This window comes from Hyperoodon ampullatus (genome assembly GCF_949752795.1).
Source record: "Hyperoodon ampullatus genome assembly, chromosome: 2".
NCBI classification, from domain to species: Eukaryota; Metazoa; Chordata; class Mammalia; order Artiodactyla; family Ziphiidae; genus Hyperoodon; species Hyperoodon ampullatus.
Genome location: NC_136915.1, coordinates 29594985 through 29738536, shown reverse-complemented (window position 1 = coordinate 29738536; position 143552 = coordinate 29594985). Strand labels below are relative to the sequence as shown.

Genomic DNA, 143552 nt, shown 5'->3' with positions numbered 1-143552 from the left:
GCCCCTTCCCTTTTCTTTTATGCCTCTTCCCAATGCAGTCTCAAATTTCCAATTAACCTGTGCTTCCTTTATAAGAAGGACTCAAACTGGTACCCAAGTCAGAAAGAGCAACTTCTCTGGACTGTGAGGATGAAGATAAAAGGTTACATCCAGTGTCCGTCGACATTAGATATTCCATGGGGCAGAGAGCTCTCTCTTAGGACTAAATTTTCAATTTGAAGCACTGTTGCTCAAGGACCTTCCTTCTCATTCTGACTGGAAGAGTTATATATAATCATTATTTATTGCATTAAACTGGGTTGAGTACATTGCCCTGAGCAGAGGACAATTTAATACTTCATTACTTATTCTGAGAAAAGATCATCATGGAGTCTCATCAAAATATTGTTAGGATTGCCACCACTCCCGATTTTCCCTGAACTACCATGAGGCTGTCAGAGTTTTAGACAGATTTTTTTTTTTTCCTCTCAGCACCAAGTGTCACTGCTGCTTTGGAAAAACATTTCATGTAAATACTGTGGTTTCACTGTCAGGAGCTGGACTTGGGAAGCTGGATGAACTGTGCCAGTTTTTCACTGGCAGATAAGGAATACCAATTTAACTGGTGGAATTAGGATATAGGTTTTCTACAGTTGTTTGTAATATGCAAGATGCTGACTTTGATGGAATTTACATTTGTATATTTGTAATCTTGTAATGGTGAAAATGTATATAAAGATGTTTTAATATGTATGTAGTTTTTCAATAAATCCCAATGCCTTGAAGTCAGGATTTGCTGTCCAGATTGAATGCTCATTCTTAGGTCAGAGCCTGTCTAATGTTGAGCATTTTGTTTTCAGGGTATCTGTCTCTCAGGGGAGGCCTCTGGGCCTGGAGTGAGAGGCTGCTTTCATTGTCCCTTCACTGTCTTCTCAACTCTGGTGAATTGATCGCATTAACTAACCAAGTGGTTTGGGTTCAGTGCAGGTGAGGAGAGTTTACATAAATGGTGCCTGTTGTTATAGCCCTTGGATTGGCAGCCGTGGGTCCAAGGTGGGCATTATTGCCCCTCCCTTTGAGCTCTCTAAACAGTGGCCAAGGCTAGGTAGCCCTTGCTAGGCAATAGAGAACTAGGGAGGAGGGCTGGATATTTCTCCCTTTTGCTTTCCCATATCCTTTTTTGGCAGGGAGAGATGGAGAAGAGTATTAGGATTGACACTAAGGATAAGAAAATCAGTGCCTGAGAAATCTAGGGAGCAAAGGGTTTCTATTCTAGGCTCCAGAAAGAAAGCACTTTTTGGAGAAAGAAAAGTTGAGTCTTAAGCTCTGGGTCGCTTTTCCCCATATTAGTGTAGCTGTCAGAAGGCAAGCTAAGCCTTGGTAATAAGATTGAAGTGGAGAGTCGGGACCTGACCATGTGACCTGTGCCCAGAGCACTGAGCCTCCAGCTTCAGCTCCATTCTAGTGAAACTGAAGCCCAGGGCCTGTGCTGTGGCTCCTGCTAGGACTCAGCTTCACTAGCTTGGAAATTATCTGCTTGGAGGGATGAGAGCACGTGAGTCTGAGAGATGAGGGTACTCAGTGTCAATCCTTTCACCTCCTCTGTGTTCCACACGCTGGGGTAGGGACACATGGTATTTACTTGATTTAAACAATTCAGTCCACAGCTGCACAAACCATACTAGGGTCTCTTCCATAAAGCATCAGGTTATACTCACCAAAGCGCTGTAGAAACAAGGTACTCAGCTTCCTGTGCAAATTCTCAACTGCCTCTCTACAAACTTTACCCCACTTTGAGAATCTCTAATGGCTCAATGTGAGTGTTTTCAGGGTTTTATCTCCCAGAGATATATGTAATATCTCTTGGGACTTCCTGTCCCGAGGCTTGTACACCTCAGAATAGGAGAGAGTATTTCTGGGAGGAATATTGTCATGATACTCTCTGATTGTATCATCCCTGAGATGGCATTATATCTTCTACCTTTGTGTCCTACTCACTGCCTGGCACATGGTCTGGAATGTGGAATTGCCCAGTAAAGGGTGAATGAAAAATACCAAACATTTCATACCTCCATTTATATCTATAAAATGAGGATAGTCATTCATGCCTGTCTCAGAGTTGCTGTGAGGCTTGTTGGAAGATGTATGTGGATGCATTATGTCAAACACTACTCTGCAAGGATATGGATTTGCCAATATTACAACTGCATCATGTTTTGTGGACCACTTCTCAAAGGCCTGTTGTCTCATAAGCATTTCAAACTTGACATCTTTAAAAATGTGATGTTCCTTCTCTAAAAACGTGCTCTTCCTCCTGTGTTTCCCATTTCACTGAAAGGTACCTCCACGTACCCAGTCACTCAGGCTGGAAACCCAAAGGACATTCTCGATCCCTCCTTCCTTACTCCCATAATCAAGCAATCTCTAAATCTTGTTATTTCTACTTCCAGATTGCATCTTGAATCACCTCTATAGCCAATGCCCCAATCCAGGATTCCATAATTTCTTGCCAGGGTGTTGGCAGTAGCCTCCTGATCTCCCCACTCCCATTTTTGCTTCCTTTCCATCCAATCTGTGCACAGCAGCCAAAGGGCGATATTTGCATAATTAAAGCGGAGGATGCCACTCCCTCACTCAAAACCTTTTCTGTCTTCCAGTGCACTCAGGATTAAGTTCAAACTACAAGACCCTCCATGATATAGTTGTGCCTCCCAACCTCCTATCATCCACTGTTCTCCATTCACATTACATAATGCTTCAGAGCCTTCCCCCTTTTTTTCAAATGGACTTCTTTTTTTTTAAATTTTCTTTATTTTTTATTTATCTTTTGGCTACGTCAGGTGTTAGTTGCGGCATGTGGGATCTTTTGTTGGGGCATGTGGGCTTCTCTCTAGTTGCGGCACTCAGGCTTCTCTCTAGTTGTGGCATATGGGATCTTTCATTGCAGTGCTTGGGCTCTTCACTGCAGCACGCGGCCTTCTCTCTAGTTGTGGTGCGAGGACTCTAGAGTGCACGGGCTTAGTTGCCCCACAGCATGTGGGATCTTAGTTCTCCAACCAGGGCTTGAACCCGCATCCCCTGCATTGGAAGGTGGATTCTTAACCACTGGACCACCAGCGAAGTCCTCCCTTCATTTTATTTTATTTATTTATTTATTTTTGCGGTACACGGGCCTCTCACTGTTGTGGCCTCTCCCGTTGCGGAGCAAAGGCTCCAGATGTGCAGGCTCAGTGGCCATGGATCACGGGCCTAGCCGCTCCACGGCATGTGGGATCTTCCCGGACTGGGGCATGAACCCGTGTCCCCTGCATCGGCAGGCGGACTCTCAACCACTGCGCCACCAGGGAAGCCCTAGTCTGGTATTGATGGCTGGTGGGGTAGAGGTGGGGGTGAAGAGGCAGCTCCCAGCTCCAGGCTGGAGAATCACTGGGCCCAATCTAAGGGGTGGAAGGTGCAGGGGCAGGATTGGGAGTGAGTCCTGTAGGTTTTTCAGTCCCCATCTCTTTTTCTCAGAGGCTGAAGGAAGGAAAAAAGCTGACTGCCCACCCCTTTCTTTGTCTGGTCTAACTTATGTTATTTATCAAAAAGACAGGTTATTTGGAAAACCAGATGGACCCAGGCAAAAATCATCTGGGTTTTCCAAACGTGAAAAATTAGGTTCTGGGGGCCCAGGAGGAAAGGCATATGAGTGTGTGTGTGTGTGTGTGTGTGTGTGTGTGTGTGTGTGTGTGTGTGTGTGTGTGTGTGTGTGTATGGTTGGGAGGGGGTGAGGAGTATTGAAAGTATTTTATGTCTCTGTAGTCAGACCCGGAAATCCCTCCATAACATCCAAGCTTTCCCCCTCCCTCTTTTTCCTTCAAGTTCTTTATGATTACAATCTAAATGAGAAAACTAAAATCTGTATATTGGTGGCTGGGAGTGCTGAAAGGTTTAATTGGCCAAGAATGAGAACATGTCAGGGCTGTAGCAGAACAGCAGCCGACGGCTTTCTCTAGCTCTCCTGCCCTCGCCTCCTCCCACAGATCCGCTGGGTTAGTGACAGTGTCAGGGTACAGAGGTTTCTAGAGCAGAGACCTGGTCCACCTCTTGTCCCTTCAATGTTATCATCCCAAAATGATCACAGCAGTTATGGAAGTTAGACATTAGGGGAAGAACTTACCCTTTCATAACTTTGTGATGATATTATGGCCAAAGAACACTGGGGGTTAAGGGCTGTCTGTCCATTAAATATCCAGGGAAGGAGCTAGCTCTGTGGCTACAACCAGGAATTTTTTTTTTTTTTTTTTTTTGTGGTACGCGGGCCTCTCACTGTTGTGGCCTCTACCATTGTGGAGCACAGGCTCCGGACGTGCAGGCTCAGAGGCCATGGCTCACGGGCCCAGCCGCTCCGCGGCATGTGGGATCTTCCCAGACCAGGGCACGAACCCATGTCCCCTGCGTTGGCAGGCGGACTCCCAATCACTGTGCCACCAGGGAAGCCCTACAACCAGGAATTTTTAAAGCTTGTGGTTCTGTTACCTCTGGGCAGCAACATTATTAGGATGGAACTAAAGCAGGCGACTATGGAGGCATGGCTCTTGGCTACAATAGAGGAAATGTTCTGGCTGAAATCATAGAGAGCCCTCTCTCTACATACACACATGCACACTCACAGAACAGAGCCAAGACCCCTTCTGGCCTGAAGAATCTTTGGCAGCAGCAAGAGCACTTGTCCCATTTTGAGTGTCATTTGTCACTGAGCCCTGCCCGGCCCACTCACCCATTGTCACAGTGCCATCTGACTGTGATAGCCACTTAATAACTTGATCTCATCTGTATAATCTGAGTTAACTAGCTCCACAGTTGTGAGGATTAAATTTGAGAAATTTGTAAAGTGTCTGCCTCCAGGTCCAGCACATAGTAAATCTCAGTGAGTGCTTGTTGAATGAATGAATCCGTGAATTGGAGCATTAAGGCTCCCTTGACCATTTCCAAAGTCAATGTGTAACAGCTCGAATAACAGGCTTGTGGGCTGTCCTGTGGAGCCTGGAGCCTGAGGCATGATCTAACCGTATCTGTGGTATGTGGGGTAGACCCCGTGATGCACCACCCTATCCCCTTTAGTGAAGGCTTTGCTGGCCCCACTGCAGACAGCCTTCAGTGAGGGGACGGCCTCAGCTGCAGAGAACTCCTTACCCAAGGCTCACGCCCCATTCCAGCACAGCCCACATCCAGTGATGACAGGAGTGTAAAGGCCTGGCCACCTCAGCTCATTTTAGGACAATTCTAAAGGGCCCATTCTCGCTTCAGAGCTCCCTGGGGGGTTGGCTGAGGCTGTCATGGACCTGTATGGTAGTTCAGCTCCTTTCCCCTCACTTCCACAGACGTTGATCCTAAGGGCACTTCTTAGGAAGTATCCGGTGTCCTAAACTGTCTGAGTCTGCTTCCTGGGGAATCCAGCCTATGAGTGTGCTAGTCCTGGTGGCCAAGCCTTTAGGACAGGAAAGGACAGAGACTCCTTTGCAGTTTCCAGCATTTGTTTCCAGCGTTGGAGGTGTCCATGCTGCCTTCTTATGTCCACCAGAGGGCAGCAGCAGCATAGCAACCCGTCCTCCTGAGGCTCAGTGGGGTGGGCTTGGAGGTCTTTCCCCCAGCCCCCTCCAATTTCCCACCCCTAGTACTGAGTATTAGGCAGGATCACCCTCCTAAGGGAAGAAACCTTTGGGAAACTGTCTAGGCCTTAGTTTTGTCAGTCTCAACACGGCCCCCTCCCACTCCAGTCCCAAGGCCAATCTGTCTTCCTAATGTGGACCCCATCCCCCTCCTCAATGGGCAACCTCCTTGCCCAGGATCTCCCACCTCTCCACACTCACCATCCACAACAGATTTGTTTTCTGTGTGACAAGGTGATTATGAGCTTGGGGATAGGAGGCCCAGGGGCCAGTCTGAGGATGGTCACTTCAATCTGGTCCTCCCTGTTCTGCTAACATTATTGATTTTTTAGTTTTATTTATTATGATGATTTTTCTGTATGAACTGGCTCTGATGACATGAGGTATGGAGGTAAGAGGGCAAAAGCGAATTTATTCTTGTCACAATTTAGCTTCCTGAAACCACCCACCCGACATTTTTTTTGGGGGGGTCTGCTGGTTTTAGCATCTTTGCTTACCTGCCTTCATTCTGTTCCCTACTCCCCAAGTTTCTCCCGAAGATTCTTCCAGGAATTGGAGCCAGATGTGGCTAGAGAATGCCATTAACTTATCAGCAAGCCTTTATTGCATTCCTATTACTAGTCAGTTATTTCTAGGCTAAGCTCCCCAACTTCCTGCTTCTTTCTCAGCCCTTCCCGGGGGAGTCCTGAGACAGGCTAAGCTACGTGCCTTTTTTTTTTTTTCCTGCAAGAGTTTCTCTGGCTGTGAAATGGGTATGAGGAAAACCTGACTGAGGAAGCTTTCAGAGAGGGAGATTGACATTGAGTGGAGCCTATTCAAAGAGCACGCCTGCCCGACCTTCAGGCTACTAAAGGCCTCCCATGGTGTACTCTACTTCCTTATGGAGAACGGGAGGGGCAGGGTGGGACGGGGCACGGTGATTGTCTGATTGCCGTGGGAATCAGCTGAGGCCGAGGGCGATTTGTGGAGCCACGTTCCCCCAGTCTATTTTCTCTGTGTGTGCCAGAAGAATGAATAAATCATTGTTCAGGGGTGGGATGCAGCTGCCGGGCTCCTCCCCTCGGCACATGCCCCGACTCCAGCTCCTCCATTGAGGGCTGCTGGAGCAGAGCAGTTTATACACCCAGCTCCCCAAATCCTATTGAGGCCTCCCCCTCCGCACGAGCCACCGGCTTCAAGCCCATTCAGCGTGGCCCTTTGTGCTGGAGGTTAAGTGGTTACATGTGGGGGGCACCCAGAAAGGACCTGTCAGTCCCTGAAAGGCTGTGCTGATAGCGTGCCCTCCTACTGATGAATGGGTGGGTGGAGGAGAGGTGGGCGGCCCGAGGGTGGGGTGGAGGAGAGGGCAGGGGGATTATGGAGCCCATGGAGGCAGCTGCTAGGAAGGGGGTGGAACGGGCACTCCCTTCTCTCATTCTCCCTTCAGATCGGCTTCTCTACCTCACTCTGTTGTGGGCTCTGGGACCTTGGATTTGGCTTCTCTGGGCTCCTGGTGGAAGAGAGGCTATTTACCATTTGGGTGCATTGGGGAGAAAGAGTCTATACTACCTTTCAGGCTTCCAGCATCTCCAAGACACACCTCAGTTTCTCCTTTTCCCCTTCAGGGTCAGGAGGGAGGATGCAGGGGGGCTTGGGTAGAGAAATTCATCTCCTAGGTTCACGTGGAGCAGTACATTTGGAACTGCCCCACTGAGCTTTAAAAGCTTCCTGGGGGGCTTCCCTGGTGGCGCAGTGGTTGGGAGTCCGCCTGCCGATGCAGGGGACGCGGGTTCGTGCCCTGGTCCGGGAGGATCCCTCATGCCACGGAGCGGTTAGGCTCGTGAGCCATGGCCACTGGGCCTGCACGTCCGGAGCCTGTGCTCCGCAGCGGGAAAGGCCACAGCAGTGAGAGGCCCTCGTACCCACCCCACCCCCCCCAAAAAAAGAAGCTTCCTGGGAGGCCCCTCAGGAGCTGTTCAGGGTGGATGGTTCTGGAGAAGGGACACATCTTACCTAAGGTGATCACACATCAGCTTCTGGATAGATTAGAGTGACACTTTACCTTTAAGAAGTGGTAGAGAAATGGATGAACAAAACAACTAGGTCACCAGCTTCCTAGGCCTTCCTTTCCTGAGCTGAGCTAATTCTGGAGAATGGTTTTTTTCTGCCTTAAGGGCTCTCAGGTACTTCAAAGGTCCTCCAGGGCTCTGCCTGGCCTTAGGAGCCCAAGCAATAGTGTTCACAATTTTAATGTTATTTAACAATGTTCAAGGCATATTATCTTTATTTAATCTAAAAGGGTTAAAATGCTTTGATTTGTCCAAGTTCCCAAAGCTATGTGGGAAGTTGACAGATGATATGAGCTCAGGAAAAGAGAAGAAAGCAGGTCACAATGTAGCTTGTCCTCCAGGATTAGATGCCTGTGCTTTGTTTTGATGTGGAATCTTTGGAGGCTTCCTCAGTTATTTCCCTGCCGTTCACAGGATGAAGCCCAAGCTCCTTGGAATGCTGGTCAAGGCCTTTCACAACTGGGCCAACTTCATCCTCCAGCCTCACCTCCCATCTCCATTTCCTCCCAAGCTCCAGCCACACTGGCCTCCTCTGTGTTATCTGAACATGCACAGTGCATACAGTTTCTGCTGCTTTCTGCTTTCTCTTGGTGAGCTTCTATTCATCCTTCAAAACCTGGCTCAAATATCACCTCTGTGAAGCCTTTTCCTTCCCCTCTTTTGGGCTCATTACTTGTGCCTTCTAGCTCTGTTGTAGGACATATCGCATTGTACAGCCCACTCTTTTCTATTTCCCTTTCTAAACAGAGAGCTCTCTGAGGCCACCACCAATTCTGATTCTGCTCTTAATCCTCAGCACATTACCTGGCACAAAGTAGCCCTGTGTAACTGTGTCCTGAATGTGAATAAATGAATGGGAAGGGGCAAGGTCCTTGAGATTAAAACACCTTGATCCTAGCCATCTCTTTTTTCCCCGGGAGGACTGACATTGAGAAATTATCCACCTATAGAGGAACTCATGCCGGTCCTATTCCCTGAAGTAGAAATTCCTCTCCTCTCCCTTGTCTCCTTGCCTAACCTCCCAGGCCCCTAGGGCCTGGATCTGGCTACTCACTGCTAGCCAGTCTTGGCTCTGACATCTGTCTGCTCACCAAGATAGCGACTCACTGCCCACTGCTAGATCTTCATGATGGGCTGGCCTTCTGCAGAGCCCTGTTTGGGCTGGTACTGTCCATCTCTGGTGATTTCTGTGTCCCTGCAATCTATGTAGCTGGGTGGACACAGCCACAGACACCCCTTCACCTGGGGTGACTGATTCCCTGGCATCCTGACTGAAGAAACCTCTGGTGACTGAATAACAGACATCTGTATATCTGCTTTTCTGTGGTCACGGATGCCCCTGCCTTCCTGGGGGTTTTTGTTCTCCAGGCTCCCAGCTCTCTGAAAGTCATGGAGCTGCCAGGACCACTGTCTGAGCACTTACTGCATTAATTATACGTGCTAGAGTATCCCACCCAAGATTATCCTTGCCTAAGAAAAGAGAAGCTACATTCTGATGCCCTTGGAATTCACTTTACCTGTCAGGTATCATGTTATTTAGAAATAATCAGTTTTATAGAACAATGGAGTGACCAACTGATGACTCAGCTATGTCAGGTTATTGCACGCTGAGTATAATATAGGCTTTAGTTCAACAATCAATATATAATTCTTGTTTTTTTTGTAACCAGAACACATAGGAAGAGGTAGCGGTAGGTGTGGCATGCTATGTGATTGGACCTAATGACTTTCTCAGAGAGTTTGCTTCCTGTCTCTGACATTCTACATTCTGCCGTTCAGGAGGGTTTAGCATCTAGGGAGAAATGTTTCTAACCAGGGAATGCAGAGACGATTCCACTGCGTTTTGGGCTCCTCATAATACTAGAGGAATAGAAGAAAGGAGGTCACACTTGTACGCTGATAATGGCTATTAAGGGGAAACAGAGTTGCTACTACTTAATGAGCACTGAGAGGTGCGTCAGTGGGACCCAGGGGACCACCTTGTGCTCTTGTATTAATCAAGATTCTTTTGATTGCCAGTGAAAGAAATTCCATTCAAGTTAGGCTTGGCAAAATAAGGGCCTTGTTGCAAGGTATACCAAGGCCTCAGGAAACAGGGACAGGACCATCACCAGGACTTCTGTCTTTCTGTGTCTGTATGTCAGCACTACTTTCTCCTACTACAGACTGACTTCTATTTGGCAGGAAATGTGATTGTTACAGCCCTAGGCTCACATCTTCCCTGCTTTGTCTTCCTTTAATTTTATTTCAAAAAGTCCCAGAGAAGGACTCTGATGCCTAGAGTGGGAGTCCTATTCCTAGATTCATCAGGCTTCCATATGACCCACCTAATTAGAGCTGGGAGAGACAGGAGAGGTACGAGGAGGAGCTATTCAGGGCCCACCAAACAAACAATTAGATTTTGTTGTGATTTTATGACATAGGAAGACCTGTATCACTGCAGACCACCAAAGCTCAGAGACTTTACAAGTGAGGATTTGGGTCACCTCATAAGGAAAAAAACTCCAGCTGAAGGTAAGGGGAACTTGCAGTGGATAAGGGAAAAGGGAGACTAGTTAGGCCTAGTTAGGTCCAAAGCTTGAGTTACTTCTGCCTTTTCCTTTTTATTTCCTTTTCCCTCTTAAAATAGGAGTTGTCATAATCATGAAATGCTTTTTTTTTTCCTTCCATTTCCCTTATTTTGTATATAGGATTTGTTGGTGTGATTTAATTTGCCATTTAATTTCTAGGTTGCAGAATGGTAAATTGGAATTAAGTTGGAAATGGAAGAGGATGCCTCATTATGGAGATCAGACTCAAATTCTTCTTTTAAAACAAAGAAAGTGGGCTTCCCTGGTGGTGCAGTGGTTGAGAGTCCGCCTGCCAATGCAGGGGACACGGGTTCGTGCCCCAGGCCGGGAAGATCCCACATGCTGCGGAGCGGCTGGGCCCGTGAGCCATGGCCACTGAGCCTGCGCATCTGGAGTCTGTGTTCCGCAATGGGAGAGGCCGCAACAGTGAGAGGCCTGCGTACCGGAAAAAAAACAAACAAAAAAATCATGCATAACAAAAAAAGCAAAAGAAAGGGAGGTGGGAAAGACAAGGGTATTTTTTAATGTATTATGATTCAAAGATGAATCCATGTGAGTATTGTTTTGTTTGTTTTTAATTGGTGGCATGGAGTGGGTAGCAGGAGGAAGGTATAGCCAATTGCTTGGTTTACTCAGTAAAGCTGGGGGGTAGGAAGGGACCTCCTGGAAGCTCATGTGCCCTAAAGGCTAAACTTGTCCCAGACTTCTTTCTGGGGCTGCCTCTCCCTAACAGCAGCCAGTGCTTTTTGGTCTTACCATTAGAGTAAGCAATTACTCTGTTCAGTAAGTGACTTTAATAAGCACACAATGAACATATAACTTCAAATTGTGATAGATGCTTTCAAGAAAAGGATCAAAATGCCCTGGGATAATATAAAAGGGGGAACTAATCCGGCCTAGGAGGTCAGAGAAGGTTTATCTGAAAAGATATCTTAAATATGAGAGGGGGAAGAGAATTTTAGGCAGAGGGAACAGTGTGGCAGAAAGGAGCATGAGACCCAGTTCCAGAGACTGAAGGGCAAAGGCTGAAGCTGGAGAGATAGAGCAGGATGCTCAGAGCCCTGCGGCTGCAGCCTTAAGGATTTACCCTGCAATGCGGAAGCCATTGAAGGGTTTTAGGCAGGAGGGTGGTGACATGATCAGATTTTCATTCTGAAAATGTCACTGTATCTGCAGTGAGGAAAACCAATCAGAGGGACCCAGTAAATGCAGTTAGGGAATTAAACAGGACCTGCAAGGCCTCGGTCCAGGCTGCCGAAGGCGGGGGAGGCGATTCCGACGCTCCGGCAGGCGCGCGGCTCCGCGGAAAACCGAACCGGCACACGTGGGCCAGGCTGCCCCGCCCCGCCGCGCTGACGCCGCCTGACTCGGCAGTCCCGGCTTGCATTGGGCGCACGGCCCGGGATCTCACACCCCACGCGCCGGCCCGCGTGGACGCCCAAGCCGAGGGATTCCTCTACCCCTCCTCCGCCCAGCCCCGAGGGACGAGTTCCCGCCGCGGGCGCTCGGAACCAGAGCCAGCCGGGCGGGGCGGCGCCTCCAGGCCGTGAGTCGGGACCCGGAGCGGGAGGGTGTGGACCCCAGCAGGGGGCGGGGGTCACAGCCTCTGCCCAGCTGCCTCTTTTGGAGAGATTAGGGATGGACGGTCAGTATCCTCTGTCTCCTGGGGGTAGTCTCCCTCTCCCGCAAGGCTAGGCAGGAAGGGAGGCCGCCTCCCCCCATCCTTACAGAGCGCTCTCCCACACGCAAATTGTGGATTAGCTTAGAGAGAAGCCTGATCCTGGGGTGTCTCGGTTCCCATTTTACCGTCTCCGAGAACCCCTAGGTCCTTAGCAAGACCCCCACCTCATTCCAGCTGCCTTCACGGCCCCGCCCAAATTTAGAAAATAGAAAACATTTGGGCGGGGACGATCTCCGGGCACCTTGCTTAGCGGGATGGAGTCTGTAGATTACGAAGGGACTGTCCCTACACCATTGCCCCCAGGACTTCTTCCCACTACTGGATATGGGGAGGGTCCCTGCCACCTCCACTTACACTCTCCCTCACTCTTACTGATCCCCAGTTTTTCTAATCCTAGTAATTTATGGTCAGTAGGAACTTCTTGTCAATCTAAACCCTAATTTTGGGAGAAGTCGTTATTGGGGAGGAAAGAATAATGTGCTGTGTTCTCTCTCTAGGGCCTCAGGATGGAGCAAGCTAGAGGCAGGGACCCGGCATAGTACTAGACATGGAGGGAAGGGGCAAGGTCAGAAAAGAGGCTTGTCAGTGGGAGAAGGGCTTCCTCACTGGGCAGAGGAGGGAACCCAACCCAGCTCTTCCAGCCCTGGGCAGTCAGCAGTAGCCTCTGCTACTCTTGGCCCGTCTCCCTGAGCATAGATATCCCACTGCAGTCCCCCTCCCCCATTCACTTACTCAGCAAGGATGTGCTGATGCCTGCTTAGTGCCACGTTCTGTGCTGGCTCCTGAATATGATGGAGGGTATATAGAGGAATTCCGTGTCTAGCTAGGGAGCCAGTGAGCTGCTATTACAAGATAGAAAACAGAAACAAAAAAAAGATGAATAGACATTTATTGATCATAAACTATGTGCCGGGGACAAGAAACAAACATGAATAAGACAGCATGTACCCAGGGCAGTGGGGATCCTGAGGAAGGCATAGTTCACTGTGTGTGTTTGTGTATATCAGGGCAGTGGGGAGGATATCAGGATGGCTTCGCCCATGGGAAGTGGGCGTACTAGAGCTGCGTTTTGAAGTATGAAAAGGAATTTGCTGGGTGCAGAAGGGAAGAGCTTAGAGGGAAGGGGAGAGGAGGGATATTATAGGCCCAGGGAGTTGTATGAGGAGAATACCGGTGTGTCTGGAGATCTCTGAGCTGTGTGGAGGCAGAGTGGCAAGAGGCAAGTCTGGAGCAGTGAGCAGGGGCCAGATGAAGTGCAGCCTTGCAGGCCGGGAAGAGGGTTAGCAGGAGGTTAGGGAGGGAGCCATGACAAACTTACATTTTTAACTAGAGGCAGAGAGATCAGAGGACAGCCTGCCTCAGGGCTGAGGGAAAACCCTGTGAGGAGACTGAGAATCAGAGTCAGAGAGGGAATAGGAAAACCACCAAGGGAGGTGTTACCAGAGCCAAAGGAAAGGATCAGCCTTGTCCCTGCTGCTAGGCTGCCTCGACTTCAGGCACCCCACCCTGTCCTGCTCTGACTCATTCTCTGCTTCCCTTTGACAGACCAGATGTTTGCCATCCAGCCAGGGGTGGCTGAAGGGGGGCAGTTCCTGGGGGACCCGCCTCCTGGAGTATGTCAGCCCGACCTTCAACCAGACAGCAACTCCAACTTCATGGCAAGTGCCAAAGATACCAATGAGAATTGGCATGGGATGCCAGTCCAAGTGGAACCCATACTGATGAGGAGCTTCTCTGAGTTGCCCTCTGACAACCAGGCTTTCCAGGATCCTGGACTGCCTGAGGGGGAGGTCCGCAGCCCACCAGAGGGGGCAGAGATCCCTGGAGCTGGGCCTGAGAAGATGGGTGGTGCCAGCACAGTCTGCTCCCCTCTGGAGGACAACGGCTATGCCAGCAGCTCTCTGAGCATTGACAGCCCTAGCTGCAGCCCTGAGCCTGCCTGTGGGACCCCTCCCAGCCCTGGCCCTCCAGCTCCCCTTCTGCCCTCGGTGGCCCAGGCCGTACAGCAGCTGCAGGCTCAAGAGCGCTATAAAGAGCAGGAGAAGGAGAAGCACCATGTGCACTTGGTGATGTACCGTCGCCTGGCCCTGCTCCAGTGGATCCGGGGCCTGCAGCACCAGTTGGTTGACCAGCAGGCCCGTCTGCAGGAGAGCTTTGACACCATTCTAGACAACCGGAAGGAGCTTATCCGCTGTCTCCAACAGAGGGCAACACCATCCACACCCCAGGACCAGGGCTAAGGGTGTCTCTGTACAGGGGTGCAAGGGTTTATGTATATATTTGCAGGCATGTGTGTGGTTGTGCACAAGCAAGTACAGATTATTTGCTGGTATGAGTGCAGGGAAGCATAAGTGAGTATGTCAGTGCTAACATGTAGGCAGATGTGCACAGACCATGTGAGAATCAGCAGCCCTATGTGTGAGTATGTACATATGTGTATGTATAGTATGTATGTAGGAGGAAGTAAATTTGTATATGCATGTGTGGACGGGTACCCCACGGTGTGTGTATATGTGCATGAGTGAAGATATATATGCAAAAGATGTGTGTTTATGTATGAGTGAGTTTGAGCGTGCAGATTTGTGGTGGGTGTTTGTGACTGAGCCCTTGTGTGTGCAGGCCTATGTGTAAGGGTGCATGTGTGCAGGTGCGTGCATGGGATGTATACATTAGGAGCATGTATATTTGCAGGCTGACTCAGGAGCAAGTGTGTGCAAATATATGTTCAATTGCACACGTGGGGCATCCATCCATACCTTATGTTACCCGTGGCCTCCACTAGCCTTTTTTCTCCACAGGGTCCCACTGCTCCCTGGAGAGAAGGCTAGCCTGCTCTCATTATCTGAAGGTTGTGGCTGATCCTTTCTCTTGGATTTCTCGGCTACCTCTCCTTATCCCTCCCCTTCACTCCTCCCAGATCTTGCTCTGCTAAGGCTGTTGTCCCTGATGGTGGATTTGCCGTAGGAAGTTAGGTCGCTACTCTGGCCTACTATGGCTTTTTGGCTGCAATCTTGCCAAGGCAATTGGTAGAGAACTGGTATCAGGGAAGGGAGCTAAAATGGTGATTGACACCATGGCAGGCATGGAGGCGGGATCAGAGGAGAAGATAGGGGACTGTCCCACTTGAACTCTGCCATTGGGCACGTGGGAGATGGGGATGGGGGGAGATGATGATGACAGAACCCTGAGAAGACTAGGAGAATGGGAATTCTACAATACCAGTTCCAAACAAATCACACCTCTCCATTGCAAGGGAGCTGTTGCAAACCATATTGACTTAAGCTTCTGATGAAAAGGAATCTGTGTTAATATAATGTCATATGTCAACTACACCTCAATAAAAAAGAAAAAAGAAAAAAGGAAAGGAATGTGTGCTTTCTAAGCTTGCAAGGAGTGGAGAGGTGTTCCAAGGCTGTTGGAGAAAAATCTTACTTCCCTCTCTGTGCTGCTACTTGCTGTGCCTCTCTGGCTGTAGCAACATTAGGTGTCAAATTAATTTGGTCAATTTCCCTGAAATCAAACTCTCTGGGCCAGGAGGAGCCACAGTTTGGCTCTCCAGAGTGGGCAGTGGGCAGTGTCAGTCCAGCCACTGGAAGCTCTTAGGATGCTGGGCCATACCCTCTTCTGTGACTGCATGGGCTTGACAGGCCCCAGCAGAGGCTCCGTGAGGTGGAGAGCGGGTGAGTTCTGGAGAGAACCAAGGACTAAAGTAGTTGAGCTCCCTGCTTTGCTTTTGAGAGCCAAGAGGATGCAAAATCCTGATCGGTTAGCAGTGACACAGAGGTCACTGATGCCTCTGGCCCTGTCTCCCTAGCTGTAAAATGTGTGGGTGCGTAGGTGAAAGGTATAGGGAGCGAGGCTGAAGCAATGGCCCTGGGAACTCTGCGTCTCACTTTTGCATGTTGAGTGTGAACCTGGCCTCTGGACCAACGAAGATAAACTGGGGAAAAGAAATTCATTTCTTGGGTTTGTGTTTCTATTCTACCTGTTGTTAGGTGGCCTCTTTTCCTCACTGAGCTCCCCTTTTGAGCAGGGTTCTGGGCTGGGAGCTGGGGCGCGGGTGTTGGGAAAGGCACTGTGGGGAGGAATTCAGTCTGCTGTGGCTGGCGGTCTCATGGGGCGATATGGGGAGGTGGATGTGGGGGGAATCTTTCTTCAGGGACCTCTCAGTCTGACAAGGGAGACTTTGGCCTCCGCCCAAGAGCCCCATATGGGATTGTCCTTGTCCTAAGGCACCTTTGGGCCTGAAAGGGAGGGGCGTCAATTGTGAGGGACACATATGCACCTCCGACACTCATGTATCACACTCATATACTCAATCTGCCCTGGAGCCACCACTTCCCTGAAGGGGGGTCTGATTGTGAAAGACTGAGTCAGGGTCCTTAGATGGTTCTGACACAGATGTAGTTATAATACATGTACATGACTTCAGATATTTGTTGATGCCAATCTAGATTAGATCTTCTATTTTACATTAGTTTGTATGATGATTCATAAATCAGTTTCTCAAAAATTAAATACTTTTATAAAGAAAGTCTATTACAGTTGACCCTTGAACAACACAGGGGTTAGGGGCACCAACCCACCACGCAGTCGAAAATTTGTGTGTAACGTGTAATCAGCCCTCCATATATGCAGTCCTTCCATATCCATGGTTCTACCTCCTTGGATTCAACCAACTGCGGATGGTGTAGTACTGTAGTATTTACTATTGCATAACAAATTACCCTAAAACTTAGTGACTTAAAACAGTCACCTGGGCTTCCCTGGTGGCGCAGTGGTTGAGAATCTGCCTGCCAATGCAGGGGACACGGGTTAGAGCCCTGGTCTGGGAAGATCCCACATGGCGCGGAGCAACTAAGCCCGTGAGCCACAACTACTGAGCCTGCGCATCTGGAGCTTGTGCTCCACAACAAGAGAGGCCGCGACAGTGAGAGGCCCGTGCACCGCAATGAAGAGTGGCCCCCGCTTGCCACAACTAGAGAAAGCCCTCGCACAGAAACGAAGACCCAACACAGCCAAAAATAAATAAATTAATTAATTTAAAACAAAAACAAAAACAAAAAATAATCACCATTTCTGTAGGTCAGGACTCTCTCACCAGGCTGCAATCAAGATGTCAGTCCAAGGTCCCTGGTCTCCTTTGCTGGGAGCATTCAGTTCCCGGAGGGCTGTAGGCTGGAGATCACTTTTAGTTCCTTCCATGTGGGCAGCTTGCTTCATCAAATCATGCAAGCCAAGAAAGTTATAGAGTATTAACAAGACAGAAGTCACAGTTTTCTGCAACCTAATCACAAAAGTGACATTCCTCAGTGTTGCCATATTTTATTGGTTAAAAATAAGTTGCTTAAAGGGAGAATATTACACAAGGCTCTGAGTACCGGGAGTGGGGGTCATCAGGGGCCATCTTAGAGGCTGCGTGCTACAGGAGGCATATTTTGATTGATCAGATAAAGGCATATTTTATTGATTGTTTTTAATTATACAAATAAAAATTAATTCTACTTATAAAAATGGAAACATTTCAGAGAAATTTAATGTTTCCTTTTATCCCTCCCCAACAAGGTATATATATTTTAAACCTCACAAAGTATACTTCTCACTGAAACAGTGACCCAGGACATTAATAATTCTTGTTATCTCAACATTTGACATTTAAACAGAGACGATACTGGACCAGTTTTTTTTTTTTTTAAGGTGTGTCTCATTTTTTCTTTTTTTTTAAAAAATAAATTTAATTATTTTATTTATTTTTGGCTGCGTTGGGTCTTCGTTGCTGTGCACGGGCTTTTTCTAGTTGGGGACAGCGGGGGCTACTCTTCATGGCAGTGCACGGGCTTCTCATTTTGGTGGCTTCTCTTTGTTGCGGAACACGGGATCTAGGTGTGCAGGCTTCAGTAGTTGTGGCGCATGGGCTTAGTTGCTCCGCAGCATGTGGGATCCTCCCAGATCAGGGCTCAAACCTGTGTCTCCTGCATTGGCGAGCAAATTCTTTTTTTAAAAATTATTTATTTATTTATTTATTTATTATTTATTTTTGGCTGCGTTGGGTCTTTGTTGCTGCGCACGGTCTTTCTCTAGCTGTGGTGAGAGGAGGCTACTCTTGGTTGCGGTGCACGGACTTCTCATTGTAGTGGCTTCTCTTGTTGCGGAGCACTGGCTCTAGGCGCGCGGGCTTCAGTTGTTGCAGCACATGGGCTTAGTAGTTGTGGCTCACGGGCTTAGTTGCTCCGTGGCATGTGGGATATTCCCAGACCAGGGCTCGAACCCGTGTCCCCTGCATTGGCAGGTGGATTCTTAACCACTGTGCCACCAGGGAAGTCCTGATACTGGACCAGTTTTAACAAATTCCATTTATTAAGAGACGTTGTTCTAGCAAAGGGTGATAGCTAAATTTGAATAACTTCAACTGAGGATTTCTAACAAGACAACATCAAGCCCTTGGAGCACAAGAGGGTGAATTTTCAGAAAAGGTCCCTTTCCTGAATGCGTGAAGGCTTTTCTGAGTAAAACCGGTGGTTAAGAGCACAGACTCAGAAGCCAGACCCCTGTATTTAGATGTTGGTGCCATTTTTCTTTCTGTCTCTGTGACCTTGGGCAAATCAATTAACTTCTCTGTTCTCCAGTTTCCTCATCTTAAAATGAAGACAATAGTAGTAATTACCTCATAGGGTTGTTGCAAGGGTTAAATGGATATATAATATGCAAAATACTGTACCTGGCACATAGTAAACTATGTTAATGAGAATTATAATTATTATTATAGATAGTGCTTTTGTGATGCACACTTAACTTTTTCACAGAAAAACAATCAAATTTTTCCTTAAGGAGTCTGAATCTAAAATTTAAAAGACATCATTTTAAAAAGGCTTTTAAAAAAATAAAGCTGCCTAATACTCCTCTCCATAAGAGAGCTTTCTGAGCTGAGAAAAAGATGAAAGCCAGACCAAGGAACAAGTGTGGTGAATTGCATGTTGACAGGAGCCCTGCCAATCCTGGGTTTAGGGACAGACCCAGCCCCTGGTGTGGTGGTGGGTTAGGGAAGGAGCTTGACAAGAGCAGGGAGTCAGGGCTGGAGCCAGGCCAGCAGAGTTTGGGGCCGGGATGCTGAGGCAGGACCCCAGTGGATGAGCTGACCCAGCCAAGAACTGCTGTTTCCAATCAGGCACGCTGGCCATCAGGCCTGATAGTGGGAAGCTCTGAGGCTACTGTTGTACCTGTGTGGGGAAGACCTGGTCCAGAGACTGTCTAGGCAGCCTCCGTTTCTTTGCCTGTGGCAACTGTACAGACTGAACGAGGAAGTGGGTCTGAAGATGCTTTGTAGGCATTAAAACAATCAAGGCCCCCCTGCACAAGGCCCTACAGTGCCAGCCTTGCCCTTGAGCAAGTCTTGCCTGCACAGGTAGATAAGACTTGCATCCAAAAGACTAATGCACTAGCTGCTCAGCCAAGGAGAGGGGGAGCTGCGGCTGCCCTCTGTGAAGGTCTCTGCCTGAGACTTCTATACCTGGGAGGTTGTTTTAAAGTCACTGAGTGGGGATTTCTTAGTCCCTGGGACAGTGAGAAGAGTGGGGAAGTTCCCTGCACTAGGGAGGGGTTTAGCCAGTGAGCCACCTTCCCCTTCCTGCCAGAGTGAAACCCCATGACCAGGAGCAGGGAAGTTCTAACTCAGGTTTCTGGTCCTACCTGAGAAGACTTGCTTAATAGGAGGAATGAGGGATGAGGTTGGGGCTGAGACCCAGAGACCCACAGGTCAAGGCACACAGCAGAGGCCTGAGCAGGCCGGAGGGACAGGAGGAAGCATGGAAGGGGTTGGCAGGGAGGTAGTGCAGGGCTGGGTCCTCTGGGGAGAAGAAACGTCTGGGTCCATGGACGCTTTCTCTTCAGGGACCCCAAATAGGTCTGCACCATCAAGTGTCAGAGGGGATGGGATTAAAACCTGGGGTGCAGGGAGACAGGGAGTGAAGTGGGAATGAAGAGTGTAGGAGTTACGGGGATAAGGAGACTGAGAAGGTATGTGGGCTCCCAAGCCCTGTAGGTGTGGCATATCATATCGGGGCTCTGTGTACAGATGGTGCCCGACTTATGATGATTCGATTTATGATTTTTAAAAAAGATTTATTTATTATTTATTTATTTTATTTTATCATTTTTGGCTGCATGGGATCTTCATTGAGGCATGTGCGGGATCTTTCCTTGTGGCATGCAGGCTCTTCCTTGTGGCACTCAGACTTCTCTCTAGTTGTGGCCTGCAGGCTTCAGAGCACATGGGCTCTGTAGTTTGTGGCACGCAGGCTCTCTAGTTGAGGCGTGCAAGCTCAGTAGTTGCGGAGCACGGGCTTAGTTGCCCCATGGCATGTGGGATCTTAGTTCCCTGACCAGGGATCGAACCTGTGTCCCCTGCATTGTAAGGTGGATTCTTTACCACTGGACCACCAGGGAAGTCCCCGATTTATGATTTTTTTTTTAAAGTAATTAGAAATATCCTAGTATATTGTACTTCGGAGATAAGGAGTCCTTTGGGCATTTAGATCCTTACTTCATCATCACCACCATCACCACACACACACACACACACACACACACACACAAACACAAATCAACTATTTATACATGGATTAAAAAAAATTACTCTTGTGCATGAACAAAAGTGAAAACACAAATAAATTACTTAAGGTATTTGAAAACCTTTTTCACATTCTTTCTTTTGTATGAATCCCCTTTTATTCCAGTCATTAGTGTTTGTGTTTTCTCATAAAATGTAGTCTTTATGCTATTAAGAGCATTGGTGATGAGCATTGCATTAAGAAGCATCTCAGCATTGTCTCTAGAATTTCCTTCTGAGACAGAAAACATTTCTGGGACTGGAGACTGAAGTGTTCATCCTGTTTTCCTTCTTTCCAATTAAAGTTGATTCCATGACAGAAGTATCAATCTGTGGAAATAGCTTTTTTTTTCCTCCCCAAAGCAGAAAATTCAGCACCTGTACTTAGAGTTCTGTTGGAGAAGTGGCTGAACTCAAAATGTATTAGGAACCCAACTGCAGTTTAGTGTTGGTGGATTCAACAAATTGCAGCAGTCCTTCAAACACAGGCGATGGTTTCCTTCTGGGATGACCTCACCAGGACCCTTGGCAACAGTGCTGCTCAGTAGATTCTAGCAGCAAGATACTACGTTGGTTGTGTTTCTAACTGAGCTGGGGTTGAAGGCATTCTCCAAAACATGATGGCAGTTGATGTCTACAGAAGTGCTGGTAAGTGCTATTAATGTGAGTCCGCCCACCTGTCACTATTCCTAGGGAACCGAAATTGGCAAAGCCACAGAGAGCATGAGTGGCAATTGTCTCAGCACGAATCGACATATATTGCTGCACACCATCCACAAATTGGGTCCACCCTCTTGCCTTAAATGGATCAATTTTGAGAGTTTCTGATAAGCCACAAATTCACTGAAGAATGTCTTATAACCTATGGGTTTGGCAACCATAAAGCTGTCTTGCCAGTCCACTCCCATCATGAAGGAAAAGGACATGAAGATGTAGGAGCATATTACTTTGAAACTCAGTTGTGGGTAGTCAAACATGTTTCCAAACCAGGACAGGGCTGAATTCACAAAAGGCAACAGGGCCAGGAAGGCAATCAACTTCACAGCGATGTTCGCCCCCAGGGAAATGGATGAGGATGCTCCCTGAGGGTTATTTTAGGTGTTTCTGTCTCAGGTCAAGAAAGTTTAGAAATAGCCAATGCTGCAGGTGTGGACATAACTGAAGCAGTTAACAGGTGAGAGGATGAAACCCCAAAAGAAATATATGCACCTAAGACACTTCCAGCAATGGTAGAGAACCCAGTGGTCATGATTGTGTGGAGTTCAGACTTGGTGACGGATGGTAAATATGGTTGGACCAGCAGTGGAGACTCTGTAGGTCCAACAAATATATCGCCAGAAGGAACTACAGATTCAACAGGAGATGTTCCCATAGTCACTAGCATTACCAATCCAACCTCTCAAACAAACATGGTTCATGGTCCCAAGTTGTAGTGGTCCTTCCAACCAGAGACTGTGGTGCCCTCCTCAGAATGGGGACTTCCTGTTGCATCCTCTCTCCTTCCTTCCTGCTTCGATGTGGACACAGGAATGCTTTTTAATGATCCGCTGCATCAATCCGAGGTAATGCCACATGGACATCACAGTGCTGAAGAAACCCACGATGGGCAGGACCTTAAATGTAAAAAAGTGGTCTTTATATTTCTCACCAAAGACAAATGAGGCACCAGCATCAGTGTACTCCAGGAATGTCTGAACTTGTTTCCGTGACCAGTCAAAAGCCATAAATCCAGTTTGCGTCCTTAGTATCGAAAGCCCAAGAAGAAACTGTAACCCAATACCCCAGAAGACAGGCCTCCAGTAAACTTTGGTTGGGTGCTTGGAAAATAGAAATGTCAGGATAATGTACATTGAGTCCACCGAAGGACACCAGCTGCTGTTGGCCCAATTTGGTGGTGTCAAAGACCAGCCAGAAAATAACTCCCAGGATCAGGCAGGCCCAAATCACCCACTTCAGCCAAAACCAATGGCTGTCCAGAAGCCTTTGGCCAGGAGACGGGAACTGAGCGATTGGAGACTCATATCTGGCCATGAAGTGATCCCAGATCACAAAGAAGATGGCAACTACTGTGATCACGAAAAGAGGAAGGGCTCTGCGAAAGTTCAGCACACAGGCTGCAATCACCAGAGCCAGGTAACTTGCTATTAAAATGCCCCAGATGATATACTTAAGGGTTGTTTTGTGTTCCCTACAAAACTCATAAACTGTACCATACTTCCTTTCCAGGCACCCTTTTTGATGTGTCTCTTGACCATCCTCCTCATCTTCATCCTTTCTTGGAGAATCCTGCTCAATGGTGACTTGCTCTTCCCCCTGTTTGCCCTTTTCTTGCTCTCTGTTTTGCACAACTCTACTCCTTAGTGAGCTGTCATTTCCTGATGTGTTCTGGTTTTCAAAGCAGTCTTCATCACTCTGAAAGCCGGTGTTGCTGCAGCCCTCGGCTGTGAAGGCTACCATCCTCTGCAGCTCCACAGAATTTTTGCTGCTCACGGATTTGGCTGGGCTCTGAATTCTTTTCAAATGTCTGGGCTGGAGATCCCCTGTACCTCACTAATCCTTCTCATTATCCTCATTCCTTCTGGCCCATTTTTACTCCGGGAAGAAGACTCCTATGCACGGGAACCACAGATGGTCTCTGGTGCCTCTTCCCTGGTGTGTCGGATGGAGGGCCAGACGCCAGGTTCACTCCCCAGCTCACCTAGGAGAATCTGATTTATGACTTTTTGACTTTACTTTTTGGTGGTGCAAAACTGATAAGCATTCAGTAGAAACCTACTTTGAATTCTGAATTTTAATCTTTCCCCAGGCTGGTGATATGCAGTATGATAGTCAGTCTCTCAATACCCTCGGGATGCTGGGCAGTGGCAACTCCCAGTCAGCTATACAATCAGAAGGGTAAACAACGGATACACTTACAACCATTCTGTACCCACACAACCATTCTGTTTTTCACTTTCAGTACAGTATTCAATAAATCACACGAGATATTCAACACTTTATTATAAAACAGGCTTTATGTTAGATGATTTTGCCCAACTGTAGGCTAATGTGAGTGTTTTGAGCATGTTTAATGTAGGTTAGGGTAAGCTATGATGTTCAGTAGATTAGGTGTATTAAATGCATTTTTTACTCACAATACTGTCAATTTACAATGGGTTTATTGGGATGGAACCCCATTATAAGTGGAGAAAGGTCTGTAGTGGCTATCTCTAAGGAGATTGAATGGCCGCCTGTGACATGTCTGCCAGCCTCTGTTTCCTACAGGCCACACCCCAAACCCAGTGTTAGTGTTTCCTCCTAATCACAGCATGAACAGGTAACAAGAACAGGAAAGCAATGAGATCTCTGAACACCTGATCAAGGAAAACTTCCTGGAGGAAGAAGAGCCTAGAGAAAGAGTAGAAGTTGAGGCAACAAAGGATAGTGATTTCTAGTGCAGACTGGACCCAGGTGTCTTGGATCTTCCACTTACTAGCTGTGCCTCATTTTTTTTCAACTGTGAAATGGGGCAGTTAGTGCTTCTCTCATAGCATTTTGTGAGAGTTCAATAAGTTTACACATGTAAAGGGCTTAGAGCTGAGCCTGGCACATAGGAAGGAGTCCATAAATGTCAGCTGTTACTATCTGACTAGGAGAGGATGGGGAGGTCATCAGAACTAGGAGATGCAGCTGGGCAGTTGTGCTGTATATTAAAAATAATTGCTAAAGGGCCTTGACTCCCAGACCTACGAGTTTAATGGGGATGCTGGTGGTAAGGAGCATGAGATGGGGGTGTTCCAAATCAGACCTCAAATCCACGCTCATATACATGCCCACACCCACCAGGCACCCACAGACACAGGGGCACTAGACCCCATGCCTATGCACTGTGCCCGTGCACAGACACACACACATCCACACACACTCCTGGACACAGACCCACACGCGTGCTTCCTCCTCCTTCCCCAACCCCTCTCAGAAATAAAACTGCTCCCAGCCCGGGGTGGGGGGTGGTTTGCACACCGCCGCAGATCCCCGAGCCTCTCCCAGCCCCAGCGCCGGACAGCTAGAAATGTGTCTGCTCCGCCGTCTCCAGGCCTGAAGGCTTCTAGCCACACCTTATCCTTCCCCGCTCCTCTTCCCAAACCCCTAGGCTCAGGGGCCGTCGATCTTCTACTTGCTCCATTCTTTTTTATCTCCAGTAGAATTGAGAAGAGATTCGGCTGGTTGTGGGACTGGCCGGCGGGAGGAGGGAGGTGGCTCAGGGAAAAGGGGAATCATCATACTGAGGTCAGGGCCGGGGGAGGGGCCAGGTCCCCCAAGGACCTGTATGTACACCCTCCCGCCACCCCCTACCCCCCACCGGGGATGAAAGAGGGCCCGGGCCGTGGGATGGGAGCAGTCCGAGGGGCTCGGTGCTTGGGGGACCGTGAGCTTGCCCCATAATGGGAAGCAAGGTGGAGCCCCAGTGCTCCGTGCTGGGGAGGAAGGAGAGGGCAGGAGGCCGGCGTTCAGCTGGTGTCCAGCGGTCCCCGGGCGGGGCTCGTCCCCCGAAAGGCACGGACAAAGGGGCGGCCTCCCCGGACCCCTGCGCCGCCTGGAGCCGAGGGCTCAGCACAAAGCTGGGGGCGGGTGGAGCCGAGCCCGCCCCACGCGCCGGCGCTCACGGGACTGTTGATCCGCACGATTGCGAGCGACGTTTCCTGCGCCTAATCCCAACAAGCATGAAAACGGCTCCAGCGGGCCCGCCAGCAGGCCCTTTGTCCCGGCCCCTCGCGGGACAGCTGCAGCCGGGATCCCTCCCCCCTTTTGTGTCTCCTCCCCCGCACCCCTCTCCGCCCTCCCCAACTCAGCTGGCCGGATGGCCGCAAGCCTCACAGGTCTCTCGCCTCTGGCACTTGGGCCGCACAAAGAGGGGCAGTGCCCCTAATCTGGGGGAGGGGGGAAGATTAACCCCAGGGTCTGCAGGGAGAGGTGGGACTGTGGAGGGAAGACAGAGAGAGAGAGAGCGCTGAGGGGTGCGCCTTCTGCGAATGTAGGGCTGTGCGAGTGATGTGGGCCTGCAAGTGAGATCTTAGATGTGGGACTGGAACCGTAGGTGGACACGTGTGAGCGGGTGCAAGTTAGCGGACTGGAGGGGACCCGGGTTGATTACTCAAGCTTCTTGGACTCCTCTGGCCAGCCCCCAGCACTCAGTGTTCAGACAGCTCTCAGGGCAAGAAACTTCCTAGACCTTGACGCTCCCTGGGCTTCCTGGGACCTCCTGTCTCTACTCCTCTTGGGATCTCCTCCACTCTGTGCCTTGGCCCCTGCCCATCCTCTGGACTCCAGCGGGGTCTCTGCCTCCAACTGCCCACTGGACAGCTCCCCTCGGATGACCCACAGCACCTCAAACCTCCCATGTCCCAAACTGAGCTCATCTCGTCACCCACAAATCTGCTCACCCCGCTCGGTCACCTGGGGTGTAAGCCTTGGTCCTCCTAGTCACTCCTCACACCCGTCACCAGGTCCTGTCCCTTCCGCCTCCGAACGCTTCTCTAGCCCATGCCTTCCTGTCTACTCCAGCTTCCCCATCTTGGTTCAGGCCACTGTCATCTCTCACCCAGAAAACTGGAAGGGCTCCTAGCCTGGCTCCCTCCCTTCCATTCACCACACTGCTTTGGAGTGGGCTTCCATAAGACTCCTCCAACTTAAGACCTTTCCAAGGCTCTCCAATTGCTTAGCTTGGTTTGCAAGGCCTTCTCTGACTGCTTCCTACATCCTCACTGGCCTGATCTTTCCCCAGGGTCTGTTGTTCTCAAGTTACTGTCTAGTCCACAAAGACCTTTCTCAAGAGCCTTCATGGAGATTTTTTCTCATGAAGTCTCTGAGTAGCCTTGTTCCTTACAGAACCATCCTTCAGAACCCCAAGGTCCAGGGAACTACAGGGCAGTGGGAAACCAGATCCTCCAGAGACAGTGCATGCTGGCTCAGCCTTGCCCACACTATTCCTGCCACACGCAGGACAGCAGGGCTCCTCCCCAGCTGATGTGGTCCTGCCCTTCCTTGGGCTTCCTCAGGCCACCGTGGCTACAGAGGCCACTCCAGGTGCGTGAATCCTCAGGGCTGCTGGACATCCTTGTCTCTGTCCCAGATCTCTCAGGATGGACCACATCCCCAGGGGGCTCAGAACCCCACAGCCTGCAAGCATGTCTGTGTCACACTGTTCCTGTCACCATTGTCACCAGACACCTCCTCCCAGGAACCTGCTTCCAAGATGCTCTCAAGCCCCCATCTTAGTCAGAGAGGAAATTCCTATATTCAACAAATATTTATTACTGTCTACCATGTTCCAGCCCCTCTGGTAGGCAGTGGTGATTCAGATGAATCAGACACAGTCCCAGCCCACTGGAACTTCACAGTCAATTCCTGGAGACCCAGACATGGGTAATAAGAGTGCAGTGTGATAAGTGCTAATACAAATCTGTCCACGGTGCTGTGGAAGCACTTTCTAAAACGTGTTCCAATAGGTGGGAAGTAAAAGATTTCCAAGTTCAAAGGGAATGATCAGGGAAGTGTTCACAAGGAATTCCCTGGCAGTCTAGTGGTTAGGTCTCTGCGCTTTCACTGTTGAAGGCACAGGTTCAATCCCTGTTCGGGGAACTAAGATACTAAGATCTGGCAAGCCACTCGGGGGAGACCAAAAGAAAATAAAGAAAAAAAAAAAAAGGAAAGCGTTCACAGAGGAGCTGATGTGGAGGATGTGACCTGGAGGATGAGTAAAAGTAGGTAAGCAGCATCCTAGGAAAAGTAAAGAGGACATACCCTGGGGACACAGGAAGCAAGAGCCTCCGAGAGTTCAGAAGCAGGGCACTGTCCAAGAGACAGAGGAGTCTCTCTGAGCCGGCAACTGCAATGCGGAGCGAGGCTTTACCTGTACAACTGTTATGAATGCTTGCTCTCATGAGGTTGGCCTGAGACATCACATCACTTCCTGGGGTGCTGGGCAGTATAATAAACTCAGTAAAGTATCCCAATTGTCTGTGAGCCACACAAGCCTCTGTCTTCAGGTACATTCAGAACCTTCAGAGTTTAGGAGTGTGTGGGGTAGTAATGGGTACAGACCGGGAACCCCAGAAGCCAGTCCTCTGAAGAAAGGGCTTCTGCACCAAGCCACTGGGCTTCATTATGGGAACCAACAATACTCCCGCAAAAGACCCTCCCTGCTTAATATCAACTAAACTTGGTTCTGCAGGAACCCAACAACATAGGCTCAGTCCAGAACATGCAGGTGTACACAGATGTATATGTCTGTGTCCAAACCCCTGAGAAGAAGTTCAAAGCTTCTTTTATCTGGTGGGTCTGGTGGGTTTCAATGCCATACTCCCCCTCCCCCTCCCCCAATTTTATTCCTACTTGCATCCATGTGTTATTCCTATCCCCGTGGCCAGCTCATCCTCTCCCCATTCTCAATACCATCTTTCCCAACTCACTTCTCTATTTCAGCCCAAAGCATCGTCCTAACAACAACAGCAACAAGAGAAAGAAGAAGAAGGAAGAGGAGAAGGCAGAGGGGAGTAGGAGAAGAGTATTTTCTTAGAGTGCTAACTTTGTGTCAGGACAGGCACTGTTCTTGGTGCTTTACCTGTGTTAACTCATCTAATCCCTAGGAGAAAGATACTATTAGCATCTGCATTTTGCGGATGAAGAAATTGAGGGCCGGGGTGTTGAGCAACTTGCTTTAATTCACGTAGCTGGTAGGAGGCAGAGCCAGGATTCACACCCAGGCAATCTGGCTGCAGAATCAGTGCTCTCACCACCTCAACTCCACATTGCCCCACAACCACTCCCTACCTGCCTTTATAACCATCTTCATATTCTCCTACCCTATCCCCATCCCAATCTCATTCCCATTAGCATCCTGTCCTGCACATATTATCCCATCCCACTTACTCCATGCCCAGTTTCATACCCATTCCTCACCACCCCCACCCAACCTTTGACTCTTCCCCATTCCTATTCCCTTCCTCTTCCTTGTACCCCTTAGAAAACTGGCTTTAGAGTCTGTTTTCAAGTTCACTAGGCTTTGAACAAGCGATACATTCACTTAAATTTTTGGAGCCTTAGTTTTTTCATCTGTTTGAAAGGGGTAAGAAAGCAAGTACCATCTACTTTACAGGATTGCTGTGAGTATTAAATAATGCTCTTGAAATTGCTTTGTAAATTGCAAAATATTTTACAGCCCAATGTGTTGTTGTTGTTTTGTTAATTTGCCTTGATATTATTTTTTACCCCGTCTAGAAGCAAATGTTTTCATTTCAGTAACTGACCATTTGTTTTCTAAACAGTGAAATTCTTATGTTGTTTTGAAACTAATTTTAATGGAGGCTACTGAAATGGTAATCTTTATTGTTTGTGATTATCAATAATTTAAGAAAAAGAAAAGTAAATGTTGCTTGTATTAACAAGGTTGGGATTACTTTCCACGGGAGGTCCTAAAAATGGAACAGTTGTGAATGAGGGTGCTGTAGGACAGGATGGGAAAGAGCTGAGATGGGAATGGGGAATGGGAAAGAGGATGGAGAATTGGATGGGAACAAGGTAGAGATAAAGAGCAGTGAAGGGATACAGGTGAGAAAAGAATGACCAAGCTGTATCAAGCCTTCCTATGTGCCATTTCACCCTATTTTATTATGCTATTTTATAGGTGAATAAACCAAAGTTTCTTTAGGTAGGTTCCATTTCTGGCAGGACAGACACAGTACTCTCTATTCTCACATTTCCCCTCAAAAGCCTACTAGAAAGAAACAAGGTTTCAGACTCCTTGCCTGAGAAACAGGCTCATCTGTACCCAGAAAGGGTTCTCTAAGATAGGGAGCATCCCCATGACCCACCTGGGACTAAGTTCAATGGAACTGAGCAAGAGGTGGGAAGTTGCCATTGGGAGGGAGACATGGTAGCAGGTGTCTGCTTCATGCTACAGCTTTACAGTTAATGCTCCAGATGCCTGTTTCCTCCTTCTTTGGGAAAATGGAGGGAAGGGAAGGTGCTACCTCTTGCACTTCCTGTGCCTAGAGTACCTGAAATCCTCATACGGCCTCCCAGGACTCACAAACCCCCTCAGCCCTGAGTTCCTTCCTACCCCCAAAACTCACCCAGATAGGAGCAGAATCTTCTAGGTTGATTTCCTGACCTCTCCTCCCCTAACTTGTCTCAGGTACAATCACCACCTTGATCTCCATAATGAAACTCCTTTTATATTAGACACTCAGTTACTCCCCTAATTATTACTGAGATCTTCTAGTTTGTGTGTGTGCATTTGTGCATGCACATGTGCATTTTGGGAATGGGGAGTCTGAATGGCTACATCACGCCTAGTGAACTTCGCCCAGAGAAGGTTAATTACCCTCAGAAGTCCCTATGGCTCTGCTCCCCATTGTAATAATATCCCCTTATATGTGATCAGAGTTTTATAGTTGATAGAACCTTTCCCTCTATTTCCCCATTGCTTTCTCATGACTACACTGGGAGGTAAGCAATGGTGTGCCTTTTTTTTTTTTTTTTTTGCGGCACGAGGGCCTCTCACTGTTGTGGCCTCTCCCGTTGCGGAGCACAGGCTCCGGACGTGCAGGCTCAGCGGCCATGGCTCACGGGCTCAGCCGCTCCGTGGCATGTGGGATCTTCCCGGACCGGGGCATGAACCCGTGTCCCCTGCATCGGCAGGCGGACTCTCAACCACTGCGCCACCAGGGAAGCCCCTGGTGTGCCTTTTTATAGAAGAGGAAGCAGACCGTCACAGATGCTAAGTGTCTTGCACAAAGTTGAACAGCTTGCGATGGAGCAAGGACCCTACTCCTTCAACTAAACACTCGACTGCCCAGGTCTCACCCAGGTCTGCCTTGAATCCCACGGCAACAATGTGGCAGGACTTAAAGGAAAGGGTTGCTCGGGTGTGCAGGGAGAGTTACTGGCTCAGTGGGAGTGCCTTGGTATTTGGATAATTCTTTGAGTGGGACTGTCCTAGGCAATGCAGGGTCCCAATTTAGCACCCCTGTCCCGTAGACATGAGATACCAATAGCACTGCCTACACGCTTGAGACGAACAAAACATCTCCCTCATATTTTTAAAGCCCCCTATAGGGGTGGTATCCCTCCCACTTCTCTCTCCTCACCACTTAGAACCACAGGGCTACGGTCTCAGCTTTGGACACTGGCCCCCTTTCTATTGTCTACCCCCTACCATCCTTCTTTTCTCCCAGGGCAGTTCACCTCCCTCTTGGACTCTATCAGCTAGAAAACGTCAAGAGTTACTGAGGCTTGAGCCCCATGGCTTTGAGGCTTAAGGAGGCTGTTCCTTTAAGGAGGCTGGTTCCCAGGACTAACGGGGGTGGGTGGGGGGTGGGTGGGAGGGACAGTGACGGGCGGGGCGGGGCGGTTGATAGAGAGAGAAGGGAAAGGACCGCACCCCCGCCCCCTGCAGGCCTCACCTAATCGCCACACTCTGCGTTATTACCCGCCTATCGCAGCGTGCTTTTAAATAAAATATGCAAAGATTACCCTCTCAAATTATCTCCCCAGGCAAACTAGCTCAACTCCAGCTTGTTAATGGAAAAAATGCAAATAAGGCCTCCCACCTCTCTCCCTCAGCCCCAAGGCCCTGGACAGCTAATGTGATTCCTTCTTTTTGGGAATTTCTGTTTCCACTGAAACCAATTTTTAGGGGGATGGGGGGCTTTTCCCAGGTGCCATCCAAAGGGAGAGCCTTAAAAGGGAGGGAACAGGGGCTTCCCTGGTGGCGCAGTGGTTGAGAGTCAGCCTGTGCTCCACAACGGGAGAGGCCACAACAGTGAGAGGCCAGCGTACCGGGGGGGGGGGGGGGGAAAGAAGGAACAGCTCAGGTAGAAGTTTGAGGGAATCACTGTGTTAGGGGTTTGGGTCTTTCTGGGCCTCATTTTCCTCATCTGAGATCTCAATTAGTCCTTCCCTGGGCTGCAGCGAGGCTGAACCGAGGGAAAGGCACGGGGCTGGCGCAAAGTAGGTGCACCTTTCCAGTTTAAACCTGCTGTGGTTGGAGGATACAGAGATGGAGAAAACAGACACGGCTTCTGCCCTCATGAAGCTCACAGTCTAGCAGGAAAAAGCCCCCAGACCATTTAAAAGTTGAAAAGCAATTAGAAGACACCTAAATCAAGCAATCAAAATCAATGTCATCGTAGTGAGATAAAATGGACAACCACCCCCTAACATGGACACAATCTCCTAGGCAGCACAACTGCCAAAGATGCAGAATCTGAGGAATGAAGAACCAGAAGGGAAACCACAGGACAGACCTAAATTCAAGGTCAGGCTCAGCTGGCAGGGGCTCTTTAGAATATCAATGTCATGAAAGAAGAATGATATGTTCCAGATTAAATGGGTGAAAGAGACAAGACAACTAAACCTGCAATGTATGATTCTGGATCAGATTGAAAAAAGGACAATGTCTGTGAAGCACAGCATTGGAACGTTTGGCAAAATGTGAATATGGATTTCATTATACATATTTTTTTAACATGAATTAACCATTTATTTATTTATTTATTTAGAATTTTGGCACTGTGTGAGGCATGCAAGATCCCAATTCCCCATCAGGGATCAAACCCATGCCCCCTGCAGTGGAAGAGCAGAGTCTTAACCACTGGACCACCAGGGAAGTCCCTGTAGTATACATATTTTATTGTATCTACTTAAATTTCCTGAATATGGTCATCATATTATGGTTACATAGAAGAGTCTCATTGTTTGGGGGAAATCTATATGGAAATGTATAGGGGTAAAATCTCATATTTGCAACTTAATCTCAGATGGTTCAGCGAAAAAATGTAGCAAAATATTAACAATGGGTGAATTAGGTGAGAAATTTAGGTTTGTTCATTGAATTATTCTTGAAACTTTTCTGTAGGTTTGAAATTTTTCAAAATAAAACATTGAAAAAAGAAAAAAATATAATTGGCTTTTTAAAAGCATGATAATGATATTGTAACTATGATTTTTTTTAAGTCCTTATCTTTTCGAGACACTGGCTAAATAAAACATTTTCAGATGAAATTAAATGATCTGTATTATTTGCTTAACAATAACATAGGAGGAGGGAGGTTGTTGGGAGTTCAGGTGAAACCAGGTTGGTGTGAGCTAATGAAGTTGTGTGGTGAAAACGTTCTCTTTTTTTTTCTTATATTTGAATTTTCTATAATTAAAAGTATTGTTGTTTTTAAGAAAAGCAATTACAAGAAATGTGGTGAGTGTTAGAAGGGAAGTATGGGTCTAGCAGGGGAATGCAGTCCAGTCTGAGGGGTTTGGAGCAGGCTTTCTAGAAGAGAGGAGTGTTTAAGCAGAGACTCAGAGTGAGCAGGGCCAAAGTGGGGTGAGTAGGGGTGAGGTAAGGAAGAGCTCTCTAGGCCAATGGTCCAAAAGGTACAAGAGTGAGATGCAGTGTGGTGGAGTGTGCAGGACCCCAAGTGAGGCAAAAAGGAGAAGCCAGGTGGAGAGGAGAGGCCAGGTGGGGAGTTGAGATGGAGCTAATGAGGACCTTGCAGTTCAGCTAAGGGCTTGGGTGTTTTATCCCAAGGGCAATAGAGAGCTTTAAGCAGGGAAGTGACAGGATCAGATTTGCATTTGAGAAAGACCACCCTGGTGCTTTGTGGGCTAATAGGAAGGTGCCAGGCTGGGGACTGTTGGAAACTCCTGTCCTGAGAGTTGCACCTGAATCGCTTCCCTCTCCCGAGCCTTCCTGACCTTCCATTCCCAACTAAGGGACAGAGCTTGGGTGCCAAATTTCAAACCTGGGACCAACCCATCCCTAAAGCCCTGTTGGCTGTCATCCTAATTCCAATTCCCGTCACCTCCACCATCATACGGAAGCTGTATGGCTGACGGTTAAGAGTTCAGACTCTGGGGCCAGGCTGTCTGGATTCAAATTCTACTTCGGTCCCTTTCTAGCTGATGACCTTGGACAAATTTCTTCACCTCAACTTCCTCATGTATAAAGTGGGGATGATAATAATACTACTTATGTCACAGGGAAGTTGTGAGGATTAAATGCATTGATATATACCCAGTGCTTAGAACAGTGCCTGACCTGTAATAAGGTGTCAATAAGTCTACTCTGAAATAGGTGAGGGAGATTAAGGGGCACAAACTTCCAGTCACAAAATAAATGACTCATGAGTGTGAACTGTACAGTGTAGGGAATGTAGTCAATAATTATGTGATATCTTTGTATGGTTACAGATGGTAACTAGACTTATCATGGTGATCATTTTGAAATGTACAGAAATACTGAATCACTATATTGCACACCAGGAACCAACATAGTGTTGTAGGTCAATTATACTTTAAAAACAAGCTAACTAACTAACTAATAGAAAGAGATCAGATTTGTGGATACCAGAGGTGGGGGGGGGAATTGGAAGAAGGTAGCCAGTAGGTACAAACTTCCAGTTATTGGATAAATAAGTACTAGGGATGTAATGTATAACATGATAAATATAATTAACGCTGCTCTATGTTATATACAAATGTTATTAAGAGAATAGTCCTCAGAGTTCTCATCACAAGGAAAAATTTGTTTCTATTTCTTTTATTTTGTATCCATATGAGATGATGAATGTTCACTAAACTTATTGTGAACTTAATGTTCACTAAACTTATTTCATGATGTCTATAAGCCAAATCATTAGGTTGTACACCCTAAACTTATACAGTGTTGTATGTCAATTATGTCTCAATAATAAGAAAAAAAAGAAGTCTTACTCTGTACCAAGTACTGTTCTGGAAGGATGTGGATGGATTGAAGGGAAGAGAAAGATCTCAGCTTTACTGGACAGATGGAACACAGATCAAAAAGAGCAATATCAAAACACTGTATTTTCGCATTATTTGCAGTATTAAATACAGCTGGAAACAACCAAGGTCCATCAATGGGGGAATGGCTAAGGAAGTTGTAATATCTAGTAATGTTTAGGAAGAGGTTGGGAAAATCCCCATTTTATCATATTAGGTGAAAAAGCCAGAAGCAAAATTGCAAATGTTATATGACTTCAACCATATTCTAGAAAGAATAGAGAGGAAAAAAAATTCAAAGGAAATAACACTGAAATATTTACAGTGGTTACCTCTAGATGGTGCTATTTGGGTGTAGTTTAATTTAAAAAAAAATCTGTTTCCAAAATATCTAATAATGTGCATGAATTACTTTTATAATGGTAGGGGTTCAAGCTTCTTTTGTTAAAAAAAACAGTGCTTTTGGTTACAAATGAATAATGGTGAATATCATCAGCCATCAGAAAAATGCAGATCAAACGCCAGTGACATAATCACTTCACACCCACAAGGATGGCTATAACCAAAACAACAGATAATAACAAATGTTGGTGAAGATGTGGAGAAATTGGAACCCTCATGACCCGCTGGTGGGAATGTAAAATGATGCAGCTGCTTGGAAAACAATCTGGTAGTTCCTCAAAAGGTTAAACATAGAGTTACCATGATTCCACAACCCAGCAATTTCACTCCTAGAACATATACACCCAAGAGAATTGAAAACATATATTCACACAAAAACACGTATACAAATTTTTTTTTTTTTTTTTACTGAAAGAAAAATTTATTTAAATATGGCTTGTTGGTCCCATACTTCATCTACCAGTGTAATCCCTGCTGTTTACAAATAGAAGTGTCTATTTCTATTAATCTGAATAACGGATGCATATTGTAATTTTTAAAGCAGATAGTAAACTTTTCTGTAGGTCTTGTGAGATTTCATCTTGTCATAGGGCAAACACTATTTTACAAAGTGTAAAATAATGCTTCATTTTTTAAAGTTGAGGTGAAGAACCTGAACAACTAAATAACAAAGCTGCAGAGGCAATGAAATGTAACCTCATGATCTGTTTATGCTCTCTGCCTTTCCCTTAGGCCAGGGTAGCTTTTCACCTGCTACAGTGGAAAACAGAAACTGCTAAAAAGCCTGAAAATAAAATGTTCTAAACCCAAATCCCAGAGTATTTTAGTAGGCTTAGCATCTTTAAAGCATTTTAAGAAAAGTACTAATTGCCCAACTACAACAGCTCCAAAGAAAAGCTCTGCTTTCTCTTAAGACTTGTTCCATTCTATTCACACCTTTTGCTATCTAGGGTGAAGAGATTTACACCAAACTTCACTTTTATTAATACTATTTTTCTCTCGAAGCAAGTTCTTCATGCTGACATGTCCACTGTCAGGAAGCACTGGCAGCACTACTAATCACCTTCAGTCTTTGCATCACCAAGGAGATCTTTCTCCATCTTGTTCTGAAGGATGAACAAAAGTTTGAGGTGTACGTTTCAGAAGATAAACTGCAGCATGAAGACCCCCTATGTTGACCCAGACGGTATGTACCTTCCGCCATAGGTGTCCCATTCCAGATAATGCCTTGATAAAGCATTTCTTGTCCTGGGTCAGTAGTACAGCTTGGCCTGTCCCTGGCCTACAGACACGGCTCATCTCCCGTAGGCAAGCTGGATAAAGGTTCCAGTTTCTCTTCTTGGAGCCCATCCTTTTTCCAAATGGCATGTCTGTTACAATAATGTCCACAGAGCCAGTTCTTAGTGGCAAGTTGCAGATATCCCACTGAATAGTATCTATGGGCAAGCCCCAGGACAGTTTGCCTTCTTTCACTTGGCTCTTGGTCAATAAAGATGAGATGTTATTTGCTGCTCTATTCACAGCCAACGGATTATTATCACCAGCAATGTGATAACAGTTAGACCATTCTGTAGCCCCCTCAACTGATATTGCTCCTGTTCCACACATCGGATCAACTATTATATCAGTAGGCTGAGGAGCACAGAGCCTGAGCATCCCATAGGCAAGAGTAGATCTAAGAGTTGTGGGTCCAAAATGTGTGATATTTCTTCGGTGGAGACTCTCTTCCGTCAATGCAATGCCCACAACAATTTCATTATCATGGATATTCAAAAGAACCTCCACATCAAAGTTGGTCATGTCAGCCTTCCACTTAAAATAATCTTGAACAGCACCCCCAAAATCTCTTGCCGCCTCATTTGAGGAAAAGCAATGTTTCTCTCCTGCCCTGTTGCATGTGACTCTAAACTTCAGCACTTCAGGATCAGTTTCTTCTTTTGAGCTTTCCTCAGTCTCATCTTTGCAAGATGTCAAATCATCACCTACTAATGTTGATATCTCTTCTTTGATGGCTGAATTTTCATAATAGTCTAAGATCTGTGAATCTAAGACATTGTTAGTGAACTCTTTTTTGACATCTCTCTCATCTGTTTTGTCTCCTTGTCCACTTTCAATCTTCTCTTTACTTGAATTCTGATTTATCTTTTTGTGCTTTGTTTTTTTTTTCTTGAAACATGTGTTAATTTTCCATATTTTTAAAGGGTCTGACCATGGAAGCTTCCCAGCCAAGTCCTCAAAATCCTTTAGAACTTCCTCCTTTGTTTCTTTGAACTGGTAATCCTTAAACTCCTGAACAACCACAAATAAGTTATCAACTGATCTCAGACAGTGAACCTGAGCCAGACTTTCCACTGAAATGTCAAAATATATCTTGCCCCGGTCTTTGCTGATTTTGCACGATGACCCCAATTTCTCTCTCACTTCATCTGCAGCTGTTTGCTCAAAACCAGTAGGCACGGTGGCTCCAATAGTGACTTGGAGATGTTCAGACTCACTTCTGAGGTCACTTTCTGTCACTTGTATAGACCTCTGGTTCTCATGAAGGTTCACATCCTGGAGCTGGTTAGTGGCTTCTTGAACATCAGACATATTGGCAGTGCTTCCAAGGTCCTGAATATAGTCCCTGCCGCCAGTGAATACCCTTCCGGCTCACAAATGTTCATAGCAGCATTATTTATAATAGTCAAAAGTGGAAACAACCCAAATGTCCATTAACTGATAAGTGGATAAACAAATGTGGCATACCCATACAATGGCCTGTTAGTCAGCAATAAAAAATACTGATGCATTTTAATTTATTATATTATAATTATATTACATTATATATCATATCATCTCATATTATAATTATATTACATTATATATCATATCATCTCATATTATAAAAGTAATAAGGCCACCAACTACAAGTTTGAAAAATAAGGTTGTAGGATTATGGATGGCTCCATATAGATGGCTTGAAGTTGCATTTCTGTAATACTTTACATACGAAGAAAACAATGTTGTCAACATCTAAGAATGAGGGGGAGATTATGGTGAGGGGAGAGGGGCTAAAGATACCAGGCATGACTTTTCTCTAATACAAGGACTCTTATCATGCTGGTGTATTTTCTTTCAGATTGTTTTCCCTGATCGTATTTTTTACATGCAATCGTAATGTATAAGCCTGATGAACCCTAATTTTTTTTTTTTTTTTTTTTTTTTGCGGTACGCGGGTCTCTCACTGTTGTGGCCTCTCCCGTTGCAGAGCACAGGCTCCGGACGCGCAGTCTCAGCGGCCATGGCGCACAGGCTCAGTTGCTCCGCGGCATGTGGGATCTTCCCGGATTGGGGCACGAACCCGTGTCCCCTGCATCGGCAGGTGGACTCTCAACCACTGCACCACCAGGGAAGCCCGAATCCTAATTTTTTGACTTAACCTTGCAGTAATCACTTTCCATGCTGTTGCACAGAGTTTTTGACCATTATTTTTAACGATTTTATAACGCTACATAGAACAAACCACAACTTACTTAACTCATCCTCTATTAGACATTTAAGTTGCCTCCAACATTTTTTTCACTCTAATGAATAATGCTTGTAATTAACATCTTTGTTCCTATTTTCCCTCATGTTGCCCCTCATATTTCAAACTACAATTGACCCTTGAACAAAATAGGTCTGAACTGTGCAGGTGCACCTAAATGCAGATTTTTTTCAATGGTAAATACTACAGGACCATGTGATTGACTGAATCCCTGCATGAAGAACTGCAGATACAGAGGAACCATGAACAGGAAGGGATGACTGTAAGTTACATGCAGATTTTCTACTGCTCAGAGGGTCAGCGCCACGAAACACCCCCACATTGCTCAAGGGTCGACTGTGTTTGGGGTAGATTCTCAGGGTTAGAATTCCTGGATCAAAGTGTCTTTTTTGCTCTTGAGAGATATCGTGAAGTCATTTTCAAAGACATCTTTGCAGGGACTTCCCTGGTGGTCCAGTGGTTAAGACCCTGCGCTTCAATTGCAGGGGGCACGGGTTGCATCCTTGGTTGGGGAACTAAGATCTCGCATGCCCTGTGGCACAGCCAAAAAAAAAAAAAAAAAAGACATCTTTGCAAATTTAATGAATACAAAATTAATAATATTAGATATGATTGTATACATAACAATTAATAAACTATGTGGGGCTTCCCTGGTGGCGCAGTGGTTGAGAGTCCGCCTGCCGATGCAGGGGACACGGGTTCGTGCCCCGGTCCGGGAAGATCCCATATGCCATGGAGCGGCTAGGCCCATGAGCCATGGCCGCTTAGTCTGCGCGTCCGGAGCCTGTGCTCCGCAACGGGAGAGGCCACGACAGTGGGAGGCCCGCGTACCGCAAAAAAAAAAAAAAAAGAAAAAGATGAAGAAGGTAAATTTTATGTTATGTGTATTTTACCACACACATGAAAACAAACCAAAAAAGTGATTGCCACAAGCTCCACTCTTGTGAGAGTGCATCCATCCCTGACTTGCCTGGACCAATCAGACCTAAGTGACTTCATGCAATCCACACTCAGCATCATCACAATTTGCAAGCAAGTAGCACGCAAGGTACACCAGCCATCTGAGCCTAGGAACCAAAAAACTCTATAGGTGATGTGGCGCTTTATAAGTCATAATTGAAAAATGAATTACTTGTGGTTGGTGACTAACAAAATAATTAGCTTATACCCACTACCAAAAAAAGTCTACAAGTAATGAGCATGGACAGCTCGAATCAGGTGTTACAAAAACTCAAATTCTGATTTTGGAAGGATTCACCTCTTTGACTTGGGTAATCAGTGCCTTTTGGGAAAAAAAAAGAGAGAGAGAGAGAGAGAAGAACATGAACTGGTGTCAGTGGACTTGACAGCCAGTGGTGACTGGAAGAAGTACAAAGATGGTTATATGATCATCATAGTCTATGTGAATGGTACACTAGAGTTGTACAGTCCACAATCTCACAACCATACTTAGCTCCCTGAGTGGCCAGCAATGAGTTAGAGGAACATGTAAACACTTCCCAGAAAGCTCAGAAATACAAGAGCGAGGGGATGGACTTCTGTGGTCACCCAGGATAGGGGCTGGGATTATTGTTATTTGAATATGGCCTCGAAGGCACAGGTAGTTACATAAGGGAGTCTCCAGCTTATGGGTGAGCAGATGTATATTTGCTGGACCCCTCCTCAAGCAGGTGAGAGCAGAGGGAACGTCTTTATCCCTAGGGCCAGGAACTGGGTGTGACACCCTTGGTTGGATGGTGTTTCTACAACTCCCATAGATTAGTCGCTCTTCCAGAACAGATGTGAATGACTGTGGGCTATGAGAGTTGGAATTGGGGTCCTGAGAACCTGACCTTAGAGGCAGGTGAACCCCTCGCTTGCTTGTGCAGTGGTTAGCTCAGCCCTGCCCCCACTGTCCCAATTCCAGGGTCAGAGAAGGAGGACCCAGAACAGAAGCTAATGGCCCTGGGTTCAGTGGGTGTCCTGGGTTCCCATGACGCTAGTGTGTTAGAGTTGGGGAGGGGGCACTGAGGAGCTTCCCAGGCTGCAGTTAGGCGTCTTCTGAGGGGCTGAGCTGGGGCTCCAGAGGCTTAGGGTTCTGGCCAAGTGCCTGCTCCTGAGCTGAGCACCCAGTCAGCCTCCTGGCCTTGCTCTGGGTGCTCTAACACTTCCCCGTTGCAATCCCAGCTCACCAGAGACTTGACTGGCTGGGTCTCTCCCAGGCAGGTGTACAGACAGGCAAAGCCCAGGGGAGAAAGCAGCTCCATTCCTTCCCCAAGATCCTCTCGGCCCCTTTTTACCACCTCTTTCCCAGAGGGTCCTTTGCAGAAATGGAGTGAGAGCCAGAACAGAGTAAGCCTCTGGCTCTTTATTAAAGATGTGCGTGCGTGTGTGTGTGTGTGTGTGTGTGTGTGTGTGTGTGTGTGGTGTGTAAGGAGAGAGAAGTGCACTGAAAAATGAATGTGTCCCTTTTCCAGTTTCCCCACAGCTTCCACCTCCCAGCCCTGCTCATCTGCGCAGGTGGACCTGGGGCTCATCATTAAGTCTCTGTCTCTGACACCTGTGCAGCTTCCATGCCTAGGGCACCTCTGCCTCCCCTCCCCCTCTCCCTCTCTGCCTCAGCTGCCTACCGCACTCCAGCATCCCTGAAGCTGCTCCCTCCCACCCCAGTGTCAGCCCTCAGAACCAGCCCTCCACAAAATAACTTCCCAGCCCCACTCCAGCCTTGGCGCTGAGCTCCTAGAGAATAGGAGGAGGCAGAGGAAGGAAACAGAAGAGAAATACAGAGAATATAACTGGGTCTAGAAAGATCAAGTTTAGGGAGAAGAGAGTCAGTCTGTCTGTCCAGCTATTTTATACTCACCTACTCCCCCAGCCACCTGCCCACCTGCCTGTCTCTCTTCCCCACTTCTCTCTCTCCGAGTTCTCCTTTGACCTATATTTTTCATTCATTCATTCATTCTTCATTTACTGATCAAACCCCAGTCAAGTAGACTTGCAAAACAATTTACATACAAGAAAGAATTTCCAAGCTCTACTTTTGGGAACTTTAACTTTCATCCAATACTCCCTCTCTTGCTTCCATTCTCTGCCCACGGATGGTTTGTACCATCCCCCCGTCTCTCTCTCTCTCTTTCTGAACCCTTATGCCACCCAGCCCCACCTGTACTGGTTCTACATTCTCACTAGCACCCAACTCCCTCACCCTTGGCTTCCTGCAACACCTGCTTGACTAATATCCACACTAGGCTGCCCACTGAGGATTGTGGGAGGGTGCTCTTGAGGGGCACTCAGTGATGCTCCCTCTCCTATTCTCACACCATTCCACATGTTCAGACCTTCCCCACTCTCCTTCCCTAAGCCCCTACCCATTCTGCTCCTCCTCATTCCATCAACCGGGGCCAAGCTCCCACTTTGCCCAACCCCTCAATGCTCCCCCAACAATCAAGTGATCTTTGTGCTCTCCCCATCCTTCTTTCCCTCTGGATTCTGATTTCTCCTTCTGGGAAAGGCCACCAACAACTTTGGATTTGACCCCTGCCTTCTCTAGCCTTTGTGGGCTTCTTTTCTTTCCTGTATCTTCTGCCTCCGCTGTTTCCTTCCCTCAGCCCCAAAACACCTTCCTGCTCCCCCTCTACCACTGCCACCAGCCCAGTCTTCTCTCTGCAAAGTCCCACTTCAGAAGAACCTCTTATCTCCCTCTCTCTATTGCTTCCCTCTCACTTTTTAGATCACTACAATTAATTAGGCTTTTGTCTCCCACTACTCCATGAAATGGTTCTCACCAGGGTAATCAATGACCTTCATGTCTTCAAATTTAATGGTCTTCATTCAGTCCTTATTTCACTTGTCCACAATGCAATATTCAATATGATACATTTGATTCCCTTTCTTGAAACCTTTTTATCTATTGTCTTCTGGGACATCATTGTCTCCATGTTCTTACCATACCTTTGTAATTGTTTCTTCCTAGCATTTCTGCTTAAGATGTCAGACTGAGCTGGCATTTTGCTCCAAAAACATAGAAATGTGAGACAGAAGCTTTTAGGTTTTTTTTCTTCCAATTATAAAGAGTGTATAGCTGAGCTTGAAAGCAACAAAGGTAAAATTTCAAATACCAGAACAACACTACAATTCCTTCAGGGGTGAGTTGGAGCCAAAGCTCTGTTGCCCATGAAGATGTTGAGATCTAAGCTTTGGGGCTGGGCTTACAACACTACATGCTGGGGCAGGAGGCAAGACCATAGGCGAGAATTGGGCTCTCTGCATAAAGCTGGAGGCAGGAAAGGGCTGTACGGTCTGTTAATTTGGACTTACAAACTGTCTACCTGCCCATTGCCTGGGGGATATGGACAGAAGTGGAAATGGGCCACTTAGTCCAGCTTAGGTGAGGTATTCATGTCAACCCTGAGAACTCTGAACCCCTGGCCGGAGCAATATGTGAGTAGAGGGCTACAATTCTGCATTACCTCCCTGATACAGAAAGCCTAACCTCAAAATAGCTCCAGCCCAAGAAAAAAAAATTGATCCAGATCCAATGAACCACCTTGGTCATAGGTAATCCACAACCTGGTGCACAACCCAGGGTGTTTATAGACTCCCATGGGAGAAAATTTCCCAGAAGATGTCATAAATAAAAATTACAAAGCAAGTAAGGAAATCAAATATCATAAAAGATAGTCTGCAAAGCATAGGTAATAGAATAATCTAATAGGATTTTTAAGTGTTCAAAGAGAGAAAGAAAATATTTGAGGCATATATACAACATTATAAAAAAATAACACTGGGGGCTTCCCTGGTGGCGCAGTGGTTAAGAATCTGCCTGCCAATGCAGGAGACAAGGGTTTGAGCCCTGGTCCAGGAAGATCCTACATGCCATGGAACAACTAAGCCTGTGTGTCACAACTACTGAGCCTGAACTCTAGAGCCTGCGAGCCACAACTACTGAGTCTGCGTGCTGCAACTGCTGAGGCCCGCGCTCCTAGAGCCCATGCTCCACAACAAGACAAGCCACCACAATGAGAAGCCCACGCACCACAACGAACAGTGGCCCCCGCTCGCCGCAATTAGAAAAAGCCCGTGTGCAGCAATGAAGACCCAATGCAGCCAAAAAAAAAAAAAAAAAAAAATTAACTGAATTTGAAATAAATTCTAAAAATAGAAATTGTAGTCTTTGAAAAAAAAATTCAATAGTTGAGTTAAACAGTTGACTAGACATAACTCAAGAGAGAATTGTTGAGTTCTAATATATAGATCAGTGGGAAAAAAACAGGATTTATCACAAAAAGATAAAGATCTGGAGAAAAAAGTTAAGAGAATCAGATAAAAGGATGGGAAGCTTCAAAATACATCTAATAGGAGCTCCAGAAAGAGAGAACAGAGAGAGTGAAGGAAAGACATTAGGGGAGATAATGGCTAATAATTCTCTAGAATTGGATGAATGTTATGAATTCTCAGATTGAAATTAAACATTGTGTCTCAAGCAGGATAAATGAATACAGAGTCATACCCAGTACATCACAGTGAAACTAGAGGACATTAAGAAAAAATAGAAAATCTTAAAAGCTACCAAAAAGAGAAGATAAATATATTATATAAGAAGGAATGGCAATCATGGGAGTTCCCTGGTGGTCTAGTGGTTAGGTTTCGGTGCTTTCACTGCTGTGCCCTGGGTTCAATCCCTGGTCGGGGAGCTGAGATCCCACAAGCCGCCTGCGTGGCCGGGGGTGGGGGGTGGGAAGGAATGGCTATCTGACCAACAGTAGACTTCCCAACAGCAACAATAGATGCTGGAAGGCAATGGAATAATATCAAAGTGCTGAAAGAAAACAACTGTCTACTTAGAGTTCTATACCTCACTGACCTGTCACAGCAAGGTGAGAGCAAAATAAAGTTATTTCAGTCACATGAAGACAAAGACAATCTTTCTAAAATAATTATTAAAGGATATATGTCAGCAAGAAAGACATTAAATCCAGAAAGAAGGTGTAGGATGCAAGAAGCAATAATATTAAAAATGTTTCCAAATATCAAAAAAAACTTTTCACCTCTTGACAGACTGCTCTTCTATTTACTTCTTAAACATTCTTGCTCCTTCGAATTCTGTCTTTTTTTTTTCTGATTCTACTTGAGCAATCATATCCACACAAATGCTTTCAACTATCATCTATAAACTGATGTGTCAAAAGACTTTTTAAAAGAGTTTATTTATTTATCTATTTGGCCGTGTCAGGTCTTAGCTGCAGCACATGGGCTTCTCTAGTTGCAGCATGAGGGCTTCTCTCTGGTTGCAGCGTGTGGGCTCCAGAGTGCAGGGACTCAGTAGTTGCTGTGAGCGGGCTTAGTTCCCCCGTGGCATGTGGGATCTTAGTTCTCCCACCAGGGATTGAACCCGTGCCCCCCTGCATTGGAAGGTGGATTCTTTTTTTTTTTAATTAATTTATTTATGTATTTATTTAGTTATTTGGCTGCGTTGGGTCTCCATTGCTGTGCGTGGGCTTTCTCTAGTTGCAGTGAGTGGGGGTTACTCTTCATCGTGGTGCATGAGCTTCTCATTGTGGCAGCTTCTCTTGTTGCGGAGCACGGGTTCTAGGCACGTGGGCTCAGTAGTTGTGGCACACGGGCTCTAGAGTGCGGGCTCAGTAGTTGTGATGCACGGGCTTAGTTGCTCTACAGCATGTGGGATCTTCCCGGACCAGGGCTCGAACCCGTGTCCCCTGCATTGGCAGGCGGATTCTTAACCACTGGACCACCAGAGAAGCCCCTCAAAGACTTTATTTCTATGCTTGACTTTGGGCATATATATGCAACTGTCTGAAGGAATCTCTATTTGAATGTCCCAAAGACTCCTTCATTGCATCATGCTCAAGCAGAATTCACCACCACCTCCAAACCTACTCCTCCTCCAGTTTCCTTCTCACAATAAGTGGCACCAGCATCTGCTCAGTGGCCTAAGCTACATAACTGGACATCATGCTCGACTCACTCTCCCTAAATACTATAGGTTACTTACTTATAAAATGTTTTTTAAATCCATCTTTCCTTCCCCAAGTCATTGCCTTGATTCAGGCCACCATCATCTCTAGCTTTGACTGTAAAGGCAAGTAAGTTTTTATTTGTAAGCCTTGACTTTAAAAAGGCAAAACAATTGGCACAGTGCCTGGCAGATAGTAACTACTCAATAAATGATAGGTATTTTTTTGTAATTAGATAGTTATAAACACTTTACAAAGTAGGTTCTACTATTGTTCTTATTTTAGAGTTAAGAAAACTGATGCTCATGGAAACTAACATCACTAACCCAAAGTCACACAGCCTTCAGATTGAAGGCTTCAAGCACTTAACCACAGTGCTATACTGCTTCACTTACTAACTGCTATTTTAATCATACGCAGAGATGTCTAATTCTCCCAAGAGAGCAAGAGCTGCTCAAGGTCAGGGACTGGATTGGAATTGTTTCTGTGCTTCAGTAAATATTTGCTGCATTGAATCTGACTGAGAGCTTTGAGGATAGAGTTGATATTGGGTGGATGCTCACGAGGATCAATGGTAGAGTTAGTGAAGAAATTAGCAGAAAAGGGAGTGTTTATGGGCACGAGGTAGCTTTGGGGACTTATGGAAAGAGGAACTTGATGAGTAGGGCACCTGGAGGACACTGCCTGGGAGTTTGAGCCTCTGGTCCTGGTAGGTGTTTTTCCTTGGATGGTCTTTCTGGCTTTTTTGGGGGGGAGGTGGTTTGGGCAGAGTAGGGATGCAGGGGGGCTGTGCTGGCATGGAAGGGGTCACATTGCAAGCATCCACACTCTTCATTGGATCTCTGGATGGAGAAGAGAGAAATGTAGAGCTCATCTCCTAGGGAGAAAAAAAATGCGTGATTCAAAACTAGGTACACACCATCAATTTCTTAGTTTTGACATACAACATGGCAATATAAAATGTTATAATGGGGAAATTGAGTGAGGTGTATACAAGAACTCTCTGCACTATCTTTTGTAACTGTTCTGTAAATCTAAAGTTATTCCAAAATAAAAAGTTTGTTAAAAACAGATAAGCAAGAATGGATGGCTGGAATCCCAGAAGAACGCAGCATCTGAACAAAGAAAGGAAAACTTCTGTTGCCTTTGAACAAGCTACCTTGCTGCCCTGAACTTCATCTGTGTAATGGAGAAACATCCTTTTGAAGTGTACTTGCTGGGGATATGGTGATAATGAAATGAGAGAAGGGACAGGAAGGAGGTCAGGACCCCAACAGAGCAGTGAGATTCAGGACCAGGCTCTAGGTCCCGTAGGGAAGCAAGCACAAACCCTGGCAGAGGCAGTGGAGAAGATGGGTTCAGTTCATCCCAATACACTGTATACAGAAGCAGGCTGACTCAGGACCCCTGCCCTGGGAGATAAGGCAGTGATCTTCTTGTTGGGGCAGGGACAGGTAGAGACTAACACTTCCTCAGAAATGATGCCCCAAAGCCCTGGGCCGTGGATGGCTTATCTCTGGCTCATCCTGTCCTTCTGGGTCTCCTGGGAGACATGGATAGTTAAGAGGAGGTTGAGGGATCAGAGTCAAGTAAGAGTAGAAGCCCAGGTTCCGTCCCCAGAGGACAGGTCCTCCCTTCCCCATCCATGGAGGTGGGCAAGCAGGCAGCAGCTCATGGCCAGAGGGACAAAGTGGCAACTTTAGGCTGGGGGATACGAGTGAAGATGGGTTCTGGCAGGTAAAGGCTGAGCATTCCTGTGTGCTTGGGCCCTCCTTGGCATTAATTATCCACTGACATGGTTTGTGTGCTGCTCTCCCTTTGTGCTATTTTAATTAACAGAGATCTCCTCCAAGCAAACCAGCAGCTGTGTAAGTTGTCAAACTGTCAGCACACACAGGATGGGTGCCATGGGGACATTAAGTGGGAATTACTGAAGGGCTCCCCATCTCCTTGGCATGTTTGAACCTCCCTCCAAACCCACCCCGTAAGTAATCACAGGCAGAAGAATGTCAAGGTCAGGAACTTGGCTTTGGGTTCAGAGAGACTTTACATTTGAACTTTGACCCTGCCACTAATTCGCTGTGAGAATTTATGCAAACCACTTAACCTTCTGAATCTTACTTTCCTCCTCTGCAAAATGAGAATAGTAATACTTATCTTGTCCCAAGGATCGTTAGATAATGTACATTACATGCTTTATCTAGTACCTGTAGTGCCCAATAACTATGACTTGTTATTAAATCTGCTTTCCTGGTGGTCAGTGTAGGATTCTCTACGCCCTTTGTAAGTTCATTACAGCCAGAGGAGAACCTTTAACTAAAACATACACGGGAGGGATCCCATAGCTCTCCTCATTGGCTTTCTATTTTTCTAGGTAGTATTATCATTCTACATTCAGTAAACCCTTGTTTTCTCAGTAGCTTTGACTCCCGTCAAATTATTAGGACCCTACAGTCCTCTTCCTCCACTTTCCTCACTTCGCTAGAGGGTCCATGGGTGGACTGAGCATTCTTCTTGAGGCTCTTAAAGTTTACAAGTGGCTACCCTCCCTGAATAAATGGACAAGTGAATAAATGGATGGGTGGGAGACGTGGCTTTAAGGAGGAGTTGATGGCTGAATTGAGCCCAGAAGGACAATACTTAAGTACAGAGGGGAAGTGAGGGTAGGGGAGGGTGTTCTAGGCAGAGATAATAACATGTTTAAATGCCCAGAAGTGTTTAAAAGCCCAAATCCTGCTGTGTTTGAGGAGCTGAAAACGGTTCAGCTGAACATAGAAGGCAAAGGGGTAGGTGTGAGGGATGAGGTACAGAGGAAGGTGGGGTCTGAGAACAGAGGGTCTCCTTAAGCACTCTCTCAGAGTTTGGGTTTTATCCTATGGGCAAATGAAAGATTTTATGCAACAAAAGATATAGTCAGATTTTCACTTTATTTATTTATTTAAAAAATAAGTTTATTTATTTATTAATTTATTAGCTGCGTTGGGTCTTCGTTGCTGTGCGTGGGCTTTCTCTAGTTGCGGCAAGCAGGGGCTTGCAGAGCACGGGCTCTAGGTGTATGGGCTTCAGTAGTTGCAGCACGCGGGCTCAGTAGTCGTGGCTCACGGGCTCTAGAGCACAGGCTCAGTAGTTGTGGCACACGGGCTTAGCTGTTCCACGGCATGTAGGATCTTCCCAGGCCAGAGCTCAAACCCGTGTCTCCTGCATTGGCAGGCAGATTCTTAACCATTGTGCCACCAGGGAAGTCCTAGATTTGCACTTTAAAAGGATCACTTAGGGAGTTCCCTGGTGGCCTAGCAGTTAGGATTTCGGGCTTTCACTGCCATGGCCCAGGTTCAATCCCTGGTCAGGGAACTGAGTATAAGTTAGAAAACGCAAGAGTGGGTCCAGGGAACCGAGTTAGGGAGGTGTTGTTTGAATTCAGGTTAAAGCTGAGAGTCTCAGTTGTGAAGAAGAGAAGTGGATTTCTTTTAGTAATCTTTAGAAGGTAGAAGCTACAGAATTAATATTGTTCAGACATGGGAAGTTTAAGAATAAGGTAGAGGAAGAAGAGGCCAATAATGGGTGTTCAGAGAGGTAAGAAGAAGATGAGAAAGAGTCAATACTTGCCAAGAGAGAAGACAGCCATGGGGGAGAGAGTCTCAAGAATTAGGGAATGGTCAACAATATCCCATGTCACCAAGAGGTCCCAACTATAGGGACTAGGAAGTGGACACTGGGTCTAACTCAAACGAGATGGCTGGTGCCCTTGGAGGGGCAGTTGTATGTGCGTGGAAAGGGGATGGGATCTTGTGCAGAAGACAGCAGTGATTTGGGAAAAGAAAGAGTGTAGTAAGAAGAGGAGAAGTGAGTGGAGACAACTCAAGAATATTGTCAATGAACAGAATGAGAGAGACAGAGTGACCGATAGTGAAACGCTGTATAGAAGTATAACATATTTCTTAAGATGGAAGAGATGGTGAGCATATTTATATGTGAAGGGAAAGATCTAATAAAGAGCAAGAGACTGAAGATACAGGAGACGGCAGGATAGTTGATGGAGAAAGTTTCTAGAAGAGGTGGGAGTGGGATACAGAGCAACAGTAAGCAATTAGCTGTGGACATTGCTGAGATGGGAGGCGATAAGGATGAGAACAAATGTGACTGGGTTTCTACTGGAAGGGGTTCAGGAAGTTAAAAGTTTTGCTTCTGATGGTCCCTAATCTATTTATGTTCTCTGTAAAGAAAGAGGTGATGTTCTCTCTCATCATTCAAGAGAATGATGTCCTGAGAGTGAAGCCAGGAGGAAGTGAGATGTGGGCTTGACAAGAGGGTTTGAAGCAGCTGTTATGGAGAATGGCTGGGGCTTGTGAAAGGCCACGTGCAAGGCTGAGGCCCTGATGACAGCACAACAAACACGTGCTCCCTGGATAAAGCTCTTCCTCTTCCCAAACTCAATGTTTGCATCACCCAAGTGGGGACCCATCTGCGCACTGCCCACCTGTGGGGCATGCAGCAGTGAAACCAGGAAAGGAGAAAGGGGCTTGGGGCAGCTGAGTTTGTGCAGATGTCCTATGAGATGTTTTTGATGAGTGTGGCATTGGCCTGAGGGCTGAGGGCTCTCCAAAGACAGGAACTGTGGCTCAGAGCATCCCCAGCTTCTGCTCAGGGACATAGGGGGAGGTGCCGTGGGCATCTGGAGAGAGACAGACAAGGAGGGAGAGGGGAGAGGTCTGTTCTTCCAAACCCGTTCCTCTCTTTCTGCCTGCCTCCCTGCCTTGGCCCCAGACAGATTGATTCTCTGCTGATACTGATGTCTTGGAGCAAAGCAGCAGGTTGGTGAAATCATTTACTGACTGAGAAGTCCTCCTTTGGCTCATGGATGTCGAGTTAACTCAGCCCTCTTCGGGCTGGAAGATTCTCATTCTTCCAGTGTGTGTGTGTGTGTGTGTGTGTGTGTGTACGTACTTGCACATATGTGAACCTAAGTGGGCATATATGAGTGTGTTGTCTGTGAGAGTGTGCTTATGAACTTGGGTGTGTGTGAGTCTGTAGGGTAATTTGGTGGACTGTGTGTATGAGCCCAAACATATTTGTGTAGGCCTACAGGGGAGTGTGTGAGTGCGTCTTAGTGGATTCATGGATCCATGTGAGCATACATGCCCTAGCCAAACAGTATGAGCTTGTGAGTCTGTGTGTGCAAGGCTGATGTATGAGAACCTCAGTGTGTGTTCATGGGCTTACGTGTGTGAAGCTTGTTTCTCAATAATAATAATTCCTAATATTTATATTATTCATAGTTTTACAGAGCATTTAGATATGCTTTTCACTTGATCCTCACAACCTTGTGAAGACCATAAGATAGAATATTCAACAAAAATCCCACGTAAATTAGTTTTGTCTACTATGTACCAGCAGTGTGTAGGAAAGGGTGTATGTGAGGCCGGGTGTGGGAGGGAGGGTGTATGTGGTCAATCTCAGTGTGGACAGTGTAGCCACTGACACAAGCACACCCCTTCCTAGTCTCGACACACCCACATCTGTCCTTGTCAAAGAGCAAAGGGGTACCCTCTTGTCAGCACAGGTGGAGCCGGGGTTGGTCTGGATTCTATCACTGCACACACAGGGTGGGCAGGGGATGCTTGTAGAAAGCCTGGACATATCTGGCCCTAGGTCAACCCTTTACTCTTTTGTGCCTTCAATCTGTATCTTCACCTTCTCCTGATCTACTGCCTCTTCTTTAGCGTATAAACTTGCCTAGGTTTTCTCCATTACAAACAGGCTTATCTCTCCTCAAGCCATCATTTCAAATCCTCCCCTTCCCTTTGCTACCAAAATTCTTGCAAGAATAGTTGTGGTCAATGGATACACTTCCTCCCTTTCCATTCTCTCTTCCACACCTGGCTACCTGACTTCTGCCCCACCACTCTTGATAGAGTTGCCAGTAAGTACAAATATCCATCCTGATGGCCTTTCTCACCACCTGTCAGAAACATCTGACGCTGCAGATGCTTGTGTTTCTCCTGAGACCCTCTCCTCCCTTACCTTCTATGACAATGCTCTATGCTCCTCCTCTTCCTCCTTTGTGAGACCTCGTTCTTGGTCCTGTGCTCCATTTCCTCCACCCACCCTTCAAATATTGGAGTGGGCTCCAATTTGTTTCTCCTTTTATCTATAAATCTCATCTATGTCCAAGTCATGTTCTTCCAACTCACTAGTCTATCTGCTGCCCAGATATCTCACTTGCAGTCTGGACACTTTTATCCTGCTCGTATTGGACTCCACTCCCCCTTCTCATATTCACATTGTCATGTAACCATCACCACCAACCAGCTCCAGGACTCTTTTTTTATTTTTATAAATTTATTTATTTTATTTATTTTTATTTTTGGTTGTGTTGGGTCTTTGTTGCTGTGCATGCGCTTTCTCTAGTGGCAGCGAGCGGGAGCTACTCTTCATTGTGGTACGCGGGCTTCTTGTGGTGGCTTCTTTTGTTGCGGAGCACGGGCTGTAGGCACGCAGGCTTCAGTAGTCGTGGCTCATTGGTCCTAGAGCCCAGGCTCAGTAGTTGTGGTGCATGGGCTTAGTTGCTCCGCCGCATGTGGGATCTTCCTGGACGAGAGCTCGAACCCGTATCCCCTGCATTGGCAGGCAGATTCTTAACCACTGCGCCACCAGGGAAGCCCCAGAACTCTTTTCATCTTGCATAAAAACCTCTGTACCTATTAAACAATAACTCCCCATTCCCCTCTCCTCTCGGCCCCTGACAACCACCATCCTACACCCTGTCTCCATGGATTTGACTACTCTAGGTACCCCATATAACTGACTTACTTCACTTAGCATAATATCCTTAAGGGTCATTCATGTTGTAACATGTGTCAAAATTTCCTTCCTTCTTAAGGCTGAATAATATTCTGTTGTATGTGTACACCACATGCAACTTATATTTTATATACTTATTTAATCTGCATAATTCTATATAGTAGAGATTATTGTCCTAATTGTTCAGGTGAGACTTAGAAATCATCTGAGACTTTGAAGGGAAGTGGCTTTCCCTAAAGGCAGAACCAGGGCTAGAACCCAGGTCCCATCCTGCTTCTCTCCTCACTGCTTACTTCATTATAAGGCCCCCAGGCACAGGCCTCAGGCTCACCTGTGATTGAGATTCTAAGATAGTTCATGGTAGGGGTCTGACCCACGCCCCCTCATCATGCAAATCATCATAAGATAGATTTAGTTATAGGAGACACAGCCTGAGACAGGGACTCAGACCCCACCCAGATCTCCAGGGACAGAATAGGGGGAGCCCTTAGCTGTAGGTGAGGAGGGAGGTTGTTGATCAGAGTCTTTGGTTCTGGCAGTAAGCAGCGAGACCTGGCTCTGACCTTAGGGGTAGAAGATGGGGGTGGGATTTCTAGTATGAAATAGCAGGGAAAGAAGGTATAAGGCTTCCCCGGTGGCGCAGTGTTTGAGAATCCGCCTGCCAATGCAGGGGACACGGGTTCGAGCCCTGGTCCGGGAAGATCCCACATGCGCGGAGCAACTAAGCCCATGCGCCACAACTATGGAGCCTGTGCTCTAGAGCCTGTGAGCCACAACTACTGAGCCTGCATGCTGCAACTACTGAAGCCTGCGTGCCTAGAGCCCATGCTTCGCAACAAGACAAGCCACCACAGTGAGAAGCTGGCGCACCACAACGAAGAGAGCCCTCACTAGCTGCAATTAGAGAAAGCCCTTGCACAGTAATGAAGACCCAACACAGCCAAAAATAAATAAATAAAATAAATAAATTAAAAAAAAAATGAAGAAGGTGTAGGATTTGGGCAGGAAGCTCCCTATGCATTTGCCAGACAGGCTAGCAAGATACTCAGTCACACTCCTATGAAGCAAACTGTTCCAGATGGAACTTCAAAGGTGGGTGGGAGTGGGAGGAGGGAAACACATACAGAGCGGAGTTGCCTTTGCCAAGCCTGGCACGATTGCATGCAGGTGTGTATGAGGGTGGACTCAGGTATGAGATGTATTAGAGAGTGTGATGCCATGCACAGGACCAGGCCCCAAATCCAGAGAATGGGATAGGAGTCCCAATGCATCTGGACTTTCTGTGTCCACTCCCATCTCCATCCTGGGCCCTGTGGAAGGAAGGCATCAAGAGGACAGATCACATCACATCAGAACCCGGCATGGCCTGGCTCATGGCATCCTTCAGCTTGTCCTGCCCTGGTGTACGCCTTCACGGAAGCCCCCTGGATGTTGCCTGGTGCCTCATTAATGACATTGCTGAGCTCATTAAATTGATCTTTCTCCTCTCCTCAGTCTCCCAGCTCTGAGCTGTCACCTCAGTCACTCCCATCCTGGGGCTGAGTGAACGTTTGGTGGCTCCAGCACAGAGGATTCTGCAGAGATTGCTGCTGGTGCCATGATACAAATTTAGAAAAAAATGATCAGAGCGCCCTTTGGGGGTATATTAGTTCGCTAGGGCTACCTTAACAAAGTACCACAGACTAACTGGCTTCTACAACTGAAATTTATGGTCTCAGAGTCCTGGAGGCTAGAAGTCTGTGATCAAGGTATAGGCAGGATTGTTCCTTCTGAGCACTGTGAGGGAGAATCTGTTCCATGCCTCTTTCCCAGCTTCTGATGCTTTGCTGGCAACCTTTGATATTCCTTGGCTTGAAATATCACCCCATCTCTGCTTTCATCTTCACATGGCATTCTCCCTGAGTGTGTCTGTGTCCAAATTTCCCCCTTTTATAAGGACATCTGTCATACTGAATTAGGACCCTCCCTAATGATCTCCTTCTAACTTGGTTACCTCTGTGAAGACCCTATTTCCAGACAAGGTCACATTCTGACATACTGGGGCTAGCACTTCAACATCCCTCTTTTGGAGGACAGAATCCAACCTATAACAGGGGACCATCTTTTGCCCTTCTCAATCCCGCTCTGAACACTGTGTGTCTTTAGGAAACACCTTTGCATCCTTTGCATCCAGAATGGCAAGAACTAAAGCTCAGAAATGACTTCCTAGTACAACATGGTGATAGACATGTCTATTGCCAGTGGGGAGAGAAAGGAGAGGAGGAGGAAGAGAGGAAAGAAGAAGTAGAGAAGGAGAGGGAATGGGGGAGAAAAGTCACATCCAAACTGATTTCAGGACCATGCTAGTAAGCAAGGAGTCAGAGGCAAAGTCTCTAAGGACTTGGGTTGAAGCTCTTAGTTGGACCCAAACCAAAACCTTGGTCAGGGAAGATGATTTATATTAAAGAACCTTTCCTTTCACAGTCAAAATGTTGAGTGAAAGGAGTCACACATAAAAGAGGATATACCATATAATTCCATTCATATGAAAGTGAAAGACTAGAAAAAACAAATCTATGGTGAAAGGAGTCAGAAGTGCTTACCTTTGGGAGGTATTGATTTTGGGGGGGGGCATGAGGGAGTCTCTAGGCTACCTTGATCTGGTGGGGGGTGTACACATATCGTATACCCGAGTTTTACATTTAAGATAATCTCACTTTACTATAATTAAATTAGGCCATAGGCAAACAAGTAAGTAAACCCATTCTTTACTTTTCTTCTCACCACTGATCACTCCAGGCCACTCTGTCCAGCTCTCAGGCCGTTTCCATACTCTCTGTGCTCACAAATGCTCACAAAAGTGAAATAATAGAAATGACTAGGGACTTCCCTTGTGGTGCAGTGGTTAAGAATCTGCCTGCCAATGTAGAGGACATGGGTTCGAGCCCTGGTCTGGGAAGATCCCACATGCCGCGGAGCAACTAAGCCCACACGCCACAACTACTGATCCTGCGCTCTAGAGCCCACGAGCCACAACAACTGAGCCCGCTTGCTGCAACTACTGAAGCCCTCGCACCTAGAGCCCGTGCTCCACAACAAGAGAAGCCACCGCAATGAGAAGCCCGTGCACTACAACGAAGAGCAGGTCCCGCTGGCCGCAACTAGAGAAAGCCGGCGCACAGCAACGAAGACCCAACGCAGCCAAAAATAAATAAATTTTTAAAAAAAAGAAGAAGAAATGACTAGCATGGTGTCCAACACACAATAGCAACTTACAAAATGCAAATTTACATTATGCTCCCATGCATGTGTTCTGGGGATACAGAAGGGGCGGTGTCCAGAGATGATCTGGGTTCCCTCCTCACCTCCCATCCATGGAGCATGACTCCAGGCTCTGGGGTAGAAGGTGTTCAGGCCTTGGTGGAAGACTAGTAAAAAAATATATATATATATCCCCTATCCCCAGGAACAGAACATAGCCCAGCAGAAACTGCAAATCATAATTAAAAGATGCCCTGCAACTCTCTAGGCAGCATAAATTTTGAAGATGAAAGTAAATGATTAAAATAATTAAACACTTCAAGCTGACAAGCTGGAGCAGAATCTTGCCAGCGGATGTTTGTCAGTAATTAGCTAATTAATCCTGGCGCAGATTATAAGCCATAACAAACCAGTCAGGCTGAACAGAGCCGGCTGCTCAGAATTAGACTTTTAAAAAAGAGAAGGTTAGGAGGAGGAGAGAGCAAATAGAGGGAAGGAGGAAAAATAAGAAAAAGACGTGACTTTTCTGACCACCTGCCCTTACCCTAGCAAATAGGTGGGTCCAGCCTATACGGGGCTTCGTGGAGAGTTCTGGACGTGTGTCTAGTCCAGCAACCCTGCATCTGCTGGGACTTCAAACAGAATAGATACTGGGGAGGAGGGGATGGAGTGCTCTGGCCCCCAAACCAGAAGGAACTCCAGAAGGAGTCCAGGTAGGAGGTGATGTCATATCAGGTGGGTACATTATTACATTTATTATTCCATTCAACAAGGGACCCCAACAGTGACAAGGGTCCCATTTGTGTGGAAAGGAATAAGATTCAAGTGGGGGATCAGGGCCCAGACAAGCAGTCTGGGATCAGGACAGGCTGCAGACTAGTGCTTCCAACAGCAATACAATGTAAACCACAAATGTAATTAAATAAAGCAAAAATAAACAGATGGAATTAATTTTAGTAATATATTTTATTTGACCCAAAAGGCTATCATTCAGCATATAATTAATATAAAATATTTTTTCATGAGATAGTTTACCTTTTTTTGCATTAAGTCTTTAAATTCTGGTATGTATTTTACACTTACAGCCCTTTTCAATTCGGAATAATTTTATTTCAAGTGCTCAATAGCCACACAGGCTTAGTTGCTCCCATATTGGACGATACAGCTCTAGACAAAAAAAGTGGGGGACTGAGATCCTAAACCCTGGAGCAATCTGCAGCTGGGTGGAGGCAGACCCAAGTGACATGACCTCCTCATTGTTTTTCTCTCCTTGGCCATTCTCCCACCTAGCTGTGCCTCCTGGAAATTTCCAGCCCAATCAGACTTAGCTTCACGGGTCTCCAAGATGAAGGGTCTGGGAAGGACAGAGGAGAATCCAGAGGGACTGGATTTCTGCCCTGGTGCATGCAACATGGGGCAGGGCAGTGCCACTGCTATACACAGAGCTGTGTCCTGCTGTCTGCGAGTGGGAGTGCATCTATGCACCTGTGTGATTCAGAGGTGCTCCAGGACATGAGCCCTGACCCTCAGAGAGCTCCCGGCAGCTGCAGTCCTTGTGAAAAGCTGTTTCCTTCATAATAATCATAGCAGGCAATGTACAAGAGATGGCACATTTCACTCCAGTGGAATGTTCTGTAAGGACTGTAAGATGGAATCTGTCTCTTAGAAAATAGTCAGGATCTTTTCTCTTTCCAATTATTTTATTGTGGTAAAAAATATATAACATAAAACTTACCTTCTTAACCACTTTTAAGTGTACAGTTAAGCGGTATTAAGTACATTTATATTGTTGTGCAACCATCACTATTATCCACCTCCAGAACTTTTTCATCTTATAAACTGTTCAATTACTCATTAAGCAATAACTCCCCATTCCCCCAGCCCCTGGCAACCACCATTGTACTTTCTGTCTTTATGAATTTTACTAATCTAGGTACTTCATATACATGGAATCACACAGCTTTTGGCTTTTTGTGACCAGCTTATTTCACTTAGCATAATGTCCTCAAGGTTCCCTGTTGTAGCATTCCTTTTTAAGGCTAAATAATATTCCAATATGTATATACACATTTTGTTTATTCATTCATCCATCAGTGGACACTTGGCTTGCTTTCACATTTTAGTTATTGTCAATAATAGCTAATAGGGGGCTTCCCTGGTGGTGCAGTGGTTAAGGATCTGCCTGCCAATGCAGGGGACATGGGTTCAAGCCCTGTTTGGGGAAGATCCCACATGCCGCGGAGCAACTAAGCTGGTGCGCCAAAACTACTGAGCCTGCGCTCTGGAGCCTGCGAGCCACAACTAGTGAGCCTGCAAGCCGCAACTACTGAAACCCGTGCACCTAGATCCTGTGCTCTGCAACAAGAGAAGCCACCTCAGTGAGAAGCCCATGCACCACAACGAAGAGTAGCCCCTGCTCGCCACAACTAGAGAAAGCCCGTGCAGCAAGGAAGACCTAACACAGCCATAAATAAAAAAATAAATAAATAAGGAAAAAAAAAAGCTAACCAGGAATTTTTTTTGAGGCAAAGATCAACTGCTTCTAGCCAGAGACCCATCTGTTTCCACTGCCATTCTGGCTTAAGCTTTCTGCGAATATGAATTGAATCTCTCAGAATGCACATGGAAGCTCTGGTAAAAGGGAGGGAGTGAAAGGACACAGCCTCTGGACCAGTGGCACAGACTTGGTGCAGTCGCTGACACTGCCCCCACTGCTTGGAGGAGAGGTGTGGAGAGGGAAGAGGAGGTGAGAGGAAGAAGGTGAGCTTTGAGGGCCATGGCCACAGCTCAGACTGCAGGACAACAGAAGCCACTTTAACCCCTAAACTCACTACCAAAGATACAAAACACTTCTTTCTCTACCCCCAAAGCTCATCATTGTTTAGCAAAGCTCCTACCCATAGGAAGAAGAAGGAAAGCTTTTATTTTTTTTTTGAATTTTATTTTATTTTATTTTTTATACAGCAGCTTCTTATTAGTCATCAATTTTATACACATCAGTGTATACATGTCAATCCCAATTGCCCAATTCAGCACACCACCAACCCCACCTCCCCACAGCTTTCCCCCTTGGTGTCCATACGTTTGTTCTCTACATCTGTGTCTCAACTTCTGTCCTGCAAACCGGTTCATCTGTACCATTTTACTAGGTTCCACATACATGCATTAATATACGATACTTGTTTTTCTCTTTCTGACTTACTTCACTCCGTATGACAGTCTCTAGATTCATCCACATCTCAACAAATGACTCAGTTTCGTTCCTTTTTATGGCTGAGTAATATTCCATTGTATATATGTACCACATCTTCTTTATCCATTCATCTGTCGACGGGCATTTAGGTTGCTTCCATGACCTGGCAATTGTAAATAGTGCTGTTATTTACAATATGAACACTGGGGTGCATGTGTCTTTTTGAATTATGGTTTTCTCTGGGTATATGCCCAGTAGTGGGATTGCTGGATCATATGGTAATTCTATTTTTAGTTTTTTAAGGAACCTCCATACTGTTCTCCATAGTGGCTGTATCAATTTACATTCCCACCAACAGTGCAAGAGGGTTCCCTTTTCTCCACACCCTCTCCAGAATTTGTTGTTTGTAGATTTTCTAATGATGCCCATTCTAACTGGTGTGAGTTGATATCTCATTGTAGTTTTGTTTTGCATTTCTCTAATAATTAGTGATGTTGAGCAGCTTTTCATGTGCTTCTTGGCCATCTGTATGTCTTCTTTGGAGAAATGTCTATTTAGGTCTTCTGCCCATTTTTGGATTGGGTTGTTTGTTTCTTTAATATTGAGCTGCATGAGCTGTTTGTATATTTTGGAGATTAATCCTTTGTCCGTTGATTCATTTGCAAATATTTTCTCCCATTCTGAGGGTTGTCTTTTTGTCTTGTTTATGGTTTCCTTTGCTGTGCAAAAGCTTTTTTTTTTTTTTTTTTTTTTGTAGGTTCCCTCTATGCCCACTTTCTGGAGAGTTTTAATCACAATTGGGTGTTGAATTTTGTCAAAAGCTTTTTTTACATCTATTGAGATGATCACATGGTTTTTATTCTTCAATTTGTTAATATGGTGTATCACATTGATTGATTTGTGTATATTGAAGAATCCTTGCATCCTTGGGATAAATCCCACTTGATCATGGTATATGATCCTTTTAATGTGTTGTTGGATTCTGTTTGCTAGTATTTTGTTGAGGATTTTTGAATCTATATTCATCAGTGTTATTGGTCTGTAATTTTATTTTTTTGTAGTATCTTTGTCTGGTTTTGGTATCAGGGTGATGGTGGTCTCATAGAATGAGTTTGGGAGTGTTCCTTCCTCTGCAATTTTTTGGAAGAGTTTGAGAAGGATGGGTGTTAGCTTTTCTCTAAATGTTTGATAGAATTCACCTGTGAAGCCATCTGGTCCTGGACTTTTGTTTGTTGGAAGATTTTAAATCACAGTTTCAATTTCATTACTTGTGATTGGTCTGCTCATATTTTGTGTTTCTTCCTGGTTCAGTCTTGGAAGGTTATACCTTTCTAAGAATTTGTCCATTTCTTCCAGGTTGTCCATTTTGTTGGCATAGAGTTGCTTGTAGTAGTCTCTTAGGATGCTTTGTATTTCTGTGGTGTCTGTTGTAACTTCTCCTTTTTCATTTCTAATTTTATTGATTTGAGTCCTCTCCCTCTTTTTCTTGATGAGTCTGGCTAATGGTTTATCAATTTTTTTTTACCTTCTCAAAGAACCAGCTTTTAGTTTTATTGATCTTTGCTATTGTTTTCTTTGTTTCTATTTCATTTATTTCTGCTCTGATCTTTATGATTTCTTTCCTTCTGCTAACTTTGGGTTTTGTTTGTTCTTCTTTCTCTAGTTCTTTCAGGTGTAAGGTTAGATTGTTTATTTGAGATTTTTCTTGTTTCTTGAGGTAGGCTTGTATAGCTATAAACTTCCCTCTTAGAACTGCTTTTGCTTCATCCCATAGGTTTTGGATCATTGTGTTTTTATTGTCATTTGTCTCTAGGTTTTTTTTTGTTTTTTTTGTTTTTTTTGTGGTACGCGGACCTCTCACTGTTGTGGCCTCTCCCGTTGTGGAGCACAGGCTCCGGGCGCAAAGGCTCAGCGGCCATGGCTCATGGGCCTAGCCGCTCCGCGGCATATGGGATCTTCCCAGACCGGGGCATGAACCCATGTCCCCTGCATTGGCAGGCAGACTCTCAACCACAGCACCACCAGGGAAGCCTCTAGGTATTTTTTAATTTCCTCTTTGATTTCTTCAGCGATCTCTTGGTAATTTAGTAATGTATTGTTTAGCCTCCATGCGTTTGTGTTTTTTACGTTTTTTTCCCTGTAGTTCATTTCTAATCTCATAGAGTTGTGGTCAGAAAAGATGCTTGATATGATTTCAATTTTCTTAAATTTACTGAGACTTGATTTGTGACCCAAGATATGATCTATCCTGGAGAATGTTCCATGTGCACTTGAGAAGTGTAATCTGCTGTTTTTGGATGGAATGTCCTATAAATATCAATTAAATCTATTTGATCTATCGTGACATTTAAAGCTTCTGTTTCCTTATTTACTTTCATTTTGGATGATCTGTCCATTGGTGTAAGTGAGGTGTTAAAGTCCCCCACTATTATTGTGTTACTGTCGATTTCCTCTTTTATAACTGTTAGCAGTTGTCTTATGTATTGAGGTGGTCCTATGTTGGGTGCATATATAATTGTTATATCTTCTTCTTGGACTGATCCCTTGATCATTATGTAGTGTCCTTCCTTGTCTTTTGTAACATTCTTTATTTTAAAGTCTATTTTATCTGATATGAGTACTGCTACTCCAGGTTTCTTTTGATTTCCATTTGCATGGGATATCTTTTTCCATCCCCTCACTCTTAGTTTGTATGTGTCCCTAGGTCTGAAGTGGGTCTCTTGTAGACAGCATATAGATGGGTCTTGTTTTTGTATCCATTCCCCAAGCCTGTGTCTTTTGGTTGGAGCATTTAATCCATTCAGGTTTAAGGTAATTATTGATATGTATGTTCCTATGACCATTTTCTTAATTGTTTTGGGTTTGTTTTTGTAGGTCCTTTTCTTCTCTTGTGTTTCCCACTTAGAGAAGTTCCTTTAGCATTTGTTGTAGAGCTGGTTTGGTGGTGCTGAATTCTATTAGCTTTTGCTTGTCTGTAAATCTTTTGATTTCTCCATCGAATCTGAATGAGATCCTTGCCAGGTACAGTAATCTTGGTTGTAGGTTCTTCCTTTTCATCACTTTAAGTATATCATGCCACTCCCTTCTGGCTTGTAGAGTTTCTGCTGAGAAATCAGCTGTTAACCCTATGGGAGTTCCCTTGTATGTTATTTGTCGTTTTTCCCTTGCTGCTTTCAATAATTTTTCTTTGTCTTTAATTTTTGCCAATTTCATTACTATGTGTCTTGGCGTGTTTCTCCTTGGGTTTATGCTGTATGGGACTTGCTGCACTTCCTGGAGTTGGGTGGCTATTTCCTTTCTCATGTTAGGGAAGTTTTTGACTATAATCTCTTCAAATATTTTCTCTGGTCCTTTCTTTCTCTCTTCTCCTTCTGGGACCCCTATAATGTGAATGCTGTTGCATTTAATGTTGTCCCAGAGGTCTCTTAGGCTATCTTTATTTCTTTTCATTCTTTTTTCTTTATTCTATTCCGCAGCAGTGAATTCCCCCGTTCTGTCTTCCAGGTCACTTATCCGTTCTTCTGCCTCAGTTATTCTGCTATTGATTCCTTCTAATGTAGTTTTCATTTCAGTTATTGTATTGTTCATCTCTGTTTGTTTGTTCTTTAATTCTTCTAGGTCTTTGTTAAAACTTTCTTACATCTTCTTGATCTTTGCCTCCATTCTTTTTCCGAGGTCCTGGATCATCTTCATTATCATTATTCTGAATTCTTTTTCTGGAAGGTTGCCTATCTCCACTTCATTTAGTTGTTTTTCTGGGGTTTTATCTTATTCCTTCATCTGGTACATAGCCCTCTGCCTTTTCATCTTGTCTATCTTTCGGTGAATGTGGGTTTTGTTCCACAGGCTGCAGGATTTTAGCTCTTCTTGCTTCTGCTGTCTGCCCTCTGGTGGATGAGGCTATCTAAGAGGCTTGTGTAAGGTTCCTGATGGGAGGGACTGGTGGCTGGTAGAGCTGACTGTTGCTCTAGTGGGTAGAGCTCAGGAGAAGTTTAATCCGCTTGACTGTTGATGGGTGGGGCTGGGTTCCCTCCCTGTTGGTTGTTTGGCCTGAGGCAACCCTGGAGCCTACCTGGGCTCTTTGGTAGGGTGGATGACAGACTCTGGGAGGGCTCACGCCAAGGAGTACTTCCCAGAACTTCTGCTGTCAGTGTCCTTGTCTCCACAGTGAGCCATAGACACCCCCCGCCTCTGCAGGAGACCCTCCAACACTAGCAGGTAGGTCTGGTTCAGTCTCCCCTGGGGTCACTGCTCCTTTCCCTGGGTCCCGATGCGCACACTACTTTGTGTGTGCCCTCCAAGAGTGGAGTCTCTGTTTCCCCCAGTCCTGTTGAAGTCCTGCAGTCAAATCCCACTAGGCTTCAAAGTCGGATTCTCTAGGAATTCCTCCTCCCGTTGCCGGACCGCCAGGTTGGGAAGCCTGATGTGGGGCTCAGAACCTTCATTCCTGTGGGTGGACTTCTGTGGTATGTGTTCTCCAGTCTGTGAGTCACCCACCCAGCAGTTATGGGATTTGATTTTACCGTGATTGTGCCCCTCCTACCATCTCATTGTGGCTTCTCCTTTGTCTTTGGATGTGGGGTATATTTTTTGGTGAGTTCCAGTGTCTTCCTGTTGATGATTGTCCAGCAGCTAGTTGTGATTCTGGTGTTCTCACAAGAGGGAGTGAGAGCACATCCTCCTACTCCTCCATCTTGGTTCCTCTCTCTCAATTCTGTCCAAGATCAAGATCCAAAATCAAGTCCAAGATCAAGGTGTTGGAAGGTTTTCTCCTGAGGCCTCTCTCCTTGCAGATGGCTGCCTTTTCGCTGTGTCCTCATATGGCATTTCCTCTGTGTGCGCACACACCTGGTGTCCAAGGAAAGCTTTTTTCTTGCACACTGAAAGATCCAAATTTGACTATGTATCTTGGCCAGGAACTCTGTGCCCATAGCCAAATAAAGCAGCTTTGCTCAGGGCCAAGAGAGGTGCACAGAGACTCCTGTGGTGGCTCAGGGCTCAGGGACATCCTTGTTAGCTGGGTTGATCAGAGAAGGCCCCAAGGAGAAGAAAAGCTTGAGTTGTACCTTGGAGAAGGGGAAGAATCAGAGAGCAGAGAAAAGGAAGGAGGGCACTTTGTAGAGGAATTAAATATAGACCCTCTCGTTCACATAGCTCTTCAGAGCTTACAAAGTATGTTCACATGCGTAGTCTCATTTCATCCTCATTGGGATGTAGGATCCCAGAGGTACTGTCTCATTTGAGAGACAATATAGCGTAGTAATTAAGAGTGCTATCCTTGGATTTCTGGTTAAACGTGGCAGATGGAATACATGCATTTATATCTGCTCCTTTTTAAAAGCCTTGCTAAAATAAAAGTAAAGGAATATAAAAGAGGCCATGGTGGACCACAGATGTCAACACATTTTTGGAAGATGGCAAGTGGATGGAAGAGTTGGCAGAGCTGAGATAGCTACATACTAAGTGCTACAGCAAAGGATGCCAAAGAGGAGTCAGCCAATTAGAGACCCAAGACCAGTGGAACAACAAAGGAATTGGAGGCAACATTTATCACAGAAAGTGGGAATGAGGCATGGGGCTAAGAACATGGGAATGGGTTGAAAGTCTGCATAAGAAGCAAGTCCCTTCCCTATCACACACGGACAGCTGACTGTATCTTCCACACTCTGGAAGGGACTGGAGATTTTATTCTGCTTAAAAAGTGAACTCGAAATACAAACTATTATGTATAAAATAAGCTACAAGTGTATATTGTACAACACGGGGAATATAGCCAATATTTTATAATAACTATAGATGGAGTGTAACCTTTAAAAACTGTGAATCACTATATCATAAACCTGTAACATATAATATTGTACATCAACTATACTTCAGTTTAAAAAAAGTGAACCACAAAGACTCCAGCCAGGAACACTGGGCACAGTGGAAATCAGGGGAGAATGTCATAATAAAAAGAGGGACATTGGGGGGGAATGTGAACAGTGAGGCTCTAGGGCCCATGAGACACGGTTTCTAGAATGCTCATGCTCAGGTGCATAACCTCTCAGATGGGGACTGGTGGATTCTTCACTGGAGAAACTGAGCATAGAAAATATCTTTAGATATTAAAAGAGAGATCAGATAAAATGGAGAGAAGAGATTCACAGAAATAATAGAAGAAAATTTCTCAGAGCTCAAAGACATGAGCTTCCAGAATGAAAAGGCCTACAAAAGGTGTGACAAATAAATTAAATGAAAATAGGCACATACCAAGTCTCATTAGCATGAACTTTTAGATGGGCAAGGATACAGATAAAATCTTAAAAGTTTCCATACGGAAAGGGCAGGGTACACACAAAGTATAACGTACAGCCAGGAATGGCAATGGACTTCTCAATATCCATACTGGGCCAATGCCTTCCAAATTCTAAAGAATTCTTATACCAGCCTAGCTATGAATCAACTATGTGGTAGAATAAAGAATTTTCTGAAATTCAAGATTTCAAATGTTTTACTTTTCATGTATTCTTCCTCAGGAAGTTACTGAAGGATGTGCTCCATCAAAATGAAGGACTAAACCAAGAAAAAAAAAAGTTGTGGGTTCTGGAAAAGGGGATACAGCCCAGAAAAATTACAAAGACAATCCCCTGAATGATGGCTGTGCAGAAGGACCAGAGAGTAACTACAGTCAGCCCTCCATATCCGTGGTTTCCACATCTATGGATTCAACCAACTGCAGATCAAAAATATTTGAAAAAAAATAAGTTCCAAAAAGCAAAACCTGAATAGCATGTACACTGTATTTACAACTGTTTATATATCATTTATATTGTATTAAGGTAATAATCTAGAGATGATTTAAAGTATGTGGGAAATATGCATGGGTTAAATACAAATACTGTGCCATTTTATACAGTGCCATTTATTAAGCATTGGTGGATTTTGGTATCTGTGGGGGTTGTTGAACCAATCCCTCAAGGATACCAAGGGATAGCTGTACACACTGAGCAGGGAGATGGAAGACTCCAAGAAGGATGCCTTTAGGAAAAACAAAATGGTGGAATTAATAGATTACTTGATGTGTTTCACCATGTGGAAATTAGCATTTAGAAGGTCTTGCATTCTGTTAAGGAGTTTGGGAAAAATTCATGATAAGGATATAGAAAACTAAGAAAATGGGAGAAAGAGGGACTTCCCTGGTGACGCAGTGGTTAAGAATCTGCCTGCCGGTGCAGGGAACTCGGAATTGAGCCCTGGTCCGGGAAGATCCCACATGCTGCGGAGCAACTAAGCCTGTGCGCCACAACTACTGAGCCTGCGCACCACAACTACTGAAGCCTGCGCGCCTAGAGCCTGCACACCACAATGTAGAGTAGCTCCCGCTTGCCGCAACTAGAGATAGCCCACACGCAGCAACGAAGAACCAGTGCAGCCAAAAATAAATAAATAAAATAAAATAAAAAAAAGAATCTTTAAAAAAAAGAAAATGGGAAAAGAAAAAAAGCCATTAACATAAGGAAAGACAGAAAAATCTGTACAAGAAAGGTTACACAATATTAGTTTTGGCAGTGAACCATGTGTGCAAAATAAGGCAAACCCTGAATGTTGATTTGATGAAAATTGTTATATAATTATACTAGAAGGATGCAAGAGGGAGAGGTGTGGGTGTGCTACAAGAATATTAAATTATTATCTTTTATAGTAGATTAAGAACTAACATAAAAAGCATATTATTTAGATGCTCAGAGGTAAATACCAGTAGGCACAGCTAAAGTGATTTTAAATGGTTGCCTTGAGGAGTAAGACTTGTGTGTGGGGTATGGACTACTGTCTTTTGTGATAAGACTTGTAGTACTGGTTGGCTTTCTAAAACTATGTACGTGTATTGATTTGCTTTAAAAAAAAAAAAGAAACATACAATGGAATATTATTTGGCCTTAAAAAAGAAGAAAATTCTGACAATGCTACAGTATTTTTTTTTTTTTTTTTTTTTTTTGCTGTACGCGGGCCTCTCACTGTTGTGGCCTCTCCCATTGCGGAGCACAGGCTCCGGACGCGCAGGCTCAGCGGCCATGGCTCACGGGCCCAGCCGCTCCGCGGCACGTGGGATCTCCCCGGACCGGGGCACGAACCCGTGTCCCCTGCATCGGCAGGCGGACTCTCAACCACTGCGCCACCAGGGAAGCCCAATGCTACAGTACTGATGAAACTTGAGGACATTATGCTAAGTGAAATAAGTCAGTTTCAAAAAAAAAAGACAAATACTGTGTAATGCCACTTATATGAGGTAGAGTAGTCAAATTCACAGAGACAGAAAGTAGAATGGTGGCTGCCAGGGGCTAGGGGGCAGGGGGAATGGTTATTGTTTAATGAGTATGGAGTTTCAGTTTTGCGAGATGAAAAGAGTTCTAGAGATGGATGGTGGTAATGGTCACACAACAATGTGAATGTACTTAATACTGCTGAATTGCACACTTAAAAATGATTAAGATAGGGCTTCCCTGGTGGCGCAGTGGTTGAGGGACCGCCTGCCAAGGCAGGGGGCGCGGGTTCGTGCCCCGGTCTGGGAGGATCCCACGTGCCGCGGAGCGGCTGGGCCTGTGAGCCATGGCCGCCGGGCCTGTGCGTCCGGAGCCTGTGCTCCGCAGTGGGAGAGGCCACGGCAGTGAGAGGCCCGCATACCACCAAAAAAACAAAACAAAACAAAAAAATGATTAAGATAGTAAATTTTATGTTTATTTTGCCACAATGTAAAATATATAAGTAATTTTTAAATTGGTTAATATGGTAAATTTTGTTATATATATTTTACTACAAATAAATTTTTAATTAAAATAAAGAATGCAGCCTTTGACTTAGATTTCCAAAAGGTTAAGTGTAGGATTAGAATGTAGGGATTAAATGTAAACTCCAAGAGAACAGGGAGTTTTGTCTGTTGCTCACTGCTATATCCCTGGAGCCTAGTATAGTAGTGACTCAATAAAGAAGTACAGTAAGGAGTCAATAAATGCTACCTATTTTATTCTCTGTATTCGTCTTCAGGGCACATCCCCTCATGCTGGAGCAATAGCATTACTTCTCATCATGCATGTGCTCATGTGCACACACATGCACACAAGTATGCAGTAAGTCTCAGGGCATATTCCTTCAAGTACTTGCTGAACGAATTAGGAATGACTCTGCAAGACAAGCATTATCCCATTTTTCAGATGAAGAAATTGAGGCCATATAGCCCATAAATGGGATTCCAATCTTGGTCTTCAGACTCCAAGTCTGGTGTTCTTCCTTCAGCAGCTGACAGTTGAAGAATTGTAGAAGCACAGAGTTGAGAAATCACCTAGATTTAATGGGAATGACAAATGGATCTGTTTGGCTGGAAAAGAGGAGGACTCATGCAGGGGAGGAGTGGGCAACAACTCTGGAGATGTGAATGCTTGTCAGATGGCGGGGGAGGGACTTGAATGTCAAGTGAAGGGGCCTGGAAATTATTCAAAAGCAATGTAGAGTCATTGAAAATCTTCCTATGAAAGGCCTTTTAGGATGCTTCATTTGGCAGCAGTATGCAGAGTGTACTGGAGAGGGAGGCTGGGGCATAAACACTTCTTAGGAGGTTGCCACAATGAAATGATAATGTTCTAAACTGGCACGATGGAGGCAGTGGCAGGAATAATGAAAAAATAAATGAAATTTATAAACCTCTAGTCAGACTAATCAGAAAAAATGGAGAGAGTATACAAATTACCAACACCAATATCAGGAAAGAGAGAAAGGTTATCACTACAAATCCTAGAAAAATTAAAAGGATAATAAGGGGGTACCATGAACAACCTTACACCAATAAATTTGACAACTTGGATAAAAATACGATTTCCTTGAATTACTCAAGAAGAAATAGGTAGCTTGAATAGCCCCATGTCTGTTAAAGAAACCACATCTTGTTTTAAGGTAAAGGGGGATGTGCCTATTACTTCCCACTGTTTGTTGCATCAAGTCTCAGCACTCAGTTCCACCATCTCACTCATCTGGCTCGTTCAAAGACTAGCTTAAGCTAGTTTGAAATAGGTCTCCATTTCTTGTAGTAGGAAGAATCTTGACTAATCCACCGTCTTAAAGACTACTTCCAGGACAACAGAGCCTCTGGCATCTGTTCGTGGTGCTGACTGTGTGCCCCTATTCACTTCTTCAGCATGGAGTCAGGGACATGAAATTCATCCTCAACTGCAGGTGCTCTGGACACTGTGGGCTCTGTCCATGGTCCTGACCACAATCCTCATTTGCCGCTACAGCCCTAGGAGTCAGTAACAGAGCTTAGTCACACTTTCCAAATTTGGGAACTCAAGAACCCCCCCCTCTCTGACTGTAGCTTCAGAGACCTTTGATAGTCCTGAAGTGCCCAATTCAGGCAAGGCTGAGGCCAAGCTCTGGTAACAGAAGGCATAAACAACTTGGGGCAGAAGGCCAGCCATCAGTAGGCAAGCCCAGGCCCCTAAGGAGAAGTCTGGCAAGATCAAGGCAGAAAATCAAGGCCACTACCAACTGGGCAGAGCTCCAGCCTTGGAGGAACAGGAGAGAAAACCAATGAAGGAAGTCTGACATGTGGACCAAGTACACCTGGAGGCAGTGAAAGAGGTCACAGCCTGACAAGTACAAGAATGCCCAGGGCATCCCTAGATACCATGTGACAAGCTTAGGATAGAACCTCTAAGTCCAGATAGACTGGGGGGCGGGGGGGCGGCGATGAATCTGAGCCTGCTTGGTTCCCTTGCTGGAATTTGACTGTTCACTCACCCAAAGGCAACTCAGTACTATGGGCTGAGCTGCCTTGGAGGCAGAACTTCTCCAGATCAGGGAAAACACTGAGCCTCTTGTTGTCACTTGCACATGACACTCAAATGATGAAAAGAGAGATAGAAATTGGATCAACCAGAGAAGCCTTCTCGGAGTGGGTGCCTCTTGAGGAGAGTGGAGAGTCAATTTCCAAATAACATTTTTAGTTCCTACTATGTGTCAGGGACTGCAAAATACTTTTTCACACACTTCCTTTTTTTTTTTTAAATAAATTTATTTTATTATTTATTTATTTATTTTTGGCTGCATTGGGTCTTTGTTGCTGTGCACGGGCTTTCTCTAGTTTCAGCGAGCGGGGGCTACTCTTCGTTGTGGTGCACGGGCTTCTCGTTGCAGTGGTTTCACTTGTTGCAGAGCATGGGCTCTAGGCGCACGGGCTTCAGTAGTTGTGGCACGTGGGCTCATTAGTTGTGGCTCACGGGCTCTAGAGCGCAGGCTCAGTAGTTGTGGTGCACGGGCTTAGTTGCTCAGCCGTATGTGGGATCTTCCCGGACCAGGGCTCGAACCCGTGTCCCCTGCATTGGCAGGCAGATTCTTAACCACTGCGCCACCAGGGAAGTCCCCACACACTTCCTGTTTTAATCCAAACAATCCAGTGAGAAAGCTATTTTTATCCCCTATTGTATTAGTCAGGGCTCTCCGAGAACAGAAACAATAGGATATACATATTCACATATATGAGGATATTTATTATAGTAATTGGCTTACATGGTTATGGAGGCCGAGAAGTCCCACAATATGTTGTTTGCAAGCTGAAGCACCAGGAATGCTGGTGGTATAATTCAGCCTGAGTCCAAAGGCCTGAGAACCAAGAGCTCTGATGTCTAAGGGCAGGAGAAAATGGATGTCTCAACTCAAGAAGAGAGAGAGAGAGAGAATTGACCCTTCCTCCGTCTTTTTATTCTATTTGGGCCTATCAACAGATTGGATGATGCCCACCTACACTGGTGAAGGTAGACCTTGTTTACTCAGTCTACTGATTCAAATGCTAATCTCTTCTGTAAACACCCTCACAGGCTTACTCAGAAATGTTTTACCAGCTATCTGGGCATCTCTTAGCCCAGTCAAGTTGACACACAAAATTAACCTTGACACATATACATAGGGAAACCGGAGCCCAGAGGGGTAAATGATTTGCCTAAGGTCACGTGGTCAGTATGTGTCAGAGCCCTTGCTTTTTCCATTGCATGGTGTAAGCTCCAACTTGAACCCTGCACCCACTCACTCACACTTTATCCTCCAAGCAGGCAGTGCATTTTGGAAAGGCCAGCTGCCTTTCTACCAGCTGCACCTAGCATAGCTGAATGAGGTAAGTACCAGCCATGCCTCCTCTTTTGGTCAAAAGCAGGTAGAGGAGCTCTGAGCACACATTAGGCCTGGCAGCTGGAGGTTTGGAGACTTCAGGTAGCAGGGAGGGGGAGGAAACCTCTGTGGAGGGAGGAAGCTAGTGGGCGTGGAGGTAGAAGAGGACTGGTTCCCTGCTGCTCCCAGAATGATTCTCACCTGCCATTCGATGGCTGGAGACTCACACAAGTGCTAATCAGCTCCATTAACACACACAGGCTGGGGCTACAATCCATTTTCACATGAAATGGCAGACCAATTCCTCATTCTCTGCAGTCCCCGACCAGCTTCATCAGGCCATCCATCCCTGAGGGGCTGAGATGCTGAATTAACTCTCTGCATCTCCAGCCACCTGCAAGCTTTGACCTTCTCTATATTTTCCCCAGATACAATCTCACTCCCCAAACCATTGCCAGGTAGCAGTACAGTGGAACTCTGGGCTGGGCATCCAACAGACCTGGGTTCCAGTTTCAGATCAGCACCTAACTGTGTGACTTTGGACCAGTCACCTCACCTCTTCCCACTTCAATATTTCTCAGCTGTGTCATGAGGATAAAAATTTCAGATCTGCAGGGTCATTGTGAGGATCCCAGCTATATCTACTAAATGTAAAGCTGGGAAACACTGCAAAATGTAGCTAATATAAAGCACAGGCTAGAAGAATAGGTTATTTTTCCAAACCTGGTCTTCCCCCTTCACCCCAAGCCTTATCCTTGAGATCTGACAATTCTGGGAGGGAAGGTCTGTTGACACAGCTCTATGAGAGGTTTATCTCCTCTCTTGGGTTATGTTAAGTAGTCAAAAACAGCTCTTGGGTCCTTGTTTTCCTGGCATGATCAGATCTTCTGGTGAGGGCCACTGGGTCCTGGAAACCGAGCTTGGAAGTAGCAGAAACCAGGCAGGCAGGAGCTGAACTCAGCTAAGCCTGGTGGAGTGCCTGTGGAAAGGATGTGTCTAGGACTCTGGGTAAATTTCTGGGCTTACATCCTACTCACAAAAAAGAAAGCTCACCCATAAGGACAGATACCTTGTCAGTACTCATCAGTTTTATTTAATTTCCGGGGAAAGGACCATGTTCTCGAAGTGCCCTTCATATTCTTCTCGTGGATATCCTCTTCCAAAAGCAGGAGTCCTCTGAATCCCTCAATCCTACCTCTTAGTCATAGATGATTAGATGGGAGTAGGGAACAGTTGCTTAAAGCTGGGCCAGTCAGATTCTTTCTCGCTCGCCGTGTATTGGGGCAGCCATAATAGTGTATGTGGAAACAGAGGAAACCAGTCTCTGAGAGAAGAATGGAGCAGACATGCAGAAAAACATAGAGGCAGGAAATTAGGAGGCTCTAAGAGACAGAAATGGGGGGGAGTTACTGCCTGATGATTTCTTAGTTCCCAAGCATATTGACTGGGCCTGTTGGAGGTGGGTTCAATGAGTTTCTCCTGTGTTCTTCCAATGTAAGAAACACTTTATTAAGCTGGATTGGGCAGATTTCTCTTCCTTGCTGCCAAATAGCCCTCTAGAGCAGACCTCGAGTGTGAAACCAGTGCTTTAACTTTTTCTTTTTTAGACACCTACTGCTAATATTGACACGTTAAGTGGGACAATTACTAAAAACCGAAATGGAAGTTGTTTGGCCGTGGAACAATTCTACCAAAGTGCTTCTGAATTAACATCTGTACACCCCATGTATCCTGGAGGTGGAGTACCAATCATTCACTCATTCAAAAAGTATTCAGTAAATACCAAGTAATACGGTTCCAGGTACCCTACTATGGACTGGGGATACAATGGGAGCGATACAAACTCTCTGTTCATATGAAGCTTGCATTCTGTTGGGCTCACTTTTTCTCATATAGAAAATGGAAATAGTAGCAGTATTAAATAACCAAAACACATTTAACTTAAACACGATAATCAAACAATTTAAATACATACATAGGACTTAATATATCTTAAAAGCTGTAATAGGTTCTCTTCATAAACAAATTACCTCATTTAATTCTTACATCATCCTTATAGGTAGATACTATTATCATCTCTGTTTTACAGATTAGAAAATGGAGGCACAGAGAACTTAAGTAACCTACCCAAGGTCACACAGTTAAGTGTTGAATCTGGGATTTGAACCCAGTCTGCTTGGTGCTAATCACCCATGCACTTAACCATTACATCATACTATCAGTACAAATGAATAACATCCTAAGTCAGAGATGAATCTGCATCAATTCCTCTGGTCTCACCTGGGCCCATTTCCCCAGATGAGAACCAGGAAGCTGAGCAGATCTAACAGGTCGTAAAGGGCAGAGAGCTTCATCAGCTACCTCTGGAGCCAAAGCAGTGCACAAAACTTGGGTCCAGGGTACTGGAAAGGAGCCCTGGCCACTGCTCATCCTACCTTGGGCTCTGCACAGCCATCTGAACTCCCCAGACCTGCCTGCATGCTCATCTCTTCAGGGAGCTTCCTGGTGAGAGATGCTAAATCACTCACACGGATAGCTGCTTGGCAAATGCCTCAAAGAGCAGGCTGCCCAGCCCAGGGTCTGCATCTTCTGACTGTGCTCTTGCTTCTTTTTCTTCCAGAGCATTTATCGCCAGCTGCTCTGATTCAGAAGTTTTCTCACATCCATGCCTTCCTTATCAGCCTCTGTCCTGACTGCATTGTTTCCCGCCGGGTGATGCTAACAGCCCCCTCATTGGTCTTCTGGGGTCAAGTCTCTTTCCCTCCAATTCTTCCTCTTCACAATGGCCACAACAACTTTTCTCAAATACATCCTTGACTGAGTCATGCTCTGGCTTTAAAAGCAATGCCTCCCTTTAGGGTGTTCCCATTAGTGGAAACATGTCTTGAAGATGCCATCTGTTGGAAACCTCAATACCATTACATTGTTTGGAATGCTTTTCTTTACACCCTTGACTTTCTACCCTGTCAACCTGATGAGTTCCTAGCCATTTGTTTTTATTTACCAAACACGTACGTAGTGTTGTGTGTTACTACATATGCAGTAATAGTGCTATGTTCTAAACACCTTAGAAATAACCTTTACAACAACCCCATAAGGAAGGTACTGTTATTAACCCATTTTACAGATAAGGGAACTAAGGCATAGAGAAGTCAAGTAACCTGTCCCAAACCACACAGAGTTGGTATTCAGACCCAGGCACTCTGAATCGAGACTCCATGTTCTTAACCAGTTAATTAATTAATCAATCAATCCATTCACTCATTCATTCATTCTTCATTGAAACATATTTATCGAGCACTCACTATGGCCAATCATTTTTCTAGGCACTGAGAATCCATCCACCTACAACAGCAATCTGTACAATCCTATATTGGAATTATCTGTTGATCTCTGTCTTCTCTGGGGCCTCCTTGAAACTGTTCGTCTTTGTAACTCCTTTAGAATCTTGCACAGTACCTGGCAGGCAGTTTGTCCTCAGCAAATGTGTTTCACAGGAATAAATGAATAGTTATCAAGAATGGTGCTGACAGTAATGATAATGTCAACCATTCAGATGAATCTGGTGTGTGACTATGACAGTGTGGGCCAGGGGCCAGGTACATCATCACAGTTGAGCCCTAGGCCAAGAGGCTCCTGGGGAGATGACAAGTACCTTCTGTGTGTAGACCAAGCCGTTGTCACTGTGATTATTTCTGACATTAGTGTTTGTGTTATGCTACAGTGTGGCAGGTGCCAGCAGCAAGTTGGCCTGCCATACTTCTTCATGGCAGGAGAAGCATCAGGGAAGCAAATGCTTTCAGAAGATGAGCAGCAAGGAGGACCAGGCTCAGGATGGGCTTTTAGCCCAGAGTCTCAACAATCCAAACATCAGTTCTGGGTGGCTGGAGTCAGGGCACATTTGCATCTTAATCTTGTCTCCACAGTCCAAAGCCCTAGATATATCAGAGAGCAGGAATATAGAAGGGGGTGCTTTGGAGCAGGAACCATTAGATTAAAGGGCCCTAATCAAGAGAGCTCATCAGGGCTTCCCTGGTGGCGCAGTGGTTGAGAGCCCGCCTGCCAATGCAGAGGACACGGGTTCGTGCCCCAGTCCGGGAAGATCCCACATGCCATGGAGTGGCTGGGCCCGTGAGCCATGGCCGCTGAGCCTGTGCGTCCGGAGCCTGAGCTCCGCAGCGGGAGAGGCCACAACAGTGAGAGGCCCGCATACCGCGAAAAATAAATAAATAAAATAAATAAAAGAGAGCTCATCAACTTTCACTGGCTCAGAGCCTGAGTGGGTGATGGGATAGTTAGGGGTGGGCTCCAGATGGAAGATGGATTTGGGATGAGAATGGGAGGGGGACAGGTAAGGCAGAACTTAACATGGTCCTGAATTCCTTTATTTTTCCAAGCCCTGGGAGGAGGTACACCAGGCTTCCTGGTTCTGTTTAATCTCCTTAGGGACAAAAAATCAGATGGCACAAATGATACTTCTGATGTTTATGCAGAATTCTTGTAAGTCCTCTATGACTTTTCCTAAAGGATCCCAGAATCACTGTATTTAATGATTACAGGCTTCTTGGGTCACTGGAATTCTCTAAAAGTCATCAGGTCCTTTCCCCTGCCTCTGGGCAAGAGGTTAAAACAGTTATAGGTGGTAAATAGAAATTATGTGCCAGTGACATGCTTGATGCTGTCCGTTTCAGACAGTACAAGACAGCAACAGGTCTCTGATTATGGACCACTTCAATTCTACTGGGGCTACGTCAGCTCCTGTGGGACCTAAAAGAAGAGTTGTGTTTTTGGCCAACAGCAGATGTGACCACTTTGGTCCCTGGGGGTAATGCAAGGAGGAGAAAAGTGTCATTTGGCTGACAGCTTCCAGGATGCTGGAGCCTGCTGCTGAAAACACCAGCCAGCCCTGGTGTTTGTGTTTTAGGCCAATCACACAACCCAGGGATGGGGAGGTATGGGAGATTTTCCAGGAAAAATTCTTTCTTTCCAGATGGAGAAGCTAAGGCCTGGAGCACAAGATGTATTCATAGAGTTTGTCCAATCTCTAGGTTCCTGATTTTTAATTTAACCTCTTCCCTAGGACTGGCTCCATCCCAAAGCCTTCTAACTGAAAGCGAAAATTCTTTTTCCCAGGTCAGTAGTGGGGAAGCAGGAAAAAGAATTCGAAATTTGGGAAGGTTCTTATCTGTCCTGAATCTTTTTCTCTAAGACTGCTTCTATCACCTCAGGGTACCTTGCCCAGGAAGGACATTGCTTTTTGGGGTTTTGATTCCAAATCCGTGCAGTTCACCCATTTGTACTTTAATCTTTCTCTGTTTACCCTAAACATACCCTCATTCATCCCTGGCCTTCTCCCCTGCCCTGCCTCTCCAGTTGAGGCTTGGGTGGGCTGCCTTCCGCCTTCTATGCTTTGGTTTGGTACCCTGCATTCTGTCTGGACTGACTCCCCTCTGGCCCAACCTCTCCTGTAATGAACTTCCTTCTGGTACATCCTTGGTACATCCACCTCCCACAGTGGTGAATGGCTCTGATGGATAGTTCTTACTATGCATTGATTGGCCATTTGCATAACTACCAGACAACTCTGGGACTTGAGCAGCTGCCTTTGAAGACGGTGAATATGTAATAATAATATCATTTATTAAATGCATACTGTATGCCAGACACTAGGCTAAACACTTTGTTTTATCTCATTTCATCCTCACAACAACTCTCTGAGGTAAATACTATCATGTTCATTCCCCATTTTATAGGTAATGAAATTAAGACTCAAAAAAGTTGAACATCTTGGTCAAGATCATCCAGCTAGTAAGTGGTAGAGCCAGGATTGAAACTTGGGTTTGTTTTATTTCTAAATATAAGCTTTTTTTTTTGGCAGTACGCGGGCCTCTCACTGTTGTGGCCTCTCCCGTTGCACAGGCTCCGGATGCGTAGGCTCAGCGGCCATGGCTCACGGGCCCAGCTACTCCGCGGCATGTGGGATCTTCCCGGACCGGGGCACGAACCCGTGTCCCCTCCATCGGCAGGTGGACTCTCAACCACTGCGCCACCAGGGAAGCCCCTAAATATAAGCTTTTAACCACCATTTGCACTGTCTATCCAAGTTGGAGGAATTGAGTTTTCTGGAACATGACAAACATCAGTGGTGAGCATAGAGACCATTTTATGGAAATGTGTGTTTGGAAGAAATCTTCCTGACCTGATGCAGAAGGTGCTAAACAGAAATGTGATGAGGAGAGATGAACATCCAGGCTGAAGTAACTGTAGATACCATGAAGGCCAAAGATGTGATATAGAAAGTTGCCTTGTAGAAAAAGATGAGGATTTAGAAATGCTGCTTATGATTTCAAGTGTCTAATCATCAATAAAATATGGATGACAAAAAATGAACTATTTAAATGACATATTTATCCATCTGGGGTGGACAACCTCAGAGGTACCACCAAGGCTGAGAAGAATGGGACTTGAATGTGTAAGAGAGTGGTTTATACAGAGTGGGCCTGATAAGTTCAGAACCTTGAGAGTATCAGGGTCCATTCCAGAGGGGCAGGTAGCATATGTCAGATGTAATCAAGGAGGCAAGGGCATCATTGAGAGGTGAAGCCAAGGACAACTAATGAATATCAGTTGCTGAATATCACGACCAGCCTATGAGGCAAAGGTAGGGCCAAAGGGGAAGCTATAGTCACTGAAGGTCAGTCAGAATGTGCCAAGGGAATGGGCTCTGACTGGCAGAAGCAAATGAAACAGGAAACATGGAAGACTGAAGAGGGGGACAGTCAGTTAAGCATGGTTCTGGTAGATGGTGCCTTGCTATTAAGAGACAGTTTCCTATCACATTGTGGATTGTTTTAAAAGTGCTAACTTGCATCTGGCAATGGAAGGATGTACCTTGTTCAAAATAAATTCATCTGCTGGAAGGGGTGTGGTGCAAACCACAGGACAAGAGATATACACCTGTAATGGGTGTGAATTTTACCCTACAACAGTCACACGTAAGAAGCGGTGCATTTTTCTACATTAGATAAATATCACGTGAGCCCTCACTCACCCTGGTTAACAAGAAATTCAATTTTAGAAATGTTTTTGGGGACTCTCCCTCTCCCTAAGACCACACAAAATTTCTGAGCAACGTACAGTGGCTTGGATTAGGTTTCCTAGAAGCAGAACCTGAGACAGGGATTCTTGTTCAAGTGACTTATTCGGGGAATGATTTCTGGAGAGAGGGTGTGAGAGAAGCAGGATGGGACAGAGAGTAAAGAGCTGGAAAGAATGTGGTCTCAGCTGATTCTACAAGAAAGCTCTGGAGCACAATATAGAACTCAGAATTAGTTACCCATTGAGGCAAAAGAGCCAGTCTTTTGTATCCCTGTGTAAATGAGTTATTGCTCAAGGTGGGATGCAGCCTCCTGAGTGAGGTGAAGACAGTTCTCTAGAAGAGAGGGCAGCTGTTCTGGGCTGAATGTTTGTGTCCCCCACAAAATTCATATGTTAAAGCCCTAACCCCCAATGTGATTATACTTGGAGACAGAACCTTTGCACGGAGGTAATTAGGGTTAGATTAGGTCATGAGTGTTTGCCTTCATGATGGGCTGAGAGGTCTTATAAGAAGAGAAGAGGAAGATTCTCTCTCTCTCCACACAGAGGAAAGGCCATGTAAGGAGACAGTGAGAAGTCAGCCATCTGTAACCCTGGAAAAGAGCTCTCACCAGGAACTGAACCGTGTTGGCACCTTGATCTTGAACTTATTAGCTTCCAGAACTGAGAAAATAAATTTCCGTTGTTTAAGCCACCCAGGCCATAATATTTTGTATGGTAGCCCAAGCAAATTAATACAGCTGCTGTGAGTTGTTATTAACCAACATAGCTGGGGGATGTTTACCCTGATAAAGCCTCTATAGTCCACCCCTTGCCCCAGTTAGCTCCACTTTCTTCTCATATTTTTTTTTTCTTTTTTTTTTTTTTTTGCGTTACACGGGCCTCTCACTGCTGTGGCCTCTTCCGTTGTGGAGCACAGGCTCCGGACACGCAAGCTCAGCGGCCATGGCTCACGGGCTTATTTGCTCCGCGGCATGTGGGATCTTCCCAGACCGGGGCACGAACCCGAGTCCCCTGCATCGGCAGGCGAACTCTCAACCACTGTGCCACCAGGGAAGCCCTCTTCTCATATTAATTTCACTCTGTCCAGGCATAGCTTCCCTAGGACCCTGGTTGGTCACAAATCTGAGGAAACTTACAAGAGGAGGGTTAGCAGAATGAACGATAGCCCCGTTGCTGCATTTGGTCCATGAGCTGTAACTGACCCTCATCATCTCCCTCTACCACCACTCATTTTATTTTTTATTATTATTAAAAATTTTTTAATTTTTATTATTATTATTATTTTGGCTGTGTTGGGTCTTCATTGCTGTGGGCGGGCTTTCTCTAGTTGTGGCGAGCGGGGGCTACTCTTCGTTGCCGCGCACAGGCTTCTCATTGTGGTAGCTTCTCTTGTTGCGGAGCATGGCTCTAGGCACGCTGGCTTCAGTAGTTGTGGCTCACGGGCTCTAGAGTGCAGGCTCAGTAGTTGTGGCGCACAGGCTTAGTTGCTAGGCAGCATATGGGATCTTCCCGGACCAGGGCGTGAGCCCATGTCCCCTGCATTGGCAGGCAGGTTCTTAACCACTGTGCTACCAGGGAAGTCCCACCACCACTCATTTTAGATCTCCCTCCCCTTTGACTTACCTGGTAAGTTGACCCACATCCTAATTTCTTTTTCCCTCCAGCTTCATTGACATATAATTGACATATAATATTGTTTAAGTCTAAGGTGTATAATGTGATAATTTGATACATGTCCACACTCTCATTTCTAAGGTGTCTGGTCTCCTGGTCACCAGACTCTTACCAGGCCATGGTTGCTATAATTGCCCACTTATAGTTCAACTGGGCATAGGAGTACCAAGAGATGCCCCAGTAGATCACCTGAGTGCTAAACATACTCCTCTATGCCCTCATTATGTAGCAGCAGCCCTATCTCCTCATGATGATTATGATCAATTATCCCTGCCAAACTATTTGTGCAGTTTACTTGTGATCTCTGGACCTGCTCAGACGTGATCTTAGATGTATCACTTTCATTTTGTGATGTATTACTGCTGGGCCCAATTCACCTTATAATCTGGGGGGTTAGATAGAACTCAGCTCATAATGAGAAGTTCTAACTATATGGTCATTTGATGTCCTATGGTCAGACACTTCTACCAAGATGGTATGCCCTTGCTCTAGAATCATAGAGGTCTGAGCTACAACTCTCCCACTGTGGATTACCAGAAGTTCCAGATGGCATATTTCTTTACCAAAGACAACTCTAGTAACATGCAGTCAACTGGGAGCAAATGGCCCAAGTAGCCAGGCTGCTTATATTGTAGCTTGACACTGTTGAAGAGCACTTTCTTGTTCTGGACCCATTCAAAGTTAGAGACCCTCCACATGTCAATAGATGAGACCACCAATCAACATCTAAAACAAAAAATACAAAGCTTAATTTATTGCTTACTTAAGTACATGCTGATCAGGCTTAGTTTCTCTAAGAAGAGCAGACTGCTGATCTTAGAGTTTTGGGAAAGCATGGAATTCAGAGATGGGTGGATTTTCAGAGGCATGAGGGGGTTGACATAATCCTAATAAGTGTGGTTACTTGGGTGAGTCTGTTCATTAGTTGGCATTCAGAAGTATGTTCATTGGAATCAGTCAAATCTTGATTGGCTGACTTTTAGAGATAAGGAGTTGTCACTGAGTGGTTGGCTTGCAAAAACATGTTCGTTAGGTAATTGATATATCAATATTGATTGATTAAAAAAACCATTCTGGTGATTTGTTACCAAGGGTATAGAACTCTCATTTATTGATTAGACAGGTTTGAAACAGATTCTTGCTTGATACCATCACCTCAGAAAACAATCAGTCTTTTCATAATAATGTGGGTACTTTTAAATTCTGTTTTCCCTTTTGATTTTCACTCAGCCAAAACTCATAAAAAGAATTTTGAAGTCACTGGAGAAGTGTGATCCAAGACTTCTCAGGCCTTACCAAGAAAATATGTTCAAACAACTCCTTGAGTCTACCTTAGATAGCCAGGCTGTGTTTTCTTTTAGCTTAGATGTAAATTGTTCCATTTCCCTGTGATGTTAATTGATGTAAAATATGAAGTTGGGGGCCAGATTTTGTGCACCTATGATGTAGTATGTGAACCTCTCCATAATTTTGTTTTTCTGTTCCATAAGAGATTCTTGCCTAAGGACTTCAGACACAGCAGCTTGTTAACATTAATATCTGCTAAAGAATTCCTTTTAGCTTCTGTAGTAGGAGAAGGGGAGTAACAGAAGCAAGATAGGGCAGGGAATAAAGCTAAGCAAGAATGTGGTCTTGGCTGGAGCTTAGCTTTAGACTGATCCACAGGGAAACTCTGGAGGACAAATTATATCCCACTTTAAGTTAAGTGAATTGACCTTTTATCCCTATGTCAGTCAGTCAATGGCTGGGGAGTGGGAGTAGGTGCATAGCCTCGCAGGCGAAGATGCTTCTCATGTGGTTGAGGGAAATTCTCTGAAGAAAGGCAAAGCTGTGAGTTGTTATTAATCAAGATTTACAGCAGCTAGGGGATGGCAGCTACCATAAATAGGTAAAAAGGTTATGGGCAGGGCATCAACAGTATCTGATACCTTAACATCCCTGAATATTTAGGGGTGGGCCACTGATTTCCAGTCTATCTTTGTCCCAACCTTACTATCTAAGCTCACAGAGTCTTTTGAGTATGGGGTGTGCTGATGCTTCCATGTCAAGCTTGGGAGTCTTGGTAAGGCTGGTAGCCTCCTGTAGTATGGCCACATTCCCTAGGTACAATGTGGTCATTCTTCTTTATGGTCCTGCTAAACTTCCCAGGGTTCATGAAGGAGCAGGATATGATTTCTTATACTCATGGAGCCAATCAAACCTGCAACTCCTTCCCATCTCAAGAGAAATAGAAAGCAAACCTCTCTCCTAAATGTCCCTTTTATAAATAAGGAAACTGAGGCTCAATGAATTTTGCACCAAGGTTGGAAGAGGTGGAGCTGGGACCAGAGTTATTTGTTGATTTACAGGTCTCCCACTACTTCAGGGCTCTGAAAACTATGTTGCATGAGCCAAATCCACCTCTCCCCCTCACCTGTTTTTGTAAATAAAGTTTTATTGGAACATTGCATGTTCACTGATTTATATATTGGCTATGGCTGCTTTTGCACTACAATGGCATCATTGAGTAGTTGTGGCAGATACCTTATGGCCTACAAAGCCCAAAATATTTACTATCTGGCCCTTTACAGAAAAACTGACTACATCATGCTGTTTCTGGAACCTCCACAGACACTTTTTCTAATCTAAGATTTGGTTATTCTAAGACTTTAATTGAAGGAGGGATTCTCCCTAATTCTTAGTAAAATAGAACAAGTTATGTCTTGAAAATCTACTTTCTTTTATATTAATGAGAAGTTAGAGAATCTTTAGTTTGACTTAGCTAGAGGGGATTTCAAGAATCCTGGGGAGGAGGAGGAAAGAGCCGGTTTAAAAGATACTTGGGTCCTTTTTAAAAATTAGATTTTCCAATTCAGAATTCTGCAGCCTTTATGAATGAATGAATGAATGAATGAATGAATATTGGTATATACAAAGGAAAAAAGGTCTGGAAGGATACAGACATTTGGTGAGTAGTTACCTTGAGCGGGAGGAGGAGAAATATTTCACTCTTCGTTTCTGTATTATTTGTGTATGTGTGTGTATAGTATAACTATGTAATTTTTGCAATTGTAAAACGCAAGCAAAATGACAGAGAAAGAGAAAGAGAAAGGGAGAGAGGCTTGAGAGACTTCTTTCCCAGTGGTGTTTAAAAAAGGATCTTTCTAGGATGATGGATGCATCTGTGTTCATAGTGGAATGCTTGACTTAATGACCTCACTTGCCTCTGGCATCATCCCGTGATAGATGGGCTGCCCCAAACTCCTCAGGCTCTATGTTCCTTCATGGGCAGAGAGCTGAAAGAAACATTCAGAAGGGAGTAAGGGCTACACATTTCTGCAGAAACAAGTGAATTGCACGGTTGTGTTTGGAGATACAATTGCAACCGGTTTTCCATTTCTGAGGCAGCTAGTATGGCTAGTATGAAGACTCAATTGTGAAACCATTCAAATGTCACAAACTAATCATGGAATATATCAGCTTTCCCCAGAATGGCTGCAACATATAAAGGGATGGCTGTGCTTTTTCCTATTAAAATATGAGTAATACGTCAGCATTGTGAAACATTCAAATAATACAGATGTGTACAAAATAAAAAGTGAAAGTGCTCCCTTCGAATCACCGTTACTAGAGGTAGCAACTACATATAATTTGAGGTTGGAACATCATAGAAAGATCTTTTACGATTTTAGTCTTCATGCTTAGATCTTTAACTCATTCATATTTTACTTTTATGAAACATGTAAAAAGGGGTCCTTCAAGTTTTTTTGTTCCTACTAGCTTGCAGGGAAGGGGTTTCTGGCGATATTTTACCGAGCACCGAAGGGAAACGGCCATCCAGAGACGCATGCCTTTTGGCAAACACGTGTGCTCGGCACCTTATATATAGTGCATGATTCCCTTCTCAAGCGAGTTTTAAACTCTCAGTTATAAATAAAGAAACTAGGCATTACATAAGTTAAGCGGTCTGTACTGCCGGGATTGCAAGAGACCTGGACAGGGCCAAAAGGCGTGGAAAGATTTTCACACACGCCCACTTTCCAAACTCTCGCGACAGTTGTACGTCATCCAAGAGCGCCGATGGCCGGGACGGTAGCGAAGTCTGCGTCGCGCGGATCTTCGCTCGGTCGTGCTGTCTCACCGGTGAGGTCGAGAAGCCCGCCAGTCCTGCGCTCCATCGACCCTGCAGTCCCCGGCCTCCTGCCACCATGGAGTACCTCATCGGCATCCAGGGCCCTGACTATGTCCTTGTCGCCTCCGACCGGGTGGCCGCTAGCAATATTGTCCAGATGAAGGACGGTGAGAGGAAACAGTGGAGGCCCGGGCCTGGGTATAGGGGCAGCCGGGAGGAATTCGTGGTGGGGGGGTGGCGGTTGGGTGAGTACCAGGGAGGTCTGGGAGGTGGAACCCCGACTGCCCTGGTCTGCACTTGCTTAGTTTTAGAATTAGGAAACAGGAAGACAAGTTTAGGGCCTTGACTTTCGCTCCTCCCAGGGCTCCTGGGTCAGTATTCTTCTCTGGCTTTTGCTGAGTGCTTGCTGGGCAAGAGTTGCTTAAGGGAATTAAATTTTTAAGAGTCTGAGCGCCAGCCTGGCTCCAGGATTCCTAGATCCCCTAATCTCTGATAAATTTCCTGTTGTCGGGCTGATGACGTTAGTTTGCTGGCAGCATAAGGTGGGATCTTGGGGAGAGTGAGAGACTGTGGGGCTAGAAACCTGGCATTTCCCTTCCGCGGCCTGTATCTTCCCGAGTCTTAGCTCTGATCCTTCTTTTCCAGGGCACTGGCTGCCTAGTTTTCCTTACATTTAAGTAGCTAGTGGAGTTAGGAAACTGGAGTCCTGTCACTTATTTGCTTTATGACTTTGTACAAGTTTTTTTCTCAGTGCCCAGATTTCCTCATCTGCTAAATCGGGTTAGTAATACCAACCTCAAAAGCTTGTTGGGAGGATTGAGTGAAAAAGTTTTGTGCAAATGTTTAACACCATGACAAATACTTAGTAGTAAACATACTAAGCACTTATGTATGTATTATTTTAAGCAATTTACATTAATTCATTTACCCTTCTGAAATGGGTGCTATTACATTGCCACTTTACAGATGACAGTTCTGAGGCATAGAGGTTAAGAAACTTGCCTAAGGCCACAAGTGGCAGAACCCAGGTTCAAACCTATGCAGTTTGACTCCATATCTTTTGCCATAACTGCTATACTATACTGTCTCCCTACAGTCAGTACTCAATAAATAATTTTTAAAAGATTTTGGTTGCTGATCTGTGGAATTGAAGAGTGGGTTTTCGTGATTGATCATAGGCATACTGCTGTTAAGAGTATTATACTTTGGCTCAGATGATTTAATGTTCATTTGACAAATAGGTTTGGGGCACCTATGTGTCCATTACAGTGCTAGGTGCTGAAGGGATGCAAAGAAGAATAAGATGTGGCCCTTATCTTAGAAGTTACAATTTAATAAGGGATTCAGATATGTGTACAAATAATTATGACACAAGCTAGAAAATGATGCTGCATATGAAAAGTACAGTCAGGCTTCTCAGGTAGTGCAGAGGAAGCAGAGTTGTTTTTAGGTACTCCAGAGGAAGAAGAGATTCTAGTTGTAGAGACTAGGGAAAGCTTTAAGGGCAGATAACAGTTCATTTTGGGCTTAAAGAAGGAAAAATTATTAAATTTTAGAACATTTATAGTATGGATTGTTCCTCAAGTCAAATTATGAAATTCCATGATTAGTTTGTAGAAGTTTTATTTGTAAACCGTGTTTTCCAAAAGAGTCAATTTGTTTTTTTGAGGGTAAATCTGTCCATTATTTTGAATATTAAGACCTTTGACATGCACGTGAGTTTAGCATGAAGTAATGTCTAGATAGAGCCATAACAAAGTCAGTACCTTTATAGGTGCTCTGTTTCATCACATTAATGAAGATGAAATCATTTTGAAAAATAAAATGTGTTTTAAGCCTACCTACATACACAGTACTTCTAGGTGTTATAGGGTATGCAGTGTATTGGGTATAATCCATAAAGGGATCTAAGACATTAAAAAACCAGGAAATAAATACTACAAGATGATTTTGTATGATGAAAGAAGTATCACTAGTAAGTATTAGATTAGTTTTTAAATCAGTGGTTTCAAAAGTAAATCCTTATGGTATTCAGAGAAAAGAAATCACTGTGGTCTGTAGAAGAAAGATGAATTTGAGTTAGTTCTTGAAAAATGGTTGGAAATAACTACTCAGCTCTGATTTTCCCTATAGTGTTTTCTGATATAAAAATGTTTATGGTAGAAGCTTTGGAGTAGCATGAGGACTTTTTCCTACCTTTCTTTTCATGAAGGAACTGTGTAGAGTAGGCAAGAATGCTGAAAATGAATAATTTTTTGAGATTCATTTTTCTCCAGGTATAAAATAAGAGTGTTACTTCCAATCAGTTTTTTGGTTTGTCACTTTGTAAGATATTTTGATACTATGGAGGAGATATTTCCCAGAGATTGCTTGCTTATTAAAATGGCACAATTCTTCAGTTTGGTTTTATGCCACATTTCATTTCTCTTCTGGCCTGTATAGAGTTGCTTTTAAATTACAGTACCTCAGCCCACACAGATTGCTCTTTTTTCTGAATTCCTGTAACATGTATAATCTGAACTACATTATCTCACACTGAGTATGATAATATTGTACATGTACAGTTTTCCCCACCTATGAGTTAGGCAGATGTAAGTGATAGTATTACCATGTTACACACTTGGAAACTGGCTTAGAAAGGGCAAATAATTTGCCCGAGTTCAGAGTGCTGAACCCAGATTATAACCAAGGTCTACTGGGTTCCAGTCTAGAGTATTGTACACTCATGTTGCTTATTTTGTTGTCCGTTTGTATCATGTTTATGGATCTTGTAAGTTCTTTGTCAAGGATCAGAAATTTCCTAGAGCTACATAGGCTATTTCCTGCATAACTCAAGGAGTAATTAGCATCTATCACTTTTTTTTTTATATCCCCCTTCACCAATCACTGGCCACACAACAGATGTTTAAAAAAGACTTTTGGCCTTGAATTAAGTTCATTTCAAAATTGAACAGTTTACTGTCTCAAAATTTAGCATTTCTTCTTATTGTCACATAAATTCTTTGTAAACAAGCTCCCCCCGCCCCCCTGAAATAAGAACAGCTTTCTTTCTCATTATGATAATAAAGTAAACTTATTAAGCAATATTTTCTTACAAAGATGATGCATATTAAGTATAGACATTTTAGGAAATACTCATAAGCATAATGAAGGAAATAAAAATTGCCTGTACTTTTGTCACTGGCAAGAATTCCGATGCCAGTGGCATCTAATTCTCTTTTGGTTCTTTGCATAGATAATATATTTATAAGTGAATTTTTTTCTTTCATAAACAGTTTTGCAAATTAATAGACTTTAAATCTCTTGTAGCCTGTAACAAATAAAAGTGTGTTTATTTAGGAGTTTCAAGGCAATTTGATACTATCTACAGGCACATTTTATGTGGTTCCCCCTCTTCCCCGGCAAAGTCTAGGAAACCAAATTACTGGTATCTACAACTCTCAAACACTTGTAAAGTACTTAACTGTAGCATTCTGTTTTTTAAATCCTATTAAGAGATTTTGACATTTCAGAAGCTTTCAAACAGGAAGCATGTCTCCCAGAGAAGATTATTCAGCACTATTTGAAAAATGAAAAGTGAAAGTGAGAGTAAGATAGGGAGGTTTAGCCTTTTTCTGAAGCTACAGACTGAATATGGAGTTTTCTTCCTTGGGCATTAATTGCTATCTGAATATTTATTTATCTGTTTAATCTGAATGAGTCTGGTTCATTTAGATAAGATTAGAGCATTGGGATTTTTGAGGTATTTTTAAATAGCTTAGTATTACAATATTTGTTAGAATTTTTGCTTTGGCATTCATTTTAACTTTCTCTTTGCTTTGGAAATGGAGTTGGCTTACTTTCTACGGTGATTTATATTCTCAGTTGATTTTTTGTTCTTTCTTGACATGGTTCCTTAATTGTAGCACCGGTAGTTTTCATATATGTTTTTTTATGTGTATATGTAATAATTAACATTTGTATTTGTAGAGACATTTCAGGGCTTTGTAATCATGAGCCTAAAGATAATGGCCATTGGCTTGATTCCTTCAGTTTCTTTAATTGTTGTTCATTGCATTTCAAGTGCCTTGATGTTTTTATGTATATTTTCAGTTATCAGCTTTTACATATACTCTCCAGCTGAAATTGATATTAATAAAATATGGAGATGAATTTAACATGCAGAGTGAAAGAGAGTAATTGATACAGTTGCCCATTAAAGTCTTCTAAAAACAGTGATTCATAAAATTATTCAGTATAGTAATTGATAAACCTGTTTGTGATTGCCTGTGTAATAAGAATAAATTTCTGATAAGGCAGTTTCTAACACTGTTTTTTTCTTTGAGCAGATCATGACAAGATGTTTAAGATGAGTGAAAAAATCTTACTCCTATGTGTTGGAGAGTCTGGAGACACTGTACAGTTTGCAGAATATATTCAGAAAAACGTGCAGCTCTATAAGATGCGAAATGGTGGGTAATACTTAGAAAGTGGCTTTGGTGGGTTTGTCTTTAAATTTGTATTGAAAGAGAATATTCTCTACTGGCAGTTCTATACATGAGCGGACCAATGTGGTCTCATTTTTATTTGAGTCTTCTTATTTTTAAAGCCTTAGCTAGATCCTCCTTCTCATCCTAAAGATTTTCTACAAAAATCCCAGAGCAGAAAAGAGAGCCATTACAACACTGATACTTGGGGGATAAAACTAATACCATCTTGAAAAATGAGCATGTTAATATCAGACTTTTTAAGTGTTAGAGAATGTGATTTGAGCTAAAGTATATCTGAAATCTCAGAGCTAAAAGACCTAAGTTAAACTTGGTTTTACTATTTTTTTTTTATGTGACAAATCACTTATTCTCTCTGAACCTTTATTTTCCTTATCTCTAAAATGGTATTATTGGGAATTCCCTGGCGGTCCAGTGGTTAGGGCTCCATGCTTCCATTGCAGGGGGCACGGGTTCAGTCCCTGGTCGGGGAACTAAGATCCTGCAAGCTGTGTGGCATGGCCAAAAAACAAACAAGCAAACAAATAAAATGGTATTATAATAATATTAATGAATAATATGTATGAAAATGCTTTGTAAACTTTAAACTCTGTGTAATTGTAGGAGATTTACTGTGTCATGAAAGGGTTCTGCCTTGTCTCTCTGGTAGGTTCTTGTCTAGGGAGATAATTAGGATTTTTGTGAGATATTTTGTGAGCTCTCTCTGCGGCTGATGAACTCTTATCCACTGGGAAAGCCTCCCTGTGAAATAATACTAGCCACTAGCCCTCTGATCCAGGGAAGTTTATAGTGATGCTGCAGCAGAAAGAACCTTCCTTCCAGTTACTTACTTCACAGTGTAATAATACTGTTATACACAGCACTGCTATAATGTGGCACTGTGAAGGAGCTTAATTTGAATATAATTGTATGTGTAAAATGACTAGATATGATCTATTTATATAGTTTTTTAGGCAGCAGACTTAGCATCATGCATTAAATTCTGTAAATATTTTTGAGGGCCTCATCTATGATAAGCACTCTGCCTAGTACCACAGAGAATTCAAAGATGAATATGGTTCAGTTCCTGCCATTCAGGAACCTAAAGTACATGGTGTTTAGGTTTAAGCAAGTTTAGAATAGTTTAATAATTATTTTTTAACAACTCTACTTATTGTCTACATGGCCTGCGAAGGATGCCAGTGTTTCTGAAGTACAGTCAGTAGAGCAATACTTCACTGTCCTGTCCCAGGGAGAGGGAGGAGGAATAAACCAGAGAGTTTCTGTTACGTAGCTGTCAGGGTCTAAATTCAGTGCATAAAACAAAAATTGTATATGACTAAAATTAAGGTAAGTTATATACTAAAAATTGTGTATGACTAAACCCCTTAAGCCGGGGACTTCTCTGGTGGTCCAGTGGTTAAGACTCCACGCTTCCAATGCAGGGAGCGTGGGTTCGATCCCTGGTTGGGGAACTAAGATCCCATATGCTGCGTGGTACAGCCAAAAAAAAAAAAAAAAAACCCCTTAAGTTACCTGTCAAGTATAGTTTTGTGCATGTATCCTTACACAGTAACTCTTATGCATATTAAAATTTAAGAGCTAAGCCAAAATAAGGGAAAGAAAGAAAAATCTATATGCAGATGGTCAGGCATCAGACATTTCTGCCATTAAGATAATTGTCAAATCCTTAGTACTGTTTATAGAGGGTTAGGTAGAGAATTGAAAAGCATTCCTGCTTATTCAGAATTGCTTCCATCATAGTTTAACATGTACTAGTAGACTTTTTATAAGGATGAAATTCAGTAATGTATGTGAAAGCACCTAGCATAGACCCTGAAACATAGTAGCTGTTGCATAAATATTTGTTAGAATTTTAATCTATATCTTACCTGCTGTGACACTGGTGTTTGGAATGTTGTAGGAAATAACCACATGCTATCTTTCCAAACTGGCATATTCTGTGTGGGTCTACTGAATTGTGGGTCATTCTTGTGTCTTTTGGCACTAGCCCCATTTTACTGGGGTATTAATTCCCAAAGTGAGTGCATTGTTGATGCACACCTGATGCTATTCCTCTGGGCTGTACTTTTGCTGGCATTACAACTTTATTCAGAGGTTTTATGCTGGAGATCCTCTATTTTTTTTTTTTTTTTTTTTTGCGGTACGCAGGCCTCTCACTGTTGTGGCCTCTCACGTTGCGGAGCACAGGCTCCGGATGTGCAGGCTCAGCGGCCATGGCTCACAGGCCCAGCCGCTCCGTGGCATGTGGGATCTTCCCGGACCGGGGCACGAACCTGTGTCCCCTGCATCGGCAGGCAGACCCTCAACCACTGTGCCACCAGAGAAGCCCGAGATCCTCTATTTTTTAAATATTGTAGATAGTGATAGAAGCATTTTTTCCCTGTGGCTTGTACTTTTGAAAATATTACACTTCTTAATAAAATGTCTTTTTTTTTTTTAAAGAAAAGAAAACCTTATAAAGTATGTCTCTGAGGCTATCCTAATTTCCAGCCGCTCTTTTCCCGATATCGTTTTTTATATAAATTTTAAAAATTGTCATCTCAAGACCTCTTTCTTTTTTTCCAACACCTGTGTATTTGTACCTCTTTCCTTCTACAGAGGAAACCACAGTCTGTTGATGAAGGAATAGCTTGAGCAAGGCTATGAATTTGATCTCGCTGTAGAATAGTTACCTTGGTTCTGTTTTATGAACAGTAATTACTGCCAGTACTAATTAGCTATTTCACAACCGTTGACAAGAAGTATGATTGTACTCTTTATTTGGTGTATACTCTGAATGTCCAGAGGGTGGTAGGCTGTAAGAACAGGAGTAGTGGAAGGATTTGGGTACTGATATTCCTTCTGCTTCACTTTAAATATGATTATTTATCTTTCATACCAGGTTATGAATTGTCTCCTACAGCAGCAGCTAATTTCACTCGCCGAAACCTGGCTGACTATCTTCGGAGTCGGGTAAGCAATATAGCAAGCAGCCTTAGGAGCAGAGAAATCTGTGCTTCTTTTCTGTTCCTGTTTCACATGAGTAGTATTTTTGCCCTATTTGGCCTTCCTGAGCCCTTACCATTACTACTTGTTATTTTTCAGTCTTGTTGGGTTTGTTTTTTCTTTCTGCATAGTTGCTAATTAAAGCCCAGAGGGTGAATATACATTGCAGAGAATTTGGATGGGGTACACCAACAGGAAGGCCCTGTGATGGCCTTTTAATTTTTTTTCAGTGTTTTCATAGCAAACCATGTTTCTTATTTCCCATGGTTGAATTACTCGGTAGTAGAGATAAAACCTTAAAAATAATAATACAAATTTCATTTTGAGATTAACTGTGTCTTTCAATGACTCTTCTTGCCTATGCACACAGAATTATTCTTTCTCACTCATTCTGGCCTTGTTGTTACCTTCGAGCCGTTACTGTTCCATTGACAGCATGTTAAAAGATGCAACATTAAGTTAAGGATTGAATGCAAAAAGAAAGAAAGGGGAAAAAAAGGCTTGACTGTATTAAAGATTGTATAGGATGTGCTAAGAATGTTCGTATGATTGCTGAATGTGTGTATTATTCCCTTCCCACAGGGACTTTGTAAATGGAGCTTTACCATGTGACCTTACCCCCTGTGCCTGTTTACTCATCTATGAAATCGAGATAACTTCCTAACCCCGCAGGAGTGCTAAGAAAATGAATGCTTGTAAATCATAATATTTAACATTCATATGACTTTTGCCCAAAGCATTTTGCTTAATAATTTAATCTACTCACTAGTCCGCTGAGATAATATAACAGTTAATTCTCTATCAGTGATACGGAATGAAAAGCATAAAGTGGCAAAGGGATTAGCTCCAGGTCACACAGCAGGTCAGGCAAAAGCTACACTAATGGTGCCATAATTACTGCCTGTTCTGCCTTGACAGCTCCTTGGATTTTCAGTAATGCTTCTAGAACATAGGTTTTTTTTTTTTTTTTTTTTTCCATCTGGACTTGCTTAAGCTGAGTTACGACAGAAATCAAAACAAATACAGGCTTTTGGTTTATTTTAGTTATTTTTTACAGATCTTTAAAGCAGTTTATTTTCTAGTGCCTAATAATGCTGAATTGAGAACTCAATAAATAGAAACTCTTTTTTTAATTAATTTTTATTGGAGTATAGTTGCTTTACAATGTTGTAGTTTCTACTGTACAGCAAAGTGAATCAGCTATACATATACATATATCCTCTCTTTTTTGGATTTCCTTCCCATTTAGGTCACCACAGAGCACTGAGTCAAGTTCCCTGAACTATACAGTAGGTTCTCATTAGTTATCTTCAATAAATAGGATCTCTTTTTGCTGTCTTTGACCAGGGGGTTTGTGCAATATGAAGGATTATGAAGTTTGAAGAGAAGCTAGAAACATGATGGATAGGGGAGAGGAGACATTTACATGCATTGTTTTGATCTGGGTGAAAGGTCAGTGGCCTTTTTTGTTCATTTCTCCACGAGAGAGGAAAATGAATCACATATGACCTTTCCTGCCACTTAGAAGTTCCTGTGGTATTCAGTAAAGAGTGTGCTGTGGCTTGGTGTGTAAAATATTCCTCTGACTTGTCAGGCAGAATTGGAATAAGAATTCCAGCTTTGGGCACAATAAACACTTTGTCTTAAATGCTACAGACATAAGTGAGTTAAGCTTCTTTTAGAATTGAGATAAGAGTGGCAATGTGCTTCATGCAAATGTAGTGAATCGGATTAATCTAGCAGAAATGTTTGATGTCTTAACAAATAAATATCCCTTGTAGACAGTGGCATGGGGCTCTTGTAAATATTGATTACCTCTGCCTTGTGCTTCTAGGTCCAATCCCTGCTCCCTCACCCTCCAGTCAAAATAGATTGTTAGTTCTAAAATACTAATTCATATTTCAGTCATTTTATTATGGGGAGAGAGGTGATGGTGGTTTTTCAGTCTTCCTAATAACTAAAAAGTCACTAGATTTGGTACATATATATAATAGTCACACCAGTTGGCACATGAGACTTACTTTGAGTCAGCCAGTTAGCATGTGTAACTTTGTGTCTGTAGCTCAAATTGTTTGATTTCCAGTTTGCTGTGTACTGTGCTGTTTGCCAATTTTATATAAATTGGTTCTTTAAGATGTAGGTGGTTTAGCTTGTTGGTTAAACACAGTGTCTGGAATTACACTGCCTGGGTTTAAGTCTTTGTCCACTGACTTGCTAGCTATGTGTCTTTGGACAAATTCTAAGCTTAATTTCCCTACTTATAAAATAATGGCACCTACTTCATAGAGTTATTATAAAGATTAAATGAGGTAATCATGCAAAGTTGTTAGCACAGTGTATGGCACATAGACCCAATTAATAGATTCACTTTTGTTTTTATGCTGCTCTTACTGTTTGGTTGAAGAAGCAATTTAATAGCTATAAGTTAGTTTCCTATCGGAGATTGTTTGTTGTGCTATTTTAGTTGAACTGATTTGCTGGCCATCTATTATGTGCTAGGCTTTTTTCTAGATTGACGCAGTCCAGTATGGTAGCCACTAGTCATATGTGGCTAATTAAATTTAAAATAATTAAAATTATCAATAGATGAATGGATAAAAAAGATGGTATATATATATATATATATATATATATATATACACAATAGAATATTACTCAGCCATAAAAAAGAATGAAATTCTGCCACTTGCAACAATGTGGATGGACCTAGAGGGTACTAAGCTTAGTGAAATAAGTCAGAGAAAGACAAGTACTCTTATCATTTATATGTGGAATCTAAAAAATAAAACAAACAAATGTATATAATAAAACAGAAACAGATTCACAGATACAGAGAACAAACTAGTGCTTACTAGTGGGGAGAGGGAAGAGAGGAGAGGCAAGATAGAAGTATGGGATTAAGAGATACAGACTACTATGTATAAAATAAATGAGCAGCAAGGATATATTGTACAGCACAGGGAAATATAGCCATTATTTTGTAATAACTTTAAATGGAGTATAATGTATAAAAATATTGAATCCCTGTGTTAGATATCTGAAACTAATGTAATATTGTAAATCAACTATGTTTCAATAAAAATATTATTTCAATTTAGTTTAAAATTCATTTCCTAGGTGGGAGTCTCCTGGACTTTGAAAGAGAAATAAACTTTTGTTTCTTTAAAAAACTTTGTTTCCTCAGTCACATTAGCCACATTTCAAGTGCTCAGTAGCCACATGTGGCTAATGGCTACCATATTGGACATTACAGATATAGAGCATTTTCATCATCATAGAAAGTTTTCTTGGACAGTGCTATCCTAGATAACCATATATGGGACCTTATTTAATGCTTCTTATGATACCATAAGATGAGTTAGTCCCATTTTGCTTACAGAGATGCTAAGACTTGTTAATAGAAGGGTTAAATATTTCTCTTATGTGTCCAAGTATACCAGAGGAATGTTTCTCTTATGTGTCCAAGTATACCAGAGGCACATATATCGCCTATAAAAGGCTGAAGTAAGACTCTTAACTTCAAATACCATACTCTTTCATACTATCTCCTTTATTAGTTACTGGACTAATGTACAAGTGTGCTTGTTCATTTGGGGAGGCATGAAATGTTCAGTTCTACTAAAAAGTCAAGGTCCTCACATAGGATTATATAGTTAAGGTATAAATATGTGCCCATGGTAGGTGTTCAATAAATGTTTACTGAATAAATGTCATCCAGTTAGGTCCACATATACCATTGAAAATGTTTTTGTGCATTTATACACTGGAAGGGAATTTTATTAAAGTATTCTTAATGAATAGGTGTTACTTCTTCATGTAAGAATTAAAGATATGAAATCAGCAGGAGAAGATGAAAAAGACACACAGATTGGAGGAAAAAATCAAGAGCCTTCGTTTTAGTTTTTATTTAGATGCATGTGTACAATTAAGTTGGTCTACTCCTGGTTAGACCCCAACGAGCAGGGAAAGGGCTTATTAGGCTTTTGCTATAGGTTTGACTCCCCAGTCTCAAATATTTTTTCCCCCCAATCTTAAATGTTTATGAGGCTTCTTTGAGCATGGATTTTGGAGTCAAATATACCAAAGTTCTGATCTCTTCTCTGGTATGTACTAGCTTGTGTAATCTTGGATAAGTTACTTATGTTTCCTGAGCCTCACTTTCTTCATCTGTTAAGAAGGAAGGAGTGATCAGTTGTGGCAAATTATGTATGCCATTGGTTTAATAAATTTAATAAAATATATTTTGAATGAGTGAATGGTAACTCCCTGAAAAATAATAAGTATTTAATAAATGACTCCATCATTAAGGAACTGCTAGATTTTTAACAGGATTATTTTGAAAAATTTGTAATGACTTACAGGCATAGTTTGCATGATGCTTGTTTAACTTCTTATGATTTGATTAATGGACTACAGAAGGGAGAGTGATAAATTATGGAGCTATTTCTTGCTTGAAATGAATTATGTGGCACATTTGGTGTAGTCCATATGAGTGCCCTAAAATTATCTGTTATTATCCATGGAGATCTCCATTTTACATATGTGGGAGCTGAGAGATGAACCAGCCGGATTTGATATCCTTGGGGAATGCAGAGTTTGTGACAAGGCTTAGAGTAGAATGCTGGCCTCCATGGTGTGTAATCTTCAGGACTTTACTACTGCTATTCACTGGCGAAAGTGTTCTCAGAGAACCTTTTCTGAAGTGCTTGATGAGCCTTTGGTAATTTATCTTCTTATGGGGCTATACCTGTAAATGCTTAGCAAGCAAACAATAGAAATAAATTTGGAAAAATATCATCCAGCCTGGTATGGTGGTTTTCAAACTTTATTACATGAAATTGCCTCAGGAAACTCACCAAGGAAGACCAGTGTAGTGAAACTTTAGCTCTGCTTCATATAGATCAGCTCAACTTTTATCTATTTTAATTTTTTTGCTTTTTTTGTTTTTGTTTGGCTGTGCCGCATGACTTGTGGGATCTTAGTTCCCTGGCCATGTATTGAACCCGGGCTCTGGCAGTGAAAACACCGAGTCCTAACCACTGGACCACCAGAGAATTCCCAACTTTTATCTATTTTATATATAGGAATTCCATGTAAGATTTTATTTGAAAAAGTGACTTCTCTGTCCCTTTCCTACTGAAGTTTGAAAACTAGTATAATTGAAAGATCCCTGCTGCAGGAGGTATAGCACTAGCTCTCCCATGAGAGCTTGGGAGAAAAAGCATATGGGTAATTTTTATGGTTTCTTCCAGCTCCCAAATAACATGATTTAAAGATCTGATGTCAAATACTACAGAGCTACAGTAATCAAAACAACGTGGTATTGGCACAAAAACAGACATATAGATCAATGGAACAGAATAGAGAGCCAGAAATAAACCCACATACCTATGGTCAATTAATCGATGACAAAGGAGGCAAGAATATACAATGGAGAAAAGACAATCTTTAGCAAGTGGTATTGGGAAAGCTGGACAGTTACATGTAAATCAGTGAAATTAGAACACTCCCTCTCACCACATACAAAAGTAAACTCAAAATGGTTTAAAGACCTAAATACAGGACATGCCACCATAAAACTCCTATAAGAGAACATAAAACATTGTCGGACATAAATTGTGGCAATATTTTCTTAGGTCAGTCTCCCAAGGCAAAAGAAATAAAAGCAAAAATAAAGAAATGGGACCTAACCAAACTTAAAGGTTTTGCACAGTGAAGGAAACCGTCAACAAAACAAAAAGACAAAGTATGGAATGGGAGAAAATATTTACAAATGATGCTACTGACAAGGGGTTAATATCCAAAATATACTAACAGCTCATAAAACTCAATATCACAAAAACAAACAACCCAATTAAAAAGTGGGTAGAAGACTTAAATAGACATTTCTCCAGAGAAGACATACAGATGACCAACAGGCACACGAAAAGATGCTCAACATTGTTTTTTTGTTTGTTTGTTATAAATTTGTTTATTGTATTTATTTAATTTTGGCTGTGTTGGGTCTTTGTTGCTGCGGACGGGCTTCTCTAATTGAGGCGAGTGGGGGCTACTCTTGGTTGTGGTGCATGGGCTTCTCATTGTGGTGGCTTCTCTTGTTGTGGAGCACAGGCTATGGGCATGCGTGCTTCAGTAGTTGCAGCACATGGGCTCAGTAGTTGTGGCTCGGGGGCTGTAGAGCACAGGCTCAGTAGTTGTGGTGCACGGGCTTACTTGCTCCGTGGCATGTGGGATCTTCCCAGACCAGGGCTCGAACCTGTGTCCCCTGCCCTGGCAGGCAGATTCTCAACCACTGTGCCACCAGGGAAGCCCTCAACATTGTTAATTATTAGAGAAATGCAAATCAAAACTATAATGAGGTATCACCTCACACCAGTCAGAATGGCTATCATCAAAAAGTCTACAAATAATAAATGCTGGAGAGCGTGTGGAGAAAAGGGAACCCTTGTACACTGTTGGTGGGAATGTAAATTGGTGCAGCCACTATGGAAAACACTATGGAGTTTCCTTAAAAAAGTAAAAATAGAGTTGCCATATGATCCAGCAATCCCACTCCTGGGCATATTTCCAGAAAAGACAAAAGCTCTAATTCGAAAAGATACATGTACCCCGATGTTCATAGCAGCACTATTTACAACAGCCAAAACATGGAAACAGCCCAAGTGCCCATCAACAGACAGCTGGTTTAAGAAGATGTGGTATATACACACAGTGGAATATGACTCAACCGTAAAAAACAATGAAATAACGCTATTCACAGCAACAATGATGGACCTAGAGAATATCATATGAGGTGAGTAAGTCAGGTGGAGAAAGAAATATCTTATGATATCATTTATATGTGGAATCTAAAAAAATAATACAAATGAAATCAGGTAGAGAAAGACAAATATTTTATGATATCACTTATATGTGGAATCTAAAAAAATAATACAAACGAACCTATATACAAAATAGAAACAGACTCACAGACTTAGAAAACAAACTGTGGTTACCAAAGGAGAAGGGGACGAGTGGGGGTTAAATTAGAAATATGGGATTAACAGACACAAACTACTCTACATAGAACAGATAAGGAACAAGGATTTACTGTATAACACAGGGAACTATATTCAAGATCTTGTAATAACCTATGATGGAAAACAATCTGAAAAAAAAATATATAGCTGAATCACTTTGCTGTACACCTGAAATACAATCTGGTAAATCAAAACTATACTTCAGTTTAAAAAAAGATCTGACGTCAGGACCATAACCAGACTTGAATTTATTTTTTTCAGTGAAAGGGAAAGAATATAAAGGAAAGAATTTCAGGTATCAGTCATTTCCAGACGTGACTCGTCTCAGCAATCTGGCTTGAATTTGAGTGTGTTTGGTCTGGTCAGTAGTAGGCAGTTATTGTGTGGTCCTGTCCTAGAAGACCCCTGTTGCTTTGAGCCTTCTATTCAAAGGACAATATTGTCCTCGTGCCTTTGGTGGCTAGCACAAAGATATCATCTGTTTATTGGTATCAGTGAGGTCATGTGACCTTGTGAACAGATGGCCCAGGTGGAACCTTGACTTTGCAGGTCTTGTCCCCTAAAAACAACCAACCATTTGTTACATGTGATTAAAATATCACTAACAAGGGTAATTTCACAAGCTTTTTGGCAAACGTGGTTAGCAGGATGTGACATGACACAGCACTGCCTTCTTCTTCCATGTGCCATCTCCCTTGAGGCCTCAACTCCCCTGCTCACCCCCGTCTCACCCATGCCCAGGCTTGCCTTCCAGCTCACCTGCTCCAGACGGGTGGCACAGTGGGAGGACACTGGCAAAGGCAGATGTGTTTATCTTCCAGAGACAAAATGTTGTGCTCCTGCATATGGCAGTGCCTTGAAGCAAATGGCAGCCTTTGACACTGCTGCTACGCAGCCTGGGCATCTTGACAGACAGAGCTGGCTTGCTTTTGGTGATGGGGAAATTGAAAAAAAATACCAAGATGTTCATCATGAAACTCAGGGAGTTTCAATGCAAGCAGTGTTTTTTTTTAGACCTGGAGAGCAGTTTTCTTCCCTGCCAGACCTCAGCTAGTCAGCTAGCTGGATTTTCACTATGGGCCAAGAGTTAAATGTCTGCTAATTACTTTTGTCTACTAACCTTAATAGAACATAAAGTAAAAACTTAAAACATATGGCTACATATAGATGGACATTCAATGGTATTGTAAGACATGTGCATCCCAGGTCACATCTCACTGGAATCTCTTAGGATTGGGAGTGGCTCATATCTGCCCCATTGGAGATACCACTGTTCTATTTTTAGTGGTCGTTTTGATTATCCAAAGGCCCAGAGACAGATGTGCCTTGAAGTTGAGATGCCTTAATTAGTATGACAACACTTTGTACTTATAGTGTTTTTCTGCCAAGAAGAATAAGAATTCTGACAGCTGCCCTTTTAAGCAGTTTGCTTATACAGTCATTAGGGCTTGACTCGGTCTATTAGGGAGACAAAGACTTGGATGTTGAGTCATTACACTTACTAGTCTCCTAGAAAAAAATGGCTTAAGAACATCCTGCTTTAAAAGTTACTGGCTTTATCAGGAAACGTTTTTTCTTTTTTTAAAATATGTGCTGTTTTTCCCAGTCCTAGCGCTGATATAGTTAGGAGTTTGCAGGTGGAAAGTCCTCCCGCCTCCCCTTCCCCATTTCTCTCCAGGGGGTTGTATGTGAGAAGGTGTTGCTTTCTCACTCAGAGAGCATATATGTGCTACCCTGTTGTATGCCTGCTGTGAGCATAGAGAACCCCTCTTCTGGTTGAATAGAATGAGCCTATTGGGTGGCTGGGATTGTGTGACCCCATAATGCCAACTTTTCACTTAAAGCATCTTTCCTATCCACAATGGGGATGAAGCAAATATAGGTAATTGGTCTTAAATTTGTGTTGTTTTGAAACTTGTGTCTTTTTTTTTGTTTTTTTGCGGTACGCGGGCCTCTCACTGCTGTGGCCTCTCCCGTTGCGGAGCACAGGCTCCGGACGCGCAGGCTCAGCGGCCATGGCTCATGGGCCCAGCTGCTCCGCGGCATGTGGGATCTTCCTGGACCGGGGCACGAACCCGTGTCCCCTGCATCGGCAGGCGGACTCTCAACCACTGCATCACCAGGGAAGCCCGAAACTTGTGTCTTGAAAATTATGTGGTTTCCTGTTAAGGTTTGGTTTAAGCTGTAAGCAGCAGAGTACTGTTTTACTAAGCAGCAGAGTGTTTACCATTAGAAATATAGATTTACCCTACCTTTTAAGATTGCTTTAAACCAGTGCCTTGGCCTGTGTGGGCATGCCCTCACACATACTCACAGATAGAAATACACATGTACCCTGGCATCTTAGTGCTTCTCTTTACCTGCCATAGCCCAGGATCATGCAGATATATGAATTCAGGGGCTGATCCAAAAAACTGAGGTTTTCTTTATTCTCTCCCACAGTTATCTAAAATGAAGGGGAATGGAAAGCCTTTGGAGGGAGAAATAGTTGACTGTTCTATTTCTTGACCTTGGTTGTAGTTATATGTATGTTCACTTTATTCATTAAGCTGTACATGTATATTTTATGTGCTTTTGTGTGAGTGTGTTGTTCCCCCCAAAAAGTTTAAGAGAATAAAATGGAAGAGTAAAGGGGTAGGAAAGCGTAACACATTTTTTAAGAGCTAAAAATGAAAAAACGTTCAGATTTACTGTTACTTTTGAGTGTAGACAATAGAGCAGATAGCATGAACTAGATTGGAAAGAAAAAGGGAAGGGAGAGGAAATAATCTCTGAATCTTTGAAATGCCCTGCCAGAATTCCACATTTCCCTTTCTGATGCCTCCTAATTTGTACAGTTTTGTACAGCTGAGAAGTTCCATAGGTGCTGATAGCCATCCATTCAACAAATCTACAGCCTGCATTGTCCTTGGGGCTGAGGAAACAGAGGTGCAAAGCTCAGTGTGTGCCTTCAGATGGGGCAATAGAGAAGTAAATAGTCAACTGTACTGCAGAGTGACAAGTACTGCAGTAGCCTTACAGGTAGTTGCTTTGTGAATAGAGCCTAACTTGGGCTTTGAAGGACCAGCTGTCATTAAAGCAAAGATGAAACAGAAAGGAAAACTGGAAGCGCAGACCTGAAGGAGTGTGAGAGAGCAGGTTAGATTAGGGACAGTGATTTTCTCATGATGTTTGGGGCAGGCACAAATAGTTCTCTGAGCCTCCTATTCCTAATTTTTTATCTGTTTTAACTAGTGGAGTACAGAATACAAAGTAGGGCTCTATTGATGGGAAAACAAATAGAAATAAATATCCTTATATAGTTTTTACTATAAACACATATACAAAATCCATAATCTAAAGTAGTTTGTTAAATATGGCTCAGGGTTTTAGGGGAATGGTAAGAGATTGAAACTAGAGAGGTAGTCCATGTTACAAGGACTTTGATGAAAAAGCATTGTGCTAAAAGCAATGGGCCTCTCTGGAAGCTTGTTGGCTGAGAGGGGGTTAACATGATCAGAGGAGATTTGGTTAGATCATTGGCTACTCTTTGGTAGAGCATTTAGGGAAAGTAGAAGAAAGCAGGGAGACCAATGAGGAGCTTTCATGTCCATTGAAGAGGTAGGAGTAACTTGTGTTGGGCCTAGGCTGCTAATGGGGAGCGCTGTGTTCTAATAGAAGGGCTTTTTTTTTTTTTTTAGGCTGCACTGTGCGGCATGCGGGATCTTAGTTCCCCGACCAGGGATTGAACCTGTGCCCCCTGCATTGGGAGCACAGAGTCCTAACCACTGGACCACCAGGGAAGTCCCTAGAAGGGCTTCTAAATAGTCTTTTCCCCAGGATTTCCTAGTTGCTATGGACATCTGAAAACATATACAATTATATATAGTCCTAAATAGTCTTTTCCAGCAGACTTACTTCTTAACTCAGGGAGATGAATCAGCTCAGATGTTCAACATGCAAAGATATTCATGGGTGTGAGTTCCCTGGTGGCCTAGTGGTTAGGATTCCGGGCTTTCACTGCTGTGGCCCAGGTTCAATCCCTGGTTGGGGAACTGAGACCCCGTAAGCCGAGTGGCATAGCCAAACTCCCCCCTCAAAAAAACCCCACCCCACCCCCAAAACAAAGATATTCATGGGCATGCTTAGCATGTACAACTTAATATCCATATGCCTTGGGGTGTACAGAGCATGGCTTCTGCACTTGAATTTTTTGGGAACTGACTTAAAGGTATATGGAGTCTTATATTTTCCCTGGACACTGCCAGCTCATGAAAAAAAATTCAAGTGGCCTTGTTGCAGACATGGTATTGTTGGTTTTACCATTGCACAATCAGCAATTTTATTTTGATGTTATTTGGGAGAAAGCAGTATTTTTGATTAGCAAGTAAAGTTAATGTAGAAAACAAATACTGTGTTAACTAGTTGGTATAATAAGGCATCTGTTCCTTGTTGCATTTCAACTCATTAAATTTCTAAACTTCTAATTACGAGAAGATTACAACTTTTATAGAAGAGCCTTTCAAACTTGTGGTTAGTGATGGTTTTAGAAAGTAAAATTTACAGAAATTTCATAATTATTGTGGGGTAACTTTAAAATATAATTTTGCTAAAAATTGAGGTATACACAATGTTTAATTTTTTGCTCCTAAAATTCAGATTCATTTGACATTTATTGGGCACCTACTACTTCCTAGGCCTTCTTCTAGGAACTTTAACACAGATGAGTACTTTTCATTCCTCACGGCTATCAGACAAGCAATACTGTCCTCCACGTTCAGATGGGGCACTTGAGACTTCAAGGCCAAGTGGACTGTCTTTTGTAGCACAACTGTAAAGCGATAAAGCCATTTTTGACCTTGAGCCTTTATTATTTTTTTTCACAAAAACACATGCCTAACTTTTGACTTAACGGCATTTTAAAAACATAGGTTTTTCAAATAATAATTTAAAAGGTGTTTTGCTTTTAAAGTTTAAAATGTTGGTTGCAGGAATTCCCTGGCGGTCCAGTGGTTAGGACTCTGCGCTTTCACTGCCAGGGGCACAGGTTCTGTCCCTGGTCAGGGAACTGCACGGGGCAGCCAAAAATAAAAATAAAATAAAATGTTGGTTGTAAATGCAGTGACGTTCCTGAGCTTAAGTTCAAGAAATCATCCATTATAAGAATTTTTGCCAGTGTGTTAAGCAAAAATATTTGAACATGAGCTAATCATTGTTAAAGGAGAATGAAGACAGTTTTTATATTATGCTTTTGCATCTGCCAGCATCAAACGAGTATGCCAAATACACTTTCAGAGAATGAACTAAGGCGGACAAAAGAAATGGGAAACCTTGGTTAGACAGTCTCATTTTCAGAGTAAGTTTCTTTTATTTTGTCTTGGGCTTCTGAAATTAAAAGGTTTGCTTCATTTGAGGCACAGTTGCTTCCTTATTTTTTAATTCAGTGTGAGAATTTATAAACATGGGCTGGTTTGTGTTTTAGCACAACAGAAGATGAGTGTATCTGAAGCAGGAAAGAACAAGGAAAGTCAGTCAGTTTAACTTCTCTGTGGTGAAGCTCAGTCTAGTATTCTGATTCTGATCAGTTTAAACTCATACTATTTTTTTCCATCACAAGATTAAGAGGAAACTATTTTCAACTTCCAACATTGTACCTCCTTTTTTTCCTCTGAGTGGTAACAGTAGGTAACAGGACTGGTCCCAGCTTGTGATCATGAAGGAGCAATAGGCCAGTTTTTTCTCAGCTCCTAGAACTGCTCTCTTCAACTTAGGTGTTCACAGCCTTCGAAATTAGCCTTTCTGCTTCATCTCTCTTCTTTCACTTATTCCTCTGCTTTGTCTCCAGACCTCCCTGTCACCCCTTTCTCACTGGCATTCTCTGCTTCATACTGAATTACTTGTACTTCCCCTAACCTGCTGTGTGTTCTCCTCTGCCGTTGCCTACTCCAGCACTTTGCTGGTCATTCTCCCCTGAATATACTTCCACGTCTCCAAAGGCTAACTCTTAATTGCTGGTTAAAACTCAATTTATCGTTTTCCAGGGAAACTCTGTATTTCTCCACATATGTTCGTCACTCATGAGGGCTTCTTTGTGCTCTCATGGCAACCTACAAATACCTCTGCCATAGTGTCCTGTTGTAATTGTTTCCTTTATTGTCTTCCACATGTGAACTTAGGAATGTGTGTTTGTATAAATAAAACCTATCAACTGGCTGACTCTTCATTCAATCTCATGATTTCAGCTATACATTATTTTTTCTTTCCAGCTACTTCTGAACAGCTCAACTTAAGCCTCATTTGGTCTCAGTTGAGTTTTTTACATTGCTCCTCCACCTTTCCCTTTATTGAGCATTCTCTTAACTCCTCTTTTTCCCTCATCTTCTGTTCTACTATTCATTAACTCCTATCTATTCTACTTTCTAAATATCAATATATCTTATATTCCATATCTCCCCCTCCATCCCTGCTGCTTCTACAGTGTTCTAACACATGAAAAAGGCTTGTATCGTCATGGGAATGGGAGCAGTTTTCACTGGTTTCTCCATGGTTTACATACTGATGTTCATATTCTTTTTTTTTGGCTGAGCCGCATGGCTTGCAGGATCTCAGTTCCCCGACCAGGGTTTGAACCTGGGCCACAGTAGTGAAAGCCCAGAATCCTAATCACTAGGCCAGCAGGGAACTCCCCTGAAGTTCTTGTTCTTTAGTCTAGGAAGCCAGTGACAGTATCGTTTCAATTCCTGTTATCCCACTTCCTCTCTGCTTCCTACTGAAATCACCTAATTCACTAAGTATACATGTCCCATATTCACCAATACCCAAATATTCCATGTTCCTCCATGTTTCTTTACCTTCACGTATGCTGTTTCCTCCATCTGAAATCTTTCCTACTCCAGTCTACCTTCTCAGCTCCTTCCAGATCCAGGTTTCCATCTTTATCACCTGGCACAATGCTTCTCACATAGTAAATGCTCAATAACATTTGTTGAATTTATAATGTATTCACATTCCACATGCAAAAGTGAAGTTGGTTGGGGCATTCACTCATTTCATAATTATCCTGTGCAGTCTTGGAGAACTCTTGCAGGATTTGGCTGAGGCCTTTTGTAAACTCGATATGTTTTTGCTTAAGGCATAGTCACCACTGTTACTAGAAAAAGAGATTGATGGGTCTCCTTAAAAAAGACTCTGTCAGAGAGGATTAAAATCAAGGTACAGGGCTTCCCTGGTGGCGCAGTGGTTGAGAGTCCGCCTGCTGATGCAGGAAACACGGGTTCATGCCCCGGTCCGGGAAGATCCCACATGCCGCAGAGCGGCTGGGCCCGTGAGCCATGGCCGCTGAGCCTGTGCGTCCGGAGCCTGTGCTCCGCAACGGGAGAGGCCACAACAGTGAGAGGCCCGCATACCACACACACACACACACACAAAATCAAGGTACAAATGATTCTGTATTGTTTAGGCATTAGGGATAAGTAGTTCTTCCCCCGCCCAGCCCTATCTCCACCCATAGAACCATAATCTCTTAGAGCTGGGAAAAGTACTTGGTCACAAGGACAGTTGGAAGCTGCTGAAATCTTTTAGATTTTAAAAAAGTGTTTGAAATAGTGGACATTGAAATTCCAGTATAGGTACAAAGTCTTTCTTTAATTAAAATGGCAAAATTGACATTGAAATTTTAAAGTTATACCACCAAACCCAGCCAAAGCAGATAGCTAATAAATTCTGTTGGTTATTGGAAACAAGCTCCTGATTCAGAGTTCAGAGCACCAGTGTAAGAAAATAACAGTGGATCCATTTTATTTATTAACAAAGTTGAAAAATTGGACATTGGCAAAGCAGTTAAGGTGTTGGCATCTATTTATATTTATTTAATACCTACTACATATATTGCATAGTTGTAGACCCTTTAGAGGAGTCATAATGGTCTGACGTTAAACCTGCCCTTTTGAAACTTAAAATATTATTGGTCATATAAGATGTAATACATGAAATAGAGGACAATAGATGCTGGTATGCAAAATAGTACATTCTGAACTATTTGAGTGTGAAACTGACATTTACATATTGAATCATATTTTCACACTGATTTCCATTTTGTGGAGGCAGCATCGTTTCCTAGAAAAGCACACAAGTCAGAAAGCCTAAATTCTGGTCCTGACTCTAATTAGCCCTGTGGTTTAGGGTAAGTCACTGTCCCCTCTTTGAACCCGAGTCCCCACACTTGTGAGAGGGACATTGGATAAACTAGATGAGCTCTTAGATCCCTTCTAACTCTGTAAACTGCATTTTTGTGAAATATTCTCTGTGCCAAAGACGGAATTTTAGGCAGCTTTGGCAATCGGCTGGACTAAATGAAATAGCAGGCACTGTTTCCTTCAAAGCCCAGTCTCTGTTTAGAAGTCTGTTTATTGAAACACTGTCATCATTAGCTAAACCCTTTGTCCCGTTGGTGGTTCTGCCTCTCCTACCAAATTCCCCACCCACAAGGAATGGGATTATGCTTCACACGCTTAATGTTCCAAGGTGTGCAGCACATTGCAAAAGAAACTGCATCGTTCTCCGAGGCACCTCACTCATAGCGATGTTGTCCTGTTCAATTAGAGGTGGCAACGGCTGGCCTGGCTCCAAAGGAAGACTGTCAATTCCTCTCCTTTTCTGTGTCCACGCTCAGCAGGATGCTTCCTCATGCCCACCTCTCTCCCCTTTGCTGTGACTTTGGCTTCCGCCAGCCAGATGTCACACCGCTGCTTGTCACCGCCCAGACTTTCTTCACTGATTTTGTTGTTTCAGTGTATTTATCACAACTGTTCTCTTGAGCTGTAAAATTTATGGCATTTCACACTCTTCTTAATCACTACAGTGTTTCTTTTTCATGAGAGAGGGAATATACAAGGAGTTGTATGCACAAGAGTTAGAGGGAAGGAAATGCTCCATCAAACTGAAGGAAAGTTTGCATGTGTGTGCCATGTACACCCCCCACTCCCAAATATACAAGGAAACTGAGCTCAGATGTACAAAGTGAAACTGAACTCAGTTCTGCAGGGCTCAGAGGTACTTAGGAAGTCCATTTCAATTCCAGGGAGAGGAACATAAGAGATGTGCTTATTGGCTAATTCCCCTGGCTTAACTTGTATTCCTTTTAGCATCCAAAAAAAGGTGGATAATTTATTGGCACTCTGTGGTAGTACATCTCCTTCTTCTTCTTCTTTTTTTTTGAGCCTCGCCTCGCTGCTTGTGGGGTCTTAGTTCCCCGACCAGGGATTGAACCTGAACCCAGTCCCCTGACAGTGAAAGCTCGGAGTCCTAACCACTGGACTGCCAGGGAATTCCCTGGTACATCTTCTTGATCTTATTATTGTCTAATCAGATCTGTTAATAATGCTGTCAGATCCTAAAAATGGTGGTGGTGGTGGTGGTAATGATGGTGTTACTATGTAACAGGCATTTCATTGAGCAGTTTACATTTATTTATTTAAACCTTACCATAACCCCGTAATGATGGATACTCTTATTATCCCTGTTGTATAGATGAGGAAATCTTAAAATGACTTAAAGCTCTTCACTTTAAAAATAAGCTTACCTCAGGGCTTCCCTGGTGGCGCAGTGGTTGAGAGTCCGCCTGCTGATGCAAGGGACACGGGTTCGTGCCCCAGTCCGGGAAGACCCCACATGCCGCGGAGCGGCTGGGCCCGTGAGCCATGGCCACTGAGCCTGCGCGTCCGGAGCCTGTGCTCCGCAACGGGAGAGGCCTCAACAGTGAGAGGCCCGCGTACGGCAAAAAAAATAAATAAATAATATAAATAAATAAATAAAAATAAGCTTACCTCATGTATTTTTTTAAGGGAGGAAGAGATACCAATTTATCTAGGTTTTTTTCTTTTCTTCTTTCTCTACTTATAAAAAGAGGCAAAATTTTGGTGGTATTTTATTTTAGAAACTAAAGTTCATTTTGAGTTCCCAGGATGGTTCATTTAAATTTTTTTCTTTGTGTGTCAGTTAGATACAACTTTAAAACTAAGAACGTTGGCATTTGTACTGCAAACCATTGATGGTGACCCTCATGACCATTGGACAGAGAGTGTCTCAGCTAAATGTTTAAATTCATTTATTGGTCACTCGGATGTTCAGGTTAGTTCAGAATTATGTATAGATACTGTTCCTCCCCTTGGGGACCTCATAACTTTGCTTTATTACTTAGACTTACTATCTAAATAATTAGAATAGTGGAGACAACCAAAGACAGATTATATCATGCACAGGATAAGGATTACTTCGTAAAAGATACAGGATTCCTGGCAATTTTATCATGATTGATTAGTGTTCGCATTCCTTCAGGTTAACTGGCAAATTCTCATGTTGTACTGATCATGGGAAAGAAGGGAACTGATGAAAAAGTAGCTAGAAAGTGAGGCTTAGCACTCAGGATGGACATATCTGTAAGGGTGGAAATAGTATGAAGGTACTTAATAAGTGGTAATTTGCTCTCCATATCTGGATGTAGGATTTGTTGTTTTTGTTTTTCAGGCTTCCAGGAAAATGTCTCTGTGCCTGTGTCAATTTCAAGATAGGTTAGGGTGGGTGTACTGTGAAGTAGATGTGCTCTAAGTGTCAGTGCTTATGAATGTTTGTGACAATGAATACCTTCACCTTAGGGCTCCTTCCAAGAGTCCAGGAAGGAGAGAGGAGGAAACTGTCATACATTTCTACCATGTGTCAGGCAGTGTGCTGGGCACTTTTTGTAAACATCTCACCATATCCCTTTAGGAAGATGTATATGAGGTGTTTATTTATTTTCCTTTAAAATTTTATTTATTTTCCTTTAAAAATTAAAAAAAATTTATTGACGTATAGTTGATTTATAATGTTTCAGGTGTACAGCAAAGTGATTCAGATATATATATATATATATATATATATATATATATATATATATTCTTTTTCAGATTCTTTTCCATTATAGGTTATTAAAAGATACTGAATGTAGTTTCCTGTGCTATACAGTAGATCCTTATATGTCTGTATCTATTAATCCCAAATTCCAAATATATCCCCCCCTTCCCTTGTGGTAACCGTAAGCTTGTTTTCTATGTCTGAGTCTGTTTCTGTTTTGTAAATAAGTTCATTTGTATGATTTTTTAAATTCCACATATATGTGATAACATATGATATTTGTCTTTTTCTGTATGACTGACTTCACTTAGTGTGATAATCTCTGGGTCCATCCATGTTGCTGCAGATGGTATTATTTCATTCTTTTTTATGACTGATTAATAATTGTGTGTGTGTGTATGTGTGTATGTATATGTATGTGTGTGTGTGTGTGTATGTGTATATATATATATATATATATATATATATATATATATATATATATACACATACACACACACACGCACCACATCTTCTTTATCCATTCATCTGTTGATAGACATTTAGGTTGCTTCCACATCTTGGCTATTGTAAATAGTCCTGCTGTGAACATTGGGGTTCATGTATCTTTTCACGTTAGAGTTTTCTTTGAATATATGCCCAAGAGTGGGATTGCTGGGTCATATGGCAACTCTATTTTTAGTTTTTTAAGGAACCTCCATACTGTTCTCCATAACTGCACCAATTTACATTCCCACCAACAGTGTAGGAGGGTTCCCTTTTCTTCACACCCTCTCCAGCATTTGTTATTTGTAGGTTTTAAAATTATGGCCATTCTGATGGGTGTGAGGTGGTACCTCATTGTAGTTTTGATTTGCATTTCTCTAATAATTAGCAGTGTTGAGCATCTTTTCATGTGCTTTTTGGCCATCAATATGTTTTTTTTTTTAATATAATAATGGCCAATTTTTGGGCTTCCCTGGTGGCTCAGTGGTTGAGAGTCCGCCTGCCGATGCAGGGGACACGGGTTCGTGTCCCGGTCCGGGAAGATCCCACATGCCCCGGAGCGGCTGGGCCAGTGAAACATGGCCCCTGAGCCTGCGCATCCGGAGCCTGTGCTCCGCGATGGGAGAGGCCACAACAGTGAGAGGCCCGCGTACCGCAAAAAACAAACAAACAAAAGAAAACATATATAATGCCTTATGGTATCATTATTATTCACTCAGCAAATATTTACTGAACATATACTATATGCTTATACATCATTGAACCAGCCAGACACAATCCTGCCTTCATGGAGTTTATAATTGGTATAAATATTTAAATAGGTGGATTGTGTCTTACACATACTATGTGTTTCCCTAAACACACCACAGTCACACATGTATATGCTGTTAAGAGTTTCACAAAATCGAATGGCTTGGAATTTGTCTTATTCCAGGAAAACACTGTTGCATCAAGAATATGAGGAAATGTAACAGTCAAGAAACCCATCACTATGGCTTTGTCACTTTGAATGTCATGATTCTTAGAGGAGTAAGAGAGTGGCAGTATACGAGACTTTATTTGAAATTAAAAGAAAAAAAATAGTGTGAGCCAGAGGTCTTTGATGGAGCATTATCAAAAGAATTTCAGAAACTGCAAGTTGTTGAACAGATGTATTGATTTAATTAGTCTAAATAACACCATTTATTTATGCTTAAGCATCTCACACATGCAAAAGTTGGTGATTCGAAGTCACATAATAATTTGAGTTATCTTCTATACCACGTGTTATAGCTTCTGAATACCAGCTTTGATGTGTGTGTGTGTCAGATGCTTAAGCATAAATAAATGATATTATATAGAGCAGTTAAGCAATACAGTTTGCTTCTGAAATTCCGTTGACATCTTCATGTAAAAATTTTTTGGTGGTGGCTTTTAAAGATCATATTAATTGTTTTAAATACAGTTTAAGTGTGGGCAAGAGCCTCACTGGAGACAGAGCATATGTAGGTTCTGCTAGTTAGGTCTCTAGTTATCTGGGTGGATCCTTAATATACCATTGCAACTTGATAAAATTGTTTTGGTTAGCCGTAAAAGGAGTATTCTCCAGTGAATGGAGAAGAGTAGAGTTATCCTCTTAGCAAAAAGATGAACTTACTTTGTGATAGGTAAGAATCTATATTATTAAACCTCTTGGAGAAGGAAACCAGTTAGAATCTCCTTGCTATATATTTTTCTCTCTGTTTTGCTATTCGAATTTTAGCTATAAGAACACTACAGTATTCTTTGTCTGCATGATTTTGCATTAGTGTTCTCACAGTTTAAAAATATATTATATATTTTTTATTTTTAGGTAATTTAGACAGTTTTGTTGTTGTTGTTTAAAGTGGTAAGCTGTCAAAAGGAGACTGGGGTGTAGCTAATATACTAAGAATTCAGGTAGCATTTTTTTCTTCCAGAGTTTGGGATGCCTCACCTCTATTATTTTTTTCTCACCATATTTCATAGAAGACAGAAAGGGGAAGGATTAATTAATTCAGTTTTACACATAAGGAAACATATGCTCATAGGGGTTAAGTGTCTTGCCTAAGGTCAGACTTATTAAGAATGTAGTCATAGAATGTGGCAGAGAATTCCAGAGCCTGGCAAAGTGTAGCACGCTACTTACTGGGAAATGTGATAGGCAGATTATTTTCTCTAAAGACTTGACTATTGCTGGTCAATTCTTAAACTCCTGAGACTATTCACCATCTTATCCCCAAGGCAGAAACTTGTTTGCAGGTTAGGGCTACTCTGTAGTCTAAGGAAAATATTACTTAGCACAGCTGGCTTGGAATTCCAAGTAAGTATATGATATTTTCATGTGTTCTTCTAACATGAGTTAGAATGTTTCTTCAGGCTGCCAAGTGTCCATGTTAATCAGTGTTCAAAGAATACAAAGCATCACTTTTAAGACCATTAGCTGTTATTACTTTATGCCCCATAATAGGATGCATAAATGTATTTGATTTCATTTAATGTACATTTAATCGAATATATAAGTTTAGGGATGGGCATATAACCATGGGCAAGGCCTGCTCACTAGCCACTGTGGCAAATGCAAGAGGGAAAACACACTTTGCAGAGAAAAAGGAAGTCATTTTACATAGGAGTCTCACCGCTGATGCCTGGGAGCATAGACAGGCCATGGTAAATGGCCCACCTGGTATAGAAAAAGAATCATCCATTTGGAGATGAAGAGCAAGGTAGACTTAGTTAAGGTTCTCTGTAGAAACTTGCATTTTTAGACTTGCAGGTAATACAAAGAAAGAATACCTATAAATAGGTTATTATAAGTACTGTTTATTTATCTCACTGATAAAAATTACTTCTTAGTTATCTTAGCAGAGCCTTATTATATTAGAAAAGTATTAGCATTTCACCTAAATCTACAGTTCTTCTAGAGTTACCACATTTCTTTGTATTTACGAACTTCCATTATTACTGTCTGCATTAAAATTTTAGTGATTTGGAAATTCCCTGGCGGTCCAGTGGTTAGGACTTCGAGCTTTCATCACCTGGGATGTGGGTTCGATCGCTGGTCAGGGAACTAAGATCCTGCAAGCTGTGTGACACAGCCAAAAAAAAAGTTTAGTGATTTGACTTAAATATTTGAGACTTTCTACCCTTCCCTACTGCAAGACTTGTTTCTTTTTTCTTTTTTTATCTTTTCTTTTTTTATAGTTGATACACAATATTATGTTAGTTCTAGGTATACAGCAAAATGATTCAGTTTTATATATACTTTTTTTTCAGATTATTTTCCATTATAGGTTATTACAAGATTTTGAATATAGTTCCCTGTGCTATACAGTAAATCCTTGTTGCTTATCTATTTTATGTGTAGTAGTTTGTTAATCCCGTACTCCTAATGTATACCCCCGCTTCCTTTCCCCTTTGGTAACCGTAAGTTTATTTTCTATGTCTGTGAGTTAGTTTCTGTTTTGTATATAGATTCACTTGTATTATTTTTTAAATTCCACATATAAGTGATATCATATAATATTTATCTTTCTCTGACTTACTTCACTAAGTATTATCTAGGTCCACCAATGTTGCTGCAAATGGCAATAATTCAATCTTTTTTATGGCTGAGTAATAGTCCATTGTATATATGTACCACATCTTCTTAAGCCAATCGTCTGTTGATGGGTACTTGGGTTGTTTCCATGACTTGACTATTGTAAATAGTGCTGCTATGAACATTGGGGTGCGTGTATTGAATTAGAGTTTTGTCTTTTCTGGACATATACCCGGTGTGGAATAGCTGGATCATATGGTAGCCCTGTTTTTAGTTTTTAAAGGAACTTCCATATTGTTTTCCATAGTGGCTGCACCAATTTACATTCCCACCAGCAGTGTTGGAGGATTCCCTTTCCTTCCAGTTTACCATTTGAGATTTTGGTCCAGTTGTCCAGACTGAGCCTTCTTATTTTGGATGAAGTGGTTGGAGCTGTAGCTTTCTTTAGCCTGTGGCCTGACACTCTCAGAATTGTGTGTGTTGGTTTCACCTATTAGGAACAATGCAAGAACACCCGTGCTTTGCCTTTGAAATGCTTTTGTAACAGGTTTTGATCCATGGGCTTTAAGAAGCAGCTTTTTCACATACCTTAAAGTGCTCCAAATGCTCTTCTGTTCAGGGAAAACAAGCTGACCTCACTTTACCTCTGACCACACTCTGGGTCCTTTAGATTTGTCTAAATCTTTACTTTCATCATGATTTACTCAGCTGCTGCTATTTTCTTATTTATCAAGAGTTGGAACGTTCCTATTTCCATGAGGAGAGGTGTTGGTGTTATTGCTTTGACCATCACTTTGCAGTGTCTTTCCTTTGCAGACCCCGTATCATGTCAACCTCCTCCTGGCTGGCTATGATGAGCATGATGGTCCAGCGCTCTACTACATGGACTACCTGGCAGCCTTGGCAAAAGCCCCTTTTGCAGCCCATGGCTATGGTGCCTTCCTGACTCTCAGTATCCTGGACCGGTATTACACACCAAGTAAGTGTCAGCTCTCTAAGTGTAGGGAGCAGTAGCAGAGCCCTGTCCTCAGCTGTTTCCTGGTTTTGTGCACAACCCCCTGGAGTTGAGTGGCCAGGGCTTGAAAAGACGATGGATCCTAAGAAGCACATGCAGGTGCCCTCTGGAAGCTTTCTCCTGTAGGTCATTAGGGTTATGGAAAAGCTGATTGAACTCCCTCTTCTGCCAGATAAAATGAGGTATTGCATATGCCCAGAGCTGGGTTTTGTTTTGTTTTAAAGGAGAGTTGGAGTAAAACTATAACTCTTCAGTTACAAAAGTTCAGTTTTTTCACTCATTTTGCCCTAGTTAGGTGCTCATTAGCTTCTCAGGTGTAAAGAATGAGCAAGTAAACCAAGTGGTTTGTATGTTTGTTTTGAGCTTGTGGTGATGAACAGGTCTCCAGCATGACAACTGAGCGTTTCTTTTCTTAAATATCAAAGCTTTCTAAGGCCATAGCCTGAGCTGTTCCCTTGGTTCTTTTTTTTTTTTTTTTTTTTTTTTTTTTTGCAGTACACGGGCCTCTCACTGTTGTGGCCTCTCCCGTTGCAGGAGCACAGCCTCCGGACGCGCAGGCTCAGCGGCCATGGCTCACGGGCCCAGCCGCTCCACGGCATGTGGGATCCTCCCGGTCCGGGGCACGAACCCACGTCCCCTGCATCGGCAAGCGGACTCCCAACCACTGCGCCACCAGGGAAGCCCGTTCCCTTGGTTCTTATCACCTAATGGCTACCCCCTCCTACAAGAAAAAGCTGGCTCTCTACTTGTCCATGAACCATCAGCTTGGCAAACCTCCAGACACTGGGATGCTTTTGTGTTAAGTTCTATTTTCTGACCCCAACCCTAACCTCAACTTCAGCCACTGTGAGCAATAGGCAGTTGGGATTCTCAGCTTTTACAAGCTATAGATGTAGCACAGATAACCAGTTTTCTCCTTACATTCCATTCATCCCTGTCAGTATAGTAAGAATCTGGCTTGTTCATTCCTTTTTTGGTGCTGCCCTCTCACTCAACCTCAGCCATGCCAGAGCTCCAGGCCACATCCTAAAAAGAATTAGCCTGGCCTCCTAGTGACTGTTCTTGATTTGGCATCTGTCAGTAATACAGCTGATTTGCCCACCAAAATAACCACCAACCACCCCTGAAGCCTAACTGCATAATATGTCATCCCAGTTTGCCATGCCTGTGGACAGTTCCTTTGGCTCCTATTTTATGAGAGACTCAGCCCCATCCTATGAATTCACTTTCCATTGTTAAACTGAGGCCCAGCTGGCAAAGTGAGGCTAAAACACTGGCCCTGTCCTCCCTTTCCCTGATTTGCAGCTGGCTAGGGCAGATGGAGCTGATTTAAGCCCTGGTCTAAAGGGGGGCTGGGGGCGTTGGGAGTTGGGGGATGGGCTATAAAGAAGAGGCAGGCCGCTGGACTTCTCTAGAGGCAAGCCCTGGCCATGGGAGGCAGAATTCCGTCATGCTCTCCCTTCTCTGTAGCAAATCAATTTGCAATGGCTTGTGGCTGCCTGAGCATTGGGTGTGGGGCACCCTCAACTGCATATGGAATAAGTTTGTTGAAAGCCAGAAGGCTAGGCTTTTTTTTTTTTTTTTTTTTTTGCCTTTTCTGTTGTGTGGCATTTGTGTGGCATGCTGACCTGAAAAAGTTTGAAACTTAGTCAAAAGTTGCAGCAGAGAGTTGGACTTAATGTCAGCACCTTGAGTGCCTGGCCTCTGTGTTCTCTTTCAGCTATCTCACGTGAGAAGGCAGTGGAGCTTCTTAGGAAATGTCTGGAGGAGGTGAGTAGCTCCCATGGGATCCTGAAAGGAATGTTTTGTCTCTCTGTTTGCCAATATTGTTCCCGTTCCTCACTTGCATTTTTTCTGATCCCTGTCAGAAGGTATAATAAATATCCACTAACCAGATGTGAAGTTGCTACCAGGGGTAGAGTTTGGTATATAACAAGCTTATTTTTTCGCTCATGGGTCACCTTCTCATCAATGTCAATTTTATAATTTAATTAATTTTCTTTTTGGTTCATCCAGACTAGTGGTTCTCAAATTTTAGCATGTATAAGAATCAGCGGGGGAGCTTGTTTCTTAAAAAAGGCAGATTCATGCCTTCCACCCCACTCCCCACCCAATTCTGATTCAGTGGTCCTGGTGTAGATCTTGAGAATATTTTAACCAACAGTCCCAAATGATTTTCCTGCAGGTGGTAACTGGGGCCATACTTTAAGAACTATTGTGCTAGATTTTATACCTGCTCTATTTTTGTGCTACCTGGAGTTGTCATAAAGTCTGCTCCCTTGGGGGCTTCCCTGGTGGTGCAGTGGTTAAGAATCCGCCTGCCAACTCAGGGGACACAGGTTCGATCCCTGGTCTGGGAAGATCCCACATGCTGTGGAGCAACTAAGTCCGTGTCCCACAACTACTGAGCCTGCGCTGTAGAGCCCACGAGCCACAACTGCTGAGCCTGTGTGCCACAACTACTGAAGTCCTTGTGCCTAGAGCCCCTGCTCCTCAACGAAGAGTAGCCCCCACTCGCTGCAACTAGAGAAAGCCTGCATACAGCAACGAAGACCAAATGCAGCCAAAAAAAAAAAAAAGTCTGTTCCCTTAACAGTACATAAGTTTGGGAGGGAAAGCCTCTGTTGGGAATTCAGGAGGCCATAGAAGGTAACTAAGAGGCTTTGGGCAGTAGGGGAGAGTAGCCCTTAGTTTATGACGCCAGGAACACAGGCCCTGCCCATTCCAATACTACTCCTAGGAGTCTAAGGCTCTGGGGTATGAATGGAAGATGAGGAGGAAAAGAAAGCAGCTCCTGTAGGCTTTTTAATTCTTTTACTGTTCTTGTAGCCTAAGGATGAACTTGAATTCGTGGTCTAGTGAGAAGACAGTAGGAGGTTGAGAGCAGGTGGTAGCATTGGACAGTAATGTCAGTTTGCCTCTTACACAAGCCTGTCATTTTCAGTCCATAGTGCCCCTTTTCCCTCTTGTTTGTAAATCCCCTTTCCAAAGCAGAAGCTGAGAATAAACTCATGTGCTTTTCTTATTAACCATTCAGCCAAGAGGCTGTATTAGTCCAGCAGCCCCAAGTGTTGCAAGGGGCTGCCAGGAAGAAACCACTGGAATATCGAATGCTTTGAGACTTTATTCCCCAAGGATCCTAAATATGATTATTTTATAAACCCACATTTCCTTATTGTCACCTTTTCTTGATCTTGGAGCTGGTTTCTGGACACAGGAGTCATCAGCCAGAGAGGACTATAGAAATGGAAATGGTTGTTGCTGTCCAGTCCTCATCTGTAAAGGAGATGGGAAACATCAAGAGAGAGAGGGCCTAGGCCTGGAGAGGTGTACATTTCCAGGATATGCCCCTAAGGGAGCACGTGGAGCTTTGTGCTTTCTATCTAGAGATTAAGGGAGGTGTCCAGGAAGAGTCACCCACAGAAGCAAAGATTTCCTCCAGCTGTGTTTCTGAGTAGTCTCCAGCCAGGTTAACGGGGCCGTCTGGTTTTATGCACATAGACCACAGCTCCTTTGGAATAGCCTCTCGAGCAGAGAGTCTCATGAAAAGCCCAGAGGTGTTTCTTTAATGACAGGTTAGCTTGTATTGGAGGAGACAGAAGCAGGAGTTGTTCCAAGAGTAGTTCTGAGACCATCCTTCCCACCACCCCCCAGCTATACACACAAACACATACACATCTGGTCCTTATAATGTGGGCGGGTGACTGGAGCAAACTGTTGGGACCTAGGAGTACATGGCTTTGGTCCAAAGCTTATTCCTAGGGCAGTCGCTCCTTGGTTGGCTTGTTACCTTGAGACACTTTAAAAGAGAAGTCTGTGTTTACCAGGCTAATTGGTGGCAAATTGTGAGGAATAGAGCATTAGATTGTCTCATTCTTCATCAGCTGACTGACCAGAGTCAAGCCCTCAGCTCTTGCTCACTACCTTCCAGTCAGCCACCACCTGCGTTTGGGCTTTCCTCAGTGTCCTAGTACCAACTGCCTCCAATAGGATACCAGTGGCACAAAAGCAGAGATTATTATCTGCTTATATGCCCAGTGCCTAGAACAGAGCCTGGACCACAGTTAGTTCTCAATAAAAATTTGTTGACTGATTTCCTTCATGTTTCTCTGCAGCTCCAGAAACGCTTCATTCTGAATCTGCCAGCCTTCAGTGTTCGAGTCATTGACAGGAATGGCATCCACGACCTGGACAACATTTCCTTCCCTAAACAGGGCTCCTAACGTCATGCCCTCCCTCCCACTTGCCAGGGAACTTTTTTTGATGGGCTCTTTTATTTTTTTCTACTCTTTTGACGTGTGCTCTCCATAGATGGTTATTTCAGAATAAAGCTGACTATGGATAAATTGAGTGCTCTGGGTTGAGTCTCAGTTTACCTAACATCACCTCAGGAAGGAAGTGGAGGGAGGGTTACCTGCATTGGACTTTTTGCCAGGACTGTCTCTCCTCCTGCCCCTTTCCCTTCATTAATGCTCTGATTGCCCTTTAGCAGCTGACAGCTTGCTTGCTAATGTTTCATTCCCTCTAAAGCAGTGGTTCTTTATTGCCCCTAAGCTTAAACATTTTTAACTTAATTAATTTGAATAGGTAATACATGTACCTATAGATTGACATATATACACTAATATGTATAAAATAAGTAACTAATAAAAGCCAGGTGGATAGCACAGAGAACTCTACTTCACTTTGCTGTACAGTAGAAACTAACACAACATTGTAAAACAACTATACCCCAATTTAAAAAAAAAAGAAAAGCATAAATAAAAAGTAAAACTGTAAAACATCTAGAAGAACCTCCCCTCCCAAAAAAATACTTGTTATTGGGCCATTAAAAAAAATGCAAACAGTACAAAAACACACAGTAAAAATGTTTCTCCCATCCCTATAATTTAATCACCTTCTTCCTTTCCCAGAGGAAACTTCAGCTACTAATTTCTTATCTAACCTTTAAGAGATACACTGTTCTTGTATAAAATATGTGCATGCACATGTCCCTTTTAAAAAATATTTTTAAATGTTCTGCATATTGCTTTTTTTCATTTAACACTGCTGGAGATTATTTTTATATCAGTACCTAAATAGCTACCTTATTGTTGACAGTTGCATAATATTCCATGAAATTGGTGTACTGTAGGTGGTTAACCAGCTATCTGTTTTACTTCCTAACCTAGCTTTTTGGAAATGAGTAATGTAGATGTTTTTTGATTGGTGCCACTAAAACAGTGGTTCTTAACCAGATGTATGTGTGAGTCACCTGGGGAGTTTTCTTTTTTAGTCTACATGATTAGGCTGCATTCACTCTCGGATTCTAACTAGCAGGTTTGGGGCCTAGACTAGGAATATTTTTTTAAAGCTTCTAATCTTAGGTGATGATAGAGAACCACCAGATTGAAGCTTTTTTGGAGCAGTGGTCCTCAAACTTTAGCGTGCATCCCAGTTTCCTTACAAACACAGCTTGCTGGGTCCTACTCCTGTAGTTTAGGGTGTGGCCTGAGATTTTACATTTCTAATATTTCCAATTGATGCTGATGCTGCTGGTCTGGGAACCATACTGTGAGCACCATTTGGTCTTAAACTAAGGTAAGCCCTACTTTATTCCATTCTGTGCCACTCTTAATACCACATACAATAGGTTTTTGGTTTATCTGAGGCGAAATATATCATCTCTCTAAGATACTCCATATACAGCACGTTTGTATTAACAGTATTGGATTAATATCAAATTGAATGTCGTACACTTTTTTTTTTTTTTTTTTTGCGGTATGCGGGCCTCTCCCGTTGCGGAGCACAGGCTCCGGACGTGCAGGCTCAGCGGCCGTGGCTCACGAGCCTAGCCACTTCGCGGTATGTGGGATCTTCACGGACTGGGGCACAAACCCGTGTCCCCTGCATCGGCAGGCAGACTCTCAACCACTGCGCCACCAGGGAAGCCCTGTCGTACACTTTTTAATACACCAGTGGTAAATGCTTTATACCATAAGAAGCAAGCTAATCATTGAATAAATGGGCAAAAGAGATGATTCACATGACCACAGCTCATTCATCATCAAACACCACCATCAGTATGCATAGGTGTGGGCTTTTGGCTAGATTCCTGAATCTCTTTCCAAGGCATCTATTTTAAAGCTCCACAGGGCCTCCCTGGTGGCGCAGTGGTTGAGAGTCCGCCTGCCGATGCAGGGGATACGGGTTCGTGCCCCGGTCTGGGAGGATCCCATATGCCGCGGAGCGGCTGGGCCCGTGAGCCATGGCTGCTGAGCCTGTGCATCCGGAGCCTGTGCTCCGCAACGGGAGAGGCCACAACAGTGAGAGGCCCGCGTACCACAAAAAAAAAAAAAAAAAAAAAAAAAAAAAGCTCCACAGGTGATTCTTTTTTTTTTTTTTTTTTGGCGTTATGCGGGCCTCTCACTCTTGTGGCCTCTCCCGTTGCAGAGCACAGGCTCCGGACGCGCAGGCTCAGCGGCCATGGCTCACGGGCCCAGCCGCTCCGCGGCATGTGGGATCTTCCCAGACCGAGGCACGAACCCGTGTCCCCTGCATCGGCAGGCGGACTCTCAACCACTGCGCCACCAGGGAAGCCCCACAGGTGATTCTTATGCTTGCCCCAGTTGAGTGCCACTACTAAGGCATGAGCAGTCCTGCTTCATGGTTTTCCCATCTGTAGAATGGTCAAAATTGTATGAGGATTCCATGTGCAAATATAAAGCATTTGGAACAGGGCCTGGTATGTGGTAAGTGCTCAATAAGTACATAATTATTGATAAACTTGTTATTCTGCATCCAAGCCTCACCAGGAATGAAATTGTTCTCTGCCTTTGAATAAAAGTGTCCCCAAGGCAGTCTCATAGGCAAGCCCACCAGCCCACCCTGACTTCCAGTCTGTTTTCTCCAATCCAGATCTCTTTTCTGAGCTCAAGATACACTTAATTCTAGGTATTTCACCCTCTAGTCATAGGGACATCAAACTCAGCATGTCTAAATCTGAGCCTTACCATCAGCCCCCAGCTCCCAAGTGCCCAAGCCAGAAACCTAGGCATCATTTATCTTTGATAAGCTTATTTTGGAATAAATTTGGTTTTGCAGAAAAGTTGCAAAGATAACACAGAGTTTCCTTATACCCCTCACCTAGTTTCCCGATGTTAACATGTTACATTTGTAAAAACTAAGAAGCCAACATTGGTTGGCACATTAGTATTGATATTAACTAAACTTCAGCCTTTATTCAGATTTCACTGATTTTCCCACTAATGTCCTTTTTCTGTTCTAGGATATGATCCAGGATACCATATTGCATTTAGCTGGGCATCGTTTTTGATGCCTTCTTTATCTCCAACCTTCACATAGTCACCAAGTTCTGGCTGTTTTACTTCCTAAATCTTTTTTTATTATTATTAATTTTTGTTGGAGTATGCTTGCTTTACGTTCCTAAATCTTTTAATGAAAATCTCCATCTCCATTATCTCAGTTCCCTGACCAGGGATTGAACCTGGGCCATGGCAGTGAAAGCCTGGAATCCTAACCACTAGGCCACCAGGGAACTCCCTTTCTTGGATTTTTTTTTTTTTTTTTTTTTTTTTGTGGTACGCGGGCCTCTCACTGTTGTGGCCTCTCCCGTTGCGGAGCACAGGCTCCGGATGCGCAGGCTCAGCAGCCATGGCTCACGGGCCCAGCCGCTCCGCGGCATATGGGATCCTCCCAGACCGGGGCACGAACCCGTATCCCCTGCATCGGCAGGCGGACTCTCAACCACTGCGCCACCAGGGAGGCCCCCCTTTCTTGGATTTTTAAATTTTTCATTTATTTATTTTTGGCTGCATTGGGTCTTTGTTGCTGCGTGCAGGCTTTCTCTAGTTGTGTCAAGCAGGGGCTACTCTTCATTGCGGTGTGCAGGCCTGTCATTGTGGTGTCTTCTCTTGTTGTGGAGCATGGGCTCTAGGCACACAGGCTCAGTAGTTGTGGCTTGCGGGCTCTAGAGTGCAGGCTCAATAGTTGTGGCGCACGGGCTTAGTTGCTCTGTGCCATGTGGGATCTTCCCAGATCAGGGCTCGAACCTGTGTCCCCTGCATTGGCAGGCGGGTTCTTAACTACTGCACCACAAGGGAAGTCCCTCTTAGGCTATTTTAACAGCTTCCTAACTTCTACTTTTTTTTTTTTTTTTTTTTTTTTTTTTTTTTGCGGTACGCGGGCCTCTCACTGTCGTGGCCTCTCCCATTGCGGAGCACAGGCTCCGGACGCGCAGGCTCAGCGGCCATGGCTCATGGGCCCAGCCGCCCCGCGGCATGTGGGATCTTCCTGGACCGGGGCACGAACCCGTGTCCCCCGCATCGGCAGGCGGACTCTCAACCACTGCGCCACCAGGGAAGCCCTCTTTACTTTTAATCTCCTCCCTCTCCAGTTTTTTCTCTGTACTCTAAAAATTGGATCATCCATTCCTCTCCTCACTTAAAACTTTTCTGATGGTTTTCCATTGCTTACAGAATAAAGCCCACCTTTTTGGTTTGACATGCTAAACATTTCATAATCCTTTACCAACCCAGCTCCCCAATTTCCTTTCCCTCTCCTGTACCTCATAAAGCCATGACCCAAGTGAATTGATATGGCCTCAGCATACATTTTTTACTTCACACCTGCATATATATATACCTACTGTAAGAAGTGTAAGCATTGCTTCCTGGAACTTTTCTTACAGGTATGTATATATATGTATGATTGAGTCGTGATGTAGTGCACTCTGATATTTTCTAATCTGTTTTCTTCTACCAGATTTTGTTTTTTTTAATGCCAGCTATGTCCTAAATCAATTTCCTCAAGTTTGAAAAACACTGGGAATGCACCGATGCTTTAACACTCCTGGCCAGACACTGCTCAGAATGGTCTCCCGATTGGTTCCCATCTGCTTTCAGGTGATTAATACACTGAAAACAATTTATTCCTTCCCAGACTTGAGGTGAGAGGGGATAGGTTGGAGAAGAGAGCACCTGTTTTGCCTCAGGGTAGGGAAGCTTAGCTCTGACTAGTGAAGAGGTTAGGGAGGCTGACAAGGAACCCCGAAGAGATGGAAGAGGGTGCTGAAATAGTTTAAGTGCCATATGTCTTACCTCATTTAATCCCCTCAACTTCCTGTAGTCTAAAATAATTTTAGTAGTAGAATGTCTCTTGCAGGCCCAGGGCTTTCATTAAAGCAGAACATACTTTCAGCCTTTCCTCCAATTCTCCTTTCATATGTGTGGGCTGAGGCAGGGAAACTTCTTGGGAGAAGAAATCACATCTTTGGACCTTTCCCCTGGGAGACGACGCCCAGACCTTTCATTTCTGCAAAAAACCTGACCATCTGTCTCTGGCAGCACACCTACAAAGAACTGGGGGAAGAGAATTCCAGGCAAAGAGAATGGTAAGTGCAGTGGCCCTGAGGCATAAAAGTGGTAATTTAAGGAACAGAAAGGAAACCAGTGTGGCTAGAGCAAAGTGAGTGATGAAGAGAATAGTTTAAGATATGGCTGAAGAAGTAGGCAAAGTTTTGATTGTTGCAGGGCTTTAGTATGAAGGTGTACCAGTGAAAACAGAGGGACCAGTTGGAAGACTTGTAATAGTCTCGAGGACTAGGGTGGTAGCAGAGGAGATAGAAAAGGATGTGGACTTTCTAATGGATTGGGTGTAGGGAAAGAATCAAATATGACTCCCTAATTTCTGGCTTGAGCAACTGGGTCAAGAAGGTGGCGAGGTCAAGATTTGAGTACTTGAGTCAAGTACTCCATTTTGGACATAAATAGAAGAGAGAATTTCAGAGAAGAGCAAGTGGTTAGCCATGTCAAATGCTGCTAAGTTCAGAAAAAGGGCCTTTGGGTTTGACATGTGGCCATTGGTGACCTTGCTGAGTGGATTTCCATAGGCTGGTAGGGATAGAAGACAAAGTGGTTGAGGAGTGAATTGGGGGTGGGTGAGGAAGTGGAGGTAGGGGTGTAGCAATCTTAAAAACTCCAACTGCAAAAGAAGTAAATGGGGAAAGGATTTATGTTTTGTAAGGTAAGAGATCATGGAATATGTGTCCTTTGGGGAACGATCTAGTATAGATGATTCAGTAGAGGGAGAGAATAAAGGTGCAGGAAAGAAAAGTGGCCTCAAGAATGAAATCCTCAAGGAGACAAAAGAGCTGGATTTGAATGAGCCAGATAGACACACATAATCATCATCAGCATTCATATTGACACACATACAGACCCACCACCAACGGTCATGTTAACACATCACATAGACCTAATAGCTGGACTGACACATTCACACACAGGCCCAGTAAGTCACAATAATACACATACAGCCCCCCCAGGATTCACTACACACACACATACACACACACACACACACACATACACACACACACAAATAGTAGCCACACTGACAAGCCAGATAGACCCACCATCTGTACCCCCTCCCAGAGGTGCCCACGGCTCCTTCCGAGGTTTCCCCCTTATAGTTCCCCTCCCACTCCACCCCCCACCCCCAATTCCCAGGCCCTGCCTCTCCCCCCATGACCTTGCCCTCTTGGGAGGCAAATCCAGGCCTGGGCTGAAGAAGGACAGGGAGAGCTTCATATCCAATGAAAAGGTTTTATTAAGAGAATGAGAAAGCAGTCTGAGAGTTGGGGAGGTACATTGACGGCAGGGTCAAGAGAAACAACAGCAAATACAAAATCCCAGCAACAACCTCGGGGTCCCTGACATCTTTGTTTCCTCCCGGCCCACCAACAGCCCTTTGCGAGCAGAAACACCCTCTCCATCCTGGTCCAGCTGGACATCTTGGTGCATAAGCAGAAGACATTGAAACGAGTCCTCAACTCATTGGGATAAATAAGTTGCACTGAACATTTTTAAACTTTAAATTTAATTACAACATAAATAAATAGGACAGACAGCAACAGGACTGAAGTGCAGCCTGGATTCAAGTTATCCAATTTGTGTTTATCTTCTCTGTTCCTTGAGGGCCCCTCCTGCTCACTTCTTTCCAAGGGTGGCAGGGGTCCAAAGAGCCCACTGGGGCCTCCTGCCAGCACCCCTTTCCTGGGGGTAGGAGATTCTGGGGTGAAGGGCACCAACTCCTCAGTAGCACCTCTGGTTTGTTAATTCCTCTCCTGCTGTTAGTAAAAACAGCAAGGCCTTGGCCTCTAGGAGCACCCATCACCCTAATGGGCAGCGCTGGCCCCAAGAACCAGGCTTTTCCATGCAATTTCCCGTCCAAGCCTTTCTCAGCAGTCAAGGGTCAGAAAATTGCACACGCGAGGCAGACGCCTGGGCCCTTATCTACAAACCACCACAGAGGCCACCTCCCCTTACTCCAGCCCAGACCCCTAACTCATGGGTTTCTGAGGAATGTTCTCTTTCTGGCCTGACTCCAACCCCACCTTTTAATCCTGTCAGGCCCACCCCCAGGAGCAAAGACCTCATTTCAGACCTTGGGAGCCCCTTAGGGATGGGGTGGGGGAAGCAGTTACTTCCGAAGTTTGGCATCCTTCTCTGAAGCCTTGGTGTCATCATGCCCACTGCCTGCACTGCTTAGAAACATCTTGTCCAGCCCCTTGAGTGACTCCAGCAAGTAGTTCTGGAAGGCAGTGAGGGCAGCACAGATGGCAGGCCCGCCGAAGCCGTGGGTGATGAGGCTAAAGTGTGTCAGGCAGCTCTGCACTCCGGGCTCCAGGATGAGTGCTGGGCGGGTGTTCCCCAGCGGTGAACGGTCCTGCGCCATCAAGTCTGCAAACTCCTTGCAGATCTGCCTGGTAGGAGAAGGAGGGTCAGAGGTTAGAGGACAAAGGTCTGAGTCCAGGGAAGGACCCACCACATACTGGGTACTTCATATACATTATGTATATGATTGCTGACCCAATAGTCTACAGATGATGATCATACCCGTGTTAGAGAAAAGTAAACTAAGGTTCAGAGAAGTTAACTGATTTGCCCAATATCACACACCTAATAAATAGCACATGCCAATACCCTACGACTTCTTTTTCTGTGGATGTCCTGCCCACATCATTCCAAGTCCAGCTCAACTCCTACCTTATCCAGGAAACTTTCCTTGATTCCCTCTCCTACTGCCACCTCCACCCAAAACAGCCAATGCTTCAAGAGGTTTGTCTATGAAATTATTGGGGAACAATCCAGAATCTGCCTTAAATAACTGAAATAATAGCTAGCAGTGAACATGAATTTAGGCCTGGATGCTGTGCCAAGCACACTGTATGTATCATCTCACTTAATCCTCACAACAAATCTATACTGTTACTATCATTCCCATCACATGGAAGAGGAAACTGGGTGGTTTCAGACAGGTTAGATGATCTGCCCAAGTGACTAGGCTGGGATTTGAATCCATCTCCAGTTTGCAGCCAATATTCATTTCTCTATGCATCCTGTATGTGGCTCAGGCAGGAGAATCACTTGTGTCTCACCTTTGCATCACCAAGGAACCTGGTCAGCAGCTTAGACATGACTGGGACCCAGAAAGTGCTTGATGAGTTAGCTGGTTAATGAGTGAGGTGAGCCCTGCCCTAGATATGTTTCTCCAGCTCCAATATGAGCAGCCTCAAAGGCCCCATGAGTCAGTCCCATGAGTCTGTGATTCCCATTCTGCCTAGGGGACTTGAGCAAACCTTGAAGGCGGGCGGATGGAGTTGTGATTTGAAGGACTGTGTTAGGTGGGGGGACTGGATGATGTTCTAAGCAGGAGAGCAAGCCCAAGGACAGGAGGGCAGGAGAGAGCAAGTGGGTCAGTTGGAGTGGGTGGAGTTTGTGCAGACCAGTTTATGGGGGCCCTCAAAGGAGGCTGGACTTGACAGAATGGTGGTTTTCAAACCTGCCCCCTTGTCTGTCTCTTCTTGCAATGGGACCCTTTCTAAAAACTAAATCTTAATGGAACACCAGTTCATTAAACAGGCCCTGCGGCATCCCTACAGAACCTAGTTTGAAAATCAATTGCAGTAGCAGTGGGAGCCATTGAAGGCTCTTGGGTAGGGATCAGTGCATGTGCAGGGAGGCTGGGGGAACAGAGGGGGCGCTGGGGTGAACGTCCAGGAGTGAGATTGGGAGACCAGAGTTGAGGTGGCATGCGAGTGGTGGTGAGGGAGGCATCAGTGAGACTTGCAGAGGGGTCAGCTGTGAAGGACAAAGGGGGGTCAACCCAGGGGTCTGGGTGGGTGTTGGTGCCCTGATGGAGGTCACTGGAGCAGAGGGGCTGATTGGCAAGGCTCAGGCAGGGGGAGCAAGGCCAGAGAACCTCAGACCCATGACGGGACTGGGGCTGGTGGTGCCCACACATGGACTTATGTAAGCCTGTCTGTGACACTGTGTTTGCTGATGTATAGAACCCAGATATGTTCACATGTATCCATGTGTGCCCTGTCACGTGCACAGCATGGAACCTAGGTATGCCTGTGTGCAGTGCTGCATGTACCATGTGTACATCACATGTACACGAGTGGTATCCATTGTGTCCATGCTTGGTGTCTGTGTCTGTGCATTGCACCAACATGTGCCTGTACACGGCACCCATGACAGCCAGTGCATGGCGCCCTCACTCACTTGGCGGCCAGCAGCATGCTCTTGCGGCTGTGCAGTTCCCCAGGGTCGGCATGCTGGCGGCACAGGTACTCGGCAGCTGCCTTGGCTGGGAACTCGGTCTCACAGACGTAGCCAAAATCTCGGGCCAGGTGTACAGCCTCTCCTAGGAGGGAGGGGAGGCAGAGAGATGAGCCGTCACTACAGCCAGGTGTACCTTTGAGCCTGGAGCATGGCCTTGACACTCCAACCCCTGACTGGGGCCATCCTGCTTCTGTATATATCTTTTCTTGATTCCCCTCTCAGCTCTAGACGCAACCCCACTGCCCTCCCTTGGGGCTACCTCAGATGGGCTCTGAGCTCAGGGGTGGGAGCTGAGCCCACCAGTTGTCCCAGAGCCTGAACTCAAGATGATCAAGCTGAGAGTCACCAACCTCCAAGGAAGGGACTCTGACCCCCTCATCTCTTTACCACATCCAAACACTGGCCACTCTTCCCCCCATACACACACACACACACACACACACACATGCTCTCTACTGCACCAGCACATGCACATGTGCTTGCATATACACTTAAAGACTGTACACATATATCACACACACCCCTTACTTATACATGGTGCACAGAGAACACACACATGACTAAACACACCCTCCTGCATTAGAGACAGCCACACACAGTCACACTGGATGACACAGGTCCCCTCAGGCCTCACCCTCTACTAGTGAAGTCAGCAGCGTCACATTGGCGGCCTTGCGACGACCAGCTGGCAAATTGAGCCCAATCTTCTCCAGCCGTTCCCGCAGGCACCGGCCCCCATTCTTGGACTTGGCCCTTGCCATGCACACAGAAAGACAGACACACACTATGAAGACAAGATGAAGCATGTATGCTAAGTGACCCAACATGGCCTTGCTGCCTCCACCAACCCTGCTGAGGCTTGGGTCTGGTCCTGGGGACACTCTGGGGTCTCTATTTACCTGATCCCAATCTCCTCCTAATCTCACTGGTTTTGCAGCCAAGATGGGAATGGGGGGCCTAGCACGCAGCTCCAGGAACCCCTCACTTCTCCCTAATCCTCTCAATAACAGGGACAGCCCAAGGTGGGGCAGGATGGACCAGCATCTTAGGGTCCTTTTTCCCACCTGAGCACACCAACACAGCTACCCAGGGACACACAGACCCTGAAACACACAGGGAAACGCAGACACATGGGGAGACACTGTTACACACACAGCTGCCCAAGGGCACATAGACACATACACAGATGAACACACACTGAGGGCCAAGAATAGAGACACACACACCAATAGAGACAGACACACAGACTCAAACACCCAGGGACACAGAGACACATGTTCACACCAAGTCAGGATCCCAGGCACATTTGTACAGACATTCACAGACTCATACAAGCCGCTCTGGGATGCTCAAAGAGACCAGGAATAAGGAGATACTCCCACACCTGCACAGGTGCAGCCCCACACAAAGGTACAGACCAGTAAACACACATATGTCTAGCTCCACGTGCTCATGCAGTCACACACACACAACATACACACTCACACAGAGTAGAACACTGTAACCAACACATCTCACTAAAGATAACACAAGAAACTCACACGGAAACATATACTCCCGGCCACTCCTACACCACATATACACACACATGCATACACACAAACACTATCCTCCAACATATCAAAGCTCATAGCCCTGAAGCAGAAATACCCTACCCAGGCACAAGGACATGCACAGAGAGAGACAGACACAACTATGAAGACAAACCATGGACCCCATGCTCCCCACCCCAAAACACACGCACCAGAGAGGCCTATACTGACACAGGGAATGGGCCTTAGGCCCTGGGGATCCTTTTCCTGAGGGATGGGGTGAAGATGGCACTCTCCCTTCCCCAGACCCAGCCTTGTCCGTCGTGCCCAATGCGGGTGAGTCCTCCATCCCTTCTCTGTACCCAGGCTCCTCTCTACCCACGACCCCCAAGCCCACAGACCCATGGGAGCTGCTGAGGACCTAGGCCTGCCCAGAGAGCAAGCACAATCCCCCAGGGAGACTGAGGTGGAGATGACCCTGTGGCCTGGGGTGGGGCCGGCCCCTCTCCGATCCCCTGAGAAAGTCTGAAACGACCACACATTTTAGCTTTGACACTGTGCAGGAAGTTGTGGGCTGGCCTTCCTACCTGCGAAGGACACCACCCAGGAGAGAGGCATTGAGGCACTCGGGAGGTGAGAGTCGCCGCTGGACCTCCCCCACTGTCACCTTGTACTTGGACGTCGAGCTGAGCAGAGAGAGCCGGCCTGGCACGGAGCAGAAGACCTCACTGGGGTTCGTGATGCCGCCAACCAAGCTGTCTTTGGCCAATGAGAGGGCCGAAAGGCTGCTGGCTTTGGAGGGGATGGGGACTGTGAAGCAGAAGCAAGAGCAAGGGAGAGAGAGACAACACTGAGCCAGGGACCAGCGGACATGGGCACTAGCCAGCTGTGGCATGAGCAGCATGCTGTGCACACACAGCTGCATCTGTATGTCCCAGCACCTTTTGGAAGGAGCTTCTACTATCCCTGCTCTACAAGGGAAGAGACTGAAGCACAGTGAGGTTAACATGACTCGCTCTAGCTCACTCAGCTAATGGGTGGTAGACACTAAACCCAACATTCTCTAGCTCTTGAACCCCTGTTCTTTCACTGAGTCAGGCTGGTTCCCTGTTAAAACTCAAACAACTTCAGCAGTCTTGGAGTTTTGCCCTGTGTAATCAGAGAGGGAGTTGGAAATAAGGAAATGGAGTATGAGCTGGAGGCAGGATTCCTGGTCACTGCAGCAGAGCCCAGCCGATCTGCGCAATCACAAGCGATCCCGGATGACCCCCGCTCACTTGTGATCCCCATGTCTCACCCACAACCCCAGATCAGTGAAAGGCCTAGGGGCCTTGGACTCCCACATCCCAGGGACAGGGAAGTTATGGCCCCATTAGGCCTCCAGCCCTGGCCCCTTTCCTGCCAAGTCATTCTGGGATGCTCAAGGAGACCAAGAATGAAGAGACACACCCTATCACCCCCTCCCCCAAATGCTTTCTAATTATCTACTAATATCTGTGAAGGACAGGGAAGGAAATCTGAGAAGTTTATTTATTTATTTATTTATTTATTTTGCGGTGTGGGCCTCTCACTGTTGTGGCCTCTCCCGTTGCGGAGCACAGGCTCCGGACGCGCAGGCTCAGCGGCCATGGCTCACGGGCCCTGCCGCTCCACGATATGTGGGATTTTTCCCGGACCGGGGCACGAACCCGCGTCCCCTGCATCGGCAGGTGGACTCGCAACCACTGCGCCACCAGGGAAGCCCGAGAAGTTTATTTTTGAACACCCATTTGGACACTCTTAGCTCTAAAAGAAAGTTCTTCCTGCAGTCTAACCTCCATTCTCCTGCTAAGCCTCAGGGGGAAGGGAGAATGACTGAGGCACTTGCTTCCCCTTGGGCTTCTCTTCTTTCAAGGAAGTGAGAGCCTTGGTAGAAAAGGCAGGCCTTGTGTGTTTGGGGAGGGGGATCAAGTGGGGAGCCTGAGGCCAGTAGTCACTGAGCACTCACCATACAGATAACCTCACTGAATCCTCAGAACAACCCACCAGGGGGCTATGTTTATTATTCCCCTTTTACAGATGAGGAGACTGAAGCCCAGAGAGGTGAAGTAATGTGCCTGAGATCACACAGCTGGTAGACTTAGTACCAGTAGCAAGCCCTGGACTATGGTATCAAAGGCAGCACTTGGCCCTCCAGTCATCTGGCAAATATTTGCTGAGCACCTGTGTGCCAGGAACTGTGCTAAGCCTTGGGAAGGCAGAGGTAAGCAAGGCTGGCCCAGTCCCTGGCCTGGCAGAGCCCCTCCAGCTTTTCCCTGTCTGGATGCACATTCAAACCCTCCATCCCATCGCCCAGCTAGAAACCTCAGTGAGGCCCTCCACACTGCCCTCTCCCACCACATCCCATCCATCACCAGGTACTAGGGCTTTCTTTTCTCCATGTGCCCTGGATGCAGCCACTTCTCCAGGTGTACAGGGATGCTCACTCATTTCCCACCTGCATTTCTGCACAGCCCCTGCTCCAGAGGGATCTTTCTGAAACACCCGTCACTCCCCAGCCTAGAACCCGTCAGTGCCTGAGAATTAAATTCCAGCTCCATAGCTGAGCAGAATGATGCTGCCTGTCCTTCAGTGAGTGCCAACTATATAACAAGTGCTTCACATTAACAGCTCTGTGGAGATGCTATTTTCTGTCCGCATTTAAAGATGAAGAAACTAAAAGTTCAAAGAAGTTAAGATAGTACAGCAATAAGGAGCAGACATGGGTCTTGACCTCTCACAATGGACTTTAAAGTTCACATTCTTAACTGTCATAATGCCCACCTTCACCCTCCTTTGTGGTCCGGCCGTGCCTACCCCTTTTGCCTGGTCCTCCATCTGCTCTTTAGGCTCTCGACCCACACTGACCAATACAAATATACTGTAAGCCACATATATAAATTTATATTTTCTGGTAGCCCTATTTTTAAAAAGTAAGAAACATGTTGATACCAATTTTAATATATTTTACTTACCCCATATATAAAAATATTATCAGGACTTCCCTGGCGGCACAGTGGTTAAGAATACACCTGCCCATGCAGGGGACACGGGTTCGAGCCCTGGTCCAGGAAGATCCCACATGCCGCGGAGCAGCTAAGCCACAACTACTAAGCCTGAACTCTAGAGCCTGCGAGCCACAACTACTGAAGCCTGTGCGCCTAGAGCCCATGCTCCTCAACAAGAGAAGCCACCGCAGTGAGAAGCCCATGCACCGCAACAAAGAGTAGCCCCCGCTCACTGCAACTAGGGAAAGCCCGCATGCAGCAACAAAGACCCAACACAGCCAAAAAAAAAAAATAATAAAAATTTAAAATTTTTTTAAATAAATAAAAAATAAAAATATTATCACTGAAACATACAATCGATATTTTAAAAATTATTAATGAGCTTTTTTTAAAATTTTATTTTTGGTTGCATTGGGTCTTCATTGCTGCTCGTGGGCTTTTCTCTGGTTGTGGCGAGCGGGGGCTACTCTTCGTTGCTGTGTGCGAGGTTCTCATTGTGGTGGCTTCTCTTGTGGAGCACGGGCTTCAGTAGTTGTGGCTCGTGGGCTCTAGAGCACAGGCTCAGTAGTTGTGGTGCATGGGCTTAGTTTCTCCGCAGCATGTGGGATCTTCCCAGACCAGGGCTTGAACCCATGCCCCATGCATTGGCAGGCGGATTCTCAACCACTGTGCCACCAGGGAATCCCTTAATGAGCTATTTTACATTCTTTTCTTGTACTTGGTCCTCAAAATTCAACACGTATTTTACAGTTATAGCCCATCCTAATTCGGACTAGCCACATTTCAAGTGCTCAATAGCCACACATGGCCCGTGGCTCCCACAGTGGACAGCACAGTTCTAGACTTCAAAGAGGGGAGCACAGGAGTTAACATAAGTAAGTGAGATGTGGGAGACCTGCTACTTGGCCGAGTGTTCCCCTGCAGGATACACCAACATTGCTGGAACGCTTGGTTTGTTTGGTTTTTGTTTTTGTTTTTGCTGGTGAGACAAGGATTTGAGATTTCTAGGTGAAATCTCTGGATTTTTACTTTATTATTATTTTATTATTATTATATTTTGGCCTCACTGTGCAGCTTGTGGGATCTTAGTTCCCCGACCAGGAATTGAACCCATGCGCCCTGCAATGGAAGCATCCTAACCACTGGACCGCCAGGGAAGTCCCTGGATTTTTAAACATTGGCAACTGATTCAAAAATTAAAAAACCCAGGACAGGTCACAGGGAACGTGTGAAGCACCACCTGGGATGCGGGACGACTAGCTCACCAGCGTGTGGGCTCTTTAAGCCCCGCAGAACTGCTTGCTGTCTGTCTCAGGCGCCCTTCTCCATTTTACTAAGCGGGGCCTCCTCCTTCTCAAGCCTCAGTCCGGGCACCCCCCCCAATGCAAAGCTTCCTAAGCCCTCACCCCCTGCTCCTTTTCACCCTCTGTCGCTGTCCTTACCACACTGAACCTCATGTCTGCTTCCTCCTCTGTCTTCCCCACCAACTGGGAGTGCCTGAGAGCAGGGTCTTGGCACAAGGAGTGTCAGTGAATGTGGAATAAATGAGGGAAGCAAGGGCCCTTGAAACGTGGAATGGGAGAAAAAGTGAAGGCTCACAGCCAATATATGCACAGGGTGGGGGTGGGGGAGGGTCGGTAAGGGAACCTCATTCCTTTTTTAGCAATTGATGGTAAAACTGCCCTTCCTCCCTGGGTCATCCCTATTCAGGCACCAGGGAAGGGCCAACAGGTCATGGATGGGGCTGAGTGGGAGAAGTGAAGAGGTCGGGGGAGGTGGGGAGAGTAGCAGCACGCACCCTACCCCAGGCAAGTTCCCTGTCCCCAGAGCAGGGCCAAAACTAGGGTGAGGCAGGTGAGGCGCTTGTCTTGGGTGCAAAATTTAAGGAGGCACCAAACAACTCAGCAATCAAGACAAACAGTATTTTAATGCAGTATTTTTCAAAGTAAAAATTAATGTAAAAATCCACGGTGACAAAATATCAAAAATGTAAATAGAAGCAGGCTCCGATCCTGCTCTTGCACGACCCCGCCTCACTCCCCTTATCCTCATCCCAGCCTCTGCCCCAGAGTGAGGAGCAAGAATGTCCTGACCCAACAGACACACTGACACGGGACACGCAATAACAGCCATGCCACCCCCGACCCCAGTGTCTCCCAGGCCTGTGCACGGGCTGGGCTCCCTCATCACCTGTGTCCCTCTGCCTTGAGGGGACTTTCTGGGGTGATGGAACCATTCTCTAACATATTTCATATCTTGACTATATGTTTACATTTGTCAAAATTCATAGAAATGCACATCTAAAAAGGGTGAACTGTACTATACGTAAATTATACCTCAAGCTCGACTTAAAAAACTAAAACTATGAATTAATAAATTAACAAGAAGGGCAAAGTGACTGTCCTCTCTCCCATGACTCCTAGCCAGAGGGAATGGTCAGAGGAACAGAAAATTCTTCTCTCCCCCAGCAGCCTCCTCTATCCAGCTTTTATTAAAATCTGGGGACCCCTGAGGCCAGGCACTGTGAGAGGGGAGAGAGACCAAAGCTGGGTGAAGTTGTTTGCGCATGTACAAACAGGGACATATGTGAGTACACATGTCACACAAACGTCTATACATAAAAACTACATGCCCTGCCATAGAGCACTGAGGGTGAGACTGTGCATATGTACACTTACTCAACAACAAATACCGAGCCCCAGCTATATACACATAGGCTCTGCTCGACTGTTGCAAGAATGTGGCAATGTGCATAAGGATATCTGCAAGTGCTTTTGCTCCTGCTGATACATTTAAACATATAGTATATGCCAGATTTATGCAAACATAGGTGTGGCTAATGTAGCACATGAGAGGTGGACATGTGTTTGTGTATACGAATTACAGACATTGTTGCTTTCCCCACTTGTCTGTACCCTTTTCCTCAGAGCTTCTTCCTTCAGAAATGACAGAGGTTTGGAGGCCAGGGTTAGGGAAGCAGGTAGCCTGGGACAGGAGCAGTCACGAAGGTGGGAATTAACTAGCACAGATTGCAAAGCAGGGACCAGTGTTTGTCTCCCACACCACAGTGAGTCCTAAAGCTGAAGTGGTCTACCCATGGTGTCCCCCTGGTCATGAACGCAGAAGCCATTCACACGTACACACTCCTACAGACATAGGAGTGTCCTACAGACAGAGCTCCTAGTTAGCCAATCTATCAGACAAGACTCACACACACACAAGTCTACACACTCTGTCCACAGGTGGTAGATATGGTCTGACCACTGATTCTGGGGAGTGTGCAATAGACTCTGTTGGAAAGTTGGTTAAAATTGCGAGTCTTTCTAGAAGAAAATATAGGAGAAAAATCTTCATGACCTTGGGTTAGGCAAAGAGTTCCTAATATAACACCAAAAGCATGATCCATAAAAGAAAATAATGATAAACTGGATTTCATCAAAATCAAAAACTTTTGCACCTGAAAAGACACTATTAAGAAAATGAAAAGACAAACCATAGACTTGAAGAAAATATTTGCAAATCCTATATCTTATCAGGGATGTGTATCCAGAATACATGAAGAATTCTTATAATCCAATAGTAAGATATACAACCCAAGTAGAAAATGTCCAAAATATGTGAGTAGACATTTCACTTAAAATGATATATGAATGGCTAGTAAGCACATGGAAAAGTGCTCAGCATCATTAGTCATTAGGGAAATGCAAATTAAAAGGATACTGAGGGCTTCCCTGGTGGCGCAGTGGTTGGGAGTCCGCCTGCCGATGCAGGGGACGCGGGTTCGTGCCCCGGTCCGGGAGGATCCCGCATGCCGCGGAGCGGCTGGGCCCGTACGTCCAGAGCCTGTGCTCCGCAGCGGGAGAGGCCGCAGCAGTGAGAGGCCCGCATACCGCAAAAAAAAAAAAAAAAAAAAAAAAGGATACTGAGGTACCATCAGGAAGGCTGTAATCAAAAAGAGACATATCAAGTGCAGATGACGATGTGGAGAAACTGAAACTCTCACACTTTCTTGGTGGGAATGTAAAACAGTACAGCCATTTTAGAAAACAGCTTGGGAGTTTCTTTAAAAAATTAAAGACAAACTTACCATAAAATCCAGACATTCCACTCCTAGGAGTTCAAGAGCGGTGAAAACGTATGTCCACACAAAGACATGCGTGTAAATGATCATAGCAGCATTATTTATCCTAGCCAAAAAGTGGAAACAACCCCAGTGTCCATCAACTGACGAATGAATAAACAAAATGTGTTACATCCACACAATGGAGTACTACTAACCAATAAAAAAGGAATGATCTACTGATACAGCCTACAACACAGATGAATCTCAAAAACATTATAAGTACAAGAAGCTAGATGCAAAAGTCAGCACATTTATATAACATGTCCAGTATGTGCAAACATATAGATAGAAAGCAGATCAGTCATTGCCTAAGGCCTGGAGTGGGAATTAATTGCAATTGGGAATGGAGGAATTTTGGGGGGTGTTGGAAATGTCTTAAAACACACTGTAGTAATGGTTACACAACTCTATAAATTTACTAAAAATCATCGAACTGTACTTTTCCAATGGGTGAATTTCAGGTATGTACATTTTACTTCAATCAATCAGTTAAAGAAATGAGGTTCCAGGGCCATAATTCCAGGGATTCTCATTCAGTAGATGTGAAATGGTGCCCAGGAAATCTGCATTTTTTAACAAGCACCCCCGGGGATTTGATGCATGTGGTTCCTTAGACCACACTTAAGGTACCACTGGTCCAAAGCCTGGGGGGAAGGGGCAGCAGGAGGAAGGCAGACAGGAGGGGTCGTGACCCTCCTCCCAGCCCACTTGAGTCCCCTCATCTCCCCAGTGGGACCTGCTGGTTAAGTTTCCTTCTCACCAACTGCTAGAGGGTTTCTTTTATTTTTAATTTTTATTTTTTTAATTGAGGTATAGTTGATGTACAATATTATATAAGTTGCAAGTGTACAACATAATGATTGACAATTTTTAAAGATATATTCCACTTATAGTTATTATAAAATAATGGCTATGTTCCCTGTGTTGTACAATATATCCTTGTAGCTTATTTACTTTATACATAGTAAGTTTGTACCTCTTAATCCCCTACTCGTATCTTTCCCCTCCCCTCTTCCCTCTCCCCTAGAGGGTTTCTTTTAAATATAACTGCTACCATTCACTGCCCTGCTCTATGCTGCCCTCAGGTACAGTCCACAGTCTATCTGCATGGGCACCAGTTTTTTAGTCTCATTCTGGGGCCAATGGTAGCCTGGGAGGCAAGTGAGGCAGGGTTGTAGAAGTGCAGGGTCAGATTCCATCTTTACGTAAATTTTGATATTTCGTTTATTGTGGATATTTTTTGCATTAAAAAATTTTAAACATAGTGCACCAAGATGTATTATTTATCTTGATTACTGAGCTTTTAGGCGCCCTCCTAAATCTTGCCTCAGGTGAGTTCCTCACTTACCTCACCCCAGTCCTGGCCCTGCTTGTAGATTCACTTGGAAGCCCAGAAACTCCCCATCTCCCTTTTCTTTCCCCAGATCCAGGGAGAGCAGAGAATTTACATCATCCCCTGTCCTGAGACTGGACAACAGAGCTCAGCAGAGAGGGATTCCCCACCCCCAATTAGGCAACTACCCACTCTCCTCGGAGGAAAGGAGGACTATCTCAATTCTCATCCCCAAACCACTCCCCTCCAGCTGTGACTGTATATCCTGAAACCCACGGAGATGTTTAACCTTTTTAAACCTGTCTGGCTTTCCAAAGAGAGGGCATACGCACGTGCTGTTCCTGGTGGAGCGAAAGTAGCTCGGACCTTTGTACACCCCTTACCCCCTCTCCAAATGCACTCAGACTTCAGAACCGTTCATTCAACAAATCTCCTGAGCACCTACTGAGCCCCCTGCTGTCTCTCCCTCAGGAAGCCTCCCAAGTTCAGGCACTCACTGCTCCTCTTCTGAGCTCCCACTACAAGGTATACAGACCCTGTTCACTGCCTTTCTTGGCTGGGAAATATTCCTGTCCATGTCTGTCTCTCAGGCCAGTGCCGCCTGCTTTCTGTGCCCCTAGGACAAGTCACAAAACTGAAAGTGACAAATGTGGGCAGAAAATTGAGGGCTCCCCACTTCCCTTCGGGTCAGCCTCCGCCCCATCTGCCATCCTTGCCCCCGCAGCCCTGGCTACAACGGGCTGCCGACCTGGAAGTGTGTGGTGGGGCGGGGACTTCGCCTCCCCTCCCCTGCCCGGAGTAGGGAAGATTTTACAACCTCCCTGGACGCACTGTCGAAGTCGAGACCCGAGGCCTCCCTGCGGTAGCAAGGCTGCTTCTGGTGTAGGGCTGAGGCCACCTCCCTTTCACAGCCTAGGACTCCAACCGCCCGTGACACAGCTGCCCCTCCCGCCAGGGCCGGGAGGAGCTGGAGGAATGAATCCTTTGCTTCAGCTAGCCAAGAACGACCTTCTATAATTCCAGGGCCCGGGTCTGAGTGGGATGGTCCTCCACCGCCCCTGGCAGGTGCCAGAGGACTTCAGGACTCGACCGGGGCTCCCGATGCCTTCAGAAGGCCTGAGGGCGAAGAAGGATGCTAATCAGCTGCGCCCAAGTGGCTGGCGGCGTGGCCGGAGTTCCGCAGTGACTGCGGAGGGCCCGAACGAAAATGACCCGCCGCGTGGGGCGTGGAGGCTCTAGGGCGCAGGGCTCCAACCGGGCCACCTGCTTAGCCACAGCTGGGTCGCCCGCGCACGCACCCCGCCCCGACGTCCCGACCTCGCAGATCGGCTCTGCCGCAATGACCCTCTCCCCTCCTCAAAGGCTCGCCACGCCAGCCGAAGGACAAGCTCGCGACTCAGGAACCAGCCTCTTCCTTCCGTTGGGAGCCCCGGCTCTCGCCCCTCCCCCTTTGCTGCATTGCTCCGGGCTGTGACTCGACGTCCGGGTTGGGGCCCCCAGGGCGCAGTCCCCAGCTCAGGTCGCCGGGCTCCACTGGGCCACCGACGGGCTGACACTGGTGTCCGGCCGGTGTGCGCGCCCGCGTCGGCGACATCCCGAACAGCACAGCACCAGCGCCCACGTCCACCCCCCACCCGCCGGAGCCCGTGCGCAGCACTCGGGACAGTCCCGGCTGCACTCACTGTGTTCTTTGGGGATCCCGGCGCACCCCTAGGACCCGGGATTTATGAAAGCTGATGTCCTTTGAGAGAAACTAACTCGAGGCAATTTTGGTTCCTTCTTGGTAGCCAGTCTTTTGTCCTGGCTCTGGCCAGGGGATTGGGGTTTAAGGTACTCAGAGCCCCACCTGATCCTTCTACCCTTCCCCAGGGCAGAAATCCCCAAGCTCCTTCCCAAAATGCAAGGTCCTGGCCTCCCGGAGGGAGTCAGTGAGCCTGAGCCCCCGTAGCCTGTGGGGCCCGGGCAGGAGTCAGAACTGGGGACCAAGACCATGGTTGAATCTCCGGGTGACAGCACAGCGGTAGGCTGTTGCCGCTGCAGACCGAGCTCTCGCTTCTGTCGGGTTCAAAAAAAATCCACTAAAGCAAGGCAGCGGCCGCCAGCAAAGAGCTGGCTCTGAGTGTACACCTCTGCCCGGGCTGCAGGCAGCCTCCCCAAACCCCCAGCTCCAGGTAACAGCCCCAATACCTGGAGCTCCCTTCTCCCAAGTTCTGGGAGGCCTGTCTCCTCATCTTCCCCACACGTACACCAGGTGGTCCTGCTAACTCCCAGCCCCAGGTAACTCAGCCTCAACTCTTGAAATCCAGCTCCCCACCACCACCACCTCCCCGGGACTCAAGAAGGGCAAACAGAGCCCAGGCTTGAATTCACTTGTTTGAAAAACAACTTGAGCCAATCCCAGGGGAGCAGTGCCTGCCCCAGGTACAGCGGGCTTGTCTGTGCCTCCATATTCCTCTCTGCACCTGCCCCAAATGTATCCCTGGGCCTCTCTGAATCTGTCTTTCTCACCTTTCCCTGTCACAGTCAGAACTCACAGGCCTGAAAATTCACTGGAGGGCAGATCTCAAACCCCTGGCTTTTCCAAGGGCAGAGAGACACAAACATCCTGAAAATGCACAGGGAGCACCCCTACATGCTTAAAGATCTTCAGTGCCAAAGAACAAATTCTGGGATACCACAGGGACCCTGACCCCCAAACACATGGAAATTACACCAACATAACACACACATGTCACACACTCACAGCAAGAGACACCAAGAAATACTGGGAAAGCAACATAGAGACATGTACAGGATCCCAAACTCACATGGACACCAACGCCCAAGCCCTGATCCTCCTGCACACAGCCTGACACAATAGTCACACACCAGCTCCCCTAATCCTAAACTGCTGAAAGAGGCTCCCAAATGGAGGAAAAATTCCCTAGGGAAACCTCAAGGCCCCCAAGGCCCTGCTAGGAAGGGAGAGGCAGAAAGCACCAGACAGGCTAGGAAATGGTAAGGCTTGGTAAAGTGGAAATCATTTGACGACATCCATGGGAATAGCACTCCCATTAACACCTCTTAGGAAACAGAGAAGTGGTTTAACTCGTTTTGCAAATTAACTCCAGATCCAAAAGAGTGCCCTTGCCTTGGTAAAGAGTGAGCTTGGCGATGCACAGGAGGGACGCGCCACAGGGGAAGAAACTGGGTCTGTGTGCCGGGGCCTGCACCATTTCGCCCGGTTCTGCCCTGGCAGATGCACGCCATTCCTTACCTTTCTTGATCACGGACTGGTCCAGAAGGCTCATTCCCGGCTCGTCCATGGCCTGCAAATAGGACAGGGTGGTGGTAAGGGCGCTTGTAGATCTAGTCTCCTTTCGCTTCCCAAGCCCCTGCTGTCCCCGGTCCCTGTCCTGTCTGCTTCACCCAGCGCGCACCACCCGTCAGCCTGCGGCCGGCGACGGGCGGGACCAGGATTCACCGGCGCTCCACCATTTGCGGCTGAGTTGGAGCCCTGGGTGCCTCGCCATGCCGTGCAAAAAGGGCATTTTGGAACCTTAGACAGGCAACTCCTCCACTTCGCTTCGCTCCAGGCACAGGCTGCTCCAGTAGACCGCGACTGGGCATAGGTTCCCTACGTTGCCGAGCGGAGAGGGACAAAAGTGGTTCGGCCTCTGCCCATTTACTCGGCGAAGGGTCGCCGCCATCCAGGCACCTGCTCACGGACTCAGTGTCAGGCCACCCGAAAGGCCAGGCAGCGTCTAACTCAGGACGTGGGACGCATCCTGGGAGTCACGAGCAAGAAGTGGCAGGCTGGGAGAAAAGCCGGGTTCCTGCATTGGTCACTCTTTGCCTCCAGCCAGGTTCTAAGTCACCGCAGCAGATGCTGGCCCATCCCGGACCCTTCGGGCCTCACCTGCAGGTCCTCCAGGCCCGGCGGCACCGCCAGTCCGGGAAGGCCGAGGGGCGCGTCTGCCAGGCTGTGCGCGCCGTCTGCCAGGCCGTGCAGAAGCCGCGGCACAGCGGCGGTGTAGTCGCGGCGCGGGTCGAGGCCCAGGGCGCGGGCGGGCGGCGCCAGCAGGCCGGGCGGCTCGTCGTGGGCGCGGGCGGCGGCGCGGGGCGCGGCCCAGGCAGCCTGCGGAGGCTGCGGCTGTACCAGGGACGCCAGGCCACCGTACGGGTCCCCGGCCAGGTGGGGAAAGGCGGAGGCGGCGTCGGACGCCTGGCCGTAGGGCAGTGGCGGCTGCGGGTAGGGCGGCGGGAAGTAGGGCGGCTGGAAGTCAGCGGCGGCGGCGGTCGGCGTGTGGCAGAGCTGCGGCGCCGGCCCGTAGGCCGCCTGGGGCAGCGACGACAGGCGGGCCCCGCTAGCCGCTGCGCCCAGCCCGTCGGGGCGCTCCTGGGGAAGAAGAGGGGCGCGTTAGGCGGCCCATCGGCAGCTGAAAGGACCCAGCCCGAAAGGACCCTCCTCAGCTCCCGAGGGGCCAGCTGCCGTCCTGCCCGCTTCCCGAGGCCCGAGGTCTATCTCTGAATGACCCGTGGGCGCGGGAGCCTTGGGCTGGGGACAGCGGTCTCCGGCGCGCACAGTTCTCAGCGGGCGGAGTCGCTGTGGCCCCCTCCCTCCGAAATTTCGTTGGAGGAGGAGGTTCGGAAGGTCCAGCACTCAGGCTCCCGGATCCCCGGCCCGGTACGCCCCGGTGTCCCCGGGCCCGAGACTACTCACCATGGCGGAGTAAGTGTGCACCAGCATGGGGCGGGCAGCGCGGGGCGCGAGGCGTGGCGGCGGCGGAGCCCTCGCCCGACGGCGAGCTCTGCGGGAAGAGGTGCTGGGAGCCTGCACGGCCCGCGGGGGGTCACTTTGCGGTGGCGGGGTGCAACCCAGCCCGGAGCCCAACAGGCATCGGGTCCTCAGCAGTGGGCGCCCCCGGGCGGGTCCATGAGGGCGGGATGTAGGCCGGACGGGCGCTGATCGCACTTGGAAAAGTCGGTCAATGGGCGCCCAGCGCCCGCCCTTCTTCCTCTGAACGCAGCTTGCTCCATGCACTCCAGTTATAATGGCGGGGGCGCGCCGGGCCTCCGGGGGCGCGCATTAAAGAGACACGCTAGGGCCGCTTTCTCCCAGCTCCCCAGTGACAGCCCAAGAGGAGGCGTAGCTTTGGCGCAACCCCCTGGGAAGGATAGAGGGATGTGATTCCAACCCGCGTTTGTCTGATCGCTTTCGAGGCTCGAAGCTCCCAGTCACCTTGAAACAGAGAAGGATTCGAGGTTGGGACATAAGGGCCCTAGTTTGCTATCGGTTCGATTGCACCTTTGCCTTTGAGCAAAGCACGACTCCTCCTCGGCCTCAGCTTCCCTGTCTGTAAAATGGATATCAGTCCTTTCTCTAACCGCCTCACCGGATTATGGATGAGGTGGGCAGTCTTGAAGGTGGAAGAAGTTTGTGAGCTGCAGACTCAAGCCTGCTGGCTCATGTGCACACATATGTCAGTACCTGTGTGTGTGTGTGTGTGTGTGTGTGTGTGTGTGTGTGTGAGTTGGGGGCCATCACAGCCTCTCTGCACGTTTCTGTATCAAAGCCCCTCTGAGGGTGCTTACTTCACTCAGGCTTCCCCCAGCTGGTAACTCCCACTGCCAAGCCAGGGTCTGAGGAAGTTGGAGACACAAACTGGCCCGACAGAGAGAGTTGCCTGACACGGGGGTTGGGCATCATGAGTTCCACCTGAGAAGGGCTCAAGATATTTCTGAAGCCATGAGGGCCTGGGCTGACTGAGTGTGGGCTGGTCATACCCAGAGGATGTTGAGTGAAGCTGTGTGTAACTGCCATCATGTGGACCATGTGCTATCATCACACTAACATGCACAGGCTGTGTGTTTGTGTGTTACCATGGCAGGCACTGGCTGGCTCTCAAGCATGTTCCACCTCCTGCAGTCACTCTATCTTTCTTTCCTTCAAAACCCAACCCTCCTTCCTAAGGATTAAAGAAAGGGAAATGAGAGGAATGCTAAGGGGAATGGGAATTAAGAAAGCAGATGGAAGGTGCTAAAAAAAAGTAATAAAAATAAAAATTAAAAAAAGGAAGATG

General features: G+C 45.0%; 4 protein-coding genes and 1 pseudogene across 5 annotated transcripts; 2 read left to right on the top strand and 3 right to left on the bottom strand.

Moving 5' to 3' along the window:
- Window positions 1-13479: 13479 nt before the first annotated feature.
- Window positions 13480-14169, top strand: LOC307047811 (UPF0500 protein C1orf216; the record flags this gene model as incomplete). Its single annotated transcript, XM_079696494.1, has 1 exon — window positions 13480-14169. The coding sequence occupies one exon, from the start codon at window positions 13480-13482 to the stop codon at window positions 14167-14169; it is 690 nt and encodes a 229-aa protein (XP_079552620.1).
- Window positions 14170-21085: 6916 nt separating this feature from the next.
- LOC307064075 (solute carrier family 28 member 3-like) lies at window positions 21086-24344 on the bottom strand (annotated as a pseudogene). Its single transcript has 3 exons — window positions 24264-24344; window positions 22060-23039; window positions 21086-21932 (listed from the first exon to the last, which is right to left on the bottom strand). The product of its transcript is annotated as a solute carrier family 28 member 3-like (transcript).
- An 11448-nt stretch (window positions 24345-35792) lies between these two features.
- LOC307048842 (tRNA (guanine(6)-N(2))-methyltransferase THUMP3) lies at window positions 35793-37304 on the bottom strand (the record flags this gene model as incomplete). The annotated part of the gene is made up of 1 exon (XM_079698077.1): window positions 35793-37304. The coding sequence occupies one exon, from the start codon at window positions 37302-37304 to the stop codon at window positions 35793-35795; it is 1512 nt and encodes a 503-aa protein (XP_079554203.1).
- Window positions 37305-83468: 46164 nt separating this feature from the next.
- On the top strand, window positions 83469-118198 carry PSMB2 (proteasome 20S subunit beta 2). Its single transcript, XM_079726878.1, has 6 exons — window positions 83469-83613; window positions 87775-87897; window positions 90818-90888; window positions 113650-113812; window positions 115569-115618; window positions 117964-118198. The coding sequence occupies exons 1-6, from the start codon at window positions 83523-83525 to the stop codon at window positions 118069-118071; spliced, it is 606 nt and encodes a 201-aa protein (XP_079583004.1). The 5' UTR covers window positions 83469-83522; the 3' UTR covers window positions 118072-118198.
- Window positions 118199-125329: 7131 nt separating this feature from the next.
- Window positions 125330-142219, bottom strand: TFAP2E (transcription factor AP-2 epsilon; the record flags this gene model as incomplete). Its single annotated transcript, XM_079697925.1, has 7 exons — window positions 125330-125612; window positions 127417-127558; window positions 128111-128229; window positions 129596-129818; window positions 140747-140798; window positions 141389-141868; window positions 142193-142219. The coding sequence occupies 7 exons, from the start codon at window positions 142217-142219 to the stop codon at window positions 125330-125332; spliced, it is 1326 nt and encodes a 441-aa protein (XP_079554051.1).
- Window positions 142220-143552: the final 1333 nt, after the last annotated feature.

Coding starts and splice junctions, on each gene's coding strand:
- PSMB2 (XM_079726878.1), top strand. CDS start 83,523: ATGGAGTACCTCATCGGCATCCAGGGCCCTGACTATGTCCTTGTCGCC. Junction 83,614..87,774: donor TATTGTCCAGATGAAGGACG/GTGAGAGGAAAC, acceptor TTCTTTGAGCAG/ATCATGACAAGATGTTTAAG. Junction 115,619..117,963: donor TTAGGAAATGTCTGGAGGAG/GTGAGTAGCTCC, acceptor GTTTCTCTGCAG/CTCCAGAAACGCTTCATTCT.